Source organism: Monodelphis domestica, chromosome 6 (genome assembly GCF_027887165.1).
Source record: "Monodelphis domestica isolate mMonDom1 chromosome 6, mMonDom1.pri, whole genome shotgun sequence".
Lineage (NCBI taxonomy): Eukaryota > Metazoa > Chordata > Mammalia > Didelphimorphia > Didelphidae > Monodelphis > Monodelphis domestica.
The window spans coordinates 16,124,064-16,263,274 of NC_077232.1; the positions used below are offsets into that span (position 1 = coordinate 16,124,064).

At 38.2% G+C, this 139,211-nt stretch overlaps 4 protein-coding genes, 1 long non-coding RNA gene and 1 pseudogene across 5 annotated transcripts; all 6 read right to left on the minus strand.

Annotated features, from left to right (window-relative positions):
* Positions 13,601–14,004, minus strand: VN2R617P (vomeronasal 2 receptor 617 pseudogene; annotated as a pseudogene).
* On the minus strand, positions 29,416–32,486 carry LOC130454975 (uncharacterized). The gene is made up of 2 exons (XR_008912720.1): positions 32,364–32,486; positions 29,416–31,405 (listed from the first exon to the last, which is right to left on the minus strand). It is a non-coding gene; the product is annotated as an uncharacterized LOC130454975 (long non-coding RNA).
* Positions 32,487–33,799: 1,313 nt separating this feature from the next.
* On the minus strand, positions 33,800–43,924 carry LOC103094604 (membrane-spanning 4-domains subfamily A member 4A-like). The gene is made up of 5 exons (XM_007497559.2): positions 43,653–43,924; positions 40,836–41,007; positions 37,968–38,096; positions 34,762–34,818; positions 33,800–34,003 (listed from the first exon to the last, which is right to left on the minus strand). The coding sequence occupies exons 2-5, from the start codon at positions 40,989–40,991 to the stop codon at positions 33,800–33,802; spliced, it is 546 nt and encodes a 181-aa protein (XP_007497621.2). The 5' UTR covers positions 40,992–41,007; positions 43,653–43,924.
* Positions 43,925–60,181: 16,257 nt separating this feature from the next.
* On the minus strand, positions 60,182–77,759 carry LOC103094246 (membrane-spanning 4-domains subfamily A member 4A-like). The gene is made up of 7 exons (XM_007497557.3): positions 77,575–77,759; positions 74,779–74,950; positions 70,219–70,347; positions 65,738–65,794; positions 64,819–64,977; positions 63,324–63,425; positions 60,182–62,365 (listed from the first exon to the last, which is right to left on the minus strand). Exons 2-7 carry the CDS (start codon positions 74,932–74,934, stop codon positions 62,315–62,317), a joined length of 654 nt encoding a protein of 217 aa, XP_007497619.2. The 5' UTR covers positions 74,935–74,950; positions 77,575–77,759; the 3' UTR covers positions 60,182–62,314.
* A 3,444-nt stretch (positions 77,760–81,203) lies between these two features.
* LOC103094414 (membrane-spanning 4-domains subfamily A member 4A-like) lies at positions 81,204–95,102 on the minus strand. Its single transcript, XM_007497558.3, has 7 exons — positions 94,936–95,102; positions 93,250–93,421; positions 90,386–90,514; positions 86,532–86,588; positions 85,828–85,986; positions 84,376–84,477; positions 81,204–82,480 (listed from the first exon to the last, which is right to left on the minus strand). Exons 2-7 carry the CDS (start codon positions 93,403–93,405, stop codon positions 82,430–82,432), a joined length of 654 nt encoding a protein of 217 aa, XP_007497620.2. The 5' UTR covers positions 93,406–93,421; positions 94,936–95,102; the 3' UTR covers positions 81,204–82,429.
* A 6,546-nt stretch (positions 95,103–101,648) lies between these two features.
* LOC103094062 (membrane-spanning 4-domains subfamily A member 3-like) lies at positions 101,649–114,886 on the minus strand. Its single transcript, XM_007497556.3, has 7 exons — positions 114,738–114,886; positions 112,366–112,524; positions 111,181–111,318; positions 109,283–109,339; positions 106,118–106,273; positions 105,033–105,134; positions 101,649–102,390 (listed from the first exon to the last, which is right to left on the minus strand). The coding sequence occupies exons 2-7, from the start codon at positions 112,519–112,521 to the stop codon at positions 102,274–102,276; spliced, it is 726 nt and encodes a 241-aa protein (XP_007497618.1). The 5' UTR covers positions 112,522–112,524; positions 114,738–114,886; the 3' UTR covers positions 101,649–102,273.
* Between the last annotated feature and the right edge of the window lie 24,325 nt (positions 114,887–139,211).

The window sequence follows — 139,211 nt, forward strand, 5'->3', positions numbered from 1 at the left end:
AAGGAAAGAAAAATAGTACATTTTGTAGATGATATCCTCCTAGCATCTCCATCTGCTAAAGTGGGTTTAAGAGATAGCAAGATTCTTTTGATTGAATTACATTAATGTGGACATAAAATCTCTAAAGCAAAACTTCAGTGGGTTTTGCCTCACATTGAATATCTTGATTTTGTGTTGTCAGAGGGTTCTGAAGTATCACTAAGAAAACAATAGCTGATATCCAGAAACTGAGTTCACCTAAGACCAAGAAGAAACTCGGAACTGTTCTTGGGACAACTGGTTTTTTGTAGACAATGGATACCTGGGCATAGTGAAATTACTAAATGTTTAACAGATCTAACCAGGAATACAGAACCAGAACCTCTGAAACTTGAACCTGAACATTTGCAAGCCTTAAGGAAGCTTAAGGAAGCGATTTTATTTGCACCAGCTCTTGGAATCCCAGACTATATTAAACCTTTTCAATTAATTGTAAATGAAACAAAAGGAATTGCATCTGGTGTACTGACACAGATGTTAGGACAAAGTTATCATCCAATTGGATACTCTAATTATCAGCCAGATCCAATTGCTGCAGGTACAGTCCCTTGTTTAAGGGGTGTAGCTGCTGCAGCTGCATAAGTTCAGAAGTTATCATTCTTAGTTTTGGGATGTCCATTGTCAGTATTTTGTTCACATCAAATAGAAGCACTAATGAGGAAATTTCATACTCAAGCATATTCAGACCAACAAATATCTAAGTATGAAATTATACCTCTAGGTAGTGAACACATCATGTTGAAAAGGTGTAGTATATTAAACCCAGCTAGACTTCTCTCTGATTTGCCAAAGAATGGTGAACCATGACATGAATATTTAGAAGTAGGAGATCTAGTGGATATATCAAGGATGGATTTAAAAGACATTCCAATCAAAAAACCATATTTGGTTTTATTCATAGATGATTCTTCATATTTATGTAATGGAATTAGATGTACAAGTGCTGCAGTGTCACAGAATTTGAGACACTGTGGTATGGATCATTGCTTGGTCACCTAAGTTCTCAAACTTCAGAGCTGGTCACATTAAAGCAAGCATGTCTTCTGGATGATGGTAAAAGTGCAAACTTTACACAGACTCGCATTATGCTTTTTCTGTTTGTCAGGCTATAGGAAAGATCTGGAAACAAGGTTTTATCACTGCATCAGGAAAACCAATTGCTCATGCTGAAATAATAACTGAGTCTTTGGATACTTTTCAGAAGCCTAAACACCTAGCAGTAATCCATTGTAGAAGTCATACTAATAGAAGAGATTCAATTGCTAAAGGAAATCTTAGCACTAAAATAACTGCTAAATTTGCTGTCAGAAATGACCCAGTGTATGAACTTATCAACTATAGAATCTGATGATCTAAAAAAAAAAACTCATGTAGGCTCAGAAATACAAAAATAGAAAGTTTGGAGCAAGAAAAGAATATGGTATATGGTTAACAGGTATAGGAAAACCGCTATTACCAAAAGACCTGTATACCTATTTGTGTCAAGCCATTCATACAAAAGGTCATTTTGGATCCCAAGCTATAATTGACACCATAAAGAGACAATGGGTTGCTCCTAGAATAAGTACTGTAGCAAATAAGATCTTCTCAAGCTGTTCTGTTTGCCAAAAATTCAATCAAGGAGCATTCAGACAGAAAGGTTTAGGTGATGGACCTTTAGCATATTGTCCATGTGAGAGTCTGCAAATTGATTACATCAGTATGCCAAAAATGGGAAGATATAAGTTTTGCTTGGTAATTAGTGATAGATTAATCAAATGGCCTGAAGCTTTTCCATCAAATATAAATACAGTTAGCTTTGTGATGAAAGTGTTGATTAAGGAAATTATACCTAGATTTGGAGTACCATTAACAATAGATAAAACATCACATTTCACTCATGACATCCTGAAAAGTCTATGAAAATCTCGGAATAACACCAAAATATCATGTGTCTTATCATCCACAAAGTTCAGGGCAAGAAGAGCATGTAAATAAGGAAATAAAGACTATGGTGTGGAAGCTCTTTGTTGAAACTCATCTCAAATGGCCAGAGATTTTTCCCATGGCTTTGTTTTACCTATGTATGAGATAAAGAGCAGATTTACATACTTCATCCTATGAAATGCTCTTTGGACATGCTCCACTACAAGCAAAAACTTGTAAGACAGTCTATATATCTCTCTTAGGAGGAGATTGTCAACTTTATTCTTACTTAAGTGCTTTACAACAAAGACTAAAAGAATTACATGATGTAGGAGTATTAATTCAAACTGGTCCTGGAAGAAGAAAATGAAAAAGAGATTGTAGAAAGATAGAATCATCAGTCAAATTGAGTCTGCAGTCAAAAAGATCAGTAAGGAGAAGACCATTCCTGTGGAGGGGTGTATGGGGTGTGGGGTGTATGGGGTGTTCAGGGAGGGATAGCACCCTTTGTACAGAGGGCTTGTCGTGCCCTCCTAGGGCAGCTCTCCAGCCTCTGACCTCCACCTGACACCCAGCTCTCACTTGTGGCTCCCAGTAGCTGCTAGCATTCGGCAGCGGCCACACCCCAGGCAATGGCTTTGACAGGCTGGCCAAACCTTGTGAGGGTAGCCATCGGGTCGTTGACCCCTGGTGAACTAGGGCTTTGCTCACCCAGCATGTGAAGACTGCTTCAGCGGAACAGGCGGAAGAAACCAACAAGAATGTTCATCGGCTAAGATGGCAACGCAGCAAAGCACTGTGGAGTGCTTAGGGCATGTTGGAGCACAAAGGACAATGCAGCCACCCAATGCAGCTGAGGAAGTCTCCAGGCATAACGATTTTTCATGCCATTGGACCCAGGCTTCCAACGCCGAGAGAGTGGGACTGTCTCTGTGCATTGACTTTTCCACTTAAATCTCCTTCACACACAAATATCTTTGTGCACACTCCTCTATTCCAACCCTGCCTACCCTTTTCAAGACCTGCAGTTATGGGGGAGTGATGACACAACAGGTGGAGGTGACCACTGGCAGTTGTAGTCATGATCCTGCACTTAGGCGACCAGTGGTCATTCGGCCCCATACCCGGGCAGCAGAGACATTCGGCAGCATCCTGGGCAACTGAGCAGCCCTCTGTAGGACAGCACTGCTCACCCTAATCAAGGGAGTGGACTAGAAAAGGTATCCCAAACATTGCCTGCACTACAAACACCTGGTCAGCACACCGTGGCTGACGGGCCATCCCTTTAAGCAATCAAAACCAAAGAAAACAAAATACAAAGAAACTCCTACTAGGAGCATGGAACATCAGAACATTACTTGACAGAGAGAATACCCCAAGACCTGAGAGAAGAATAGCTCTAATCGATAAAGAACTGGCGCGATATAACATCGACATCGCAGCCTTAAGCAAAACACGCTTACTAGAAGAGGGATCACTCAGCGAACCCACCACTGGATACAGCTTCTTCTGGAAAGGTAGACCCACAAGTGAATACAAAATCCACGGTGTTGGCCTGGCCATCAAGACCAACTTGCTTAAAAAGCTGCCAGACTTCCCTGTGGGCATCAGCGAGAGGCTCATGAAGATCAATTTACCTCTCAGCAAAGACCGGTATGCCACAATCATCAGCGCATATGCCCCAACACTGACCAGCACAGAGGAGACCATCGAGCAGTTCTATTCTTACTTGAGCACCATCTTGCATTCAGTGCCCACAAATGACAAGCTGATTCTACTGGGAGACTTCAACGCCCGCGTTGGCCAGGACCATGAAAGATGGAAAGGAGTGCTCAGCAAACACGGCGTGGGCAAAATGAACAACAGCCTACTGCTACTCAGCAAATGCTCAGAGTTTGAACTCACCATCATGAACACTATGTTCAGAATGGCGAACAAATATAAAACAATGTGGATGCATCCACGATCAAAACAGTGGCATCTCGTTGACTACATCATTGTACGCCAGCAAGACATCCAGGACGTACAGATCACCAGAGCCATGAGAGGAGCTGAATGCTGGACAGACCACCAATTGGTTAGAGCGACTCTTCAAATGTGCATTGCACATCTCCATACAAAACATGCCCAGACAGTTCACGCATCTTGCAACGTGAGTCTTCTCAGAGACCCATTTTATCTGCAAACATTCCAGTCCTGTCTGGATGACAAACTGTCACTCACTAGAAGCTCACTGGAAGCTCAACTGAGAAATGGAACCAGTTCAGAGACGCAGTGACAGAAACATTAAAGGCAGTCCTAGGCCCCAAACAACGCAACCACCAGGACTGGTTGGATGAGAACAACACTACTATTGAAGACCTATTGAACAAAAAGAACAAAGCCTTTAAGGAGTGGCAAAATAACCAAACTCTGATCCTATAAAGGATAGATTCAAGTCTCTCCAAGCCACGAGGCAGTGTGAGATCAGGAAAATGCAAGACCAATGGTGGGAAAAAAAGGCAGAAGAAATCCAGTGCTTTGCTGACACGAAAAACTATAAACAATTTTTCAGTGCCCTCAAGACTGTTTATGGCTCATTAAAATCTGCCACTGCCCCCTTGCTACCCTCTGATGGTGACACTCTCATAAAAGACAAAAAAGGCATCAGCAACAGGTGGAAAGAACACTTCAGCCAGCTCTTCAACCTACCCTCCTCAGTCGACCAAAGGGCCCTTGACCAGATCCCCCAAAACCACATCATCAAGCAACTTGACATCCCTCCTTCATTAGAAGAAGTCCAAAAAGCCATTAAACAAATGAATGCAGGCAAGGCACCCGGTAAAGATGGGATCCCAACCAAGGTGTATAAGGCCTTAAATGGAAAGGTGCTTCAGACATTCCATATAGTGCTGACCAGCATATGAGAAGAGGAAGACATGCCCTCAGAACTCAGAGATGCCTCCATCATAGCCCTATACAAGAACAAAGGCGCACGAGCAGCCTGTGACAACTACAGAGGCATCTCACTACTCTCCACTGCTGGAAAGATCCTCTCCCGTGTTATACTCAACAGACTCCTGTCATCTGATTCAGAGCAGAACCTTCCTGATTCACAATGCGGCTTCCGACCAGATCGCAGCACCATCGACATGGTCTTCACGGTGAGGCAAATGCAGGGAAAATGCCTTGAGCAAAACCTGAGTCTCTACATTATCTTCATAGACCTGATGAAGGCGTTCAACACAGTGAACAGGGACGCATTGTGAGTGATCCTTAGCAAGCTCGGTTGCCCAGCAAAATTCATCAAACTGATCCAGTTCTTTCATGTCGACATGACAGGGGAAGTCCTATCTGTTGGAGAGACTTCAGATAGCTTCAGCATCTCCAATGGCGTGAAACAAGGCTGCGTCCTTGCTCTGGTGCTATTCAAGCTATTCTTCACCCAAGAATTACGACATGCTGTGATGGATCTAAACTCAGGTGTCTATATCAACTACCAACTGGATGGCTCACTATTCGACCTTCGCAGCCTGACAGCAAAAACAAAGACAACAGAGAGACTCATCCTGGAAGCTCTCTTCGTAGATGACTGTGCTCTCATGGCCCACCAAGAAAATCATCTTCAAACCATTGTGGACAGGTTCTCTACCACAACAAAACTGTTTGGCCTGACTATCAGCCTCAGCAAAACAGAGGTTTTCAAGCTGTTTCAACCTGCACCAAGGAGGCCAACTAACCAGCCATGCATAACTATCGAGGGCACACAGCTTTCTAACGTCAACACTTTCAAGTACCTGGGCAGCACCATTGCCAACGATGGGTCCCTAGACCAATGCCAGGATCCAAAAGGCCAGCCAGTCACTTAGGTGGCTGCGATCTAAAGTCCTCCAACACAGTGGTGTAAGCACTGCGACGAAGCTCAAAGTGTACAACACAGTGGTCCTCAGCTCGCTCCTGTATGGTTGCAAGACATGGACACTGTACTGGAAGCACATGAAACAGCTGGAGCAATTCCACCAATGCTCTCTCCGGTCAATCATGAGGATCCGATGGCAGGACCGAATCACCAATCAGGAAGTCCTCGACAGAGCCAACTCTACCAGCATCGAAGTCCTGGTCCTCAGAACCCAGCTACGATGGTCTGGACACGTCATCCGCATGGACCCACAGCGAATACCAAGACAGGTATTCTATGATGAACTGTCAGCTGGACTCAGGAAACAAGGCTGACCAAAGAAAAGATTCAAGGATCAGCTAAAGTCCAACTTGAAGTGGGCTGGCATGACACCAAAGCAACTAGAACTTGCTGCCTCTGACAGAAGCAGCTGGCGAACCCACATTCACCATGCCGCCACCTTTGAAGATGAGCGATGCCGACACCAGCCACAACCGCACCTCCCGTAACAACTGGCGTCCCAGGCCCCATGTGCCACAAACTCTGCGCCTCAGCCTTTGGACTCCAAAGCCATATGAGGGTACATTAATAGATGATAATGCACAAAGACAATCATCGTTCTCGGCTTCCGAGAGACAACTACTACTCCTGTGGAAAAGGATAGAAGAGGACAATGCAGATGAAGAGGAGAATTCAGGAATTAATGGACATTGTTAAAAGACTGAAAATTTATAAATTTAAAAGACTTTGTGAAATTTGCAATGAAGAGGATTACAGGATAAATAGACTAATGAATTTATCCTTTGGGGTAATGTATTATAGTACATAATAACATAGCATTGTTCACACACAAACACAAATATGTTTACTACTATGGAATTGCAGAAAAATATTCAAAGAGGATACGAGAAGAGAAAGACCCAAAGTAGGGGTAAGTATGTTGCATACAACAGTAACATAACTCTTACATAACAGTAACACTGACATCAAAATAGCAAAACAGCATGACATAGAAATAGTAACAACATAATAAAACATAAACATGGTTAGGTTACATTGAATCATTACTTAAATGAGTGAAACAATATACAGTATATGTATAACTATATATAGTTGTATATAGATATATAATCATAACCGTGTTATGATTAGCGATAGATGTGTTATTTACTAACAAAATGTAAGTACATACTTAGATATAGAAATCTAGTTAAAAGAAGTATTTTGAAACTAGAGATTAGTTAGGTAAAATTAAGTAAGATAAGGTAGGAAAATTAGATACTGACTTGTACTACATCATACATCACACAATACAAACAACATATGATATCACATATCAAACCAAATTTTAAATAAATATGTAAATATATGTAAATAGGGTGTATAATGGGATTAAAATTAATTGCATTATAGTGTATGTCTATATGTAAACTGTATAAATATGAAGTGTTCCTAAGTGTATATATGTGCATATGTATAGCATACATGTATATATTATATTATGTACTATATGTATATATATCTAAATTATGTACATAGCTCACTAATATTTATTGTTACATGTATTTGTATGAGTAAGTTTAATGTTTGGTTTGATTTTCATTGTAAACTTCTGCAATGTTGTGTTTATTGTAATTTTCAAAAATTTTTCTCTAAGTTTAATGTTAATGTACTGCAATAGTAGTACAATGTTCTGTATTAGCTGGTAAGAGTATTTTAAGTTTGATGTTTGCATGGTAGTTATGTTCATCTTCTCTTTGATGTTATTTGCTGTTTTGATTTTACATCTGTTTGACATTTGTACTTATTCATTATTTAATTCCTTTTCCTTTTTACTTGTTAAAATTCCCTAGAATAGATTAGTATTAGTTAGACTGAGATAGTTGAATGTAGGTTGTTTATTATTTTGGGTAGATTTCTTAGTTTAGGTAATTAGTAAGTATTTTAGATTGTGCACAAATGCAAAAATAGTGTTTTCAACACGATTTTTGATTGGTGCAAAAGGGGGGAATATGTTAAAGAATGAAAGGTTTGTAAAAACTGAGAAGTGCAAACCTCAGAGTGATTGACAGGAGCATGTGAATAAGGGTCACATGGGAGCCTGAGTCTAGAGATCTGAAGAAAGATTCTATGCCCAGCTGGCTTCTCTCCTAGAAGGACCTGGCTTTAAGGCTTGGAAAAAAATTTTCTCCTGAGACCAACAGAAGAAAGAGATTTTTTGGATCTGGCTGTTGGCAACATCAGTAAGATCTCTGGACCTACTTACATATCAACCAACTGAAGATCCTGGCACATTTGAATGGACTCTTGGTGTGAGACTTGGACATTAGAAAGTTAATACTTAGATTAATAAGATAGTTTAGATAGTTTATAGATATTAGCTTTTAAGACAAGTATAAGTGTAGTTTACTCCTAAACCCCTGTTCCTACCTACCCTTCCCAACCAATAAATCTGAATTTATTTATATGTTCCCTCTTGTTCTTTCCTCACCCAAAATCCCATCACAACAGGTCCCACTCTGTCCTGGCTGCCTACTTCCCTCTGACACATTCCTCTTCCCCCTGAAGTTTTCTGTGCCTTAAAGGATCTGCTGATGATCAATACTTCAAGCAGAGTTTCTGAACATAGTGAACTATTTCATTTTCAACATAGGAAATCACCAATAATTCCTCTTTTTTCTCTGCAAAAGATATCTTCTGTTGTTGTTGTTTTTTTTTTAAGTTGAATTCAACAGTTATAAACCAGAATAGATATTTTAAGATATGAAGAATAGGGAAAAGGACAGAACAAGAAACTCTAAATAACTGGCATATTGGGTTTTTTTTCATTTTTAAGAACTATATCATATGTGGCCCTATCTGCATGCATGATGTGAGACAAGAGCAAATCAATATTTTAGAGCTTTAGCAATATCCTGGCCACTGTGCTCATAGATGGAGATACAAAGAAAATTAAACATATAGTCCTAACTCTGAAATAGGTCTTATTCTAATGGGAGAGGCAAGATGTAACTCACTAGAAACATCTGAGAAAAATATAGTGTGAATGAGAAGTTATCTCAAATGGAGAGGAGCTTGATAGGGGTAGAATAGGGCTGGAGGTGCAATAGGGGAATTGGACAGAGGACAAGAAAAAACCTGCAGAACAAAATTTGAGCTGAGACTTGAAGGAAGTGTAACATGGAAATCACTTTAAAATACTGATATATATTAATTTAAGGTCGCCAAGGAATTCAGCTATGTAATTCCTAAATGAAAACTCAAGTCAGCAGTCAACCTTTTATGGAGTTTTTAATTACAAACAGGAGGAAGAAAGGTATGAGAGAGAGAGAGAGAGAGAGAGAGAGAGAGAGAGAGAGAGAGAGAGAGAGAGAGAAAGGGGAGAGAAGGAAATAGGGCTTAAATACCCCTCTGCTTAGTCTTGGCCAAAGGCCCAAGCCCTTAGATAGCTGAGGCAAAGAAAAGAGATTGGTCCCTATCACTCACGTGACCAAAATGGAGAAACAGTCTCAGGGGCCTCCACCTCCAGCCTCCTTCAGAGCAAAACCTCCTCTCAGACCTCTCCAGGAGCTCTCCCTCCAGGACCTCTCTCCTCTCAGACTCCTTCAGAGCAAAACCTCTCAGAGCAAAACCTCCTCCTCCTCCTCCTCTCCTCAGACCCCGCTATCTTTAAGGAAACCATCTAAGTCCCCTCCCCTCAGTTCTCACATCTACCAATCACTACCCCTGTGCCAATGGTGGCTCTAGCTTAACCCAGGACCGCCCAGAGGTCTGTTTCCTTTGCACATGTCTGTTGAAGGTCATATTCTCAAATAATTAAATCTTGATCTTTGCTGCAGCCCTTCCTAAATTCTGTTACTCTGAGTAGGGTGGAGATTGGAAGTTCCAAGACCTGGTTCTGTCATTCCAAGTATCTCTATTGTATCAATTCTAAAATCAATCATGACTCAAAGAACTTCCTGTTCTATGCTTAAGCATAGGTCAAAGCCCCTTCCATTGTTTAGCAAAAGGTTTCTGTCCTAAAGTAGTCTTTAGTAGGGAGGAGAAGGATCCTCCCATGCCAAGGAGTTTCATATTCCAATAGAGTTCTTACTATCAGTAGGAGATTTTTTCAAGTATGAAATTTCCCAATGGGGAAATTTCCAACATTCATAAGTCTAAGAAATTTTAAGGTTTACAGAAGCCAGGGAAGTTGAGTGGTAGAAATGAGAAAGAAGAACATTCTTGGGACAGGGATAGTCAGTGACAATCAAAAGAGTTAAGAGACGGAGTTTGGTATACCAAGAACAAGAAGAAGGACAGTGTAAATGAAAATCTGAATACTCAAAAGGGAGAAAAGTATTAGGAGAAGAGAAAAGTAAAGTGAATCCAAATTAGGAAGGACTTTAAATGTCTAATGATTGATTTTACTTTCATAAGTAATCCGGAGCTAAAAGAATTTATTAAGTTGGTATCAGATTCATATGTTAGTAAGAACATCTTGGTAGCTGAGTAGAGGATATACTGGAAACAAATCAATCTGAATCAGAGAGAGCAACCAACTGAAAGTTATAGTCAAGGAGAAGGATGAAGAGTGTCTATACCAGAGATGGCAAAACTTTTAGAAACTGAGTGCCTGCCCCACCCAGACAGAGTTCCATGCTCCATCCCCTGCTCTCCATTCCTCCCAATCCCTCTTTACCACAGACAAGGGAGAGAGGAAGCACTCCCATTGGGCAATTGAGCAGAGGATAGGTGATAAGAGACACCTGTGGAGAGAGGGAGGAAGCTGGCTCCAGCACTCCACTTCCTTCTAGCTATGCTCCCCTCAAACCTAACTCCTCTCTCTAACTCCACCACAGGAATCATCTTCCCCACAAACTCAACAGGCTGCTATATGCACTACACTCTCATACAGCATATGAGCCTTCCCCCCATCCCCAGTGCCTTGCCCCAGACAGGGGAGGAAAAATGTATTCCCACTGGGCTGCTTGGAGAGGCAGGTGAAGTTAGGTTCATGAAGAGGAGGAGGGGAACAGCTCTGCCCCAAGCCCCTCTGGCTTTCTAGTAATGAACTCTGGTTGGCTACTGCAGGAATGCCCTGAGAAAGAGCTCTGCATGCACTTTTTGGCACATGTGCCATAGGGTTGCCATCATGGGCCTATACTGTCTCTCAAGAGCTTCTGGGTCATTAGAGAAGAAATCTGGATCTGGCTACAGACTTTATTAAGTCTACCTGGCACTAGGCCAAAACAATGTGCTTTAGTTTACAGAACGTGGAAAGACAATATCCCACTTTCCCTTAAGGCATAATAAATTATAATCATTTATCCCCATTCCCCATCTCTCCTTTAGTTATATGGGTTACTCCATCCTATGCCTAATGACTATATGAATATAATAGTCTCATGTGAAGCTTTGCTAATTATCTCATAATAAACAAAATCCATTCTTCAGTAATCTTTTGACATGTTGAATTTGGCTCTCCCCTTATTGTAACAATGAAGGTACTTAGTTCTTCCTTTATGAGGAAGATTAAATTGTAATCCCCTGTCTATTTTTAGATTTTAATCCCCAAACTGTTAACTCAGTATTTAAAGTTGATCTACCCATTTTAAGTACAAAAAGGTGTTAACTAAATACAAAAAGGTGTTAATTAACTACAAAAGATAAACTAACAAAAAAGTTGTTAACTAACCACAAAAGGTATAACTAACAAAACAAAAAGGTGTGAACACCCATTTCATACATTGAGTTTTCAATGCTGGAGAAGAGTGTCTTCTGTGTTTGGTAAACATAAAATTTAGGGGAGGTGACACAAGAGAAAAAGGTCTTTAAATAGAGGAAACAGAGGCACACAAGGAGGAATTGAGATAGATTGAAGGATCAGTCACTCAGAACTGGACTGGAGATCAGTGACTAGGACTTGGAGTGAAGAAGAAGAGTCACTCAGACTTGGAAGACAGACACTTGAGGAGAGACTGGAAGACAGACACTCAGGCTTGGAGTGAAGACACTTGGCTATGGAACTGAACCTCTGGAGGAGCTCATGCAGTAGACCTCAGACTGCTTTCCTTTTAGACTATCACCATATTGAGTGAAAGGCTGACTTAGTTTTCTTGCCTTTCTGGAGGTATGAACCTCCAAGAAGGCCCATTGTCTTAAGACTCCTTTCCCCTGACTGGGGCTTAGAATTTCTACCTGGCTCTAAGGAAGCCAGAGCTCTCCCACATTCTCTCCCCCTTTTCTCTCTTCTTTAATATCTCCCCTCTATTGTAAAAATAAACCACCATAATTCCATTTACTTGAGTAATTCATTTTGGGACTTAGAAATCAAATCCTTGGAAACCAGAAATTAAATATTCAGTCCAAACCATGAGAAATTTAATAGCTCCCTTCTTTTAGGAAGATTCTGTCTCCTTACCATATCTTGAAATCAGAAAGTTTGGTTCCAATTCTGCCTCTAGTGTGTACTTTCATGACCTTGGGCAAGTCATTTCCTCTCCCTCAGACTCAGTTTACTCATCTGTAAAATGAGAGTGATAGAATAAATGACCCATGAAGTCACCTCTACATCTAGATCTATCATGTTATGATCCTTTTGTCCAACCATCCTATAATTTCTTTGGAATTCTCCATCATGAATTCCTTTCCCTGGAAATTCATCCTTGAGAAATCTCATTACACTGCAATATTTAATCTATTTGATACTCATATCCCATCAATACCCCCTGCCCTCTGATTGGACCCTGTGACTGGAGAGCAGGACCATGAGCTCTAAGACCCCTATTTAAAGAGAATGTTCAGCACAGATTTCCTTCCCATTTCCAAACAACCATGTTATTTTTGGTCTTTTCAGTACTTTATACTTTACCTTATGCTCCCATATCAGATATCTCCCCAACCTCTTTCAGCTTCCTTTTGGGTATTTTCTTCCAATATTAGATCATTAGCTCCTTGAAGGCAAAGACTATCTTTATTTGTATTCCCAGAGTTTGACAAATAATAGATGATTAATAAATACTCATTAACTAAGTCTTTGAAAGAAAAATTCAGATATCCCTTCAAATTTTCTGCATATGGCTACCCCAAAGCAATATTTCCTGATAGTAAGATTCATAGCCTCATAAACTCTATATATCCATTCTATCCACCTATAAAGTTATTACTGCATGATTCCTTTCATTTTTAACATTCTATGTCCCATTCCAAATTCTATGTCCTTTCCAAATCAAAATTTTGATTTTCATCAACAACTATTTCCTTTGATTTATTAGGATTCTCATTCAGAATCTCATATGAAGAGGATATCTGGTCCCACTTCCTCTTCCACAATGGCTCTATCATTTGATCTCAAACTCCAAGTCCCTTGCAAGCATTTAACACGTGTTCCATGATGGAGACATTGTTGTTATCTAGCTGATGTCAAGAGAATGGGCCATCCATTTTTTTTTCAGAACAATCATTGTGTAACCTGATTCCCCTCCTGTGTAAAGTTCAATTTTTGTACTTAAGTATATTATATAATTATATATTATGAGAACATGCATATGCATTATATATATAATAATTATATTATATTTAACCCTATTGAATTTTATCTTATTATATTCTGATAAACATTCTAGGTTCTCAAAATATTTTGTTAAGTTCAAAAAGCTTAAATAAAATTGGAATTTTTCCTTGCATTAATAATGAAGTGATAAAGCAAAATGTCAATCCAATAAATGTGGGGGGGGGGGGCTTAATGTAATAGAAGCATTTCTTTTCCTACAATCTATAAGGGACAGATTGAAAATCTTTCTTCACTCTTAGAGATATTTTCCTTTTCAACTTCTCCAGAGTGTTCCTGTTAGGACTCGTCAGAATCACAAAACACTTGGGGGAAAATATGAAGCTAAGTGGTATAGCACTGGAGAACAAGATGGAGAAGACCTCCACAGTCACCATGTACATCCTCTTAATGATCTAGCATATTCATAGAAAGATGATTCTGACACTGAAGAACATGAGTATTCTGAAGATCAAGAACTTGGCTTCACTAGAAATCGCTGGAAAATTCCTAGGCATGAAAGCCACTGTGAGATGTCCACGTAGCCCAGGACACAGTAGAAAGGAAGCAAAGAGTCCTCATTACACTAAATAGCAATATTTCCAGGTTCAGAGTTTATATCCATATCGAGAAATGGAGGTAACATCCAAAGCTTATCATGTCCCTTCCATTCAGTTTCTTCTTCTATGTTTACAAAGTCCTTTAGGAGATCTGAACACACACATCTATGATGGAAGATTACCAATGCTAAATCGTGGGAATATGTTTCTTTGAGTGTCAATCTCAACCTTTTTTTGAGACTTGATGCCTCCCCTCAGGCTCCAGGGTATAAAGAGGGTTTATTACCTTTCTCATGGAATTTGAATCATGAATTCTTATAGTTTTGCTCTCTGGAAAGGAGAGGTATCCGGGTGCCTATGGCAAAATGGTCATCATGATAGAGATCTACAAAGATAGCTAATTGAGCAATAATCATCTAACTCATCTCACTTTTAACTAATAAATAAATGCTCATGGCAGAAACAAGTCCTACATCCAATGTTGGAAACTCCTAAATGGGATGACTATAAAGAAAATAACTTTATTAATTCCATTCTCCCACCCACCCCCAATGCATACTTTGAGGATAACAAATTATATTGGTCAAGGTAACTGCATTCTTTCATGGCTCAGAGAAAATAAATATTAAGTACATTAACACACATGGAGCACTGAAAAATAAGAGCCAGGTGTTTCAACCTAAATAGCTATTCCTATATCTAAGGTATTTTACTTGGCCCAGAAGAGAAGCCGGCATGACAAGGAGAGAAAATATGAATATTCTCAGCAAAGGTCAAGAATGAGTAGCCAACCACCTATTTATATCCATTTCTATTATAATTTCAGTTGCTGAAAACGTGTCCATGATGACAGCATCATCAATCCAGATCAATGGCAATTGTCAGTCTCCAAAGTTCCCCATATTGAGCTGAATATATCTCTGATACCTTCATATCCATTATATCCATTGGTCCCTATGCATTTCCTCACTTTGTTCTGGTCTTCTGGAGGGGAATGAATATGCTTTGTTTGGATCTTCCATGATAGCAGGCAAGACCCCAGTGAAACCAAAAAGTCTATGTAGAGAGTGGGGGAAATGGTTTGTAAACTATAGATGAAGCCTGCAAAGAACTCAGAAGTCACATTATGTTGAGAGAGGGAAAATTGAGGTCACATCATTCAGTGGTGTCCCCTAGGATAAAGATTGGTTCAACTGACTGCTCTAAATGAGTATTCCTGGAGAATCCTTTGGGCTATTTGCTTAGTATCTCAGTATTGTGCTCAGGGATTGAGGCTTCTAACCCTTCATGATGCTGTTCAATAGGGACCACAGAAGAATCTGGTGGGTATAAAGCTTCCTGCAATATAAAGACAAAAAGGAAAAGAAAAGTATTCACTGCCCTTATGATCACTTTCTATCTCTTCATCATCATCATCTTTTAACACTAATCAAAAAATATTTATGAAGCATATATTTGATGCTGGGCACTGTACTATATGAACTGGGCATATGATGAGGAGCAAAAATAAAAGCTAAAGTAGTCTCTGCCCTCAAGGAGTTTCACTCAAATGGAGAAAGGGTATGCATAATGAATAGGAAAATGTGAAGTATATACATAGTAGATGGAAAGCAAGCTTAGAAAAGAAGGCTAGAGGGGACTTCAGGTTAGGAAGTACTCCTAAAGAGGCATTAGAGTGGGATCTTCAAATAATTAATTCCAAGAGAAAGAAGTGCAGAGAGAGGCTGTTCTGGGCACAGAGGAACAGCCAGTACAAATGCACAGAGACAGGAGATGGAACATGAGAGTAGAAAATCAAGTGGATTAGAATGACTACATCCTAGCATGGCTGGGGCAAACAAAAGCACAAGAAGAATGGAAAGGTAAAGTGGGGAACAATATGAGGAAGATCTTCAAGTGCCCAAAATGAGCTAAGTTTTGTTGCTACAGATAATCAGACCCACAATTTAAGAAAATTACTGCAATAGTTAATTTGACGAGAGATTGAATTAGACTGATATGAGACATAGAGACTCATTAGAAGACTCATGCAATAATCCAGGTAAGAAGTGATAAGGAACAATAATAAAAGGTGGCTGTATGAGCAGAAAGAAGGAGGTCTGAGTGTTTGTATATATCACACTATATATACAAATTATACTTATTCATATATCACATGACATGTTCAATATATATCACATTATATATACAAAATTTTATATGTCCCATTATATTTACATCAAACATTGATTTCACTTACATACAAAATTATATATATTATGTTTTGCATATATGTATATATGTATGTGTGATATATTTTAACAGAATTTAGCAACTAATTGTATATATGGGATATTTAGAAGTGAGCTGAAAAGAACACTGAAATTGTGTACCTAGGATTGGTTTGGTCTCTTTGACCTTGTGCTCAATTGGCAATATACAAGTAGCTTTGTGCTTCTTTGGCACTGTGCAATGGATTTTTTTGTATTCCCTTCTACTAGAATCAGACAGAATCATTAAGCAAAGTCCCATAATTTTTTTAAACAATCAATGGCATAATTTTTATAGCCTAATGCTTTCTGGGCATATATCAATATTATAGCAAATATATATTTAAACTTATATTACTGTAAAATGAAAAAAGTTAAAGAAAATCTTCTCAATACTGGTGACATGTGCTTCAAATATAAAAAGGACCGAAAAAATGAAACTGAAATACCATATAAGACATGAAAGAAAAAACAATAATAAAAGAGTTTTAAAATTCAAAAATAGATGGCTTATAATCATTGACACACTCTGTCAGCTGAGGAAAGGTAGAATACAAAGATTTGTCACCCAAAAATGAGATCCATTTCCTTTTTACTTAACCACTGTATGAGTACAAATGATTTTCAGAATAAAACAGTAATACAATAGATAATACACATTCAAAGAAGTACCAAAGTCCCCAAAATTCACAATAGCCAAGTTAATTACAATAGCAAACAAACCCACTATCATATTTCATATAAGTTGCTGTGTGAAAAAAAAAACCTATGAACTGATGGATACTTGTCACAATTTTTACAGACATAGCAAATCTTTCAACTTTGGCAAATATATTTTTAAACAAAGTAAAACTTATTTGGGTCTAGAACATCACCAAGAAATCTAGATTGTTCTGGTGGAAGTAAATTAACTTGAAGAGGTTTTTTATGAGCACTTCTTTTTGGCTTCATAATTCATAGAAATGCCTTGGTAGGAACATTTCTTTGTTTCTCTACCTTTAATACAGCATTCTTAAAAATATAAATATAAAAAACTCATCCATTCAGAATCCACTAGTTAATTAAAATTATTTCTGAAGACCCCTTAGAATAGCCATTAAATTCTTAGCTTATTAAATTCTCTAAAAGGTTGTTAGCCCGGTTGAGTCATCCAATATCTATATGGCCATTAAAAATGAAAAATGGGGAAAAAACTGTTTATGAGTTTTTACAATATTTTGTTCAGTAGCCATAGGGGAAAGGTAACAGAATATATCAAATAGTTAAAACACAGTAGATTAAAATGATTCCATGTAACAGAGCAGTAACAAATACATTAATATTTTAACTTAAAATTACATATTAAACAAAATAATCAGCAAAATACAATAAAATATGGAGGCTTTTATAAAACAATGGAGTCTGAAGAGGCTCAAAAATTTCACCTTCAGTCTTTTTAAAGTTCCTTTTTTTATTCATTAACTACCTTGTCAGTACTGTGGGATCTCCCATCACAAAGGAGAACATAGGTTTTAGGAATCTCAAACTGGGCAGGCACAAATGGCAGAGTTGCAGAGAGATGAACTTCTCCACTGAATCTTGGGTAAGATAAGTAAAAGAATCAGTTTAATCATTAATGGTAGAAGCTGTCTGAAATAGGCAATATACTGCTGGCAAATTGTATTTTTATTTAAAAAATCCAAGTTTTATAATTTTGTTTGGGAAGAATTTCAGAAAAGAAGCTTGCTAACTCCTTGAATCCAGAGAATGAACTCTTTAAAGAAAGATGCTTGCAGAAACCTACACTAAATTGAGAAGATCCAAAATGAACTTGGGGTATAATCAATTATAAAGAAAAGGATTGAACATTTATTGTAAATGTGTACTTATATGCCAAAGGGGACTGCCCCCAAATTTGGCTTTTTGTCAATGCACCTAACAAAACATTCTGTTTTGCTTTCTCTCTTTTTTATTTCCCTTTTATCTTTAACTGTTATAGTTTGCTCTTAGAAAATGAAATATTCTACACATTTGTAGTTAGAAGTTTTTAGGGATAGAAGATGATTATGTTAAATGATCAATGGGGAAACAAGTCTCCCAGTGATCATCAAGGGAGATGGGGAAGATTGGATTTGTCTCTCCCCTGATTGTAACAATGAAATTACTTAGCTCTTCCTTGATTGTAAAGATTAAATTGCAATCCCCTCTCTATTTTTTAGATTTAATCCCCCAAAATGCAAACACAGTACTTAAAATTGAGTGGGAAGATCTGCCCATGATAGATCTAATCACCAAAGGTGTAAATATCACACTTAATCATGAAGTGGGAGGTCTGTGACCCATGTGTGGGATAGTAGGTTATGTATCAGAATCAACTAACTGCCTTCTGGGCAGTCCTAGAGCAGATCATTAACTGTGATTGGTAGACATGGAATTAGGGGAAGTGATGCAAGAAAAAGGGTCTTTAAAAGAAAGAGACAAGGGCCTGTATAAGGTTCTTCTGGGAGTTTGAAAGAGACACACTTGGAGTGCAGCCTCCTGTAAGAAGCAGTTCTACTGGAATAGAGGCTAAGAATCTGCTGATTGAACTGACACGTGATTAGCGTAAAGGCTGACTTCTTTTCCTTGGCCTTTCTGGAGGTATCAGCCTCTGGGAAAAGCCCATCATCTTGAGACTCCTTTCCACTGGCAGGTGCCTTAGAATTCCTACCTGGCTCAAAGGAAACTGGAGCACTCTCTCTCTCTTTCTCTCCTTCTTTCTCTCATCCTTAATATTTTCCCTCTATTGTAAAATAAACTACCATGAATTCCATTTTGACTTTAGTAATTAATTTTTTGGTTTTAGATATTAAATCCCTGGTGACCAATTAAATACCTTCAGTCCAACCATAAATTTAACAATCCCAAGGTACAGTGTTGTAAACCTCAAAATTTCTTAGACTTATAAATGTTGGAAATTTCACCATTGGGAAATTTCATACTTGAAAAATTCCCTATTGATAGTGGGTCTTGACTATAGGAATGTGAACCCCATTGGCATGGGAGGTTCCTTCTCCTACCTTCTTAAGATTACTTTAGGACAGAAACCTTTTGCTGAACAATGGAAAGGACTTTGACCTATGCTTAAGCATAGAACAGGAATTTCTTTGAGTCATGATTGATTTTAGAATTGATACAATGGAGATACTTGGAATCAATCTTCACCCTATTCAGTCCTAACAGGATTGAGTAAGGGCTGCAGCCTAGATCAAAATTTAATTATTCCAATCTCTACCCTACTCAGGTTAACAGGATTTAGAAAGGGCTGTAGCAAAGGAGCAAAGATTTAATCATTTGAAAATATGACCTTCAACAGACATGTGCAAAGCCTCTGGGCGGTCCTGGGTTAAGCTAGAGCCTCCATTGGCACAGGGAAATTGATGGACAGTGATTGGTAGATGTGAGAACTGAGGGGAGGCAACTTGTATGGTCCTTAAAGATCAGGGGGGTCTGAAGACTCGAGGTGGTTGAGGAGTTGGCCGGAGTGGTTGCGGGGTACTCTGAGAAGCTTGCTCTGAAGGAAGCTGAAGGTGGGGGCCTCTGAGACTGTTTCTCCATTTTGGTCACGTGAGTAATAGGGACTGATCTCCTTTCTTTGCCCCAGCTATCTAAGGGCTTGGGTCTTTTGGCCCAGCCTAAACAGAAGGGGTATTTAAGCCCTATTCCTTTCTCTCCCGTTTTCTCTCTCTCTATCTCTAATTCCTTTCTTCCTCCTATTGTAATTAAACTCCATAAAAGATTGACTGCAAACTTGAGTTTTCATTTAGGAATTACATAGCTGAATTCCTTGGCAACCTTAAATTAATATATATCAGTCTTTTAAAGTGATTCCCTTGTGACATTGTGGCTGACCACACGGGAGTCTAAAGAATCCTCTCAATAAACTTTTGAAATTCCTTGCTTTTTTACTATACCATCTCACCACTTAGTCCCTTTTTTTTTTAACAAAAAACTTGGCTTAAAGACACAGCTGCTAGAACACATAAGTATAAAAAACTTTTTCTCTTTTCTCCTTAAGTTAAATTGGAATCAGCAGTTTTTTTTCTTTTTCTTCCCTTTAATCTTAAGGGACAGCTGGGTAGCTCAGCGGATTGAGAGCCAGCCCTAGAGACAGAAGGTCCTGGGTTCAATTCGGACCTCAGATACTTCCCAGCTGTGTGACTCTGATAGACAGAAAACAGCTGTTTTAAATCTCAGCAACAGGACTCTAAAGTCCTGGCTGGAAGAGCTGTTTCTAAATATCTTTTCCCTTAAGGAACAACTTCCTGGATTAGAAAAAAAAACCCTGTGGAAAGTTTGTTGCTTTGCCCTGCTCCCCACGTGTTTTGTGAAATTACAAAATATATATATATAAAAATGAGTACTACATTCTTTGACAATTATATGGCAGCTGAAGAAGTAGGGGCATTGGGGAATGCAGGATACCTCCAAATTTTTATATTAATAGGTACTGTCATTTTTTTAATCCTCAATACTATATTTAGAGATGATAAAATAAGAAAAATTGAGGATAAAATGCAAGACCAATTAGAAGATCTAAAAAGTTTCTTATAGGATCAATTGGCAAACAACCACTCTACCAGAAACAGACCTGTTTCTGAACCTTTGAATGAGGAAATTTCCTTCCCTGAAATAGAGATGGAAAACACCTTCCCTATAGCCCAGTTAACAGACTGCTTCTCTCGTGTAGTGCAAATCTTGTCTGAATTTAATCCCCAAAACCCTTCCCCTGCAATCCCAGTTTCTCATGTTCCTTCTCCTACAGAAAACCAAATTCCAATGCAAGGGAGATCTTGTCCTCCTAGAGAAACCTGTCCTTGTCAAACTGACCCACAGGTGCAAAATTCAACTAGAGGCCTGTTTCCTCTAAGAGAAGTACCTGAAATAGGACGGAATGGGGATGTGGTGACTTTAAGACATAGGATACCGTTTACTCCCCAAGAAATAAATGAATTTACACGAAATATCCCCACATATGAACAAGATCCTTTTCTAGTAACAAAAAAGATGGGAGACATATTTTTTCAGTATAATCCGTCTTACAAGGACGTTGAGAGCTTACTACAGGCTTTTTTAAGTGAACGTGAAAAAAATAAAATAATTGCTCATGTCAACAAAACCCGGGGGCGTAATGCAGCACATTGGCCATCTCAGGATCCCGAATGGGACTATAACAATCCTGAGGATTATCTACAACTATACCATTGTAGAGAGGCCATCCTCACGGCTATGAAGGAATGTGCAGACAGTACAGATAAGTGGATGGAACTGGAAAAAATTAAGCAAAAGGAAGACGAAACACCCTCCAGATTTATGGACAGAATTATCGAGTTTGGGGACAGATACTTAGATTGGGACTTAACTAAAGAGAGTAGTTTAAGACAAGTTAGAAGAATCTTGAAAGCAATTAAAAATTATTTTAAAACACAATGCCCAAGATGGTCAGATATGGACCTTGAAGAATTGCGAAAAACAGCTATATATGTTTTAAAGGGAAACAAGGAAAAGGAGGAAGAAAATAATGATGACATGGAGGAAATGAAGAAAAAAATGAGATGTGTAATAGATAGGATAACTAAATTAGAAAGTGGGCATGATAATGAACCAACGACAATTGCCCCTCTCCAGAAATCCAATTATCAATCCATTACTTGCCACTTCTGTGGGAAGAAGGGCCACAATATGATGGATTGTAGAACCTTTCTTAAGATGTTTGGAAGGAATACACAGTTTAATAATAGTTTTAGAAATAATAACTATAGAAATGATGATAATGGTTATAGAAACCAGAATTCTAGAAATTATAATAATGACTATGGAAATAACTATAATGAATATAGAAATAAGAACTTTAGAAACCAGAATTATAGAAATAGGAATTGGGAATTTAATGACAATGTTCCAATTAAAGAAAATTATAATGATAATGAACAACAACAATATATGAGAAATGGAGCTCGTCCAAAAAATACTCGAGGTACTGATGACCCTCAGAGAGGTGCCCTTCAGGGGGGTGCCCAAGGAATATCCCAAACACAATGATGGTGTCCGGGGGGGGGGGGGGGGCTGGGGCACAGGAATCAGAGGATACAACCTTTGATTTCCCGGACTCTGATGTCCTACTACCCGTTGTCCCTATCCACTGCCCTCCCCATACTAATGAACCCCATGTTACCTTAAAGGTGGGTAACACCTATTATGATTGTCTATTAGACACCGGAGCTTCCTGGTCTGTATTAAAGAGAACACCTGATTTACAATGTTATTCTATTGGCTCAGAGAATGTAATGGGAGTATCAGGAATAACCCAAAGAGTTAAAAGACTTCCTCCTAGAATGGTATCTGTAGGACCCCTAGAGGTACAACACTCCTTCCTTTTGATGCCTGACTCCCCTTTAAATTTGCTGGGGAGGGACCTTCTATGCAAACTCAGAGCCACAATAACCTGCTCCCCAGATGGCTCATTATCATTAGAAGTACCAGAGGAATCTTTAAATTTACTCCCTGTACTTCTCTCGGAAAACCAGGAGGCAAAAGAGCCTTCCATTTTTGAAATACCTAAAGATATACCGGAGTCTCTTTGGGCCACATGTTCTTCTGATGTAGGCTTACTTAAATCTGCTGTTCCTGTGCAGATAAAAACTAAATCTAGCCCACCTCCTTCTATCCCTCAGTATCCCCTCTCAAAGGAGGCAATTGAGGGTATTACACCAGTTATTAACTCATTAATAGAACAGGGAATAATAATCCCTTGCAAATCTGAATACAACACACCCATCCTGCCAATTAAAAAACCAAAAAAAGGGCCCGATGGCAAGCACATCTATAGATTCGTACAGGATCTAAGGGCAGTGAATAATCACATTATAAAGAGACACTCCATAGTTTCTAACATACATACTATTATTTCATCTATTCCTAACACAGCTACATACTTTACAGTAGTAGACTTGTGTTCAGCTTTCTTTTCCATACCAATACATGAAAACTCCAGGCATATTTTTGCTTTCACCTGGAAGGGATCACAATATACCTGGTGTCGGCTGCCACAGGGTTATGTCGAAAGTCCGAGCTTATTTGAGCAAATTTTGAGCCAAGACACAGACAATATAACATTTAAAAATAGCAAATTAATCAAATATGTAGATGATCTACTCTTGGCTTCAACAGATGCAAAAACATGTCAAGAAGATAGCAAACACCTTCTTTTGGAATTGCACAAAAGAGGACATAAAATCTCTAAGGATAAAGTTCAATGGTGTCTCCAAAAAGTAGAATATTTGGGATTCATCTTGACTGCAGGTGCTCGTTATATTTCTCCAAAACGAATTGAGAACATTCAAAAATTGAGTGCTCCTACCACTAAGAAACAGCTGAGAGCAATTTTAGGAGCAACAGGGTTTTGTAGACAATGGATTCCTTGCTATGGGGAAATCACTAAACCCCTTATAGCATTAACAAAGGATTCGGTTCCTGAACCCCTCAAATTAGAGCCTGAACACTTGTCAGCTCTATCAGATTTAAAAAAGGCTATCATGTCTGCCCCTGCTCTAGGCATCCCAGATTACAACAAGCCATTTACTTTATATGTGCATGAGCGAAGAGGAGTAGCCTCTGGTGTGTTAACTTAGACTTTGGGACCTTCTCAGCGCCCAATTGCTTATTATTCTGCCCAACTAGACCCAGTAGCAGCAGGAGCACCACCATGCCTTAGAGGAGTAACTGCTACAGCCTTACTAGTAACAAAAATCATTGATTTAGTATTGGGATGTCCATTAACAATAATGTGCCCACATGAGATTGAAGCATTATTGAAAAAACATAGAACACAGGCATTCTCGGATCAGAGAATTACAAGGTATGAAATAACCTTATTAAATAGTGAAAATATTACCTTGAAATGCTGTTCAACTCTTAACCCTGCCACCTTGCTTCCAGATTTACCTACTTCAGGAGAACCATTACATAACTGTGAAACATTAGTGTCCATGGCAGAAAAGCCTCGAGATAATCTCTTGGACACTCCCTTAGACAATGCAGATCTGATTTTATTTACCAATGGTTCCTCTTTTATGAGGGATGGCATACGTTACACTGGAGCTGCCGTAGTCTCAGAATTTGCCACTGAATGGTCAGCTTCACTACCTTCTAACATTAGCGCTCAAGGAGCAGAACTCATAGCTCTAAAACAAGCTTGTATAATTGCCAAGGATAAAAAGGCAACAATTTATACAGATTCTAGATATGCTTTCGGCATTTGTCACTCAGTCGGGATGCTATGGCTCCAAAGAGGATTTTTAACCTCAGCTGGAAAATCCATAGCTAATGCAGAAATTATTAATGAAGTTCTTTCTGCTCTCAAACTGCCTAAAGCCCTAGCTGTAGTTCATTGCTCTGCCCATACAGGTGGCTCTGACCCTGTCTCTAGAGGAAATGACCGAGCAGATGCCGCTGTAAAACTAGCAGCCATAGAAGGACCTGGATTAATTTTAACATTAACAACCACTGATAATTTAAATTTATCACTTTCCTATAATGAAAAGGAAGTGGAAAAATGGAAACAAAAATTTAAAGCAAAACAAATTAATGGAGTATGGGTGTCATCTGAAGGAAAACCCCTGCTCCCTAGAAGTTTCTATAACCAAATTTGCCAATCTATTCATAAAAATGGTCATTTTGGCACCCAGGGCATCGTGGACTCTGTCAAGAGAGTATGGATAGCCCCTGGTATAACTACTGTAGCCTCTAAAGTATGTTCAGCCTGTCCTATTTGCCAGGCATATAACCAACATGCATATCGTGGAAAAGCCTTTGGGGGACGTCCTCTGGCTTACACACCTTTTGAACATCTACAGATAGATTTCATAACAATGCCAAAGGCTGGACGTTATAAATTTTGTCTAGTAATTGTAGATCAACTAACCAGATGGCCGGAAGCATTTCCTACGACCTGAGCCACAGCAGATTTTGTTGCAAAGATACTTTTAAAAGAAATTATTCCTCGTTTTGGCCTACCAGCACATATTGACTCCGATAGAGGGAGTCATTTTACCGATTCTGTCTTAAATCAAATATATTCTTGCTTGGGGATAACTCCAAAATTCCATGTTCCATATCACCCCCAGAGCTCAGGCCAAGTGGAGAGGATGAATAAAGAACTTAAGACTATGATTGGCAAATTATGCACTGAGACCCATTTAAAATGGCCTGAAATTCTCCCTCTGGCCCTATTTTATCTTAGAAGCAGGCCTAGAGGAGACTTACATATTTCACCATTTGAGATGCTTTTTGGACATCCGCCTATACAGGCTAAGCCTTTCTCCCCGGCTTATACATCGCTATTAGGGGGAGATACTACTATTGCTTCCTATATACAGGAATTACAGCACAAACTGCGTGAGCTACATGAATCCGGAGCTGCAGTACAAGCTGGACCATTAGACTTTTCTCTGCATGACCTGAACCCAGGAGATAAAGTTTATATCAAGAATTTCAAGCGAACTGGAGCAACTGAACCTTCATGGGAAGGACCATTCCAAATATTATTAACTACTCCAACATCTAAAAAGATTGGAGAAAGAGACTCTTGGATTCACTGCTCACATGTATAGAAAGCATCTTCTGCTGAGACTGATTGACTCTATCCTATCATATGAATTGTGACTCTATCTTATCATAAGAATTGGAGATAATAATCCATAGACAAATGGATGCTGGTTTTTTTTTTCCCAAGAATATATTGAATTACTGATTTTTTTTCTTATTTTTTCTTATTTCTTTTCTTTTATTTTTTATCAGAATATTTGATTTTTTTCTCATTTTTTGTACTGAAGGTACACATAATTAATATTAATATTTTTTCCCTGCAGTAATACAAGTTAATATATATATACTCTTGCTATAATATCAATATATGCCTAAAAGCTTTAAACTATGGGAACCTGCCATTTATTGATAAAATATTATAGGACTGTGATTAATGTTTGTGTCTGATTCCAGGAAAAGGGATAAAAACAAGGAGCACAGACTAAACCTGAATAGTGCCAATAGAGCACACAAGAAATATTAAAGTGAGACTCGAGGTTGCGAAGCTTAACTTATGTTTAAGTCGTAGGACTTCCTTGTATCTACACTCTTTTCGAAGTACTCAAACAAGTATAAAGCTTGACTATCATGCTGGCTCCCTATATCCCTGAGGAAAAAATCAGACAAGGGAATGACATTTCCCCATTAAAATAGAATTCTAATTCTTTTCTTCTTATATTATGGCAACTTCCTGTAGTCTTGGCTACAAATGGCTAAGTGAAATATTACTGCATTCTGTCCTACATACTTGTGGGATAGAAATTACTTTAAACTGGACCTATACAAGGTGTATTTTGAATTTTTCTTATGTTTTTAATTATTTTTCTATTCTTTTGATAATTGACACATACACCCCCATAACTGAACATTGCATTCTGAGCTAAACTTGATATTTTTTTTAAATACTTACTTCAGGGGGGATTGTATTTTAATTTAAAATCTAAGAATTTTTTGAATTGAATTTTGAAAAAAATCCAAGAATTTTGTTTACGATTTTACTGTTATAAAAAATTCAAAGCTTTTGATTCTATTTGAGAAAAGATCTTCAAGAAAGAAGCTTGAAACTTTTATATCCAGAGAATGAACTGTTGCAGAAAGATGCCGAAACCCTACACTTCATCAAGAAGATCAAGAATGAACTTTGGATGTGATTGATTGGACTGAACTTTTGATTGAACATTTATTGTAACTGTACACATTTATGCCAAAAGGGACTGCCCCTAATTTGGCTTTCTGTCAATGCTCCTAGCAAAACATTGGTTTTGCTTTCTTTTCTTTTCTATTTCCTCTCTCACTATTCTAATTTCTCTTAGAAAATTGAATATTGTGTATATCGTTAGTTAGAAGTGAATTTAGAACTACAAAATAATTATGTTAAATGATCAATGGGGAGACTAGTCTCCCAATGATCATCAGGGGGGATTGTAAACCTCAAAATTTCTTAGACTTATAAATGTTGGAAATTTCACCATTGGGAAATTTCATACTTGAAAAATTCCCTATTGATAGTGGGTCTTGACTATAGGAATGTGAACCCCATTGGCATGGGAGGTTCCTTCTCCTACCTTCTTAAGATTACTTTAGGACAGAAACCTTTTGCTGAACAATGGAAAGGACTTTGACCTATGCTTAAGCATAGAACAGGAATTTCTTTGAGTCATGATTGATTTTAGAATTGATACAATGGAGATACTTGGAATCAATCTCCACCCTATTCAGTCCTAACAGGATTGAGTAAGGGCTGCAGCCTAGATCAAAATTTAATTATTCCAATCTCTACCCTACTCAGGTTAACAGGATTTAGAAAGGGCTGTAGCAAAGGAGCAAAGATTTAATCATTTGAAAATATCACCTTCAACAGACATGTGCAAAGCCTCTGGGCGGTCCTGGGTTAAGCTAGAGCCTCCATTGGCACAGGGAAATTGATGGACAGTGATTGGTAGATGTGAGAACTGAGGGGAGGCAACTTGTATGGTCCTTAAAGATCAGGGGGGTCTGAAGACTCGAGGTGGTTGAGGAGTTGGCCGGAGTGGTTGCGGGGTACTCTGAGAAGCTTGCTCTGAAGGAAGCTGAAGGTGGGGGCCTCTGAGACTGTTTCTCCATTTTGGTCACGTGAGTAATAGGGACTGATCTCCTTTCTTTGCCCCAGCTATCTAAGGGCTTGGGTCTTTTGGCCCAGCCTAAACAGAAGGGGTATTTAAGCCCTATTCCTATCTCTCCCTTTTTCTCTCTCTATCTCTAATTCCTTTCTTCCTCCTATTGTAATTAAACTCCATAAAAGATTGACTGCAAACTTGAGTTTTCATTTAGGAATTACATAGCTGAATTCCTTGGCGACCTTAAATTAATATATATCAGTCTTTTAAAGTGATTCCCTTGTAACAGTGTTCAGAAAAAATTGAAAATAAAGTGTAGCCATATTGTTTTATTTTAATTAATTAATTAATTAATTTGTTTGTTACATCAAAATGCCCAGTGAAATCCTTCCTTGACTCTCCTTCCCTCACGAGAATTGGCATTGGTTAACAAAAAAGTTCTATGTATACATAAAATTATGTTACTTATTTTTATTTACATCATTTCTCTAGTGGTAGACACAGATAAGTCATTCTTCAAAAAGTATTTTTTTGCTATTTATAGTGTTCTCTTGGTTCTGCTTGTTTCACTCTTCCTATTTTCATGTAGGTTTCCATGTTTTTCCGAAATTAATTTGCCTGTTATACTTACAATACAGTAGCATTTCTGCTCAGTCATTTGCCAAAATTTATTTTTTATTAGAACCAAGATTTTCATTTTTTCTCTTATAGCAAAGGTTTTTCTCTTATACCCAAATATCTTCTAGTATATCGATTTTCTTTTGTTTATTCTTTGTTCTTTGTTCTTTTTGCTTCTTTGTTTTATACCTATGCAATAATATCTTATTTCTAGAAGAGGTTAAATTCATTTAGTTTAATTAATTAATTTAGAGTATTTTTCCATGGTTACATGATTCATTTTCATTCCCGCCCATCCTCCCACACCCTCCCATAGGTAGGCATATAATTTTGATAGAGGTGTCAGACATGAGATACACTTGTGGACCACAAAACACACTCACCTCATTGGACTCACAACAATTTATTTTACACCCCAAGAAGGTGAGAGAGAGGGTAAAGCATAATTCTAGCACAGTGAGAATCATCATCAAAGACAGGAGCCCCTGTGGAAATCACTGTGAAAATCAAGCACCAAAGAAGTCAAAAAGAAGTCAAATCAGATGGTTTTCTAATTCTGATTTCTGTCTGATTTTGGAGCAAGCAACAATCCAGTTCCTTCTAGTTCTGGTTCATTTAAAGGCTCAAAGTTGATGTATTTTCCTAGTCTGAGACTCAGGTCCTGTCTCAACCAGTATAGGAGACATACTGAATGTGATTGTTGCCACAGCACATTCATTTAAGTAATTCTTTGAACATCTTTATTATTTGTTTCAGGTAATAAATTGCATAGAACAAAGACATGATGTTCATTTAACTCAAAGTTTCTTGGGGAAAGAATATGGTTTATATTGAAAGAAATAAGTAAAAGCCCTTGCAGTGAGTTTTCTTTAGTTTATATAAGAAATAATGTTTTCAAAACTGGAGTGGGGGCTCCAAGATGAGCCATTAGTTAATATTAGAAATGATGCACTTTAATTAACTGCAGAGGAAATATCAGAATATACCTTATTTCCAATATCTTAGGATGAAATGAGGTTCATTTAAACCATTTCCCCCCTTCTACATAAGGAAAGTGGATCCTAGATATGTCAACTGACTTGTCCATGTTCTCTCACAACTCTTAAAGGTCAGCAGCTTTGTTCACTTCTACATCCCAAGAAGACAACTTGAGAACTCAAAGGCCAGGACTCTTCTCAGTAAGCCACATTATAGCCTTTGAACCCTAAAGGAGTCAGAAAAGCTTTACCTAGAGAATTGGGTCTGGATTCAGGAAAAACTGACTTAAACTAGGCCTCAGACACTTGCTTTCTAGCCATGTGACTCTGGGCAAGTCACTGAAGCAGATTCTCATCACAACCCAGAGTTCCTGTGAGGATAAAGTGACAAATCGCCTCAAAAAAGTATGTAAATGCCAGACATTATTGTTACTGTAGTCACAGTCATTGCTATTGACATAATAGCTACTAAATCCTTCTTAAGGTCATATTTGAATTGGAACTTCAGCTTCCAGCTAGAGCAAGGGAAACCCCACAGTATTTGGGTCCTAACTTCCTCCAACTGTCTCCAAAACTTTATACAAGCCAACGTCCAGAATATCTAAAACTAGACTGTGATAAGAAGAAAATTTAGACAAACATTAATAACGAGAAATAAAAATGCCTGACATGACGGTTAGCTAGTTAGCATTTATATGACTCTTTAAGGTGTGCAAAACACTTTTCAAACATTACGTCCTCCTTGCCAAGAAGAAATAAAGCTCCGGGAGGCAGGGCTATTATTGGCTTCATTTCACAGATGAGAAAACTGAGACTGAGATGAAGTTCAGTGAGGTGAGCAGGGTCACACAGCTAGGAAGGGCCCTGGGGCAGATGTACAATCAGTTTTCCTTACTCTGAGTACACAACTATATGTCACCACCACACTGACACTTAGTCGGCATTCCTAGGTTGACAAAGTACTTGGAATATGCTCTGCCATAGAATGCTCATAACCCTCCTGTGAGATCACTAGTATAGACATGGCTAATCCTATTTTACAGGAAAGGAAACTGAGGTTCAGAAAACTTAGGCTATGGGCACATAGATATGAAGCAGCAAAGGCAGGATCTTCAGCCACAGCTCTTCTCAGTCCCAGTCCAAAAGTCCAAAGGAGGAAGTTCTGAAAGGTGACGTTGGTGGTAGGAAAGGGATCAGTTATGAGGGAATTTGTGATTGTGTGAGCAACTCTGGGGTCAGAAAAGGAAGAAGAAACTTTGAGATCAGCCTAAGTTCCTCTACAAATGCCTCAGTGGCAGGGAAGCAATGTTGAGAGGAGGTATTCACAGCAACGGTCAGGATGCTCCAGGAGCAAACAGAGAGGGCAAAGAACAAAGATGATGGAGTCCAGGCCACTGGAGGTGGAAACATCCAATTTCACATGTAGGAGCAGCAGGAAATTCCATAGGTGGGAATCTTGATTCATGGAGAACAGAAGAGAAGTAGTTTGGTACTCCCATTCCCATCTCTTTTCCTTCTCTCCTCTTCTCTTGTAATGACCCTATTTCCCAGCATCCATAGGGAGTCTTGGGCAGATTAGTCTTCCTGTGCACCGAAAGGAAAAAGATTTCCTGATATGTTTGCTGATAGTTTGTGAGCAAAGCCTGAGATATTCAGGGGCCTGGGTGCAAAATGGGGAAGTAGATGTGATCAGTGCATGACTAAGAATGAAAGCGACTGTTAACAAAGAATTTCAGGAAACCTGAGACAATTTGCTCTTTGTTTCATTGAAAAACAGCCAATGATGGAAGGAGCTTTCTCTGAGGAACAGGGAAGCATGTGTGATATGAGACTGTCAGGGTGACTTCCAGGTAATGCGGTGGTGTCAGCAGCTCTCCTTTGAAGTAGTTTCTCTCCTCTTTATGCCTCAGTAACTGGTACTTGGGATGGAGAAGGCATGAAGATGGTAACCTATAAGACAAACAGGAACCTCATGCATGAGTCACCCAAGGATGAAAAGTAAAGTAATTGTCAGGACAGAAAATCACTGAGAACATCACCTTTATGCTGAGTGTTGGCCCTGGCTAAAAAAGACAGGACTGCATTGCATTGTGATGGACCTGGCTGATACTTATTCTGCCTCTTTACTTTCAGCACTGCTCTCCTCTCTTTCCACCTCCTTTCTGACTTAGGGCATCCTTTCCCTCAACTCCTCCCACTTTGGCTGCAAGGTCACTCTTACATGGACTGCTCTCTCTAACTGCCTTCTTTATTCACGCTAAATTCAAAGGTATGACACTAACCCCAAAAAGATAGCCAAACCAATTAATGAGATGAAAAGCTGTGCTCTCAGCCTAGGTGAAGCATATCTTGGCATTCCCTAAAAGGTCCCCCTCTAGTCCTTTTCAGCAGGTTGTCAATGGATTTGCCTCACACCCTTTCCAGGTAAATACAGTGTCCCAGAAAGAGACTCTCTACCTTGTGAGGTCATCAAATGGATCAAAGTACTCCTTTGGTTTCTCAATTACTATGGCTTCTCTTTGGAGGCCAGATGGGAAACCAAAATATCCCTCCCCTCTTCTGATCTTAAGTGGGGTACAGTATCTGCCTAGATGAGGAGTGAACAGTGAATTCTTGATCTAGTAGAGGTGGTGAGAAAGAAAGAATGAACAGATTTGCATACAGAGTTGTGCCTCTGAGTGCCTGGGGATCCTTGACCTCCTCACTGGTAGCCCCAGAGGAAGGTTGGTCTCTGACACTGGAAATGATGCTTAGGAACGTGGAGGCAGAATCCCAAAATTTCTTAATCATTCTCTCTGAAGAAGTTTTCCTCTTACTAGTCCTTGAGAGGACTCACTTGCTGATCCCCCTAGAGAAGTCCTGTGGCACAGTAAAGTAAAGGAGTCACCATTTAACATCAGCTACTCACCCCACTCTGACTACAACAAGTTGCTTTACAGCCAAAGCTTGAGACTGCGATGGAGAAGGCAAATTCCAAAATCGCGAGGATCAGCAGAATCACATTGATTCCCTGAAAGAGGGCACAGAGAATGGTGAGGGAAGGACACAAGGCCCCACTTCTAGCCACTCAGGAAGAAAAAATATATGTACAGGGAAAATTAAAGCTTATTGTTATCCATAGACAAAAATCTAAAACATAACAAGTTCGTTTCCACCTTTAAAGCATAATAAGAATTAGTTATTGTTATTATTTGGATCAATAATAATATCACATTTAAATACATGAAGATCCATAAAACATGTCCCAGATAACAATCCCATGTGAGGCATCATGAAAGGATGACTGTCTCTATTTTTCAGTTAGCAAACCAAGTTTCAGAAATACAAACTGGTCTGCCTTTGACTAAACATATTTCCTTCTTTTTTGCCCTAGTTCATATTCCCACTAGGCTGGCATCCATTGAGGTACATCCTGGATGCTCAGCACAATTCTGATTGATAAAGGAAAATCTAAACCCTCTAGAAGGTTCTGTCTTGAGTTTAATTACTGTTTCCATTTCACATACAGATTTGATAACTCTGGGGTATTCATTAGTTAGTTTCCTGTATCCCCCCATCCCACAATGCTCCCTGCAGTCTACACTAAGAATCCCAATCCTAGAAATGCATTTATAACCTCATAATCTTAAACATTTCCTAGAGAAATGCTTCTTAGCTCAATTTGTTCCTAATCCTAATATTTTGCCTTGAATTTGACATTCTTGAATATCTATCCAAATGACCCTTTCATAATCTTTACCTTCCAATCTTGGCCTGCTCTCTCTCTCTCTTCCTAATTGGCTTTGCCCACATCAATTACAGACCAGAAAGAGGCTCATGTTGATCTGCTGGTTATTTTCTTCCTCCAAAGCTCTTCTCAGCTGAAATTGCATCCTTAAAGACTCCCTTATCTCACCCCCCTCCATCCATCAAAAATGGGATCTCTTCCCTCAAACATTTTATAAAGCTTTTTTCACAAATATCTTTTTTCCATCCTTGTCCTGCCCCAAAGAACAAATGAGACAGAGAGTTCCTTGAAAGCAAGAACTCTGGCATTTCAAAACTTATCTCTGAATCACCTCTGCAGAGCATATTGCCACAAAACAGTGATAAGTGAATATACTCAGATACTCTTTGGTTGACTTGAATTGAATGGGAATGAACAGGACTGAATGAAAATGTTAATTTCCTCCCATGTTTTGGAATTCTAAGCATTTGCATTTCTGACCCAGATCATAGGAAGATCCAGAAATATGAAGAAATTTCCTCTTGTTTCCCAACTCAAGCAGATTGCCCTTCCTCAAATGTTCAGACCTCCTCAGGACCCTTGGGTGTCTCTGCTCTGGCCTGTACAGATTGGCCATTTCAAACATCCACAGTCATAAGGGGCCACCTCTTGGAAGTACTCACCAGTAAAAGAGTCAAAGCGCAAACACAGGTTTCATGGGAAATTTCACGGTAACAAGAAAAATAGAATGAATCAGTCATTGCCAAGTTGATTGATAAAAAGATGATTCCCAGCCCTGCTGCCACTGCACTGACAGTGTTCATTGCTAGGCTACTTTGGACCTGAAAACAAGGAAGAATTCATTAATCAATCAAGGCATTAACCCATGGGGTTACTACTATGTGTCCAGTCATGTTAGACCCATTTGTGAATCCAACAAGAGAAAGATACACCTATAGAACAACTGTATGATTATCAATAATATGGAAATAAGTCTTGATCGATGACTCAAGTGAATATGAGGGGGATCACATGTTAGTTATGGGGTGGGGGAGATGGGGAAAGAGGAAGGAAAGAAAAGGAAAGAACATGAATCATGTAACCATGGGAAAATATTCTAAAATAATTAATGAAATAAAATTTTCGATTTAAAATAAGAACAACTGCTATGTGCTAGAGATTGTGTAAGCCTCTCTAGATAGAAAGAATAATTCCAAAATTGATTGATTCCTGAGTGCTTCATGTTCTAGTTAATGCAGCATCTGTTTGGGCATCCTTAGTTTTCTTTAAGACAATTAAGAACATTGAGGGAGCTGAAAAATCAGGAGGACTCACTATTTCTCCTGATACGGTTACTAGCTTTACCAGGCAGCTATTGGAACAATGATGGTGCAGTCAATAGTGATCCATACCCTCTGTGACCCCAGGTTGCTAGCTCAGCCATATAGCGTTGGTCAATCAAACATTCTATAGCACAGCTTGGGCATCTGAGGCTCTGTCTTAAGGAACCTTCTGCTTTTCCCTTCCCCTTCCAGAGGAAATAAAAGAGATCAGAAGTTTCTTCTTCATGAGCTATGAAGAAAGAAGGAATATCACCCACCAGAGTGTTTGTGGTTTTATTCTCTGCAGCAATGGAGAGGGAGCCAGAGACAAGGAACTGTGGACAGAAAACACAATATATCAGTGACTTAAAACCTTTTTTTCGGTGCCTACTGGGATCACCCTTGCCCAGCCACTCACTACCTGCCTCTCCCATCCTTCAGAACTTGTCTCTGATGGCTCCATCAGAACCTCTGGATGCCTCCTAAATATTTGGACAAGGAGTAATGCTCAGGCCTGCCTTCTTTCAATAGGAGAATTTGAATTCAAGTAACTATGTCAAAAATGAAAACAGACTAATGATCTATTGCTTCTCCTTAATGAAAAGTTTGAGAAGAAATGAGGCATTTCCATGTGTAGGAATCCATCAATGTTTATAATGCCTACATAAACATATTATAAGTCTGTGTGTATGTGCATGTATTTGCTTCTCTGTGTATTTTTCTTCATGTGGATCCACATGTACAATGAGATTTGGCAATCATTGAAATGAGGGAAAAGTGCTCCCTGTAATATATATTCTGAAACAACTTGTCCAATAGTATGGCACTGCTTGAGAGCATGGTATTGTGGTGCATTATGGCTCATTAATTCCTTTACATATAGCTGTTTTCTGGCTGAGAACCTGATTTGGGAAATGTTGGAAGACTCTATGAGAGCTTTACCTGAAAGAAGAGTGGATTTTTAGAATCTTTAATCAGATCATCAAGTCACTAATTGCTAAGAAACTCTAATTGGAGGCATCAGAATCTATAGGAGAGAGGAGATGAGAAGAAAGATCTGGACAGAGATGTTCACAATTACATAAAAAAGTGTAGAGATGGTTTTTTGTTTGATGGTATCAACTGTGAATCTCACAGCTTTTCAGTTCTCCTTGGTTCCAAAACCATTTCCATCCTTTGATTGGAGAGGGTGGACATGAGAACTCCTCCAACATCATCCTCTCCTACTTAACTAGAGCTCTTCATCAAGGTCCCATAATGAGCATCTTTTCCCCACATTCCCAATTTTCATCTTCATTTTATGTGTTACCTTCCCTGTTAGACTACAAACTATTTGAGTGCAGGAACTGTCATCTGTCTCTCTTTGTATCTCTAGCATTACACAAAATAACTGGCACATGAAAGTCCATTAAGAAAGATCTGCTGATTGATTGACAAAAGATAAAAAGCAATGCTTCAGATGGAGTCTGAAGGCATAATTATTCTATAGATGCTCACTGAAAGAGACATTGCTTTGGGGAAAGATCATCGGAAAAAGCACAATTCTCTCTGCTTTGAAGCCTATTGTCATCTATTGCTGTCTACTTCCTGCTTGAAGGAAACCTCATAAGGTTGCCTATATTCCAAGAGAGTTCCGTAGATCTCAACAGAGGAAAAAAAAAGAAGCAGAAAAGATGAAAATTCCATCTGCGTTAACATGAGCTAAATTGATACAGTTTTGTTTTTATTTTTAAGAAGTAATTTCTTAGTCTCCTAATCAGGGTAGCCATAGGAGAAAGAGCTCAAAATCACTTCCATGGTGCAAAATGGGAGAATAGGCTCCCATAGCCAAAGAGCTGCAAAGATGACAAGGAGAGGTGATGGCAGAGTTCTTTCGCCCAACAGGTGATGCATGCTACAGACTGTTTCTTGAAGAGAATAAAAATACCATCAGCGATAATATAGAGTTGAATTGCCCCACATGTGGCTTTCTGCGAGGTTTCCATAAGGGTATGCTCACTCTCTCCAATGAATAGTGGCACAAGTTTATGGCTGGACTGTTACATTTTGGTGATTTCATCTCCTGAGTAAATGCTCTGAATATTTTAAAAGTAGGATTATTGCTTTTGTTTTCTTATTTGATCAATGTTTCCCCCATAGGAACCAATAGTGAGTGATTTTGCAGAATCAAGGAGGACCTTAATTAGGACTTGAGAGATCCAGTTCCAGATCATGAGGGTGAATCCACCCTTGAAAGTGGATTATGTCGAGGACTCTGCATGACTTTTTGATAACCACATGGATACTCCTCCGGGAAACCCTGGCCGTTCAACGTGATAGTAGGTTTGGTTTGTGAACCAGCTCAGAGGGACAAGAATGGTCAGTCTCTCAATCAGGGGACAAAACAGTTTTTTTTAAGAAAAGTATTCCAAGGTATGTATCATTTTTTAAAAAACCTTACCTTCTATCTTAAAATCAATACTAAGTATTGGTTCCAAGGCAGAAGAGCCATAAAGCCTAGGCAATGGGGGTTAAGTGACTTGCCCAGGGACACACAGCTAGGAAGTGTCTGAGGCCAGATGGAACCTAGGACCTCCCATCTCTAGGTCTGGCTCTCCATCCACTGAGCCACCCAGCTGACCCCTTCCATATCATTTTTGAAGGGAAGTAAATTCATAAAGAGCTACTCTATTGACTATCTTAATTATTTTAAATTCAGTCACCAGCAATAACTGAATTTCAGCTTTCTCCTTTGTAAAATAGAAATGATAATACAAGTACTATCTGACTTAGAGGGTCTTGTGGTTAGATGATTTTGAAATCTGTAATACTGTAATAATCATTAATCCATATATAATGAAAGCTTATTTCTTTCCAAATATTCATATAATGACATGGTAGAGAGTACTGCCTTTGTTCTAGAAAAATGAAGGTACAGATTCTACCTCAGCACTCAGTAGCTCTGGGCCCTTCAGTAAGTCACGTTGTGTGTTTGAGCTCTAAAAGTGAGATGAGATGAACAATATGTTTCATCTCTGTCTTCCAAATTCTATTGGACTTTGAATTGTTGATCGGAGAAAATCTAGATTAGTTTGCCTTGTCACAGACTTGGATACTATGTATCTATGAATCTATCTGTCTATCCATCCATCCATTCATCCATCTATCCATCTATCCATCCATCCATCCATCTATCCATCCATTCATCCATCTATCTATCTTATTATCTATTATTTGGAATACTACATATAGTAGAATATATATTTATAATATGCATAATATATAGTATTACCATGTATATCATATATTGCCACATTTACATATTAAATATACTATACAATATATGTTGCAAAAACTGCCCTTTCCTACCTACACTCTGGGAAATTACAAATGAGAAACCCTGGGCATGAAGGATATCCTGTAGACATCTGGATTCCCACCTGTCTCCGAGGAATAAAGGGGAAAAATTCCACATTTCAGAATTAGTTTCACTACTTCTACTCACAAATGCTGTTCCCCAGAATATGTAGCCAGTGCTGAGAAAAAAACGTTCATGTAGGTAACGTCTCGGTTGAACCAAAATGATAATCATTCCCAAGGCAAAGTTCATCAGGGCGATCATGATCTGGACAGTCTAGAAGGGAAAGAAATATTGATGAGCGTAGAGAAGATTTACTCACTTCTCTCTAGAAATGGAGTCAAAGATTCATCTGCCTTTCCCAAATGCTTTCCTTATATAATCTTTTTGAGTACAAGGAACAGTTCGTACTAACTGACATGTTGCCATTCAGTCATTTTTCAGTTCATGGTGGACTCTGATTCCATTTGGGGTTTTCTTGACAAAAGTTGTAGAGTGGTTTGTTATTTCTTTCTCCAACCCATTTTATAAATGAGGAAAGTGAGGTAAACAAGTTTAAATAACTTGCCTAGGGCCACACAGGTAGAAAGTGTGTGAGACCAGAATTCAATTCAGGAAGATGTCTTTCTGACTCCAGGCCCAACATTCTATCCACTTTGCCAAATTCACATTTAGGAGATGCCTAATAAATGGTTAACTGATTAATTGCTTGAGATTTCAGGTCCAAGAAAATAGATCATCCCCCAGCTAAAACATCTAGAAATTTGGACATGTCCTTTCCAATACCTGACTCAATTTCCTCATCTGTAAAATAAGAATATTACACTAGAAAATCTCTAAAATCCTGTCTAGCTCTTAATCCTAAAATCACATGAGTGCGAGAAAACAAAGCATAGTGGATAGAGAACTTGCTGAAAGATTAAGGAGACCTGGGAGAAGGTCCTACTAATTTGTACATGTACTGCCTCTGTGGTCCCAGATACATCATTGAAATTCTTACTGACATCTGACAAATTTTTATGATTAAAAATGGCAGGGTTGTTTCCTAACTGTATTTCTGAGAGAAATTTCCTCACCAAAAGTCCCCTGTAACAATGGAATCATAGCTCCAGATTACAAAACTAATTATTTTTTCTAGTATTTTTATTTGGAAAAAACTAACTATATAATACATGATAATAACTGTGGAATTTTTGTAGTTCAGTCAATACTAATTCTTCATGTCTCCATTTTATGGTTTTCTTGACAGAGATATTGGAATGGTTGCCATTTCCTTTTCCAGATCATTTTACAGTTGAAGAAACTGAGGCAAACAGGGTTAAGTGACTTGCTCAGTGTCTTATAACTAGTAGCCAGATTTGAACTCAAAAGGATGAGCCTTTCTGACTCTTACACCCAGCACTCTGCACTGTGGCTCCACTTCACTGTGCTTTCCTGTAGATCACTTAGTAAATTTTTATGCTTTTACAAGAGGAGAAGTAATTTATTACCTGGGAGGAAATAGCCAGTGAACCCAGAAAATATGAAGAAGGTAAACAAAAGACGATAAACACTAAATTAGCTGCATTCCTTTGATGGTTAAGGGAAGATTTCCTTCAGTTGAGGACCCCACAGCTAAGCGACATCCTGTCTCTTTTCTCTTCTTCTTCCTAAGTACCATTTTGCTTTCTGATGTCATCCTATCTAGGCATTTTTCTATAATGTCATCACAGAGGAATAAATAGGAAAAAAGGAGAGATATCATGAAAAAACTTCCCAGGAGAAAAAAAGGAAACAGGAGCTCCTAGACACCAATTACAGGTGCTTATCCATCCTCACCTCCATGGCCAAACAGGGAAACATCCCTTTTCCACCTAATCGGACTAAACGAAGAGGCTTCAAGACATGGACTAAATAAATTTGAGACAAAGCCCTGGATCCTCTGTAGGGCCAACTTTGACACTCTGTACAGCAGGGCATTCAGGGAGCTTATAAATGTCCCTCTCTAAGACTAAGTCAATAAATTCTTGAGCGGGTGGTTCAATTCTGGCCCATCCAGAAGTCTGCTGAGCCAGAAGAATATCACATTCATAAGACAGCCTAGTACAGAGTGGAAATAGCAATGGATTTTGAGAAAGGAGACTTCTATTCAAATACTAAGCACTTCTTGTTTAATATTTAAATCCCAGCAAGACCTGGAACTTCTCTAGCTTACTCATCTGTTAAATGAGGAGGACTTTGCCTGAGATGCAAACACTTGAAAGACTGTTGGCTTTAGGATCACTTTGTCACTGTTCAGTTATTAGGTCATGTCTGACTCTTCATGGCCCCTGGATCATAGCTATTCCTAGGGATTTCTTGGCCAGGTAGTTTGCAATTTCCTTCTCCAGGGGATCCAGAAGATCCTTTGATCAGGCAATCAGAGGTTAGGTGATTTTCCTCGGGTCACACACCAAGTAAGTTTCTAAGGAATCATTTGAACTTGGGTGTTCTTGACACAAGGCCAAACACTCTATCTACTGAGCCAGCTAGCTGCCTCCTATGCAAACAGAAGTTTAGTGACATGACCAAGGACATGCAGATAGGAAATGTCCAAGGCTGGATTTGGACACAGGCATTTATGACTCCGGTCCTAGTACTCTTAACAACTGAGGCATAGCTGTCTTTTGGAATCACTTGCCAGAATTAAAATCTCTAGTCTACTTTGTACTATTTGTATGACAATGGATCTGCCTCTAAAACTGCTAGGATCTCAGTTTCCCCAACTGTAAAATGAGAGGGGAATGATTGACTAGAAGACTTCTGAGGTTTATTTCAGCTTTCATGTATCAAAATATGACAATGATTTTTGAGGTAAGGTAATAATTTGACAAATATTAAGTATTTATTCTTTGCCAAGCACTGGGCTAAGCTCTGCAGATACAAAGACAAAATCAAAAATAATTTCTTCTGACTCCCAAACCTACAATCTTTTAAGTTCTTGCCAGCCAGAAACATATGAATCAGCTCTCCCAGCAATGGGGGACTCCAACTCACCCCCAGCACCTTGGGCTCCCCTTTCAGGAAGTTCTGCAGGTATGCTTTCGATTTATAAAATGGCACAGGTGTTCCTGTTGGACCTTGTGGGAAGGAAATGGTACCCATCTGGGGAAAGGATGAGAATGTTCCCTTTGTTGTTGCCTGCGACTCCATGAAGCCACTTGTGGTGCTATAAAAAGAGAAAAAAAGTCACATGAAACATGGGCTCAGAGTGTCCTCCCAATTGGAGAACAAAAAAAGATGGTGGAAAGGTAGCCAAACAAGCTAAAATCTTGAACTACAATAACAGCGGTCTATGGGGTCTGGAATGATGGAGCTGATAGTTGTACAGCCTTCTGCCCTGATCAGACCACAACTTGATTATTATATTCAATTTGAGGTTCCATAGTTTAGGAAGAAAACTGATGAGTTGCAGAGTATGCAGAGGTGGCAATCAAGATGGCAAAGAGAGCTGATGGAAAAGAAAAACTGGAAAAGGCTGACCTGTAGAAAACAAGGTTTAGATGGTTGAAAGAATAAAATGAGGTGCCCATTAAGACTGAAAGGCAAGGGGTCATACCCTTCACAAAAGAAGATAATATCCCTGAAACCCTCAAAGTAGAACACACAACTTTAATACTTTTTTTCAATTATGAGTATGGAGTAGTATGGATCAAAATATTCCAACCAGCAAAATTCTAAGTTTCCAAAAGCACCTCTACAGGTAGGATAGGTTCTGCTCATAGAGTCAAAAATTAGTTTTGAGACTGATGGGTGCTATATGCTTGTCTGTCCCAAACCACAAAAGTGAAAGAGTCCCTTTGAATTATGTCCAGGGTCCTCTGGAAACCTTGATCTCCATTACCAAAGTCAAGGTATGTGGGGGTGAAGGTGCCTGAATTAAAGGCATGAATAGGTAAGTGAATCTTCATTTTATTCTTCTCTTTCTCGCTGTCCCAGATGTCTAGATTATGCCACATCCCATCTAAACATCTACAGAATACCAGGATCTCGTTGTCAAGGACATCTTGCCACTTCAGACACCTTATGCATGCATTTCCCATCCCCCCCCAGTTATTATTCTATAGGAATAATAACCAAATAAGTGTTACCATTGTTTCTGAAAAGGATTCAACAACACCCAATGAACCTACAGCTTTATAGGGAGGCATCCTCCATGACTGCCAAGATCAAAGCACTCTTCTCTTGCTACCGTTTACTTCTATATCTTGTATCTACTAGAAAATTGGGGTTGTCTCAATTGTTTTTCTCCAGGAAACACACCTAGAATAGTTATGTAGGCATATACTGGCCACTTAATTTTTGTTGCTTGAATGATCAGTGATTGAGAAGGAACTGATTGAATTAGCCACATCAATGGGGTTATCGATCTCATGTAAAGGTGGCTAAAAAAAAGGTTACATGAATTAGCCTATTCTGCCCATGAAAAGGATCCAATCAATAATCTCACCTTTACCCTGTACCAGGGGCAGGCCAGGCACAGAGCTTCTTGTAGCTCAGTCCTATCTCCCCAAGGTTGAGGGTGGACAGACTTCTCCCAGGAACCTCCTCATTCTGTTATGACTCTATGGAGTCCAGGGAGGAGGAAGATGGGGGAAATAAATAGGAAGAAATGGGCTTGACCAGCTAGCCCATTCCACTATGATTCTTTAACTCTACAGAGGTTTTACTGAGGCCCTAGTATGAGCCCAGGCCTGGATTCATCTGTGCCATGAGGAAAAGGGTAAGAGAATACAACCTCTCATCTTCCACAGAACGCCTCTGCCTGGAGAGAATGGGTACACTAAACGAGAGACGTTAAAAAGGAAGCAATCTTAGAGCTGTCTCTGTGAAGCTGTACTGGAAGGGGATGCTTTGGAAGGACAAAAGAAATAGAGATCACAGCAGAATGCCCCAAGTCACCAGGAAGTCAGGCAGGCTTCCAGTCAGGCTTAAAGCTTGAACTGGGCTTTGAAAACTATTTATAGCATCAGATGTGAAGAGTAGAAAGTAGAGAGATGAACATGAATTTCTGTGATCTCCAACTGCTAATGTCTCCTTTCCTCCATTCCTCGCCCTCTCAGCGTTTAGAAAAGGCCTGCAGTCTACACAGCAGGAGTGGAACTAACAAGATTGCATGGCCTGAAAATTCATGCAAACAGGGTTTCTGGGTCTATTTCAGGAGCACCGCCCTCTAAGATACTTCTCACTTCCACACTAGATCCAATCTGCACAAGAAAACATCAAGATGATTATCACCAGAGGAAGGGAGGGATTTACCTACATCATGAGCCATCTTTGTCACTGTACTGGTACAAAAACTTTTACTCTGATTTGAGAGGGCCTGGCAGCACTTGAGAGCCAGCCAATGAGGTCTGCACTAAGGAATGAAAGGCAGAAAGATCGCCAAGGTGGGCAGCAATCCATTCCTCTTATTCACACTAAACAAGGTGAATCTGGAGGTTGTCCCTGAGCTACAAGAGTTTGGGAGTATCTAAGGATTGCCCAATGAAAGATATTCCCTTCAGAGGAGCCCAGCATCCCCAAGGCCAGGAAGGAGCTTTTTGAAAATACAAGCCCCAGAGAGTCTCTGCTCAGAGCCAAAAGAATTTTTCTCTACATCCTCCTGAGACCAAATCTGTTCTGTCCTGCGAGTCTTGGGAAAGAACTGACTAAAAAGGCACCTCTCTAAAGACTTTAATATTCCTTTGACCACAGTATCTTTTTAAATCCCTCCTAACCACTGGGTTCTAGCCTGGGTTCTAGATTCCTTTCAATGTTCTTTTGCATTTAGCATCTCCTAAAACCTGGGTTGAGAACTCCCTAGGTACTTACCTGTCCTCTCCACCAGCTCTTCCAGGGTCTCCTGCCCTTCAAATCTTCCTCCTCACAATTTGCTGAGACAAAGGATGGAATTGCACTGAATTAGAGATTCTTCCCTGGAGTTCCAACTGGTCTTATCTTCTTGCTTCCTCCTAGCACTATGTCCTTCCCACTGGTTTTTCTCTTACTTATGTGCAGATGTGCGGATGATGACTACAACAAGCAGAGTTTCCAAGTATCACAAACCGTGACTTCCTCAAAAGAGGAAATGACTAATGATAATTCATGCCATGGATTGGTTTCGTGTGTTTTGGGAGGACATGGACTAGAGCCAGAAAAGATAGGAAGGCATGGATGAGTTCCAATCTTCATTGGTGGAGATCATTTACCCAACAAATTATTATACTTAGAAAACTGCTGATGTTTTTATTTTGTCTTCCAAGGATTCTTCAAGATGGCAATGATTATATTGTATTAAAGGACAGGATGTGAGGAGCAACTACGTGACTCAGTGGATTGAGAGCCAGAAGTAGACATAGGAGGTTCTAGGTTCAAATCTGCAGTCAGACACTTCCTAGCTATGTCGTCCTGAATGAACATGAATATGAAACAAGGCTGTGTACATGACAACAAATTAAACAATAAAGGTAAAAACCCAAATAGACTAGAACAGGAAGAAGCATCAGGAAGAGTTAATTTATGCCCACTAAAAGATATGCCTATGGTTAAGCAAAATGAGGTACATAAAGTTAAGATACATAAGAAATTTTCCCAGACGGACCTTGAATCCATCAAATGGAGGACCCCAAATTTTAATGATGAAGCAAATAAAATAATTAAAGAAATGAGTAGCATAATTGATATATATAATCCTGATTTCAATGATTTTGCCCTATTAATGAAAGAGTTCTTGACAAAGAGAGAGAGAACCATATTTACCACTGCTAAGACATGGGAGTATTTCTTTGAGTGTAAATCTCAACATTTTTTGAGACTTCATGCCTCCCCTCAGGCTCCAATGTATAAAGAGGGTTTATTACCTTTCTCATGGAATTTGAATCATGCATTCTTATAGTTTTGCTCTCTGGAAAGGAGAGGTATCCGGGTGCCTAAGGCAAAATGGTCATCATGATAGAGATCTACAAAGATAGCTAATTGAGCAATAGTCATCTAACTCATCTCACTTTTAATTAATAAATAAATGCTCAGGGCAGAAACAAGTCCTATGTCCAACTTTGGAAACTCCTAAATGGGGTGACTATAAAGAAAATAACTATATTAAATCCTTTCTCCATTAATATATACTTTGAGGATAACAAATTATATTGGTCAAGGTAACTGCATTCTTTCATGGCTCAGAGAAAATACATTTTAAGTACATTAACACAATGGAAGCACCATTTATTGGAAATAGTGAAAAATAAGAGCCAGATGATCCACCCTAAAAAGCTATTCCTAGGTCTAAGGTATTTTACTTGGCCCAGAAGAGAAGCCTGCATGACAAGGGGAGAAAATAAGAATTTTCTCACCAACGGTCAGGAATGAGTAGGCAACCACCTTTTTGTGTCCATTTCTATTATAATTTCAGTTGATGAAAATGTGTCCATGATGACAGCATCATCAAGCCAGATCAATGGCAATTATCAGTCTCCAAAATTACCCATATTGGGCTGAATGTGTCTCTGATACCTTCATATCCATTATATCCATTGGTCCCTATGCATTTCCTCACTTTTTTCTGGTCTGCTGGAGGGGAATGTATATGCTTTGGTTGGATCTTCCATGATAGCAGGCAAGACCCCAGTGAAACCAAAAACATCTGTGTAGAGGGTGGAGGAAATTGTTTGTAAAGTATAGATGGAGCCTACAAGGAACTCAGAAGTCACATTATGTTGAGAGAAGGAAAATTGAGGTCACATCATTCAGTGGGGTCCTCTGGAATAAAGATTGGTTCAAATGACTGCTCTAAATGAGTATTCCTGGAGAATCCTTTGGGCTATTTGCTTAGTATATCAGTATTGTGCTCAGGGATTGAGGCTTCTAACCCTTCACGATGCTGTTCAATAGGGACCACAGAAGAATCTGGAGGGTATAAAGCTTCCTGCAATATGAAGACAAAAAGGAAAAGAAAATTATTCACTGACCTTATGATCACTTTCCATCTCTTCATCATCATCATCATCATCATCATCTTTTAACACTAATCAAAAAATATTTATGAAACATATATTTGATGCTGGGCACTGTACTGTATGAACTGGGCATATGATGATGAGCAAAAATAAAAGCTAAAGTAGTCTCTGCCCTCAAGGCATTTCACTCAAATGGAGAAAGGGTATGCATAATAAATAGGAAAATGTGAAGTATATACATAGTAGATGGAAAGCAAGCTTAGAGAAGAAGGATATAGGGGACTTATAGTACTTAGGATTAGGAAGTACTCCTAAAGAGACATTAGAGTGGGATCTTTGAATAATTAATTCCAAGAGAAAGAAGTACAGAGGGAGACTGTTCTGGGCACAGAGGAAGAGCCAGTACAAATGCACAGAGACAGGAGATGGAAAATGTGGGTAGAAAATCAAGTAGATTAGAATGGTTACATCCTAGCATGACTGGGGCAGACAAAAGCACAAGAAGAATGGAAAGGTAAACGGGGGAACAATATTAGGAAGATCTTCAAGTGCCCAAAATGAGCTAAGTTTTGGTGCTACAGGTAATAGGCAGTTTTTTAATTTGGGGGGGAGGGGTGATTACTATGATCAGACCCACAATTTAAGAAAATTACTGCAATAGTTAATTTGAAGAGAGATTGAAGTAGACTGATATGAGACATAGAGACTCATTAGAAGCCTCATGCAATAATCCAGGTAAGAAGTGATGAGGAACAATAATAGAAAGTGGCTCTATGAGCAGAACGAAGGAAGTGTGCGTGTTTGTATATATCACACTATATATACAAATTATACTTGTGCATATATCACATGACATGTTCAATATACATCACATTATACATGCAAATTATGCATATCTCCAATTATATATAGAATATCATATATATATTTAACTTACATACAAATATATATATATACTATGATTATAAATATATACATATGTATGTGTGTGATATATATTAACAGAATTTAGAAACTAATTGTACATACTGGATATTTGAAAGTGAGCTGAAAAGAACACTGAAAATGTGTACCTTGATGACTGGGAGCATGATGAACCCTTAACATCATCACCATCATCAACAACAACATCATCATCAACAACATCAGTATCATCAACATCAACAAAATCATCAACACCATCCATCATCAACACCAACAACATCATCATGACCATCAACATTAACATCTAAGTATCCATATTTTCCTGGCCCAGGAAAGATTTTTGCTGGATGGCCTAACCTAACAGAGTACTATACAGAGTATTGAATGAGAGCCAAAGGACTTAAACTCTATGCTTGAGTGCCACTGTGTGTCCTTTGGGGGTGAAAAGAAAGCCTTCTTTATCCTGGACTCAGTTTCCTCATTTAAGTATGCACTCATACTTAAGTTTACATGGACTCTGTATTAAGTTAATCAATGTAAAGGATAATTTTAGCGTTTTGACTTAAATCTAAAAAATTAGTCACGAGGGATGATTCCCAAATAATAAAATACCCAAGTCAGCTGGGAATTATGGAGACTTTAATTAATATAAAGAGAAGGAATTAAGGAAGAGAGAGAGAGAAAGAGAGAGAGAAGAGAGAGAGAGAGAGAGAGAGAGAGAGAGAGAGAGAGAGAGAGAGAGAGAGAGAGAGAGAGAGAGAGAGAGAGAGAGAGAATTAATTTAAACTGCTCTGGCTCAGGCTGCACCAGGCAGTAGTTAAAGGCCTTGGCCAAAGTGGCCTTCCTGAGTCTAAAGGAAAGGGAATCAGTCTTATCACTCATCATGAGACCTTCTCCAAGCTGAGTTCCAGTCCTCCACTGAACTCAATCTCCTGAACAAAGTTCCAAACAATCCTGAACTGACTTTTAGCCTCCTTTTAAAGCGAATTTTCTTTTATGTCACCTCCCCTAAATTTTTATGTCTACCAATCACAATAGATGCTTTTTTCCAGGACTGCGCATTCTTAGTTCTCACCACTCTTTAGTTCTCACCTTCTCTGGTTAGATTATATCTTCTGAGGTACTTCACACTTCTTTCTCAAGTTTACCTTTTGTGAGTTACTTGAACTTTTTGTGATTAATTTAACCTTTATATGTACTTAACACCTTTTTGTATTAGATCTAAAAACAGATTTAGTTTAAGGTTCTAGCTTCACTATAAGGTATGAGTTAAGTACCTTCATTGTTCAATAAGGAGGTTACAACTTTATCTTCTCTTAAAGTATGTCTAAGTATGGATGGAGTAAGGTAAAGTTCCCAGGACATTCCTAATTCTGTTAGTCCAAGTATCTCCATTGTTACAATAAGAAAATAGCTAAATCAAATCTTCTAAAGTACAGTCTGAATAGTTTTTAAGATTCACATCATATAAATCAAACAATAAACCAGGTGTAAACAAGAAAAAAACTACCATAGTGGAAGACTAGCTCATGTTAAATTGAAATTAGATAATAAACAAACATAAAAAGTAACTGAAATAATTAAATAAAATATAATTATTTATATATGCATATATATATGTTAAAAAAGAAAATTAAAATGTGTTTAAAAAGGCATGGCTAAATAGGGAGAGAGTAATTTCAGCTGAATGATGAGGTTGGAAACTGAAAATTACAATTTGATCTCAAATAATAAAACTAATATATTTTAGGAGGTTTATTAAATAATCATTTGAAATCAAGGAGTAAAGAGTATACAAAATTAAAATACCATATGCCCATAGCTAGTAGCCATTTTTTAAGTCCCCACTCACCACCATCACTGCTGATTGCTGTATCATGCCCAAAATAAGAGAGAAGGAGCCTCAATGCCCACTCCCTTTATCCTTTGTGTACAGGAAGTACATAATTACAGTAAATCAGTGGGCTCCCAGGATAAGTAGTTCTTTTTTTAAGGTAACAGATTTTCAATTACACAAACCCCGCTGAGAGCCAAGGAAGAATAGTCTCTCTGATGGGTCTTATAAACATACCAACTTTGAAATCACAATAATTTGAGGAAAAGAGGACAGAACCAGTAATTGCTAGGCACATTGACAAAAAAACCAGTTGGAGGCAGTCCCTTTCGGCATAAGAGTATACATACAAAACAAATACGTTCAACTCCACACAATTCAAATCACCACATCCCAAATTCAATCTGGATCTTCTGGTGCTGCATGTGGTCTGTGGAGGCATTTTCATGGTGCCTTTTCCAAATAGCTCACTTTCTAGATTTGGAGAGATATCAAGTTTCTTAACCTAAAATTATTCTCAAAATGAATTTAAATTTTGCAATTTAAAATGATTATACATTCTCTCCTGAAGGGAGTGATGAAAAACACAGGAATCACTTAGGAATACATGGCTTTGTTATGAGGTGTATGAATAAATTGGCAAGAGAAATCAAAAACATGAAAAAAAATCCAAATAAAAGAGAAAATAATTTGTCAATGAAATATATACTACCAAAGTCTTATGTATAAAAATTTCGAAGTAAAGGAACATAAAACTATAATAGGTTGTTGAATCAGGGTCCAATTAAAGTAATGTCTATCCCACCAGTCTATAGGACAAAATGTAGGAATATTTCACTTTCCCATTTGCAGCCAAGACTACCTGAAGTTGCCATACTATAAGAGAGAAAAAAGAAATGATAGGGAAGTGTCATTCCCTGGTCTGATTTTATGTATTTTTCTCAGAGATACTGGAGCCAGAATAATTGATGTGTATGCATTTGATATAGAGTGTGTGTTATAAGGGAGTCCTGTGTCTTAACTTATGTCAAGTACCACAACATTGAGTCTCACACATGATCACATGCTTGCGCTCTATGTGCAGAATGTCATCAATCCATGTAGGATTAGTTTGGTCTCTTTGACCTGGTGCTCAATTGGCAATATGTAAGTAGCTTTGTGCTTCTTTGGCACTGTGCAATGGATCTTTTTGTATTCCCTTCTCCTGGAATCAGACAGAATCATTAAGCAAAGTCCCATAATTTTTTTAAACAAACAATGGCATAATTTTTATAGCCTAAGAATTTTTGAGTATGCATTGACATTATAGCAAATATATTTTAAACTTACATTACTGCAAAATGAAAAAAGTTAAAGAAAATCTTCTCAATAGTGGTGACATGTGCTTCAAATACAAAAAGGAGAGAAAAAATAAAACTGAAATAGCATATTGTACATGCAAGCAAAAACAATAATAAAGGAGTTTTAAAATTCAAAAATATATAGCTTTTAATCACTGACACATTGTGTCAGCTAAGGAAAGGTAGAATACAAAGGTTCTCACCCAAAAATGAGATGCACCTCCTTTTTAACTTTACCACTCTGTGAATGCAAATAATTTTCAGTATAAAACAGTAATACAGTAGATAATGCACATTCAAAGAAGTACCAAAGTCCCCAAAATTCACAATACCCCAGTTAATTACAATAGGAAACAAACCCATGATCATATTTCCCATAAGTTGCTGTATGACAAAAAAAAACCAATAAACTGATAGATATAAATTTTTACAAGACAGCAAATCTTTCAACCTTGACAAATATATTTTTAAACAAAGTAAAACTTATTTGGGTTTTGAACATCATCAAGAAATCTAGATTGTTCTAGTGGAAGTAAAATAACTTGAAGAGGTTTTTCAGGATCTCTTCGTTTTGGCTTCCTGATTCATAGAAACACCTTGGTAGCAACATTTCTTTGTTTCTCTACCTTTAATACAGCATTCTTTAAAATATAAATATAAAAAAAAAAAACCTCATCCATTCAGAAACCACTAGTTAATTAAAATTATTTCTGAAAACCCCTTAGAATAGCCATTAAATTCTTAGCTTATTAAATTCTCTAAAAGATTGTTAGCCAGGTTGAGTCCATCCAATATCTATGTGACCATTAACAAATGAAAAATGGGGGGGAAACTGTTTATGAGCTTTTACAATATTTTACAATATTTTGTTCAGTAGCCATAGGGGAAAGGTAACAGAATATATCTAATAGTTAAAACACAGTAAATTAAAATGATTCAGTGTAACAGAACAGTATCAAATTAATATTTGAACTTAAAATAACAAAATTAAATCTTAAAAAAAATAATCAGCAAAATACAATTAAAAACAGAGACTTCTATAAAACATTGGAGTCTGAAAAGGCTCAAAAATTTCACCTCCAGTCTCTTTAAGATCCTTTTTTTTTTTATCCATTAAGATTCCATTTATCAGTAATGTGGGATCTCCCATAGCAAGGGAGAACATGGGTTTTAGGAATCTCAATCTGGACAGACCCAAATAGCAAAGAGTTGCAGGGAGATGAATTTGTCCCCTGAATCTCAGGTAAGATAAGTAAAAGAATCAGTGCACTCATGAATGGTAGAAGCTGTCTGAAATAGGCAATTCACTTCTGGCAAATTGTATTTTTATAAAAAAAAAATCTAAGAAAATTTTGTTTGGGATGAATTTCAGAAAAGAAGCTTGCTAACTCCTTGAAACCAGAGAATGAACTCGTTGAAGAAGGATGCTTGCGGAAACCTTCACTGCATTGAGAAGATCCAAAATGAACTTTTGTGTGTAATCAATTGAACAGAAGAGGGTTGAACATTTATTGTAAATGTATACTTTTTTGCCAAAGGGGACTGCCCCCAAATTTGGCTTTTTGTCAATGCACCTAACAAAACATTGGTTTTGCTTTCTCTCTTTTTTATTTCCCTTTTATCTTCAACTGTTGTAATTTCCTCTTAGAAAGTGAAATATTGTATACATCTGTAGTTAGAAGTTTTTAGGGGTACAAGATGATTATGTTAAATGATCAATGGGGAGACAAGTCTCCCAATGATCATCAGGGGACATTGTGAAGATTGGATCTGTCTCTCCCCTGATTGTAACAATGAAGGAATTTAGATCTTCCTTGATTGTAGAGATTAAATTGTAATCCCCAATCTATTTTTTTAGATTTAATCCCCCAAATTGAAAACACAATACTTAAAGTTGAGTGGGAAGATCTGCCCATGATAGGTCTAATCACCAAAGGTGTAAATATCACACTTAATCATGAAGTAGGAGGAATGTGACCCATGTGTGCAATAGTGCCTAATGTATCAAAATCAACTAACTGCCTTCTGGGAAGTCCTAGAGCAGATCTTTAACTGTGATTGGTAGACATGGAATTAGGGGAAGTGATGCAAGAAAAAAAGGTCTTGAAAAGAAAGGGACAAGGACCTGAATGAGGTTCTTCTGGGAGTTTAAAAGAGATACACTTGGAGTGGAGCCTCCTGTAAGAAGCCATTCTACTAGAATTGAGGCTGAGTAAGAATCTGCTGATTGAACTGATACATGGTGCGTGTAAAGCCTGACTTCTTTTCCTTGGCCTTTCTGAAGGCATCAGTCTCTGGAAAAAGAACATCATCTTGAGACTCCTTTCCCCTGGCTGGGGCCTTAGAATTCCTACCTGGCTCAAAGGAAGCCAGAGCTCTCTCTCTGACTCTCTACTTCTTTCTCTCTTCCTTAATATTTTCTCTCTGTTGTAAAATAAACTACCATGAATTCCATTCTGACTTTGTAATTCATTTTTGGGACTTAGGAATTAAATCCCTGGCGACCAATTAAATATATTTAGTCCAACCATAAATTTAACAATCCCAAGGTTGTGTCAAGGAAGCTCATCCCCTCCCCCTTCCTGAGTAACTTTACATGTCCATCAAACATTCCTGACACACCACAGTTGTGCCAGGTTTGCTTTGGCTTCTGTTGGTGTATGTTCTGTGGAGTAGCGTTAGAGGCTCCCTTGGGCAGTCTGGGCACAGAACTGGGGGAGCAGCAGCTTTCACTCTTCCCACATGGCTACTACCCCACCTGACCGGACTCAATCCATTTTAAACCAAGAGTCATTAGGACCAAAGGGATCTTTACCAGCCCTGTGTCTACCTGACTTTCCCCACAGGTGCTACAGCAGGGACCGGCTCAGAGTCACTCATTAAATTCATTTTGAGGGTGCTTCCAGGCTGTGCATTAGGGCCCAAAGGAACTCCCTGACTCCAAACCCACAAATTTGAAAACACATGGCTGTTCCAGGGGAAGGGATTTAACTCCATTTTTCTTTCCCTTTTCCTTATCCCCCCCCCCCACAACATTCCTTAAACTTGGCCTAAGAGGGAGTGTTCTTTGAAAATTTGTTCTTTTGAAACTGCATTTTTCTCTCTCCCTCCCCCACACTCAAACTTTGCTTGTAGACTTCCTAGCTTCCTTTGCATGTCTAAAGCCACATTTTACTTGGGAGGGCCCATCTTCCATTAGCATTTTAAAAGTCACTCTGCCATTATTTTTTTAGTATTTAAAAGACAATTATTTTTGTCCTTCCCTTTAGCTGACTACTTGCTTAGATAGGTCTACCCACAGAGCTTTCTACTCTACATGCGTTTATAGCTCCCCCCTCTGTCGAGAATTGAAACTGCAGGGGAAAAATTACTGCTACTAGTGATCTAAAATCATGCTATTAAATTGAATACATTTAAATAAAAGGATTATTAACAGGAAATATTACTAATATTGAATTTAAATTAAAACCAAATTTCTAAATTTGAACAAAGACAACATTAAATAAAATTAATTACATGCAATATTAGTAATAATTTTAGAACACAATAGTATTAATAATACTATTAATTACTAATGGTTATTATTGATTATTGATACTTGCTATGATATACGGTTACTAATTATCAATAATGGTGTATGGGGTGTTCAGGGAGGGGTAGTATCTCTGGTATGGAGGGCTTTTCATGCCCTTCTAGGGCAGCTCTCCAGCCTCTGACCCTCACCTGACACCCAGCTCTCACTTGTGGCTCCCAGTAGCTGCTAGCATGCGGCCGCGGCCACACCCCAGGCAACGGCTTCGACAGGCCAGCTAAACCTTGTGAGGGTAGCCATTGGGTCATCGTGGACCCCTGGTGAACCAGGGCTTTGCTCACCCAGCATGTGAAGACTTCTTTGGCTGAACAGACGGAAGAAACCAATAAGAAGGTTCAACGGCTGAGATGGTGATGCAGCAAGGCACTGTGGAGTGCTTAGGGCGTGTTGGAGCACAAAAGACAACACGGCCATCCAATGCAGCTGAGGAAGTCTCCAGATGTAATGACTTTTCATGCCACTGGACCCAGGCTTCCAACGCCAAGAGAGTGGGACTGTCTCTGTGCATCGACTTTTCCACTTAAATCTTCATGCACAAGTGTCTTTGTGCACAAAAATGCACAAAGACAATAGTCATCCTCGATTACCGAGAGACAACTACTAATTATCAATAACAATATCTATAATAAATGCATATTATTAATTACTAATAACATCATTAATAATTATTATAATAAATGCATACTGTTATCGGTTATTAATAGCAACAATTAATAAACTAAATACACATTCATTATTGATATTATTGCTGTGCTATAATTACTGTTTCCTTACATTAGGTTTTTTTTTTGTTTTAAACCTTCTCTTATTGCCTTCCATAATAACATTGAAGAACTTTGTGTCTCCATTTTTTTTTAAGTTCTAAGGACTCTTCATTGTTTAAGCTGCTGATTTAGCAATACTCAAACCAGCTTAATTAAGACATACAGACTAGACAATAATGGGAAATACTGCAACACATCAAAGGAAATCAGGAAATATTCCTCCTGACTCAGCCCTGTATAAACTTTTAAATAACTGGAGTGATCCAAATTTGCCTAAGGAGAATTGGATGACAAAGAAAGAAGCTAGAAAGCTTTGTAAGGCATGGAGGGACATATCTTTTACCTGGCCAAAATATGGCTCTTTTGACTTCAAGATCGTAAAAGATTTGAAGTTAGCTATTAAAAACAAAGAGTCCAAAGATTATAAATAATGGTACTTATTGGCCTATTTTGTGGATAAATCCACTATTCCCTCCAGTAAGGAAACTTTGGAACCAAACCATTCTAGCTTAACTCCTTCAGTGAAATCTAGCAAGGAACATGCTCTGTCATCCCACTTGACCTGTGAGGAGGTTTCTCCTCATACTGACCCAAACCAGGACTTGAACCCTTCAGCTCCTCTCCTTGTCACTCCTCCCATCCCCTTTCCTCCCAATCCAACTCTCTACCCTCCTATATCCACCCATCTCCCCTATCCCTACACATACCATCCCTACTTCAAACCTTTTCTGTACCAACCTTACTGTAACCCCACTAGACCTTACCCATCCTACTCCTCTTCATCCTGTACCCTATCCCACCCCCCTTCCTCTCCACCACAGCCCTGCCCCTGATCTTTTCACTCTACCTCCCCACCTGCTGACCAGCTTCATTCCACCACCCCACCCCCTTCCCCTACCAGCCTCACTACAACCCACTCCATTGAACTCCAGAATACAGGCCAAGCAGCAGTTGCCACAGATGATTCAAATAAAGGTCTTTCCCCTATAAGAGTTGTCCCTACATATAACAGACATGGAGATTTAGTCAACATTAGACATCATACAGCCTTTTCTCCACAGGACATTGAGAGATTCAAAGAAAAAACACCTTCATATGAAGCTGAGCCTGTGGTGGTGATAAAGAAGTTTGAAAGCATTTTTCACACATATGATCCCGCATGGCTTGATGTAGAAGATTTGCTCCAGGCCTTGATAACAGAAAGGGAAAGGAATAAGATTCTTTCTCTTATTAATCAGCCCCAAGGAGAGGGAACAGTTCATTGGCCAACTGAAGATCCCAAATGGGACCCAAATTCAGAGCAAGATTACTTACAAATATGCCAGGCTAGAAGTGCATTGATAAAAACTATGAAAACATAGGCCTGGTAAATAGACTAAATTTGAAAAATCTTAAGCAAGAAGGTAGCGAAAATCCCACCCAATTCATGGATAGGCTTATCGAGCTAGGAGGAAAATATATTGAGCTTGATCTGGATAGGGAACGGGACCTTAGACAAATCAGAATGCAATTTGTCAAGAACCGTTGTAAAGTAGTTAGGAATTATTTTATGACTAGCTGTCCAAATTGGCCTACTATGGACCATGAAGAATTGAAGAGTGGCAGCTTATACTTTTGAGGGACATAAGGAAAAGGAGAAGGAGAACACTGATTTAGTAGAAGCATTAAGGAAGGAAATAAAGGAATTAAGGTCTAAACAAGGTGAGAAGGATAAGGAGAATTCTACTTTAGTAGAGACATTGAGGAAGGAAATAAAAGAATTAATTGAAACAGTTGTGAAGGTAAAGCAAGGAGAGATCATAGCTCCCTTACAAGAATGCACAAAGCAACCACTAACATGTTATTTTTGTGGGGAAATTGGTCATGTGATTATGAATTGTAAGAAGAGGAATCAGGAAAATAGGAATAGAAGTTTCAGGTATAGTCATATTGATAGGAGGTATAGTTATTCAAATGAGGAAACTCAAAACTCACACCCAAACACCTGTACTCAATGTGGGAACTCCCCTCAGCTTAGGAGACCCCAGAGGTGTGGACAAAGGGATTGTGATGACTGATGGTACTTGGAAGGGGAAGGAACCTCAAAGAGCCTGCAAGTGAATTTTAAGCCTTCTCAGACCTCATTGCCTTATTGATGTTAACTGTTGCAGTTTGTTCCCCTCCCCAGAAAGAAGAAGTCTCTGTAACTATTCTAAATACAAGATATATGTAATTTAATGTTAACTGATTTATGAGTTATCAAAATTGAAATATTCTGATAAATTATCTTAATTTGTACCTCCCCTATGACTATGATTGTATTGAAGAATATCATTGTAAAAGCCCATGAACAACATTTTGTTCTTTTTTGCCTTTGTTAATTGTCACACAGAGCTGATGGATGAAGTCCATCAAATTGCTTTTAACCTCTATAATAGTTTTGGAGAATTTAATTGTCTAATAATTTAAATTCATTTTAATGAGTATTCAGACATGGTTTTCAGATATTTGGGAGCATCCCTACCTCTGACTGATCACTTATTTGGCTGCTTCTTGAGTTGTTTGTAACAAGAGGTCTATGTGGAGTTGAAGTAAAGTTAAATGGCATTGTTGTATTTTCCCATCTCTGCATTTTTTGTAAATGTAATGGATGATGTATCTGAAATGATTTTCACTTTTTAGTCCTCGGCTCCACGTGAAAATGGTGGGGACATATTGGGGACAGTTCTGCCCAAGTGGCTTAGTTACCTGTGATGTGTTATAATCTCATCCAGTAATTGGGAATGAATTTTCCTGTGAAGCTTTGTAGCTTTGAAATGGATTTATTATATTTGTAACTCTTCATCAACTATATAGAGGTTTTTTCTCCCACCAAATTTTGGAATGATGGTAATAATAGACTTTGTTAATAATATATTTGCCAAAGTCGAAAGATTGGCTAAATCTGTAGAACTTATGACAAGTATTCATGATTTCAAATGGTTTTACATGTCATACAGCAAGTCATGTGAATCCTAATGATAGTGGGTTTGTTTGTTTATTGTCATTAATGGGCTCTTATAATTTTGGGGATTTTGGTACTTTTTAGAATCTGCACTAGTTGTTGTACTACTGTTTTTAAAAGACTTTTACCTGATAGAAAAATTATGTACACTCACACTGTGGATCCTGACCAAGTTAAGAATGATATACATTTTATTTTTAAGTGAGCACCTTTTGTGTTGTGCTTCTACACAGCTAACACATTGTCACATGGAATGTGAACAGTGAAATTGTGAAGGATACTTGAAGGATAAAGTTTACAGTATAACTTTAGAGTATCTATTAGCCCTAATAATATGCATACCCAAAAGGTTTTTGACTATGGAAACCTGCCATTTATTGATAAATGTTATGGGACTTTGTGTAATGATTATGTCTGATTCCAGGAGAAGGGAACAAAAGAGTCACTATACAGTGTCAAGTAGTACGAGGTCAGAACAAACCAAATCCAATCCAGGGAGGATTGTTGAACTTCTATGCCAATACAAAAGGACTTGAACCTAGTGTGAGAATCGAGGTTGTGGTGCTTGACATATGTTAAGACACAGGACTTCCTTGAACCACACTACATGTGCAATACTTTGAGTCAAGTGTGTCAGGTTGGCTATCATCCTGGCTCCCCCTATCTCTGACAGTGAAAGTATAATCAGACCAGGGAATGAATTTTCCCATTTGCTGCAGAAACCTAGTCCTTTCTCTCATCTAGTTTAGCAATTTTCTGTAGTCCTGGCTGCAAAAGGGTAAAGTTCTGTATTGCTGCTATTGTCCTATGGGCTTGTGAGACATAAGACACTTTAATTGGTCGTTATTGTGATTCAAGAACCTATTACAGGTTTATTATTTTTTACTCAGAACTTTATACACATGAGATTTTTATTTTATTTTTTATCATTTCTGTATTTCTTATTTTGATACAGAATTTAATTAATTTTTACTCTTTTATTTGGGTTTTTTGGGGGGTGGTTTGTTTTGTTTTCTTTTGACAATTGTTTCATATACCTCATAACTCAGTCATGTATCCCAGTGTGATTCTGGTGTTGGTCAACACCCTCCTCAGGGGGGATTGTGTAATTATCCTAAAATACAAGGATTAAAATTTTTTTTTGAGAAATTTTAGGAAAAGAAACTTGCCAACACTCAAAATCAAGAAAGTGGTTCCTTTTGGAGAAGATGCTGTAAAGATGCCTGAAGAAGCTAACACTGCATCAAAAGATCCAGAATGAACTTTGGCATATAATAAACTGAATTGAAGGGGATTGAACATATTTACTCTGAATATAAACCCTTATATCAAAGGGGACTGCCCCCTAATTGGCATTTTGTCAATGTGTCTATTGATCAGTTTTTGTATTTGACCCCTATCTCTAACTATTGTAACTCCCTCTTAGAAAAATGCAATATTGTATGTACTTTTAGCTGGAAGGTATTTAGAGTTATAAGATAGTTATATTTAAATGATCCATTGGGGGAATGGGTCTCCCAAAGGGGGATAGAGTTTCAAGGAAGTTCATCCCCTCCACCTTCCTGAGTAACTTTACCTGTCCATCAAACATTCCTGACATACCACAGTTGCCACAGGTTTGCCTTGGCTTGGGTCAGTGTATGTTCTGTACGTCAATAAAAGTTAAGGTTTGGGGTAGAACTGGGGAGACCAACGAGGGAAAGGAAAGACCCATGAGAAGACCATGGGAGAAGCGTGAGGAGAAGAGACAGTGCAGGAGGTGAGAGGAACTGAGAAAGGAACTGGCAGGCTAGGCTCCATGTAGCCAGGTTACTTAGGAATGATTGTCTGCCCTTCATAATAAACTTTATAAAATATATATGTCTGGGTAGCAAGAAATAATAGTAATTATAATTATTACAAGGTACAGTGTTCAGAAGAAATAGGAAAGAGAGAAAGTGTAGGCATAGAATGTTGTTTCTAGTTAAAACTTGTTAATTAATTAATTTGTTTGTTACATCAAAATGCTCAGTGAAATCCTTCCTTGACTCTTCTTCCCTCACTAGAAATGACATTCTTTGACAAGAAGATGTATGTATACATAAAACTATGTTACTTATTTTTACTTACATCATACCTCTACTGGTTGACGCAGATAAGTCATTCTTCAAAAAGTATTTTGTTGCTGTTTAGAGTGTTCTCTTGATTCTGCTTGTTTCACTCTTCATATTTTCATGTAGGCTTTTCCATGCTTTTCCAAAATTAATCTGCCTGTCCTTACTTATCATACAGTAGCATTCCTGATCAATCATTTGCCATAAATTCTTTTTTATGGAGTAGAACCAAGATTTTCATTTTTACTTTTATAGCAAAGCTTTTTCTCTTACATCCAAATATCTTCTAGTTTATCAATTTTCTTTTGTCTTATTCTTTGCTCTTTTTTCTTTTTGTTTCTTCATTTTATACCTATGCAATAATACCTAATTTCTGGGAGAGGTTAAATTCTTTTAGTATATTTATTTAAATAATTAATTTAGAATATTTTTCCATAGTTACATGATTCATTTTCTTTCCCTCCCTCCCATAGTTAGGCATATAATGTTGATAGAGGTGTCAGACATGAGATACACTTGTGGACCACAAAACATACTCAACTCATTGGACTCACAACAATTTATTTTACACCCCAAGATGGTGAGAGAGAGGGTAAAGCATAATTCTAGCACAGTGAGAATCATCATCAAAGACAGGAGCCCCTGTGGAAATCACTGCGAAAATCAAGTACCAAAGAAGTCAAAAAGAAGTAAAATCAGATGGTTATCTAATTCTGATTTCTGTCTGATTTTTCCATTGGAGCAAGCACCAATCTAGTTCCTTCTAGTTCTGCTTCATTTAAGGGCTGGAAGTTGATGTATTTTCCTAGTCTGAGACTCATATTCTGGCCCGACTAATATAGGAGACATACTGAATGTCATTGTTGCCACAGCAGATTCATTTTAAGTAATTCTTTGAACATCTTTATTATTTGTTTCAGGTAATAAATTGCATAGAACAAAGACATGAGGTTCATTTAAATCAAAGTTTCTTGGGGAAAGAATATAGTTTACATTGAAAGAAATAAGTAAAAGCCCTTGCAGTGAGTTTTCTTTAGTTTATATAACAAATAATGTTTTCAAAACTGGAGTGGGGGCTCCAAGATGAGCCATTAGTTAATATTAGAAATGATGCACTTTAATTAACTGCAGAGGAAATATCAGAATATACTTTATTTCCTAGAGCTTAGGATGAAATGAGGTTCATTTAAACCATTTCCCCCCTTCTACATATGGAAAGTGGATCCTAGATATGTCAACTGACTTGTCCATGTTCTCTCACAACTCTTAGAGGTCAGAGACTTTGTTCACTTCCACATCCCAAGAAGACAACTTGAGAACTCCAAGGCCAGGACTCTTCTCAGTAAGCCACATTATAGCCTTTGAACCCTAAAGGAGTCAGAAAAGCTTTACCTAGAGTATTGGGTCTGGTTCAGGAAAAACTGACTTAAACTAGGCCTCAGACACTTGCTTTCTAGCCATGTGACTCTGGGCAAGTCACTGAAGCAGATTCTCATCACAACCCAGAGTTCCTGTGAGGATAAAGTGACAAATCGCCTCAAAAAAGTATGTAAATGCCAGACATTATTGTTACTGTACTCACAGTCATTGCTATTGACATAATAGCTACTCAATCCTCCTTAAGGTCCTATTTGAATTGGAACTTCAGCTTCCAGCTAGAGCAAGGGAAACCCCACAGTATTTGGGTCCGAATTTCCTTCAACTGTCTCCAAAAATTTATACAAGCCAAAGTCCAGAATATCGAAAACTAGACTGTGATAAGAGGGAAATTTAGAGAAATAATAAAGATGAAAAATATAGCATTTATATGACTCTTTAAGGTGTGCAAAACACTTTTTGAACATTAGGTCCTCCTTGCCAAGAAAAAACAAAACTCCGGGAGGCAGGGCTATTATTGGCTTCATTTTACAGATGAGAAAACTGAGACTGAGATGACGTTCAGTGAGGTGACCAGGGTCACACAGCTAGGAAGGGCCCTGGGGCAGAAGTACAATCAGTTTTCCTTACTCTGACTACACAACTATATGTCACCACCACACTGACACTTAGTCGGCATTCCTAGGTTCAAAAAGAACCAGGAATATGCTCTGCCATAGAATGCTCAAACACTCCTGTGAGATCACTAGTATGGACATGGCTAATCCTATTTTACAGGAAAGGAAACTGAGGTTCAGAAAAATTAGGCTATGGGCAAATAGATATGAAACAGCAAAGGCAGGATCTTCAGCCACAGCTCTTCTCAGTCCCAGTCCAAAAGTCCAAAGGAGGAAGTTCTGAAAGGTGACGTTGGTGGTAGGAAAGGGATCAGTTATGAGGGAATTTGTGATTGTGTGAGCAACTCTGGGGTCAGAAAAGGATGAAGAAACTTTGAGATCAGCCTAAGTTCCTCTACAAATGCCTCAATGACAGGGAAGCAGTGTTGAGAGGAGGTATTCACAGCAAGGATCAGGATGCTCCAGGAGCAAACAGAGAGGGCAAAGAACAAAGATGATGGAGTCCAGGCCACTGGAGGTGGAAACATCCAATTTCACAGGTAGGAGCAGCAGAAAATTCCATAGGTGGGAATCTTGATTCATGGAGAACAGAAGAAAAGTAGTTTGGTACTCCCATTCCCATCTCTTTTCCTTCTCTCCTCTTCTCTTGTAATGACCCTATTTCCCAGCATCCATAGGGAGTCTTGGGCAGATTAGTCTTCCTGTGCACCGAAAGGAAAAAGATTTCCTGATATGTTTGCTGATAGTTTGTGAGCAAATCCTGAGATATTCAGGGGCCTGGGTGCAAAATGGGGAAGTAGATGTGAGCAGTGCATGACTAAGAATGAAAGCGACTGTTAACAAAGAATTTCAGGAAACCTGAGACAATTTGCTCTTTGTTTCATTGAAAAACAGCCAATAATGGAAGGAGCTTTCTCTGAGGAACAGGGAAGCATGTGTGTGATATGAGACTGTCAGGATGACTTCCAGGTAATGCGGTGGTGTCAGCAGCTCTCCTTTGAAGTAGTTTCTCTCCTCTTTATGCCTCAGTAACTGGTACTTGGGATGGAGAAGGCATGAAGATGGTAACCTATAAGACAAACAGGAACCTCATGCATGAGTCACCCAAGGATGAAAAGTAAAGTAATTGTCAGGACAGAAAATCACTGAGAACATCACCTTTATGCTGAGTGTTGGCCGTGGCTAAAAAAGACAGGACTGCATTGCATTGTGATGGACTTGGCTGATACTTATTCTGCCTCTTTACTTTCAGCACTGCTCTCCTCTCTTTCCACCTCCTTTCTGACTTAGGGCATCCTTTCCCTCATGTCCTCCCACTTTGGCTGCAAGGTCACTCTTACATGGACTGCTCTCTCTAATTGCCTTCTTTATTCAGGCTAAATTCAAAGGTATGACACTAACCCCAAAAAGATAACCAAACCAATTAATGAGATGAAAAGCTGTGCTCTCAGCCTAGGTGAAGCATATCTTGGCATTCCCTAAAAGGTCCCCCTCTAGTCCTTTTCAGCAGGTTGTCAATGGATTTGCCTCACACCCTTTCCAGGTAAATACAGTGTCCCAGAAAGAGACTCTCTACCTTGTGAGGTCATCAAATGGATCAAAGTACTCCTTTGGTTTCTCAATTACTATGGCTTCTCTTTGGAGGCCAGATGGGAAACCAAAATATCCCTCCCCTCTTCTGATCCTGAGTGGGGTACAGTATCTGCCTAGTTGAGGAGTGAACAGTGAATTCTTGATCTAGTAGAGGTGGTGAGGAAGAAAGAATGAACAGATTTGCACAGAGTTGTGCCTCTGAGTGCCCGGGAAATCTTGAACTCCTCACTGGTAGCCCCAAAGGAAGGTTGGTCTCTGACACTGGATATGATGCTTAGGAACATGGAGGCAGAAGCCCAAAATTTCTTAGTCATTCTCTCTGAAGAAAAGTTTTCCTCTTATTAGTCCTTGAGAGGACTCACTTGCTGATTCCCCTAGAGAAGTCCTGTGGCACAGTAAAGTAAAGGAGTCACCATTTAACATCAGCTACTCACCCCACTCTGACTACAACAAGTTGCTTTACAGCCAAAGCTTGAGACTGCGATGGAGAAGGCAAATTCCAAAATGGCGAGGAATAGTAGAATCACATTGATTCCCTGAAAGAGGGCACAGAGAATGGTGAGAGAAGAACACAAGGCCCCACTTCTAGCCACTCAGGAAGAAAAAAACATATATATACATATATGCAGGGAAGATTGTAGGGTGTTGTCATCTGGAGACAAAATCTAAAACGTATATCAAGTTTGTTTCCAACTTTAAAAACTAATATGAATGTTAATTATTATTATTACTTTGATCAATAATAATTTTATATTTAATACATGAAGATCCATAAAACATGTCCCATATAACAATCCCATGTGAGGCATCATGGAAGGATGACTGTCTCTATTTTTCAGTTAGCAAACTAAGTCTCAGAAATGCAAACTGGTCTGCCTTTGACTAAACACATTTCCTTCTTTTTTGCCCTAGTTCATATTCCAACTAGGCTGGCATCCATCGAGATACATCCTGGATACTCAGAACAATTCTGTTTGATAAAGGAAAATCTAAACCCTCTAGAAGGTTCTGTCTTGAGTTTAATTACTGTTTCCATTTCACATACAGATTTGATAACTCTGGGGTATTCATTAGTTAGTTTCCTGTATCCCCCCATCCCACAATGCTCCCTGCAGTCTACAGTAAGAATCCCAATCCTAGTTGTGCAATTATAACTTCATAATCTTAAACATTTCCTAGAGAAACGATTCTTAGCTCAATTTTTTTCCTAATTTTCTTTCTTGTCTTGAATATCTATCTTTGACATTCTTGAATATCTATCCAAGTGACCCTTTCATAATCTTTACCTCCCAATCTTGGCCTGCTCTCTCTCTTCCTAATTGGCTCTGCCCACATCAACTAAAGACCAAGAAGAGTCTCATGTTGATCTGCTGGTTATTTTCCTCTTCCAAAGCTCTTCTCAGCTGAAATTGCATCCTTAAAGACTCCCTTATCTCACCCCCCTCCATCCATCAAAAATGGGATCTCTTCCCTCAAACATTTTATAAAGCTTTTTTCACAAATATCATTTCCCATCCTTGTCTTTCCCCAAAGAACAAATGAGACAGAGAGTTCCTTAAAAGCAAGAACTCTGGCATTTCAAAACTTATCTCTGAATCACCTGTGCAGAGCATATTGCCAAAAAATAGTGATAAGTGAATACCCAGATACTCTTTGGTTGACTTGAATTGAATGGGAATGAACAGGACTGAATGAAAATGTTAATTCCCTCCCATGCTTTGGAATTCTAAGCATTTGCATTTCTGACCCAGAACATAGGAAGATCCAGAAATATGAAGGAATTTCCTCTTGTTTCCCAACTCAAGCAGATTGCCCTTCCTCAAAGGTTCAGACCTCCTCAGGACCCTTGGGTGTCTCTGCTCTGGCCTGTACAGATTGGCCATTTCAAACATCCACAGTCATAAGGGGCCACCTCTTGGAAGTACTCACCAGCAACACAGCCAAACCGCAAGCACAGGTTTCATAGGAACTTTCATGGGTACAAAAATAATAGGATGAATCAGTCATTGCCAAGTTGATTGATAAAAGGATGATTCCCAGCCCTGCTGCCACTGCACTGACAGTGTTCATTGCTAGGCTACTTTGGACCTGAAAACAAGGAAGAATTCATTAACCAATCAAGGCATTAACCCATGGGGTTACTACTATGTGTCCAGTCATGTTAGACCCATTTGTGTATGCAACGAGAGAAAGATACACCTATAGAACAACTGTATGATTATCAATAATATGGAAATAAGTGTTGATCAATGACTCAAGTGAATATGAGGGGAATCACATATTAGTTATGGGGTGGGGGAGATGGGGAAAGAGGAAGGAAAGAAAAGGAAAGAACATGAATCACCTAACCATGGGAAAGTATTCTAAAATAATTAATGAAATGAAATTTTTCAATTAAAAAAATAACAATTGCTATGTGCTAGAGATCATGTAAGCCTCTCTAGATACAAAGACCAATTACAAAACTGATTAATTCCTGAATGCTTCACATTCTAGTTAATGCAGCATCTGTTTGGGGATCTTTGGTTTTCTTTAAGACAATTGAGGACACTCAGGGAGCTAAAAAGTCAGCAGAACTCTTATTGTTTCTCCTGGTATGGCTACTAGCTTTACCAGGCAGCAATTGGAACAGTGATGGTGCAGTCAACAGTGATCCATACCCTCTGCGACCTCAGGTTGCTAACTCAGCCATATAGCATTGGTCAGTCCAACATTCTATAGCACAGCTCGGGCATCTGAGGCTCTCTCTTAAGGAACCTTCTGCTTTTCCCTTCCCCTTCCAGAGGAAATAAAAGAGATCAGAAGTTTCTTCTTCATGAGCTATGAAGAAAGAAGGAATATCACCCACCAGAGTGTTTGTGGTTTTATTCTCTGCAGCAATGGAAAGAGAGCCAGAGACAAGGAACTGTGGACAGAAAACATAATATATCAGTGACTTAAAACATTTTTTCGGTGCCTACTGGCCTTACCTTTGCCCAGCCACTAACTACCTGCCTCTCCCATCCTTCAGAACTTGTCTCTTATGGCTCCCTCAGAACCTCTGGATGCCTCCTAAATATTTGGACAAGGAGTAATACTGTAAATCTTGAAATTTCTCAGACTTGTGAATGTTAAAAATTTCCACATGGAGGAATCCTCCATTGGAACAAATTCCCTACTGGGAAACATTCCCCATTTTGATGTGAGAACTCGCCAGGATCAGAAATGGGAGGACCTCTACTCCACCCATACTTAAGACTGCTTTAGGGGAGAAAACTCCTTGCTAAACAATGAAAGTACTTGGACCCATGCTTATAATAAGGCAAGGAGTTCTTTGAGCCATGCCTGTTTTTTAGAATTGATATAATGAGATGCTAGGTACCTAAAAGGGTCGGGCAAGTTTTCTTTTAATGAGATTAGTTGACTCAGCTGTGTTTTCACTGGTTCAGACTTACTGAGGAGATTAGTTGACTTAGCACGAATTCAGATGGGCAGTCCTTTGGAAAACTACTACAGTGATTGGTAGATGTAAGGACTTAGGGGAGGTGACATAGGACAAAAACCCCTATATAAGAAGAAGCAGAATCTCTTGAGAAAAAAAATCCTTTTGGAGGATCTCTGATGAGGATCGCTTGGGAAGAATCTCTTGAGAGAGGCTCTGGAGAAGGGAAGCTCTTGGAGGACAATCTGTAAGGAGGTCTCGCTGGAGCTCCTCTGAGGGGACTCTGTCCCTCTGGGGGCTCTGGAGAGAGGCCCTTTGGAACAGTCTCTGGCTGGAAGGCTCTTTAAGGAGGACTCTGGCTAAAACTCTTTCTGGTGAAGTCAGCTGAGATGGAGCTGGCCTGGTGTCACTAGAATCCTTGCTTAGACAGACCTTGTGGTAAGTGTTAAAAGACTGACTGACTGATCTCTCTCTCTTAAGACTCAGGTCTAGGTCATGTTGGCTTAAGGCCCTTCATATTTATTTCCTTTTTCTCTCTTTCTCTCTTTTCTTTAATTCCACATTTTTATTAATTAAAATCTCTATAAAACACAGTTGACTTGGGTATTTGAATAATTGGGAATATTTCCCTGGCGACCACCTTATATTTGATTTAAAAACCAAGACACTGTAGTGAAACATATTTTCTGTGGTCAAATTTACTCACCCTCTCTTATATCTATCACATTTATGTCTTCCACCATTTTAACTCACTACAGTTTACAACATCACTCTTTTAACTGTTACAGTTTAAGGCCTTCAACCATTTAAAATCTAACAATACTCAAGCCTGCCTTCTTTCAATAGGAGAATTTGAATTCAAGTAACCATGTCAAAAATGAAAACAGGCTACTGTCCTATTGCTTCTCCTTAATGAAAAGTTTGAGAAGAAACGAGGCATTTCCGTGTGTAGGAATCCATCAATGTTTATATTATATACAAAAACATATTATAAGTCTGTGTATATGTGCATGTATTTGCTTCTCTGTGTATTTTTCTTCATGTGGCTCCACGTGTACAATGAGATTCTGAAATCATTGAAGTGAGGGAAAACTGCTCCCTGTAATATATAGTCTGAAATGACTGGTCCAATAGTATGGCACTGCTTGAGAACATGGTATTGTGGTGCATTATGGTCATTAATTCCTTTACATATAGTTGTTTTCTGGATAAGAACCTGATTTGGGAAATGTTGGAAGACTCTGAGAGCTTTACCTGGAAGAAGAGTGGATTTTTTAGAATCTTTAATCGGGTCGTCAAGTCACTAATTGCTAAGAAACTCTAATTGGAGGCATCAGAATCTATAGGAGAGAGGAGATGAGAAGAAAGATCTGGACAGAGCTGTGTGTAAAGGAAGAGAGAGGATGGAAGAAAAAGCAGACAGAGAAGCTGCCTAAAAAGGGATTCTGACTGTGAAAACTGTTCACAATTACATAAAAAAGTGTAGAGAAGGCTTTTTGTTTGATGGCATCAACTGTGAATTTCACAGCTTTTCAGTTCTCCTTGGTTCCAAAACCATTTCCATCCTTTGATTGGAGAGGGTGGACATGAGAACTCCTCCAACATCATCCTCTCCTACTTAACTAGAGCTCTTCATCAAGATCCCATAATGAGCATCTTTTCCCCACATTCCCAATTTTCATCTTCATTTTATGTGTTAGCTTCTCTGTTAGACTATAAACTCTTTGAGTGCAGGAACTGTCTTCTGCCTCTTTTTCTATCTCTAGCATTACACAAAATAACTGGCACATGAAAGTCCATTAAGAAAGATCTGCTGATTGATTGACAAAAGATAAAAAGCAATGCTTTAGGTGGAGTCTGAAGGCATAAATATTCTATAGATGCTCACTGAAAGAGACATTGCTTTGGGGAAAGATCATTGGAGAAAGCACAATTCTCTCTGCTTTGAAGCCTATTGTCATCTTTTGATGTCTACCTCCTGCTTGAAGGAAACCTCATAAGGTTGCCTGGGTTCCAAAAGAGTTCCATAGATCTCAACAGAGAAAGAAAAAGAGCAGAAAAGATGCAATTTCCACCTGCATTTCCATGAGCTAGATCGATAAAGTTTTGTTTTATTTTTAAGAAAAAATTTCTTAGTCTCCTAATCAGGGTAGCCATAGGAGAAAGAGCTCAAAATCACTTCCATGGTGCAAAATGGGAGAATAGGCTTCCATAGCCAAAGAGCTGCAAAGATGACAAGGAGAGGTGATGGCAGAGTTCTTTCGCCCAACAGGTGATGCATGCTACAGACTGTTTCTTGAAGAGAATAAGAATATCATCAGCGATAATATAGAGTTGAATTGCCCCACATGTGGCTTTCTGCGAGGTTTCCATAAGGGGATGCTCACTCTCTCCAATGAATAGTGGCACAAGTTTATGGCTGGACTGTTACATTTTGATGATTTCATCTCCTGAGTAAATGCAATGATTGTTCCTGGTCTTACTCTGAATTTTTTTAATGTAGGATTATTGCTTTTGTTTTCTTATTTGATCAATGTTTCCCCCATAGGAACCAATGGTGAGTGATTTTTGCAGAATCAGGGAGGACCTTAATTAGGGCTCGAGAGATCCAGTTCCAGATCATGAGGGTGAATCCACCCTTGAAAGTGGGTTACGCCGAGGACTCTGCATGACTTTTTGATAACCACATGGATACTCCTCCGGGAAACCCTGGCCGTTCAACGTGATAGTAGGTTTGGTTTGTGAACCAGCTCAGGGGGACAAGAATGGTCAATCTCTCAATCAGGAGACGAAAAGGTTTTTTGTTTCTTGTTTTTAAGAAAAGGACTTCAAAGTATGTATCATTTTTTTTAAAACTCACCTACTATCTTAGAATCAATACTAAGTATTGGTTCCAAGGCAGAAGAGCCATAAAGCCTAGGCAATGGGGGTTAAGTGACTTGCCCAGGGACACACAGCTAGGAAGTGTCTGAGGCCACATTTGAACATAGGACTTCTCATCTCTAGGCCTAGCTCTCAATCCACTGAGCCACCCAGCTGACCCCTTCTGTATCATTTTTGTAGGGATATGCATTGCTAATGAGCTGCTCTATTGACTATCTTAATTATTTTAAATTCAGTCACCAGCAATAACTGAATTTCAGCTTCCTCTGTTACAAAATAGAAATGATAATACAAGTACTATCTGACTTAGAGGGTCTTAGATGATTTTAAAATCTGTAATACTGCAAGCATCAAAATCGTTAATCCATATATAATGAAAGCTTATTTCTTTCCAAATATTCATATAATGACATGGTAGAGAGTACTGCCTTTGTTCTAGAAAAATGAAGGTACAGATTCTACCTCAGCACTCAGTAGCTCTGGGCCCTTCAGTAAGTCACGTTGTGGGTTTGAGCTCAAAAAGTGAGATGAGATGAACAATATGTTTCATCTCTGTCTTTCTAATTCTATTGGACTTTGAATTGTTGATCAAAGAAAATCTAGACTAGTTTGCCTTGTCACAGGCTTGGATACTATCTATCTATCCATCTATCCAAACCTCTATCCATACCTCCATCCATCCACCTATCTCTCTATCCATCCATCCATCTATCTATTCATCTATCTATCCATCTAATTATCTATTATTCTGTATACTATACATAGTTGAATACATATATATATGTGTGTAATATGCATAATATATAGTATTATCATGTATATCACATATTGCCACATTTATATATTACATATACTATACAATATATGTTGCAAAAGCTGCCCTTTCCCACCTACACTCTGGGAAATTACAAATGAGAAACCCTGGGCATGAAGGACATGTTGTAGACATCTAGATTCCCACCAGTCTCAAAGGAATGAAGGGAAAAATTCCACATTTCAGAATTAGTTTCACTACTTCTACTCACAAATGCTGTTCCCCAGAATATGTAGCCACTGTTAAGAAAAAAATATTCATGTAGGTAAATTCCCGGTTGAACCAAAATGATAATCATTCCCAAGGCAAAGTTCATCAGGGCGATCATGATCTGGACAGTCTAGAATGGAAAGAAATATTGATGAGCATAGAGAAGATTTACTCACTTCTCTCTAGAAATGGAGTCAAAGATTCATCTAATTTTCCCAAATGCTTTCCTTATATAATCTTTGTGAGTACAAGCAAGAGTTCATACTAACTGACATGTTGCCATTTAGTCATTCTTCAATTCATGCGGGACTCTGATTCCATTTGGGGTTGTCTTCGCGAAAGTTGTAGAGTGGTTTTTGCTTTCCTTCTTGTATTTTAATTTAAAATCTAAGAATTTTTGAATTTTGAATTTTTTGTTTCAGATTGCATTTTTATAAAAATCCGAGAATTTTGATTTTTTGTTTAAGATAGTATTTTTTATAAAAAATTCAAGGGGGCAGCTGGGTAGCTCAGTGGATTGAGAGCCAGCCCTAGAGATGGGAGGTCCCAGGTTCAAATCTGGCCTCAGACACTTCCCAGCTGTGTGACCCTGGGCAAGTCACTTGACCCCCATTGCCTAGCCCTTACCACTCTTCTGCCTTGGAGCCAATACCCAATATTGACTCCAAGACGGAAGGTAAGGTTTAAAAAAAAAATTCAAGATTTGTTTTGTTCAAGAAAAGATCTTCAAGAAAGAAGCTTGAACTTTTACATCCAGAGAATGAACTGTTGCGGAAAGATGCCGGAAAACTTACACTTCATCAAGAAGATCAAGAATGAACTTTTTATATGTTTGATTGAACATTTCTTGTAAATGTACACATTTATGCCAAAAGGGATTGCCCCTAATTTGGCTTTCTGTCAATGCGTCTAGCAAAACATTGGTTTTGCTTTCTTTTCTTTTCTATTTCCTCTCTCACTATTCTAATTTCTCTTAGAAAATTGAATATCATGTATATCTATAGTTAGAAGTGCATTTTGAATTACAAAATTGATTATGTTAAATGATCAATGGGGAGACTAGTCTCCCAATGATCATCAGGGGGGATTGTAAACCTTAAAATTTCCCAGACCCTACTTTATAAAATTGGATTAAGACCATTCCCCATTTGGGCAGTGAACTCTACTTAAAGCAGGAATGTGAGAATTCTACTTTACCTACTTGGGTCTGCCCTAGGGGGAGATAAAGTTGTAAACTCTTTTCTGAACAATGAAAAGTACTTAAACCCATACTTTTCTTAAACTAAGTACCTATAAAGGTCAAGCAACTTGTGAATTTACAAGGAACAAAGAACTGGAAAACTTACTCAGAGCTTTCCTGGTGTGAATTACTTAAAAATCCACACCTTCTTAGGTGTGGACTAAGAATGGGCGGTCCTTTAGAAACATCTACAGTGATTGGTAGATGTAAGGACTTAGGGGAGGTGACAGAGAAGATTTTGCCCTTAAAAATAAGAGCTCAGGGAAGAGTTGGGAAGTGATTCTGAAACATTCAGATTGGAGAGACTCATTCTGAGGAGACTGATTCTGAAACATTCAGATGGAGGAGGGAGCTGGTGAAAGCAGCTGAGATGCTGCTGGCCTGCTGCCATTAGAAATCCTTACTTAGACAGATCTTATGGTGAGTTATAAAAAACTGACTGATTTCTCTTTTAAGATTCAGGTCTAGGCCATGTTGGCTTGAGGCCCTTCATACTTATTCCTTTCTTACTCTCTCTCTCTTTGATTACTCATTGTATTGTTAATTAAAATCTCTATAAAACCCAGTTGACTTGGGTTTTTTAATAATTGGGAATATTTCCCTGGCGACCACCTTATATTTGATTTTAAACCCAAGACACTGTAGTGAAACATATTTCTGTGGTCAAACTTATTCACCCTCTCTTATATCTATCACAATTTATATCTTCCACTATTTTAATCACTACAGTTTAAGACCTCAACCATTTTAAATCTCACAGTTTATGGCTCCCACTCTTTTATCTACAACAATTTAAGCCCCACAACTAATTTAAATCTCACATTCTCCAACCCATTTTATAAATGAGGAAACTGAGGCAAACAAGGTGAAATAACTTGCCTAGGGCCACACAGGTAGAAAGTGTCTGAGACCAGAATTCAATTCAAGAAGATAATTTTTCCTGACTCCAGGCCCAACATTCTATCTGCTGTCCAAATTCACATGTAGGAGACAACTAATAATCGGTTAACTGATTAATTGCTTGAGATTTCAGGTCCAAGAAAATAGATCAGCCCCCAACTCTATCCCTAAAACCTCTAGAATTTTGGACCTGTCATTTCCTCTATCTGACTCTGTTTCCTCATCTGTAAAATAAGAAAATTACATTAGAAAATCTCTAAAATCCTGTCTAGCTCTTAATCCTAAAATCACATGAGTGCAACCAAAGCATAGTGGATAGAGAATTTGCTGAAAGATCAGGAAGACTTGGGTTGAAGTTCTACTAATTTGTACATATAATGACTGTGTGGTCCTAGACATATTATTGAAATTCTTGCTGACATCTGGCAAATTTTTATGATTAAAAATGGCAGGATTGTTTCCTAACTGTATTTCTGGGAGAAATTTCCTCACCAAAAGTCCCCTGTAACAATGGAATCATAGCTCCAGATTAAAAACTAATTATTTTTTCTAGTATTTTTATTTGGAAAAAACTAACTATATAATACATGCTAATACCTGTGGAATTTTTGTAGTTCAGTCAATACTAATTCTTCATGTCTCCATTTTATGGTTTTCTTGACAGAGATATTGGAATGGTTGCCATTTCCTTTTCCAGATCATTTTACAGTTGAAGAAACTGAGGCAAACAGGATTAAGTGACTTGCTCAGTGTCTTATAACTAGTAGCCAGATTTGAACTCAAAAGGATGAGCCTTCCTGACTCTTACACCCAGCACTCTGCACTGTGGCTCCACTTCACTGTGTTTTCCTGTAGATTACTTAGTAAATTTTGATGCTTTTACAAGAGGAGAAGTAACTTATTACATGGGAGGAAATAGCCAGTGAACCCAGAAAATATGAAGAAGGTAAACAAAAGACCATAAACACTAAATTAGCTGCATTCCTTTGATGGTTAAGGGAAGAATTCCTTCAGTTGAGGACCCCACAGCTAAGCGACATCCTGTCGCTTTTCTCTTCCTCTTCCTAAGTACCATTTTGCTTTCTGATGTCATCCTATCTAGGCATTTTTATATAATGCCATCACAGAGCAATGAATAGGAAAAAAGGAGAGATAGCATGAAAAAACTCCCCAGGAGAAAAGAAGGAAACAGGAGCTCCAAGACACCACTTACAGGTGCTTATCCATCCTCACCTCCATGAACAAACAGGGGGAAACATCCCTTTTCCACCTAATCGGACTAAACGAAGAGGCTTCAAGGCATGGACTAAATAAATTTGAGACAAAGCCCTGGATCCTCTATAGGGCCAACTTTGACACTTTGTAGAGCAGGGCATTCAGGGAGCTTATAAATGTCCCTCTCTAAGACTAAGTCAATAAATTCTTGAGCGGGTGGTTCAATTCTGGCCCATCCAGAAGTCTGCTGAGCCAGAAGAATATCACATTCATAAGACAGCCTAGTACAGAGTCGAAATAGCAATGGATTTTGAGAAAGGAGACTTCTATTCAAATACTAAGCACTTCTTGTTTAATACTTAAATCCCAGCAAGACCTGGAACTTCTCTAGCTTACTCATCTGTTAAATGAGGAGGACTTTGCCTGAGATGCAAACACTTGAAAGATTGTTGGCTTTAGGATCACTTTGTCATTGTTCAGTCATTAGGTCATGTCTGACCCTTCATGGCCCCTGGATCATAGCTATTCCTAGGGATTTCTTGGCCAGGTAGTTTGCAATTTCCTTCTCCAGGGGATCCAGAAGATCCTTTGATCAGGCAATCAGAGGTTAGGTGACTTTCCTCGGGTCACACACCACATAAGTTTCTAAGGAATCATTTGAACTTGGGTGTTCTAACACAAGGCCAAACACTCTATCTACTGAGCCAGCTAGCTGCCTCCTATGCAAACAGTGGTTTAGTGACATGACCAAGGACATGCAGATAGGAAATGTCCAAGGCTGGATTTGGACACAGGCATTTATGACTCCGGTCCTAGTACTCTTAACCACTGAGGCATAGCTGTCTTTTGGAATCACTTGCCAGGATTAAAACCTCTAGTCTACTTTGTACTATTTGTATGACAATGGATCTGCCTCTAAAACTGCTAGGATCTCAGTTTCCCCAACTGTAAAATGAGAGGGGAATGATTGACTAGATGACTTCTGAGGTTCATTTCAGCTCTCATGTATCAAAATATAACAATGATTTTTGAAGTAAGGTAATAATTTGACAAATATTAAGTATTTACTCTTTGCCAAACACTGGGCTAAGCTCTGCAGATACAAATACAAAAGCAAAAACAATTTCTTCTGACTCTCAAACCTACAATCCCACCAGCCAGAAACAGATGAATCAGCTCTCCCAGCAAAGGGGGACTCCAACTCACCCCCAGCACCTTGGGCTCCCCTTTCAGGAAGTTCTGCAGGTATGCTTTCGATTTATAAAATGGCACAGGTGTTCCTATTGGACCTTGTGGGAAGGAAATGGTACCCATCTGGGGAAAGGATGAGAATGTTCCCTTTGTTGTTGCCTGCGACTCCATGAAGCCACTTGTGGTGCTATAAAAAGATAAAAGAAGTCACATGAAACATGGGCTCAGAGTGTCCTCCCAATTGTAGAACAAAAAAGATGGTGGAAAGGTAGCCAAAACAAGCTAAAATCTTGAACTACAATAACAGAGGTCTATGGGGTCTGGAATGATGGAGCTGATAGTTGTACAGCCTTCTGCCCTGATCAGACCGCAACTTGATTATTATATTCAATTTGAGGTTCCATAGTTTAGGAAGAAAACTGATGAGTTGCAGAATATGCAGAGGTGGCAATCAAGATGGCAAAGAGAGCTGATGGAAAAGAAAACTGGAAAAGGCTGACCTGTAGAGGAGATTTAGTTGGTTCAAAGAATAAAATGAGGTGCCCATTAAGACTGAAAGGCAAGGGGTCATGCCCTTCACAAAAGAAGATAATATCCCTGAAACCCTCAATGGAGAACACACAATTTTAATACTTTTTTCAATTATGAGTATGGAGTAGTATGGATCAAAATATTCTGTCCAGCCAAATTCTATAAGTTTCCAGAAGCACCTCTACAGGTAGGATAGGTTCTGGTCATAGAGTGAAGCATGAGTTTTGAGACTGATGGGTGCTATATGCTTGTCTGTCCCAAACCACAAAATTGAAATAGTCCCTTTGACTTATGACCAGGGTCCTCTAGCAACCCTTGAACTCCATGCCCAAAGTCAAGGGAGGTGGGGGTGAAGGTGCCTGAATTGAGGCATGAATAGGTAAGGGAATCTTCATTTTATTCTTCTCTTTCTAGCTGTCCCAGATGTCTAGATTATGCCACATCCCATCTAAACATCTACAGAATACCAGGACTAGTTGTCAAGGACATCTTGCCACTTCAGACACCTTATGCATGCATTTCCCATCACCCCCCCCCCAGTTATTATGCTATAGGAATAATAACCAAATAAGTGTTACCCTTGGTTCTGAAAAGGATTCAACAACACCCAATGAACCTACAGCTTTATAGGGAGGCATCCTCCATGACTGCCAAGATCAAAGCACTCTTCTCTTGCTACCGTTTACTTCTATATCTTCTATCAACTAGAAAATTGGAGTTATCTCAATTGTTTTTCTCCAGGAAACACACCTAGAATAGTTATGTAGGCATATACAGGCCACTTAATAATTTTTGTTGCTTGATTGATCAATGATTGAGAAGGAACTGATTGAATTAGCCACATCAATGGTGTTATCAATCTCATGTAAAGGTGGCTAAAAAAAGGTTACATGAATTAGGCTATTCTGACCATGAAAAGGATCCAATCAATAATCTCACCTTTACCCTGTACCAGGAGCAGGCCAGGCACTGAGCTTCTTGTAGCTCAGCCCTATCTCCCCAAGGTTGAGGGTGGACAGACTTCTCCTAGGAACCTCCTCATTCTGTTATGACTCTATGGGGACCAGGGAGGAGGAAGATGGGGGAAATAAATAGGAAGAAATGGGCTTGACCAGCTAGCCCATTCCACTATGATTCTTTAACTCTACAGAGGTTTTACTGAGGCCCTAGTATGAGCCCAGGCCTGGATTCATCTGTGCCATGAGGAAAAGGGCAAGAGAATACAACCTCTCATCTTCCACAGAACGCCTCTGCCTGGAGAGAATGGGTGCACTAAACGAGAGACGTTAAAAAGGAAGCAATCTTAGAGCTGTCTCTGTGAAGCTGTACTGGAAGGGGATGCTTTGGAAGGACATAAGAAAAAGAGATCACAGCAGAATGCCCCAAGTCACCAGGAAGTCAGGCAGGCTTCCAGTCAGGCTTAAAGCTTGAACTGGGCTTTGAAAACTATTTATAGCATCAGATGTGAAGAGTAGAAAGTAGAGTGATGAACATGAATTTCTGGGATCTCCAACTGCTAATGTCTCCTTTCCTCCATTCCTCGCCCTCTCAGCGTTTAGAAAAGGCCTGCGGTCTACACAGCAGGAGTGGAACTAACAAGATTGCATGGCCTGAAAATTCATGCAAACAGGGTTTCTGGGTCTATTTCAGGAGCACCGCCCTCTAAGATACTTGTCTCTTCCACACTAAATCCAATCTGCACAAGAAAACATCAAGATGATTATCACCAGAGGAAGGGAGGGATTTACCTACATCATGAGCCATCTTTGTCACTGTACTGGTACAAAACTTTTACTCTGATTTCAGAGGGCCTGGCAGCACTTGAGAGCCAGCCAATGAGGTCTGCACTAAGGAATGAAAGGCAGAAAGATCACCACGGTGGGCAGCAATCCATTCCTCTTATTCACACTAAACAAGGTGAATCTGGAGGTTGTCCCTGAGCTACAAGAGTTTGGGAGTATCTAAGGATTGCCCAATGAAAGATATTCCCTTCAGAGGAGCCCAGCATCCCCAAGGCCAGGAAGGAGCTTTTTGAAAATACAAGCCCCAGAGAGTCTCTGCTCAGAGCCAAAAGAATTTTTCTCTACATCCTCCTGAGACCAAATCTGTTCTGTCCTGTGAGTCTTGGGAAAGAACTGACTAAAAAGGCCCCTCTCTAAAGACTTGAATATTCCTTTGACTGCAGTATCTAGGTTCTAGCCTGGGTTCTAGATTCCTTTCAATGTTCTTTTGCATTTAGCTTCTCCTAAAACCTGGGTTGAGAACTCCCTAGGTACTTACCTGTCCTCTCCACCAGCTCTTCCAGGGTCTCCTGCCCTTCAAATCTTCAACCTTACAATTTGCTGAGACAAAGGATGGAATTGCACTGAATTAGAGATTCTTCCCTGGAGTTCCAACTGGTCTTATCTTCTTGCTTCCTCCTAGCACTATGTCCTTCCCTCTGGTGTTCTCTTACTTATGTGCAGATGTGCTGATGATGGCTACAGCAAGCAGAATTTCCAAACATCATGAACCCTGACTTCCTCAAAAGAGGAAATGACTAATGATAAATTCATGCCATGGATTGGTTTCGTGTGTTTTGGGAGGACATGGACTAGAGCCAGAAAAGATAGGAAGGCATGGATGAGTTTCAATCCTCATTGGTGGAGATTATTTACCCAACAAATTATTAGAGACTTAATAAACTGCTGATGATTTTACTTTGTCTTGCAAGGATTCTTCAAGATGGCAATGATTATATTGTATTAAAGGACAGGATGTGAGGAGCAACTACATGCCTCAGTGGATTGAGAGCCAGAAGTAGACATAGGAGGTTCTAGGTTCAAATCTGCACTCAGACACTTCCTGGTTATGTTCCCCTGGGCAAGGAATTTATGATGCACTGCCTAGTCTTTGCAGTTCTACTGCCTTGACAACAATACATAGTATTGATTTGAAGGTAGAAGGTAAAGTTTTATATTAAAAAACAGAATGTCCAAAGCTAGAAAATAGAATTAAAAATAGAATAGAATAGAATAGAAAATAGGATAAATGAGTTTGCTTTTAAAAAAAAAGAACTAGATAAAATTATTCCTAACCAATAGTGAAGGGCAGAGTCAACTAGTTTGGTATTCCAGAAACAACAAAGGCAGTGAAACTGGATGTTTGAATACTCAGAAGGTAATAAAGCATAAGGAAATGGAAAAGGTAGAATTTGGCCAAGCCGTGAAGGACTTCAACTCCCTTATCAATGTCTTTATACTTGATCCTTCACATACAGGAAATCCCTGGAGTTTATTGAGTTGGGAGAACATTTGTGCTCTAGTAAGATCACTGTAGCAACTGAGTGGAGGACAGATTGAAGTGAGGCTGTGCTGAAGGAGTCTGACCAACCAATAGTTTTTTTAATTTCAGAAATCAAGAAGAAAAATGGCAAGGTCCCAAAGTAGGGTCTTGGTTGTATAAGTGGAGAGAAGAGAACATGAAAAAATGATGCTGTGATGTTAGAAGCAAGATTTGATGACGGACTTGGATATGTTGGGAGAATGACAATGAGAAGTCAGGAAAGACATGAAGATTGAGATCCCAGGAGCCTAGAAGGAAAATGATATTCTCAACAGTAAACAGGAATTTGAGAGAAGGAGAGAGGCAAGACAATGAAGGTGTATAAAACTTAAGAGGTTAGTAAAAACAAATTGCTCTATTGATACATCCTTAAATATATCCTTTCCTTTCATCAACCCTTTAAAATGTTTTATTGATATTCTTTTTAATGTCTATCACCATGAATAGACCTTAGATTCTCATTCCCGTTAAACCTAATGTGTATCAGGAATCCCTGATTTCCTTCAAGACTCTTCTCAATACTATCATCTACATGAGGTCTTTCTTGTAGCCCAATTGTTAGTATCCTCAACTAGGACCCTCATCAGCTGGGTTATTTTGTTTTGTATACATAGTGTGTATGTATATACATATATATAGTGTTATGGATATAGATATAGATCAGACAGAAAGAAAAACAGAGACAGACAGACAGACAGATAGAGATATTTCCTGTTAAAAATGGATGCTCTGTCTCATTATCCAAAAGTTTCCAGTAAATTGAATTTTTACTATTTTTCCATTTTATATCAAATAAGGAGCACTACAGACACCATACTGATCATAAATAGGAAAGGAAATATTGCTTATGCCATAGATTATGGAATTGGGAGGGAAAGGTCAGGAAAATATACTCTAGGAAAGGAGTGACTCTGATTCAGGATCTTTAGATGACAATCTGGCCTGTATTAAAAAAAGATAAAAGAGGGAAGTTTTGTGCCCCATGGGAAGCTAGACTTTCGGTATGGAGGAGGGAAAGAGAGGAGACCCCTTTCTGAAAGTGGGGTTCAACTGGTTACAAGTTGGCTCAGGGAGAGGAGAGAAGAATTGAAGATTTTCCCCCTTCTGCATTCTCTCCTTAAATAAAGGCACTCTCCCAGATTTACTCTTGTTCCTCTTGTCCCCCCTCCACTACTCAAGACCAAAAGGTCTCCCCTTGATCTGTTCACTCACACTTAGCTTGAGGAATAGATAACATTTAATGTCAACTCAATCAGGTAATACAAAAGGAAATAACGGGCAGGGAAAAATGGGAAAAGGAATGTGGGAAAAGGGAGTCCCTGTCTCTATCTAAACCCTTTTCCTCCCTCCTTGAGTTTGGGGGGAACTCAGGCCTTGGCATCATTTGTCACAGGGCTAGGGTTGTTGCTTAGACTGGTGGAAGAGTATAAAATAACAGGTGAGGGTGGCTATCTCTAAAGGGAGAGAAGAGATCTTCCCAGAGTGGAACATGCATCCATCATGTAAATATCCAAGGGCAAAGCATTATCAACAGGAAAGGGAGAATTATGTCTAAGATCAAGACAATGAATTCTGGGCTGAGAGAGCCAAGGATGGAGTCTCCAAAGGCTTCAAGCCAAAATATGCTCAGATTGGGCTCAAATCCCAGGTTGTACTACTGATCTCTGGGAAGCCAGGGCAGCCAATATCTATGAAAGCTTATACAGTCTGATGGCCTCTTGTGCTTTTAAATTTCTTGGTCAGGTATGACAACCGACACTACATTGACTGGCCAGGATCCCAAGTTAAAGTCCTGATAAATGTCTGGGAATTTTTTCTAGCCATGAATTCTGACTTGCACAAGGGAAGGAGCATGGAAGAATGAATAGCTGGGGATGATTAGAGAGTAGAAACTGCTTAGGAAATATCAGAATATACTTTATTTCCCAGAGCTAAGGATGAAATGAGGTTCATTTAAACCATTTCCCACCATCTACATAAGGAAAGTGGATCCTAGATATGTCAAGTGACTTGTCCATGTTCTCTCACAACTCTTAAAGGTCAGAAGCTTTGTTCACTTCCACATCCCAAGAAGACAACTTGAGAACTCCAAGGCCAGGACTCTTCTCAGTAAGCCACATTATAGCCTTTGAACCCTAAAGGAGTCAGAAAAGCTTTAACTAGAGGATTGGTCTGGATTCAGGAAAACTGACTTAAACTAGGCCTCAGACACTTGCTTTCTAGCCATGTGACTCTGGGCAAGTCACTGAACCAGATTCTCATCACAACCCAGAGTTCCTGTGAGGATAAAGTGACAAAGCATTTTGCAGATCTTTAAAAAGTAAGTAAGTGCCAGACATTATTGTTACTGTAGTCACAGTCATTGCTATTGACATAATAGCTACAAAATCCTAATTAAGGTCCTATTTGAATTGGAACTTCAGCTTCCAGCTAGAGCAAGGGAAACCCCAGAGTATTTGGGTCCGAATTTCCTTCAACTGTCTCCAAAAATTTATACAAGCCAAAGTCCAGAATATCTAAAACTAGACTGTGATAAGAGAGAAATTTAAAGAAATAATAAAGACAAGAAATAAAAATGCCTGACATGACGGTTAGCTAGTTAGCATTTATATGAATCTTTAAGGTGTGCAAAACACTTTTCAAACATTAGGTCCTCCTTGCCAAGAAAAAACAAAACTCCGGGAGGCAGGGCTATTATTGGCTTCATTTTACAGATGAGAAAACTGAGACTGAGATGAAGTTCAGTGAGGTGAGTAGGGTCGCACAGCTAGGAAGGGCCCTGGGGCAGATGTACAATCAGTTTTCCTTACTCTGAGTACACAACTATATGTCACCACCACACTGACACTTAGTCGGCATTCCTAGGTTCAAAAAGAACCAGGAATATGCTCTGCCATAGAATGCTCATAACCCTCCTGTGAGATCACTAGTATAGACATGGCTAATCCTATTTTACAGGAAAGGAAACTGAGGTTCAGAAAACTTAGTCTATGGGCACATAGATATGAAGCAGCAAAGGCAGGATCTTCAGCCACAGCTCTTCTCAGTCCCAGTCCAAAAGTCCAAAGGAGGAAGTTCTGAAAGGTGACGTTGGTGGTAGGAAAGGGATCAGTTATGAGGGAATTTGTGATTGTGTGAGCAACTCTGGGGTCAGAAAAGGAAGAAGAAACTTTTAGATCAGCCTAAGTTCCTCTACAAATGCCTCAGTGGCAGGGAAGCAATGTTGAGAGGAGGTATTCACAGCAACGGTCAGGATGCTTGAGGAGCAAACAGAGAGGGCAAAGAACAAAGATGATGGAGTCCAGGCCACTGGAGGTGGAAACATCCAATTTCACAGATAGGAGCAGCAGAAAATTCCATAGGTGGGAATCTTCATTCATGAAGAACAGAAGTTGTTTGGTACTCCCATTCCCATCTCTTTTCCTTCTCTTCTCTTGTCTTGTAGAGACCCTATTTCCCAGCATCCATGGGGAGTATTGGGCAAATTAGTCTTGGTGTGCAGCCAAAGGAAAAAGATTTCCTGATATTTTTGCTGATACAGTTTTGAGCAAATCCTGAGATATTCATGGGACTGGGTGAGAAATAGGAAATATACGTGATCAGTGCATGATTAAGAATGAAAGGGAATGTTAACAAAGAGTTACAGGAAAAAAGAAACAACCCGCTCTTTGTTTCATTGAAAAACAGCCAATGATGGAAGGAGCTTTCTCTGAGGAACAGGGAAGCATGTGTGTTATATGAGACTGTCAGGGTGACTTCCAGGTAATGCGGTGGTGTCAGCAGCTCTCCTTTGAAGTAGTTTCTCTCCTCTTTATGCCTCAGTAACTGGTACTTGGGATGGAGAAGGCATGAAGATGGTAATCTATAAGACAAACAGGAACCTCATGCATGAGTCACCCAAGGATGAAAAGTAAAGCAATTGTCAGGACAGAAAATCACTGAGAACATCACCTTTATGCTTGCTAAGTGTTGGCCCTGGCTAAAAAAAGACAGGACTGCATTGCATTGTGATGGACCTGGCTGATACTTATTCTGCCGATTTACTTCCAGCACTGCTCCCTCTCTTTCCACCTCCTTTCTGACTTATGGCATCCTTTCCCTCAACTCCTCCCACTTTGGCTGCAAGGTCACTCTTACATGGACTGCTCTCTCTAACTGCCTTCTATATTCAGGCTAAATTCAAAGGTATGACACTAACCCCAAAAAGATAGCCAAACCAATTAATAAGATGAAAAGCTGTGCTCTGTGAACCTTAAAAATTCCCAGACCCTACTTCATAAGACTGGATTAAGACCATTCCCTATTTGGGCAGTGAACTCTACTTAGATCAGGAATGTGAGAACTCTACTTCACCTACTTGGGTCTGACCTAGGGGAAGATAAAGTTGTAAACTCTTTTCTGAACAATGAAAAGTACTTAAACCCATACTTAAGCCATGCCTATTTTTAGAACTAATACAAAGGGGTGCTAAGTACCTATAAAGGTCAAGCAACTTGTGAATTTATAAGGAACAAATTGCTGAGAAACTTACTCAGAGCTTTCCTGGTGTGAATTACTCAAAAGTTCACACCTTCTTAGGTGTGAACTAAGAATGGTCTGACCTTTGAAAAATGTCTATTGTGATTGGTAGATGTAGGAATTCAGGGGAGGTGACAAAGGAGAAAATGCCTTCTAAAAGGAGACGAAAAGCTCTCTCTGAAAAGAGTCAGCTGGGAAAGGCTGCTTTGAAGGGTCTCTCTGGAGACTCTCTCAGGGACATTTCCGATTGAGGATTGAGCTGGTGAAGGCAGCTGAGATGGAGCTGGCCTGGTGTCACTAGAATCCTTGCTTAGACAGATCTTGTGATGAGTGATTAAGGACTGACTGATCTTTTCTCTTAGGGCTTAGGCCTGGGTTGGCCAGGACTGGCCAGGGCCGGCTTATCCCTTTCTCATTATTTCCTTTTTCTCTCTTTCTCTCTTTCTTTAATTCCTCATTGTATTATTAATTAAATTATCTATAAAACCCAGTTGACTTGGGTTTATTCATAATTGGGAATATTTCCCTGGCGACCACCTTATATTTGATTTGAAATAAGACACTATAGTGAAAACATATTTCCTGCGGTCACAATTTACTCATCCACTCATATGTACTACAATTTAAGTCTTCCAACTATTTTAATTATTACAGCTCTCAGCCTAGGTGAAGCATAGCTTGGCATTCCCTAAAAGGTCCCCCTCTAGTCCTTTTCAGCAGGTTGTCAATGGATTTGCCTCACACCCTTTCCAGGTAAATACAATGTCCCAGAAAGAGACTCACTACCTTGTGAGGTCATCAAATGGATCAAAGTACTCCTTTGGTTTCTCAATTACTATGTCTTCTCTTTGGAGGCCAGATGGGAAACCAAAATATCCCTCCCCTCTTCTGATCTTAAGTGGGGTACAGTATCTGCCTAGATGAGGAGTGAACAGTGAATTCTTGATCTAGTAGAGGTGGTGAGAAAGAAAGAATGAACAGATTTGCATACAGAGTTGTGCCTCTGAGTGCCCGGGGAATCTTGACCTCCTCACTGGTAGCCCCAAAGGAAGGTTGGTCTCTGACACTGGATATGATGCTTAGGAACATGGAGGCAGAAGCCCAAAATTTCTTAGCCATTCTCTCTGAAGAAAAGTTTTCCTCTTACTAGTTCTTGAGAGGACTCACTTGCTGATCCCCCTAGAGAAGTCCTGTGGCACAGTAAAGTAAAGGAGTCACCATATAACATCAGCTACTCACCCCACTCTGACTACAACAAGTTGCTTTACAGCCAAAGCTTGAGACTGCGATGGAGAAGGCAAATTCCAAAATGGCGAGGATCAGCAGAATCACATTGATTCCCTGAAAGAGGGCACAGAGAATGGTGAGGGAAGGACACAAGGCCCCACTTCTAGCCACTCAGGAAGAAAAAATATATGTATAGGGAAGATTATAGGGTGTTGTCATCTGGAGACAAAATTTAAACATATATCAAGTTCGTTTCCAACTTTAAAGTATAATATGAATATTAGTTATTGTTATTACTTTGATCAATAATGTCATATTTAAATATGTGTAAGATCCATAAAACATGTCCCAGATAAAAATCCCATGTGAGTCTTCATGAAACGATGACTGTCTCTACTTTTCAGTTAGCAAACTAAGTCTCAGAAATGCAAACTGGTCTGCCTTTGACTAAACACATTTCCTTCTTTTTTGCTCTAGCTCATATTCCAACTAGGCTGGCATCCATCGAGATACATCCTGGATGCTCAGCACAATTCTGTTTGATAAAGAAAAATCTAAACCCTCTAGAGGGTTCTGTCCAGAGTTTAATTACTGTTTCCATTTCACATACAGATTTGATAACTCTGGGGTATTCATTAGTTAGTTTCCTGTATCCCCCCATCCCACAATGCTTCCTGCAGTCTACAGTAAGAATCCCAATCCTAGTTGTGCACTTATAACTTCATAATCTTAAACATTTCCTAGAGAAACGCTTCTTAGTTCAATTTGTTCCTAATTTCATTTATTGCCTTGAATATCTAAGTGACCCTTTCATAATCTTTACCTCCCAATCTTGGCCTGCTCTCTCTTTTTCTAATTGTCTTTGCCCACATCAACTATAGACCTTGTAGAGGCCCATGTTAATTTGCTGGTTATTTTCCTCCTTCGAAGCTCTTCTCAGCTGGAATTCTATCCTTAAAGACTCCCTTATCTCACCCCTCTCCATCCATCAAAAATGGGATCTCTCCCCTCAAGCATTTTATAAAGCTTTTTTCACAAATATCTTTTTCCATCCTTGTCCTTCCCCAAAGAACAAATGAGACAGAGAGTTCCTTGAAAGCAAGAACTCTGGCATTTCAAAACTTATCTCTGAATCACCTCTGCAGAGCATATTGCCACAAAACAGTGATAAGTGAATATACTCAGATACTCTTTGGTTGACTTGAATTGAATAGGAATGAACAGGACTTAATGAAAATGTTAATTTCCTCCCATGCTTTGGAATTCTAAGCATTTGCATTTCTGACCCAGAACATAGGAAGATCCAGAAATATGAATTTCCTCTTGTTTTCCAACTCAAGAAGATTGCCCTTCCTCAAATGTTCAGACCTCCTCAGGACCCTTGGGTGTCTCTGCTCTGGCCTGTACAGATTGGCCATTTCAAACATCCACAGTCATGACAGACCACCTCTTGGACGTACTCACCAGCAACACAGCCAAACCGCAAACACAGGTATCTTGGGCAGTTACTTGGTAACAATAATAATAGGATGAATCATTCATTGCCAAGTTGATTGATAAAAAGATGATTCCCAGCCCAGCTGCCACTGTGCTGATAGTGTTCATTGCTAGGCTACTTTGGACCTGAAAACAAGGAAGAATTCATTAACCAATGAAGGCATTAACCCTTGGGGTTACTACTATGTGTCCAGTCACGTTTGACCCATTTGTGAATCCAACAAGAGAAAGATACACCTATAGAACAACTGCTATGTATGTGCTAGAGATCGTGTAAGCCTCTCTAGATACAAAGAATAATTCCAAAATTGATTGATTGCTGAGTGCTTCACATTCAAGTTAATGCAGCATCCTTGATTTTCTTTAAGACAATTGAGGACATTGAGGGAGCTGAAAAGTCAGTAGAACTCATTCTTTCTCCTGGTATAGCTTTACCAGGCAGCAATTGGAACAATGATGCCGCAGTCAATAGTGATCCATACCCTCTGTGACCCCAGGTTGCTAACTCAGCCATATGGCATTGGTCAATCAAACATTCTATAGCACAGCTTGGGCATCCGAGGCTCTGTCTTAAGGAACTTTCTGTTTTTTCCCTTCCCCTTCCAGAGGAAATAAAAGAGATCAGAAGTTTCTTCTCCATGAGCTATGAAGAAAGAAGGAATATCACCCACCAGAGTATTTGTGGTTTTATTCTCTGCAGCAATGGAGAGGGAGCCAGAGACAAGGAACTGTGGATAGAAAGCATAATATATCAGTGACTTAAAACCTTTTTTTCTGAGCCTATTGGGATCACCCTTGCCCAGCCACTCACTACCTGCCTCTCCCATCCTTCAGAACTTGTCTCTGAGGGCTCCAACTGGGTGCCTCCTAAACATTTGGACAAAGAGTAATAATCAGACCTCCCTTCTTTCAATAGGAGAATTTGAATTCAAGTAACCATGTCAAAAATGAAAACAGACTAATGTCCTATTGCTTATCCTTAATGAAAGTTTGAGAGTAAGTGAGGTATTTCACATGTGTACCAATCCAATGGTTTTTACATTATACAAATATACATATTATATATCTGTGGGTATGAACATTTATTTTTCTCTGTATTTTCCTTCATGTGTCTAATGAGATTCACAAATCATAGAAGTGAGAGAAAACTCTTCCCTGTAATAAATATTCTGAAATGACCTTCCCGAAAGTACAACACTGCCTGAGATCATGGTATTGTGGGGCATTATGGCCCATTAATTCCTTTACATATAGCTGGTTTCTCTTTTAAAGTAATGGCTGAGAAACTGATCTGTGAAATGTTAGAAGACTATATGAGAGCTCTTCCTGGAAGAAGAGTGGATTTTCTGCGTAGCTCTTCATCAAGATCCCATGTTGAGCATCTTTTCCCCACATTCCCAATTTTCATCTTCATTTTATGTGTTACCTTCCCTGTTAGACTACAAACTCTTAGAGTGCAGGAACTGTCTTCTGCCTCTTTTTGTATCTCTAGCATTACACAAAATAACTGGCACATGAAAGTCCATTAAGAACGATCTGCTGATTGATTGACAAAAGATAAAAAGCAATGGTTTAGGTGGAGTCTGAAGGCATAAATATTCTATAGATGCTCACTGAAAGAGACATTGCTTTGGGGAAAGATCATTGGAGAAAGCACAATTCTCTCTGCTTTGAAGCCTATTGTCATCTATTGCTGTCTACCTCCTGCTTGAAGGAAACCTCATAAGGTTGCCTGGGTTCCAAAAGAGTTCCATAGATCTCAACAGAGAAAGAAAAAGAGCAGAAAAGATGCAATTTCCACCTGCATTTCCATGAGCTAGATCGATAACGTTTTGTTTTATTTTTAAGAAAAAATTTCTTAGTCTCCTAATCAGGGTAGCCATAGGAGAAAGAGCTCAAAATCACTTCCATGGTGCAAAATGGGAGAATAGGCTTCCATAGCCAAAGAGCTGCAAAGATGACAAGGAGAGGTGATGGCAGAGTTCTTTCGCCCAACAGGTGATGCATGCTACAGACTGTTTCTTGAAGAGAATAAGAATATCATCAGCGATAATATAGAGTTGAATTGTCCCACATGTGGCTTTCTGCGAGGTTTCCATAAGGGGATGCTCACTCTCTCCAATGAATAGTGGCACAAGTTTATGGCTGGACTGTTACATTTTGATGATTTCATCTCCTGAGTAAATGCTCTGAATATTTTAAAAGTAGGATTATTGCTTTTGTTTTCTTATTTGATCAATGTTTCCCCCATAGGAACCAATAGTGAGTTATTTTGCAGAATCAGGGAGGACCTTAATTAGGACTTGAGAGATCCAGTTCCAGATCATGAGGGTGAATCCACCCTTGAAAGTGGGTTATGCCGAGGACTCTGCATGACTTTTTGATAACCACATGGATACTCCTCCGGGAAACCCTAGCCGTTCAACGTGATAGTAGGTTTGGTTTGTGAACCAGCTCAGAGGGACAAGAATGGTCAGTCTCTCAATCAGGTGATAAAACAGGTTTTTTTTAAGAAAAGGATTCCAAAGTATGTATCATTTTTTTAAAAACCTTACCTTCTATCTTAGAATCAATACTAAGTATTGGTTCCAAGGCAAAAAGAGCCATAAAGTCTATGCAATGGGGGTTTAAGTGACTTGCCCAGGGTCACACAGCTAGGAAGTATCTGAGGCCAGATTTGTACCTATAATCTGCACCATCTCTACACTTAGCACTTAACCCACTGAGCCACCCAGCTGCCCCCTTGTGTATCATTTCTGAAGAGATATGAATTACTAATGAGTTGCTCTATCGACTATCTCAATTATATTAAAGCCAGTCACTTGGGTGGCTTACCATTGTTTTAGAGTCAACTGAACACTGAACTTTGAATCATAATCCTAATTCAGACAAAACTTAGTTATAAGACTCTAAGGAAGGCTAGCAATAATTGAATTCCAGCTTCCTCCTTTGTAAAATAGGTATTGTAGCAGTCCAGCCCATATGTATAATGGAGAGACAAGGATTGTGTGTGGGCACATGGCCATTCTGCACATGGCAATGAACTCTGAGATTCCCAGTGTGGCTGGAGTTAGGGCGTGAAAGGTTGCTTCCCTTTATCTCACTCACCTGAGGATAAAAACTCCACCTTCACCTGTCGTAATTTGCAATTATCCAATGGCAATACACTATGTAACTCATCAATATGTATTGAGACATTATGTAACTTATCAATATGTATAGAGTTCATTTGCATATCAAAGAGATTAAATAGGGAAGCTGTGGCCAGCTCCTCTCTCCTTGGAGGATCTCACAGGTTTGCTCAACACTGTCTTTCCACCTTTCTCTCTCCCCTCTATCTCTACCTGAGGCCTGGCCTTCGGCCAGGTGTCTCTTTCTTTTCCAATGCTAATACCTAGCATTCTCTAATTCTCTCTATTAGTCTCTATTCATTCTCCCAGCTGAGCTATATCATCCTCTGACCAGTGAAGTGTTAAATTGGGATCTCTGGATGGAAATAGCCTTTCAGTGACATCCATTGATCGGGGCATGGCTGCGGCTCCAAGATATTAATGATAACTGATCTCTGACTCATTATTGATGTCTCAAAGTTGGCTCCTTCACACCCTTCACGGGATCCAGAACTTCTATCCCTTTTCTATCTTCCTATCATAAGGCTTCTCACTGGCCGGGAGGCTTTAGATATGATAATACAAGTACTCCCTGATTTAGAGGGTCTTGTGGTTAGATGATTTTGAAATGTATAATACTGAAAGCCATCAAAATCATTAAACCATAGGTAATGAACAGCTCATTTCTTTCCAAATATTCATATAATGACATTGCAGGCAGTACTGCCTAAGTTGTAGGAGAATGAAGGTACAGATTCTATCTCAGCACTCAGTAGCTCAGGACCCTTCAGTAAGTCACTTCGTGGCTTTGAGCTCAAAAAGTGAGATGAGATGAACAATAATATGTCTCATCCCTGCCTTTCTAATTGTATTCAACTTTGAATTGTTGATCAAAGAAAATCTAGGCTAGGCTTGTCACAGTCTTGGATACTATCTATCTGTCTGTATGTCTATTTATCTGTCTATCTATCCATTATTGATACATCTACCTATCTATCCATCCATCCACCCATCTATCTATCTACCTATTTATCTATCTATCCATCCATCTATCCATCCATCCATCTATCCATCCATCCATCCATCCATCCATCCATCTAAATATTGATCTATCTATCCATCTAATTATCTATTATTCTGCATACTATACATAGTTGAATATATATATATATATATTTGTAATATGCATTATATAGTATTACCATGTATATCACATATTGCCACATTTACATATTAAATATACTATACAATATATGTTGCAAAAGCAACCCTTTCCCACCTACACTCTGAGAAATTACAAACGAGAAACCTTGGGCATAAAGGATATGTTGTAGATATCTAGATTCCCTCCTGTCTCCAAGGAATAAATGGGGGAAATTCCACATTTCAGAATTAGTTTCACTACTTCTACTCACAAATGCTGTTCCCCAGAATATGTAGCCAGTGCTAAGAAAAAAATGTTCATGTGGGTAACGTCTCGGTTGAACCAAAATGATAATCATTCCCAAGGCAAAGGTCATCAGGGCGATCATGATCTGGACAGTCTAGAAGGGAAAGAAATATTCATGAGCATAAAGAAGATTTACTCACTTCTCTCTAGAAATTGAGTCGAAGATTCATCTGATTTTCCCAAATGCTTTCCTTATATAATCTTTCTGAGTATAAACAAGAGTTCATGCTAATTGACATGTTGCCATTCAATAATTCTTCAGTTCATGCTGGACTCTGATTCCATTTGGGGTTTTCTTGGCAAAAGTTGTAGAGTGATTTGTTATTTCCTTCTCCAACATATTTTATAAATGAGGAAACTGAGGCAAACAAGGTGAAATAACTTGCCTAGGGCCACACAGGTAGAAAGAGTGTGAGACCAGAATTCAATTCAGGAAGATAAGTCTTCCTGACTCCAGATCCAACATTCTATCCTCTGTGCCAAATTCACACATAGATGACTAATAATCAGTTAACTGATTAATTGCTTGAGATTTCAGGTCCAAGAAAATAGATCATCCCCCAACTCTATCCCTAAAACCTCTAGAACTTTGGACATGTCCTTTCTTCTACCTGATTCTATTTCCTCGTCTGTAAAATAAGAACATTAGACTAGAAAATCTCTAATATCTTGTCCAACTCTAAATCCTAGAATCACATGAGTGTGAGACAGAAAAGCATAGTGGATAGAGAACTTGCTGAAAGATCAAGAAGGCTTGGGCTGAGGTCCTATTAATTTGTAAATATACTGACTGGTTGGTACCAGACACATAATGGAAATTCTTACGTCATGACATCTGGCAAATTTTTATGTTTAAAAATATCAGGGTTGTTACCTAGCTGTATAGCTGGGAGGAATTTCCTCACCAAAAATCCCCTATAACAATGGAATCATAGCTCCAGAATACACAACTAATTCTTTTTTTTTTTAGTATTTTTATTTGGAAAAAAATAACTATATGATCCAAGATAATGCCTGTAGAATTTTTGTTGTTCAATCAATGCTAATTCTTCATGTCCACATATTAGGGTTTTCTTGACAGAGATACTGGAATGGTTGTCATTTCCTTTTCCAGATCATTTTACAGATGTGTGACTTGCTCAGTGTCTTATAACTAGTAGCCAGATTTGAACTCAAAAGGATGAGCCTTCCTGACTCTTACACCCAGCACTCTGCACTGTGGCTCCACTTCACTGTGCTTTCCTGTAGAACACTTAGTAAATTTTTATGCTTTTACAAGAGGAGAAGTAATTTATGACCTGGGAGGAAATAGCCAGTGAACCCAGAAAATATGAAGAAGGTAAACAAAAGATGATAAACACTAAATTAGCTGCATTCCTTTGATGGTTAAGGGAAGATTTCCTTCAGTTGAGGACCCCACAGCTAAGCAAAATCCTGTCTCTTTTCTCTTCTTCTTCCTAAGTACCATTTTGCTTTCTGATGTCATCCTATCTAGATATTTTTATATAATGCCATCACAGAGCAATGAATAGGAAAAAAGGAGAGATATCATGAAAAAACTTCCCAGGAGAAAAGAAGGAAACAGGAGCTCCAAGACACCAATTACAGGTGTTTATCCATCCTCAGCACCATTGCCAAACAGGGAAACATCCCTTTTCCACCTAATCGGACTAAACGAAGAGGCTTCAAGGCATGGACTAAATAAATTTGAGACAAAGCCCTGGATCCTCTGTAGGGCCAACTTTGACACTCTGTACAGCAGGGCATTCAGGGAGCTTATAAATGTCCCTCTCTAAGACTAAGTCAATAAATTCTTGAGCGGGTGGTTCAATTCTAGCCCATCCAGAAGTCTGCTGAGCCAGAAGAATATCACATTCATAAGACAGCCTAGTACAGAGTGGAAATAGCAATGAATTTTGAGAAAGGAGACTTCTATTCAAATACTAAGCACTTCTTGTTTAATATTTAAATCCCAGCAAGACCTGGAACTTCTCTAGCTTACTCATCTGTTAAATGAGGAGGACTTTGCCTGAGATGCAAACGCTTGAAAGATTGTTGGCTTTAGTTAGGATCACTTTGTCATTGTTCAGTCATTAGATCATGTCTGACTCTTCATGGCCCCTGGATCATAGCTATTCCTAGGGATTTCTTGGCCAGGTAGTTTGCAATTTCCTTCTCCAGGGGATCCAGAAGATCCTTTGATCAGGCAATGAGAGGTTAGGTGACTTTCCTCGGGTCACACACCACATAAGTTTCTAAGGAATCATTTGAACTTGGGTGTTCTTGACACAAGGCCAAATACTCTATCTACTGAGCCAGCTAGCTGCCTCCTATGCAAACAGAAGTTTAGTGACTTGACCAAGGACATGCAGATAGGAAGTGTCCAAGGCTGGATTTGGACACAGGCATTTATGACTCCGGTCCTAGTACTCTTAACAACTGAGGCATAGCTGTCTTTTGGAATCACTTGCCAGGATTAAAATCTCAAGTCTACTTTGTACTATTTGTATGACAATGGATCTGCTTCTAAAACTGCTAGGATCTCAGTTTCCCCAACTGTAAAATGAGGAGGGAATGATTGACTAGATGACTTCTGAGGTTCATTTCAGCTCTCATGTATCAAAATATAACAATGATTTTTAAGGTTAGGTAATAATTTGACAAATATTAAGTATTTACTCTTTGCCAAGCACTGGGCTAAGCTCTGCAGATACAAAGATACAAAAGCAAAACTGATTTCTTCTCACTACCAAACCTACAATCTTGTAAGTTCCCCCCAACCAGAAACATATGAATCAGCTCTCCCAGCAATGGGGGACTCCAACTCACCCCCAGCACCTTGGGCTCCCCTTTCAGGAAGTTCTGCAGGTATGCTTTCGATTTATATAATGGCACAGGTGTTCCTATTGGACCTTGTGGGAAGGAAATGGTACCCATCTGGGGAAAGGATGAGAATGTTCCCTTTGTTGTTGCCTGCGACTCCATGAAGCCACTTGTGGTGCTATAAAAAGAGAAAAAAAGTCACATGAAACATGGGCTCAGAGTGTCCTCCCAATTGGAGAACTAAAAAGATGGTGGAAAGGTAGCCAAACAAGCTAAAATCTTGAACTACAATAACGGCGGTCTATGGGGTCTGGAATGATGGAGCTGATAGTTGTACAGCCTTCTGCCCTGATCAGATCACAACTTGATTATTATATTCAATTTGAGGTTCCATAGTTTAGGAAGAAAACTGATGAGTTGCAGAATATACAGAGGTGGCAATCAAGATGGCAAAGAGAGCTGATGGAAAAGAAAACCTGGAAAAGGCTGACCTGTAGAGAAGATTTAGTTGGTTCAAAGAATAAAATGAGGTTCCCATTAAGACTGAAAGGCAAGGGGTCATGCCCTTCACAGGAGAAGATAATATCCCTGAAACCCTCAAAGGAGAACACACAATTTTAACATTTTTTTCAGTTATGAGTATGGAGTAGTGTGGATCAAAATATTCTGTCCAGCCAAATTCTATAAGTTTCCAAAAACATGTATGCAGGTAGGTTAGGTTCTGCTCATAGAGTGAAGCATGAGTTTTGAGACTGATGGGTGCTATATGCTTGTCTGTCCCAAACCACAAAAGCGAAATAGTCCCTTTGACGTATATCCAGGGTCCTTTTTTGATGCTATTTATAGCATCAGATGTGAAGAGTAGAAAGTAGAGAGATGAACATGAATTTCTGTGATCTCCAACGGCTAATGTCTCCTCTCCTCCATTCCTCGCCCTCTCAGCGTTTAGAAAAGGCCTGCAGTCTACACAGCAGGAGTGGAACTAACAAGATTGCATGGCCTGAAAATTCATGCAAACAGGGTTTCTGGGTCTATTTCAGGAGCACCTCCCTCTAAGATACTTGTCTCTTCCACACTAAATCCAATCTGCACAAGAAAACATCAAGATGATTATCACCAGAGGAAGGGAGGGATTTACCTACATCATGAGCCATCTTTGTCACTGTACTGGTACAAAACTTTTACTCTGATTTGAGAGGGCCTGGCAGCACTTGAGAGCCAGCCAATGAGGTCTGCATCAAGGAATGAAAGGCAGAAAGATCACCACGGTGGGCAGCAATCCATTCCTCTTATTCACACTAAACAAGGTGAATCTGGAGGTTGTCCCTGAGCTACAAGAGTTTGGGAGTATCTAAGGATTGCCCAATGAAAGATATTCCCTTCAGAGGAGCCCAGCATATGCAAGGCCAGGAAGGAGCTTTTTGAAAATACAAGCCCCAGAGAGTCTCTGCTCAGAGCCAAAAGAATTTTTCTCTTCATCCCCCTGTAACCGAATCTGTTCTGTCCTGTGAGTCTTGGGAAAGAACTGACTAAAAAGGCCCCTCTCTAAAGACTTTGATATTCCTTTGACTGCAGTATCTTTTTAAATCCCTCCTAACCACTGGGTTCTAGCCTGGGTTCTAGATTCCTTTCAATGTTCTTTTGCATTTAGCTTCTCCTAAAACCTGGGTTGAGAACTCCCTAGGTACTTACCTGTCCTCTCCACCAGCTCTTCCAGGGTCTCCTGCCCTTCAAATCTTCCTCCTCACAATTTGCTGAGACAAAGGATGGAATTGCACTGAATTAGAGATTCTCCCCTGCAGTTCCAACTGGCCTATCTTCTTGCTTCCTCCTAGCACTATGTCCTTCCCTCTGGTGTTCTCTTACTTATGTGCAGATGTGCTGATGATGGCTACAGCAAGCAGAGTTTCCAAATATCATGAACCCTGACTTCCTCAAAAGAGGAAATGACTAATGATATTTCATGCCATGGATTGGTTTCGTGTGTTTTGGGAGGACATGGACTAGAGCCAGAAAAGATAGGAAGGCATGGATGAGTTTCAATCCTCATTGGTGGAGATCATTTACCCAACAAATTATTATCCTTAGAAAACTACTGATGATTTTACTTTGTCTTGCAAGGATTCTTCAAGATGGCAATGATTATATTGTATTAAAGGACAGGATGTGAGGAGCAACTAAGTGCCTCAGTAAATTGAGAGCCAGAAATATGTATTGGAGGTTCTAGGTTCAAATCTGCACTCAGACACTTCCTAGCTATGTTGCCCTGGGCAAGTAATTTATGATGCACTGCCTAGTCCTTGCATTTCTTCTGCTTTGAAAACAATACACAGTATTGATTTGAAGGTGGAAGGTAAAGTTTTATATTAAAAAACAGAATGTCCAAAGCTAGAAGCAATTCTAATATAAATGAGGTTGCTTTAAAAAAAAAAAAAAGAACCTGATAACATAATTCCTAAACAATAGTGAATGGCAAAGAGTCAACCTGTTTGGTATTCCAGAAACAACAAAAGCAGTGAAACTGGAAGTTTGAATACTCAGAGGGTAATAAAGCATAAGGAAATGGAAAAGGTAGGATGTGGCCAAGCCATGAAGGACTTTATTTAACTCCCTTATCAATGTCTTTATACTTGATTCTTCACATACAGGAAATCCCTGGAGTTTATTGAGTTGGGAGCACATTTGTGCTCTAGTAAGATCACTGTAGCAACTGAGTGGAGGACAGATTGAAGTGAGGCTGTGCTGAAGGAGTCTGACCAACCAATAGTTTTTTTTTGTTGTTTTTATTTCAGCAATCAAGAGGAAAGATGGCAAGTTCCCAAAGTATGGTCATGGTTGTGTGAGTGGAGAGAAGAGAACATGAAAAAATGATGCTGTGATGTTAGAAGCAAGATTTGATGACAAACTTGGATATGTTGGATGAATGACAATAAGAAGTCAGGAAAGACATGAAGATTGAGATCCCAGGAGCCTAGAAGGAAAATGATATTCTCAACAGTAAACAGGAAGTTGAGAGAAGGAGAGAGCAAGACAATGAAGGTGTAAAAAAATTTAAGAGGTTAGTAGAACATTGTGCTCTATTGATACATCCTTCAATATATCCTTTCCTTTCATCAACCCTTTAAAATGTTTTATTGATATTCCTTTTAGTGTCTATCACCATGAATAGACCTTAGATCCTCATTCCCGTTAAACCTAATGTGTCTCAGGAATCCCTGATTTCCTTCAAGACTCTCCTCAATACCATCATCTACATGAGGTCTTTCTTGTAGCCCAATTGTTAGTATCCTCAACTAGGACCCTCATCAGCTGGGTTATTTTGTTTTGTATGCATAGTGTGTATGTATATACATATATAGTGTGTTATGGATATACATATAGATCAGACAGACACAGAAAGAGATAGATGATATTTCCTGTTAAAATGGAAGCTCCTTGAGAGCAACAGCTATATAATCTACTCCCTCGTTATCCAAATGTTTCCAGTAAGTTGAATTTTTACTATTTTTCTATTTTATACCAAATAAGGGACATTACAGACACCATACTGATCATAAACAGGAAAGGAACTATTGCTTATGCCATAGATCATGGCATTGGGAGGGAGGGGTCAGGAAAATAGACTATAGGAAAGGAGTGACTCTGATTCAGGACTTTTAGATGACAATCTGGGTTAGGGTTGTTGCTTAGACTGGTGGAAGAGTATAAAATAACAGGTGAAGGTGGCTATCCCTAAAGGGAGAGAAGAGATCTTCCCAGAGTGGAACATGCACCCATCATGTAAATACCCAGGGGCAGAGCATTATCAACAGGAAAGGGAGAATTGTGTCTAAGATCAAGACAATGAATTCTGGGCTAAGAGAGCCAAGGCTAGAGTCCCCAAAGGCTTCAAGCCTAAATGTCTTCAGATTGGGCTCAAATCCCAGACTGTACTTCTGAGCTCTGGGAAGCCAGGGCAGCCAATATCTATGAAAGCTTATATAGCCTGATGGCCTCTTGTACTTTTAAATTTCTTGCTCAGGTCTGACAACCCACACTACATTGACAGGCCAGGATCCTGAGTTAGAGTCCTGATGAATGTCTGAGAATTTTTCTAGCCATAAATTCTGACTTGCACAAAGGAAGGAGCTTGGAAGAATGAATATCTGGGGATGATTAGATAGTAGAAAGGAAACTTGGTTTGGACTCCTATGCCCTAGACATTAATCTTATCTCTCTTATTCCCTATGTATTTCCCATAGGCAAATAACTTCTGATTTCTAGATCTCAGCCTCCTTCTAACTATATATATAATGTAAGTTTCTAAAATTTAATATATGTAGACTACAATAAAGGCATGACCTGATCAAATGCCCTCCTGTCTTCTCTCCTATTGTGACAAGGAAATCACTTTAAAAGACTGATATATATTAATTTAAAGTTGCCAAGGAATTCAGCTATGTAATTCCTAAATGAAAACTCAAGTCAGCAGTCAACCTTTTATGGAGTTTTTAATTACAAACAGGAGGAAGAAAGGTATTAGAGAGAGAGAGAGAGAGAGAGAGAGAGAGAGAGAAAGGGGAGAGAAGGGAATAGGGCTTAAATACCCCCTCTGTTTAGGCTGGGCCAAAAGGCCCAAGCCCTTAGATAGCTGAGGCAAAGAAAAGAGATCAGTCCCTATCACTCACATGACCAAAATGGAGAAACAGTCTCAAGGGCCTCCATCTCCAGCCTCCTTCAGAGCAAAACTTCTCAGAGCACCACCTCTCAGAGCAAAACCTCTCGAACTCCCCTAGTCCTCAGACCCCGCTATCTTTAAGGAAACCATCTAAGTCCCCTCCCCTCAGTTCTCACATCTACCAATCACTCTCCATGTCTTCCCTGTGCCAATGGTGGCTCTAGCTTAACCCAGGACCGCCCAGAGGTCTGCCCCTTTGCACATGTCTGTTGAAGGTCATATTCTCAAATAATTAAATCTTGATCCTTGCTGCAGCCCTTCCTAAATCCTTTTACTCTGAGTAGGGTAGAGATTGTAGTTTCAAGACCTGGTTCCGTCATTCCAAGTATCTTTATTGTATCAATTCTAAAATCAACCATGACTCAAAGAACTTCCTGTTCTATGCTTAAGCATAGATCAAAACCCTTTCCATTGTTTAGCACAAGGTTTCTGTCCTATAGTAGTCTTAGGTAGGGAGGAGAAGGATCCTCCCATGCCAAGGGGGTTCACATTCCAATAGAGTTCTTACTATCAGTAGGAAATTTTTTCCAAGTATGAAACTTTCCAATGGTGAAATTTCCAACATTCATAAGTCTAAGAAATTTCAAGGTTTACACTATACTACCACTAAAATCATACCCTGTTTCTTTTAGATGGGTAAAGCTCATGAAGGTCCACTAGTACATTTCTGGAACTGAAAGTTGTACAGCTAACTGCCTTATTTTCTAAATAGAGAAGAAAAGTGTCCCTGACATGCACATATTTAGAAGTTTGAACCAGGGGATAGAATGCTGACTTTGGCATCAGAAGGCCCAAGTCTGAACTTTGGCCCTGAAATTGGACTCTCACTCACTAGGAGTGAGTAATTTACTCTCTCAATCTTTGGCTCTTCATCTGTAAAGTAAGAAGGATCAATCAGATGATCTTTGCGATTCTTTCCAGCTCAAAATCTCTACTCCCACTCAACAAAATCCAGGAAGCATCACTTTGTTTTATTGTTTCTTCGAAAAATAGTCAGTAATGGAAAAGAGCCCTCCCTGGGAACAGGGAAGCCTGTGCTCTCTATGAAACTGTCATGATGACTTCCTGGCAATGCACTTGTGTCAGCAATTGGACTTTGAAGCATTGTCCCTCTTCTGCAGGCCTCAACAGCTGGATTTTCACCCTCCAAATCATAGAAAATGGGACTAACAAGTGAATCCACTCAACTTTGGCAACTCCTTTCCCTTGGATGGAGATACTTGAATGGAAAAGGGAATAAGTGAGTGAATCTTCATCTCATTCTTTTCCTTCTAGCTGATCCAGATGCCTATAACATTATATACCCACAAGGGCCTATATAGCAAAGACATATACAAGATACTACATGCCAACCCATCCTATCTCCTCTTTTCATTTATGCTCAAGCTGATAATCAAATCAGTGTGAAAAGAACTCTTCAATCTATAGTCCCACAGATCTGCTTCCAAACTCCTTGATTGCTAAAACCAAAGACTCTTCCTCTTCCATCACTTGCCTATAGGTCTTACATCCTTTAGGACAACTAGGAATGTCTCTTTCCTGGTCTATAGACCTTTCCTGGACCTAGAACCAAGAATGAGAACCACCCAGGGTGCTTATCTGTCCAAATTAACCAGTTCTTCCTGCATTTCCTGTACTTCTAGTCTGCCTCCTCACTCTCTGCCTAGTCAATGGATCATGTGCTAAATAGGAGATCTTCCTTGGGGTTCCACTCTGTCCTGTCTGCCTACTTCCCTCTGACACATTTCCATTCCCCCTGAAGTTTCTGTGCCTTAAAGGATAGGCTGATGATCACTACATCAAGCAGAGTTTCTGAACATGGTGAACTGTTTCATTTTCAGCATAGGAAATCACCAAAAATACCTCTTTTTTCTTTGCAAAAATATCTTCTGTTGTTTTTTAAACTTGAATTCAATAGTTATTTGTTACTGCCTGGTTCCTTTCATTTTTAACATTCTATATCCCATTCCAGATTCTAGGTCCTTTTCAAATCAAAATTTTGATTTTCATTGAGAAGTATTTCCTTTAATTTATTAGGATTCTCACTCAGAATCTGATATGAAGAGGATATCTGAAACCACTTCCTCTTCCACAATGGCTCTATCATTTAATCTCAAACTCCAAGTCTCTTGCAAGCATTTAACACATGTTCCATGAAGAAGACATCATTGTTTTCTAGCTGATGTCAAGAAAATGGGCCCTTCATTGAGGGATATTTCACCTACTGTGATCTTGGAAGATCTTGACCTAGAGGTTAGCAATAAAAGTTATTATTCACATTCTATGTGCCTCAACTTTTCCATGATATTCTTCGGTGACTCAATTATTACTGCCTTAAGGGGAAGGTCTACATGGTTTGTAGCAGATGAGATCTGAAACTTATCATTGTGGCAGTGAAATGCAGAACTGTGGTGTTTGGGAGTTTCCTTTGGTTTAGTAGGTCCAGTGTATGACAGATCACAGTAAGTTAAGCATTCCTCAAGAGGGTTGATGAGGAAAAGCCACAGCTTCATTCAATTTCTTCACCAATTTAATTTCATAAACATTCATTACATTTCTACTCTGTAGAAAGCACCACGGTCAATACAGAGAATACAAAAATGAAAAGGGACAGTTACTGTCTCCAAGGTTCTTACAATCTCAGAGAGGTAAATAAGGCATGTATATGAATCACTATGTTACATTTTATGATATGATCAAATACATATTTTAAACAGAAGAGTTAAAGGGGTTCAACTAGAGAGGGAGTAGAATTAGTTTTAATTGGGGAGATTAAAGCAGATTATGAACTAGAAGTTAATTCATGGAGAGGATATCAATTGTCATATACATTATCTAGGTATGGTGAAAATTATGTCCAGTGTCAAGCAGAAGGTAAAAGGAGAAGAAACAAATATATTATTCAATTTTGAATGGCACACAGAGAAAGATAGTTCCCTAAAAAAAAGCTGGGAAGATAGGGAAATCAGACTGAGAGGATTTGAATTTTAAGTTAAGAAATATTTCAGGAGGGGGCAGCTGGGTAGCTCAGTGGATTGAGAGTCAGACCCAGAGATGGGAGGTCATGGGTTCAAATCTGACCTCAGACACTTCCCAGCTATACGACCCTGGGCAAGTCACTTGACCCGCATTGCCTAGCCCTTACCACTCTTCTGCCTTGGAACTAATACTAGTATTGATTCTAAGAGGGAAGGTTGGGGTTTTAAAAATAAATAAAATGCTTTTAATCACTTCTGATTAAAATTCTGATAGTATTCCATTACATTCCCATGTCATAATTTATTCAGCCATTCCCCCAACTGATAGTAAAAAATTGGAAAGCAATTTGGAAACAGTCCCTTTTGTTTCTAGCTCTTTGCTGCCGCAAAATAAATAAATAAATAAATAAGACTGATATATTTTTTGTGTGGGTCATTTTACTCTTTATTCTACCTCTGGTATATAAACTAGTAATGATATCACTGTGTCAAAAGCTATGTAATTGAATAACTTGGGGAGCAGAGTTCCAAACTGCTTTCCAAAATGACTAAAACAAGTCTTACATTCAGCTTTGGAAACTCCTAAATTGGGTGACTATAAAGAAAATAACTATATTAAATCCTTTCTCCCACCACCAATATATACGTTGAGGATAACAAATTATATTGGTCAAGGTAACTGCATTCTTTCATGGCTCAGAGAAAATAAATTTTAAGTACATTAACACACAGGGTGCACCATTTATTGGAAATAGTGAAAAATAAGAGCCAGGTGTTTCAACTAAATAGCTATTCCTATGTCTAAGGTATTTTACTTTGTGCAGAAGAGAAGCCTGCATGACGAGGGGGAAAATATGAATTTTCTCACCAACGGTCAGGAATGAGTAGCCAACCACCTTTTTGTGTCCATTTCTATTATAATTTCAGTTGATGAAAATGTGTCCATGATGACAGCATCATCAAGCCAGATCAATGGCAATTATCAGTCTCCAAAATTACCCATATTGGGCTGAATGTGTCTCTGATACCTTCATATCCATTATATCCATTGGTCCCTATGCATTTCCTCACTTTGTTCTGGACTTCTGGAGGGGAATGAATATGCTTTGGTTGGATCTTCCATGAAAGCAGGCAAGACCCCAGTGAAACCAAAAACATCTGTGTAGAGGGTGGAGGAAATTGTTTGTAAAGTATAGATGGTGCCTACAAGGAACTCAGAAGTCACATTATGTCGAGAGAAGGAAAATTGAGGTCACATCATTCAGTGGGGTCCCCTAGGATAAAGATTGGTTCAACTGACTGCTCTAAATGAGTATTCCTGGAGAATCCTTTGGGCTATTTGCTTAGTATCTCAGTATTGTGCTCAGGGATTGAGGCTTCCAGCCCTTCAGAATGCTGTTCAGTAGGGGCCATATCTATAACCATAGAAGAATCTGGAGGGTATAAAGTTTCCTGCAATATAAAGACAAAAAGGAAAAGAAAATTATTCACTGCCCTTATGATCACTTTCCATCTCTTCATCATCATCATCTTTTAACACGAATCAAAAAATATTTATGAAGCATATATTTGATGCCAGGCACTGTACTAGGATGTGTGCATATGATGATGGGCAAAAAATAAAAGCAAAAGCAGGCTCTGCCCTCCAGGAGCTTCACTCAAATGGAGAAAGGGGTGGGGTACCTGGGTAGCTCAGTGGATTGAGAGCCAGGCCCAGAGATGGGAAGTCCTGGGTTCAAATCTGACCTCAGATACTTCCCAGCTGTGTGACCCTGGGCAAGTCACTTGACCACCATTGCCTAGTCCTTGCCACTCTTCTGCCTTAGAATCAGAAAGTAAAGATTTTTTAAAATGGAGGAAGGGCATACATAATGAATAGGAAAATATAAGGTGCATACAAAGTTGATGGAAAGCAAGCTCAGAGAAGAAGGATATAGGAGACTTCAGGTTAGGAAGTACTCATAAAGTGGCATTAGAGTGGGGTCTTGAAATGATTAATTTCAAGGGGAAGAAGTACAGAGGGAGACTGTTCTGGGCACAGAAGAATAGCCAGTACAAATGCTTGAAGACAGGAGATGGAACATGCGGGTACAAAATCAAGTAGATTAGAATGATTACATCCTAGCATGACTGGGACAGCCAAAAGCACAAGAAGAATGGAAAGGTAAAGTGGGAACCATAGTGAATTAGAAGAGAGATTGAAGTAGAGAGAAATAAGACATAGAGACTCATTAGAAGGCTCATACAATAATCCAGGTAAGAAGTGATGAGGAACAATAATAGAAGGTGGCTCCATGAGTAGAAAGGACATGTGCATGTTTGTATATGTCACACTATATATACAAATTATATATATGCATATATCATATGATATGTTCAATATATATCACATATATTAGTTATATATGTCTCATTATATATATAAAATCATACATATATTTCACTTACATACAAAATTATCTATATATACTATGTATATACATATATAAATGTATGTGTGTGATTTATGTTAACAGCATTTAGCAACTAAATGATTATACTGGATATTTGAAAGTGAGCTCAAGAGAACACTGGAAATTGTGCACCTTGATGACTGGGAGCATCATCATCATCATCATCCTCAACATCGTCATCATCAACATCAACAGCATCAGCATCATCAACAACATCATTACCATCATCATGATCATCAACATCAATATCTAACTATCCATCTTTTCTTGGCCCAAGATAGATTTTTGCTGGGTGGCCTAATAGTATACTATACAGAGTACTGAATGAGAGCCAAAAGACCTAAACTCTAGGCTTGAGTGCCACTATGTGTCCTTTGGGGATAAAAAGAAAGCCTTCTTTTCCCTGGACTCAGTTTCCTCATTAATGTATGAGTGAAGCTTACATGGACTCTGCATTAAGTAAATCAATTAAATCAAACAATAAACCAGGTGTAAACGAGAAAAAAACTATCATAGTGGAAAACTATCTCATGTTGCATTGAAGCTAGATAATAAACAAAGCATAAAAAATAACTAAAATAATTAAACAAAATATAATTATATTCTGTCAAAAAAAGAAATGGCTAAATTTGGAGAAAGTGGTTTCAGCTGAATGATGATATTGGAAACTAAGGTACAGTGTTCAGGAGAAACTGAAAATAGAGAAAGTGCAAGCATATAATTTTAATAATTTTATTATTAATTATTATTATAGTATTATTTTAATCTATATTATTATGATAATATAAAATTATAATAATTTATATTATTAATAATATAAATAATAATTTATATTATTAATAATATAAAATTATAATTTATATTATTAATAATATAAAAATTATAATAATTTATATTATTAATAATATAAAATTATAATAATTTATATTATTAATAATATAAAATTATAATAATTTATATTATTAATAATAATGTTATTGTTATTTTGTTAAATGTTTTAATTATTTTTGTTATGTCAAAATGCCCAGTGAAATCCTTCCTTCCCTCACTAGAAATGCCATAGTTTGACAAAAGAATATATGTATATATAAAATTATGTTACTTCTTTTTATTTACATTATTTCTCTAGTGGTAGACACAGATAAGTCATTCTTCAAAAAGTATTTTTGTTGCTGTTTATAGTGTTCTCTTGGTTCTGCTCATTTCACTCTTCATATTTTCATGCTTTTCCAAATTTAATCTGCCTGTCATTTCTTACTATATAGTAGCATTCCTGCTCAATCCTATGTCATAAATTATTTTTTTTTGGGAGGGTAGAACCAAGATTTTCATTTTTACTGTTATATCAAAACTTTTTCTCTTACATCCAAATATCTTCTAGTTTATCCATTTTCTTTTGTTTTATTCTTTGTTCTTTTTGTTTGTTCTATTTATACCTATGCAATAATATCTCATTTCTAGAAGAGGTTAAATTCTTTGTTTAAGTTTGTTTATTTAATTAATTAATTTAGAATATTTTCCATGGTTACGTGATTCATGTTCTTTCCCTCCCCTCTTCCCACCCCCTCCTTTAGGTAGGCATATAATGTTGATAGAGGTGTCAAACATGAGACACACTTGTGGACCACAAAACATACTCACCTCATTGGACTCACAACAATTTATTTTACACCCCAAGATGGTGAGAGAGAGGGTAAAGCATAATTCCAGCACAGTGAGAATCATCATCAAAGACAGGAGCCCCTGTGGAAATCGATGCAGAAATCAAGCACTGAAGAAGTCAAAAAGAACTAAAAAACAGCTGGTTTTCTCATTCTGATTTGTGTCTGATTTTTCCATTGAAGCAAGCACCAATCTAGTTCCATATAGTTTGGGTTCATTTAAGGGCTGGAAGTTGATGTATTGTCCTAGTCTGACTCAGGTCCTGGCCTGACCAAGACAATTATAGTCTGATGATTCAATTAGAAGCTTCTTATCTAAGACAGGGCAGCTCAGATGCAAAGTTGAAGAGGAGCGAGCATCAGCTCCTAAGTGGTAGAGAGTGCTTCATTTTTCAATCTTTGCATGCCTTGTACCTTGTATTTTTTTTATAGGGTAGGGACAAATCTGTGATTTCAATAGCGTAGAACCACTCAAGGAAAGATCTCCATCTACTGAGAGTAGTTTCAATTTGCAGTCTTAGAAGAGAATTGCAGGAGAAATGAAGTGACTTGCTCAGAATCAATGAAAAAAAGTAGACCTTGAACTCAGCCTTCCTAACTCCAAGAATAGCTTTCTATCCATCATGCCATGCTGTCTTATGAAGAGAAGGTGTTGAATAAATGGCAAGAGTAGTGGACTTGAGGGTAGCAGAGACCAGGAATAAAAGCCAACCACTGTCACTTGCCATCGATGTGATTTTGTTTTTCTAACCCCTTGCCTTTTGACTTAGAATCAATATTGTGTATTGGTTCCAAGGCAGAAGAGCAGTAAAGGCTAGACAGTGGGGGTTAAGGGACTTGAACAGGGTCACACAGTTAGGAAGTTTCTGAGGCCAGATTTAAATCCAGGACCTCCCATCTCTAACTCTGCCTCTCAATCCACTGGGCTGCCTAGCTGCCCCTCCCCATCTCCGTAATTTCTAAGCAAGTCATTTCATTTCTCCAAGCCCCAGTTTGCTCATCTATAAAATGGCACACTGCTCAGAATATCTGTCCCTATAGAATATGCACTCACAAAAGACTTACAATTGATACAGAACTGGTCAAAGTGCACACGTTGGGAGATTCTGGTGGACAGCTTCTGACTTCCCAATTAATTAGCACAAAATTGATCAAGAGAAAAATGATTCCCACTAATGAGATTGTTGCACTGGCAATGTTCATCCCAAAACTGCTTTGTACCTAAGAATGGTCACAAGAACATTAAATACATAAATTCACGAAACATACTTATATTTTTCCAGGCAATGCTGAAACCCATCTGATTATACTTTTTGCAGATTTTGAGCTACCTTTGAGATGATGTAGTCCTAACTCTTTGATTCTGCCCAGGAAGAAACAGTCTAAGAGAGGATAAGTGACTTGTGAGAGGTCACACAGTAAGTTAGGGAGTTTGAACTCAACTCCTCTAATTCTGAATATACTCTTTTGTCAAGCCCTTATGTGCAACCAATGCAAAAGGATTTTTATTGCTTGAATCTCTGGCTTGTAGAAAAGTGTGAGAGACAAGGGAAGAGAAGTAAATTATTTTTTTAAACCCTCACTTTCCATCTTCGAATCAATACTGTGTATTGGTTCCAAGGCAGAAGAGTGGTAAGGACTAGGCAATGGGGGTCAAGTGACTTGTCCAGGGTCATACAACTGGGAAGTGTCTGAGGTCAGATTTGAACCTAGGATCTCCCATCTCTAGGCCTGGCTCTTAAATTTTAAAGAATGGCCTTCTCCCTTAAAGCTTTCTACATCAGACTATTCTGTATCTCTCAGGTGCATTGGGGCAATTTTTTAAATTAGTTATCCTTGGGGGAAGCTGGGTAGCTCAGTTGAGAGCCAGGCCTAGAGATAGGAGGTCCTAGGTTCAAATGTGACCTCAGACATGTCCCAGCTGTGTCACCCTGGGCAAGTCACTTGATCCCCATTGCCTAGTCCTTACCACTCTTCTGCCTTGAAGTCAATACATAGTATTGATCCCAAGATAGAAGGAAGGGTTTTAAAAATATAAAATAAAATAAAATAAAGTTAGTTATCCTTGTCATTTTAACAGGACAAGGTCTTTGTGTTATCTAAATAGTATATATTCATAGCATATAGAAAATTGCTTTTTATACATTAGGCAGCTGATAAATATTTGAAGCATCACCATTTAATATAATTAATCACTGGCTAATAAAGATTTTTGTAGACAATTCATGAAACTGGTTGGTAATCTACATTGGTGGAAGAATTAAAGATGTACAATGACAAAGTCATAACTAGTTGAATTATTTGGGAGAATGGGTCTGGGCTTGTGACTTCACAGATGTGGAAGTCTCCCTGATGGAAATTCCCTTTATTGCTACCAATTATCAACTCTTCTGTAACTTAAAGTCTTAAAAATTACCTGGAAGACTGAGAGGTTGACTGGTTTTCCCAAACCTACATAGCCAGTATTTTTTGGAGTCAAGCTATGAACCCAAGCTTCAACTGATTACTACCCACAACACCTGGCTCCTTCACTTGATGCTAGCTAATGGTTGAAGTCCAAGAAATTCCCATCCCTCATCCTTTGGCAAAGTCATCTCCTTCCAGGGTAAGAGTCTACAAGTATGCTTTGCTTTATCCCTGAAGTCACCTTTCAATGAACTTCCCATGTTTTCCAGGCCCACATGAGTCCTGGATGAATAAAAAAAGAGACATAGTGCCTCTCAAGTTTGCAACCTAGATGTTGTTCTCTGCCCCTCACTATCTCTCACTCTCCTGTGTGCCAATCTGTTGCCAAGGCCAACTATTTCACCTTGGCAATATCTCTCCAGGATGACTCCTTTTCTCCTCTTATACTACCACCATTCTGGTGCAAAGATTCAACTTCTCAAGACTGAACTATTGGAAATAGACTCCTGGTGATTCTACCACCATATCTCTCCCCCCACTCCAATCCATCCTTCATTCATCCACCAAAGTGATTTTCCTAAAGCTCAAGAATGACCATGTCCCTTTTTTACTCAACAAAGGGCAGTGACTCCCTTTTGTTGTGAAACTCAAATGAAAAAATCATCTGTTCAGTGTTCATAGCCCTTCCTGGCCCCCTCCTACATTTCAAGTCTTCTTATAACCCATTCCCTATCGTGTACTCTTCTCTCTAGTGACACTGGCTTCCTTGCTGGTCCATCTCCCAGGCCTGGGATGCTCTTCTTCCTCGTCTCCACTATTGGATTGTTTGACTTTTTTAAGTCTGAACTAAATCCTCATCTTCAAGAGGAAGCTTTTCCTAACTCTTGGTGCCTTCTTTTGTTCATTATTTCCTATTCATCATGAATATAGTTTGTTTATACAAACTTTGTTTGCTTTTGTTTCCCTCTCCTCAGACTGTGAACTTCTTGAGGGCAAGGATCATCTTTTCTTTCTTTTTGTATCACTATCACTCAACATAGCATCTGGCACATAGTAGGCACTTAATAAATATTTATTAACTGACTGACAAAAGTACCTTAGGAAACATGATCTTAATTGAATTTACTCTTCCTTTTGTACATTTTGTAGACATTCTGTATATTCTTATATATTTATATAATGTCTCTCCCCCCCAAAATTAGATGTCAGGTTATAGGGCATCTGGGTGACAGTGTATAGAGAGATAGGCCTGAATATGAGAGGTACTGGGTTCAAATCTAGCCTCAAACACTTGGGATTTTCTAGCCTTTACTACTCTTCTGCCTTAAAAATGAGACTGTATTGATTCTAAGACAGTAGATAAGGGTTTAAAAAAAGAATTTCAAGTCAAGAATGATTTCTCTTTCAGCTCTGTGTCCATAGTATTTAACACAGTGTCTGGCACATAGTAGGCTTGGAAGGGAGGGGGGAGACTTTCCTAGTCTAGGAATGTAGCAGCAACTCACAGTTCATTCCTACTGCCCATTGTCACAGAACTTTGGCCTCTTCCATTTCCAAACTGGCCCAGTTTGCCCCTCTTTAGGTAACCTTATAGACGCCACCTCCCAAGGCTCACCATATTGGTGCCAGTCTTAGTGTAGACACCCAATTGGCTTTAGGCCTACTGCACCTTAGAATTCTTGAGCTCAAGTAAACCAGCATAAGCCACTATGCCCCAGAGTCACATTAAATTGAAACCTATTAAGTGATCCATCTTCATATAGAATAAAAAAGATTACGCCCTTTCCAGGTCCTCAGAGAGAAAGCTGGAATGTCATCACTTACCAAATTCTTTGTGGGTTTTTCTTCGGCTACAATAGAAAGGGATCCTGAAATGATGAACTGTTCATAAAATAAGAGACACCATAAAGAAATGTTAAGCTTCAACCATATTCTTTCTTCTTCTCAATGTGCCTTAAAAAGTTTTCAGCTCGTAGGCAAGATGCTGACCTAGATACCCCTCTTCTCTTCTTCTCTTCTCCTCTTCAATGTGCTTGAGATGGCAAGCAACAAAAGCTGGATTTAAATCCTATTTCTGAGAGTTACTGGTAGTATAAACCTGAGAAATACATTTAAACTCTTGGAAACTCAGTTTCTCTATCCAAAAAATGGAGATAATCATAAGCACATCAATCGCAGGCTTGTTGTGAGGCTCAGATTGCTAATGTTTGCCATCTGAATGGAGAATGTTAAAGCACTCTGTATATCTAAGCTATTCTTATTCTTATTGTCACTATTAGTTCATCCTAGATTTCTCACCCATTATGATTTTTCCCCAATTTCTTTTTAGAAGACCTCCACAAAGGATATGTCCCAATGGTTGGAAGTCTTCCTGAAGTCCTTTTGACATTTCATAGATACTGACGAAATCCTCATGCTGTTATGCATACTTTTACTCTAAGACCAGCCCATCTCCTTTATGCCAAAATGCATCTATTGGGATGCAGTTTATTTTTTTATGCTAAAATGCATCTATTGGGATGAAGTTTATTTTTTATGCTAAAATGCATCTATTGGGATGAAGTTTATTTTTTTATGCTAAAATGCATCTATTGGGATGAAGTTTATTTTTTATGCTAAAATGAATCTATTGGGATGCAGTTTATTTTTTTATGCTAAAATGAATCTATTGGGATGCAGTTTATTTTTTTTCTAAACTAAAATAGTATTGGAGTAAGGACGAGACTTATAGGGCATCAAATCTGTTGTGCTTTCATAAAAGGGAGAAATCAAGGCCCAGAAAGGGGAAATCACTGGCTTAAAGATAAACTAGATGATATAGTAAATAGAATATCATACCCAGAGTCAGGAACATCTGAATTTGAATCTAGTCTCATTCACTATCTGTGTGAATCTGGACAAATAACTTAATATCCCTCAGTCTCAATTTCCTCAAGTTTAAAAGAGGAATAATAATAATAAAGCATTTACCTCCCCAAACCAAGAAAAAAGCAAATCCTTAAAGCACTATTTAATTTCTACTATTATTATTTATAATTATCTTAGCTACAATTATTATTACTAATAAATGCTAGGCTAACTTATCATTTTGTATGAATAAGAATAGCTAGTATTTAGAGAGTGCTTTAGGTTTTACAAAGTACTTTACAAGTAATTTCATTTTATCCCCCAATGACCCTAGAAGTATTATTATTGGTAAATATAAGTATATAAATATTAGCAAATATAAGTATAAAGTAATAGAGAGAAACTGATAAAATGTGACTTGGGTTCAGGGACTCTTGACTCCAGTCCCAGAATTCTTTGCATCGCACCACTTTATAAGTTAATCAGCCTTCCTCAGCATTTTTTAAAATTGTCACCCTTGTTCAGTCACCACAGAAACCATATATTTCCTGTAAAGTCTCTATAGTGTAAAGGTAATCATTGCTAAAGTTAACTCCCAAATTGTGAGAGGCCACAGAAAAGTTCAGCAGTCTTGCCTAATGGAACTGAGTGCTTTGTAAAACTCAAAATTGTAATTTAGTGTGAATTTTAATTAATAGGAGTATGTATTCATTCAACAAGCAATCGCTCCATTCCAGGTGTTGTGCCATGGACTCGTGATATGAATATAACCTGTTACAGTGTCTATCTTCAAGGAACTCAGATTCTACTCAAGGATAAATCAACATGAACAGAGAAAAACGAAATACAAAATGGGGGTCATTAGGAATACTCACTGATGCAGCTCCCCAAACAGGGTAGCCCGTGTAGAATATCATGAAAAAGACATTTCTGGGGAATTGTGAAACATATTGTAATGAGCCTAAAAATATCCCGATGGCAAGGATCAGAGCCCCATTCAGGATCTGGAGAGCCTGTAAGGAGCAGAAAGACAACACAAAGAGGATGCATTATGGTTCTTTGGGATTTTTTTGAACTTGAGAAGAAGATGGTTAAAATTAGGGAACCACAATAAATTACACAAGATTTCCTCTTCCTCTCCGTTCTCCCAGCTGTACAAGGAAATTAATCTGACCACATCCTGCATAGCATACCCTTAGCTGCAATTCTATAATTCTATAAATGTGTATATATAAATATAAATATATATAATGTGCATGTGTTGTGGGTATACAGTTATATAAATTATAATACTGACACCATATGTACACATTCTCATTCTCAAATGAGTCTAGAAATGGAGGATATCTGGAAGAGAACAATTCAGAATAAGTCAATGTACCATTACAATGTGTCAGGTGAGGAATTCAAAATAAAGGAAAATGTTCATAAGACCTAGAAAAAGGGGAAACCTTGGAAATCATCTAAGATAACGGCTTCATTTGACAAATGAGAAAGAGAGGCTGGGAAGGAAGAAGTTAGGATTCAAACCCAGGTCTTCGGACACTAAAGTTTTTGCTTATACCATACATTTATAGATTCTTTTTCTCTTGATCAGGGCTTCCTAACCTGAAGTTTGTGAATTTGTTTTACCTTTATATATATATATGTGTGTGTATGTATGTATGTATGTATGTATAGATAGATAGATAGATAGATAGATAGATAGATAGATGTAGATATATATAGAGATATATAGATATATACATATTTGACTCATAGCCTTTTAAATCCTATTCATTTTATTTTATGCAATTAAAAATGTCATTCTGAACAGAGGCATATAGGTCTCTCCAGATTGCCAAAGAAATCCAGGAAACAAAGAAGATTAGAAAACCTTGCTATAGGTTATGTGAGCAGTCTGCCTTTTTTCCCCTTGCTAAGTCCAAAGCACACATCATCATCACTGTGCAAAGAGCCACAAAAATGGAATATCAAAGTTGGTCTAGTTCATGTCCACAGCCCTATGTGTGAACTCTTTATTCTCTTTTAACTGTCACTGAAAGCAAAAGCTGACATACCCCAAAGACCTTTTGCTTTCCCATGAGCACCTTCATAGATTCATCCAAAGGGTTATAGGAGGATCTAGCTGCCACACCTTTTCCCAACTGCATAATGTGAGTGTTGTTGATTGAGGTGGCCACACATTGTGGGCTCTCTCCAATCTGCTGCGCCATTGGCTGGAAGATAAAATGTAAGTATATCTATTATTTATAAATTATATATTATAAATTATTTAATTATAAATTATTTATAAATATATACATTCATACACATCTCTCTCCAATAGGAGCATAGTCATTTCAGCTGAATCTATTTATTCAATTGAACCAATTCTTCTCAGGTAGAGAGCTAAGCACCAGAGAAGGTCATCCATTGGCCAATCTATCTTGAATCCTGAAATGTTCTTCTATAAGAAAATGGCTATACTCTGGAGTAGTTATTTTCTTTTTCTTAATGAATTGAGTAAACCATTTGTTTAAATGAAGAAAATTAGAGATGGGCGGTCCTGGGTTTAAATCTGGGCTCAGACACTTCCCAGCTGTGTGACCCTGGGCAAGTCACTTGACCACCATTGTCTAGCCCTTACCACTCTTCTGCCTTGGAGCCAATACACAGTATTGACTCCAAGACAGAAGGTAAGAGTTTAAAATAAATTAAATTAAATTAAATTAAATTAAATTAAATTAAATTAAATTAAATTAAATGAATGAATGGATGAATGAATAAATAAATAAATGGAGAAAATTGCACTGTGTCTATGTCTCTCCCTCTCTTCCTTCTTCTCTCTCATCTTCTCTTTCATATAGATGTGTATGAATGCATATATTTATAAATAATAGTTATATTTACATTCACATATTTATACATATACACACATATATGCATACACATATGTATACACATGAAAAGGACTATAATTATCAAAAGCCACACATATGTAATATACACACAATTTTTCCACCACTGAATTAAAATACATATATATATGTATTGTAATAGTTATATTCCAGCTGTGTGACCCTGGGCAAGTCACTTGACCCCCATTGCCTAGCCCTTACTGCTCTTCTGCCTCGAAACCAATACATAGTATTGGTTCCAAGACAGAAGGTAAGTGTTTATTTTTTTAAAATAGTTATATTAAACTTGCATTGAAAATGTATTAGCATAATATTAGATGGTGTTGGATAATGTAATAGTCAATACTTAAACTAGTATTGGTAATGGGTAAATCTAAATCTAGTATATTGAATTGGTATGAATAAAATTGATCCGTGTTGATATTGAGTATATAATTATATAGATATGGATATAGGAAAAAGATCTTTTGAAAGGTGATCTTCTTTGCTGAGAAATTAGTTCTTCATCAAGCCAAAGCAGCTGCATTACAATTTTCGTCAACGTGGGGTATAGAGCAATGAAGAATACCTCGTCATACTATTGGAGACAGATTAAGAGGTCATCTCTACCACTGGCAAAATCCATAGCCCATCATCTCAAAGAGGGTCTTATTTAATAATGAGAATTTCTCATTTCATAATGAGAAAACAGGAATGGGTTTATTTTTCAACAAGCTAAAAATGGACCGCTCAAGCCCTTCACTGGTTGCCAAGACAACAAAAATTTCTTAAGGAAGTTATTGATGCATTAGATTGTTCTTCTGGAAAAAGACAAAGACAAGAATTCCGCAAGCTAAGCACACACAAATAGGCTCAGTTCTGTATTGATGGAGAAAGTGCCCACACTTATGAAATTTCAAAGCATAGACTCTCAAGTTCAACTTCCTCATTTTATAAATTGGGAAATTGAGGCCCCCAAAACTTTAAATAACTTGAACAGGTTCAAACAAGAAAAATATGAAGTAAGATTTGAACCAACACCCCTTCCTGACTAAACAAAGCCCAACACTTTGGTACAAATATATTTTTATAAAGTTAAGCACAGTGCCTGGTAGTATAGGTGCTATAGGAATGTCTCTCAATGATATGTGAGTAGATGTGCCTGTATGCTGTGGGGTAAATTTGTTAAGTTTTAAACATTTATATTATTAAAGCTTCTTGGATTTGGTGCTGAAGGGAACCTTGGAGGCCATTTAATCCAATCCACTTATTTTACAGATGAGGAAATTATATTTCAGAGAAGTTAAGTGACTTGTCCCAAACCCCACAGGTAGAGAGCATCAGGACCAGGATTAGAATCCAGATCCTCTCACTGAAAGTCCAGCACTCTTTTTGCTATTCTATACCACCTCCCTGACTATATTTACGATGTTTCTGTTTAGAGTGTATACATTTTTCAATATCAAAGATGCTAGGAGCATTCTACCAATAGAAAGTTTCTTAGAGGCAGACAGACAGGCAGATACCAAGGAAGAAGGATTTATGGGAGCTACCTGGAGATGATCTTGGCAGACTTCAGACTTGTTCCACCTTTATGTCTTCTGGGGGGGTCTCTGTTTATGGAGATGGAGAAAAACTGTCACTGAAGAGTGACTGCCTCATGCAAAACATTTCCTCTTCATCTTCTTGAAAGGCTTACCCAATACTGGATTTGGGCAATAAAGATGCTGTGTCCTCAAACTTTTCTGATTTGTGTGTTTTTTACCCAACTCATTATGCAGGAAGTGGCGTGAAAAAATTATGAAACTAAGGGCAAATACATTTCACTTTAGGCTTGAAGGGTCAGCTCTGGAGCTAACTGGGTCAAAGTTACACTTGACAATTCTTGTCTTGGCTTTTGTTCTTTACGCTAGTAGTTAACTAGAACTTCTTCCAAAAACAAGTGATTAGTATCTTGGAGGTAGGAGGGATTATTGATATATTGAATTAACTCACATTAATGATGTTGTACTCTTTATTCATTTTCTCTTTGTCCTTCTTTGGTTTAGATATTAAGACTATGTTTGTCTCTTAGAAGAAGTCTTGTAAAGTGCTTTATTTCTCAAAGTTCTCACATAAGTGTGTTATCCATAAGAGTTTTATTTTCTTCAGGGAAAGTTGATTTCAGTTTTATTCTTTTCTCCTTTGTTTTTAAGGATGTTTAATTTCTGATGGGGATAGTTTACAGATTTTCTAGGTATATGGAGTTAAATGTAGGTACCTGCTGAATTTATTGATCAATCTCTCTTTCACTGATAATAGTGATGAAGAATAGAAATTTTCCTTTGCCCAGACTTCTAAGATATCTCTTCCAGATCTCATGGGGAATCAGAAGAGAAATAGGAAAGCTTTGTGAATGTAAAAGTTTTGAGGTCAGATTTTAAGTCAGATTCTTTATGTCAACAGTACATATCATATCATTTAGCCTTTAAAACGCATGCAATAAATGTCTATTAGCTCTACTTGACTTACTGACTTTATTCTTCAGGGAGCCCTTGCTTCTAGAAGTCTTACAGTTCCTACCTTTCTCCTCCCTGATGAGAAGGAGCCAAGGTTGAGAAATATGACAACCAGAAGGGCTGTTATCACTAACAAAAGATGCAGGGAGAAAGAGAAGGTACCAGGACCAGAGATTATGGTTATCCATTGCTAGAGAGCCAAGTGCAAAGTGCCCAGAAACCTAGCTTTGACTCCTTCCTGATGAACACCCAACTGGAATGGTTCACATTTGTCTGAGCAACTGTATTATATTAACATTTACTTTAAGAAATGTATAGTACTTTCCGATGATTTTCTCATTTGACCACTATCAAGCCATTAGTACTTCAATGTGAATGAAGAGCCTCATTTCTACAAATTGAGGATGGCCCATTTAGCCCCTTTGTCGACAGAGATCATAGAAAAGCAGCATCAATTTTTTAAAATACATTTGAAAATACATTTGAAAAAGAAGACCTAAGAAGCTTCCCAGACAGACTTGAGATCTTCTGCCTTTTCAGAGGTCTCCACAAATTGTGAGGCTCGGACATAGTGCTGAGCACCATCATAGCCCTGAAATTGTTTCCTGCTAGATGTATAGCCGAAGACACAAGCAACCTAATTTGACTATGGCAGAGAAGATGAAGGAATGTGCAAGGCAGGACCAGATAGGGAAACAAGAAACAGTTCCTGTGAGAGTAGATGGAAGGATTTGGACAACAAATCTTGCCACAGAGAGACTTCATGGAGTAGGAGAAGCAAATTTCCTTAACTCCATCCCAATTACAAAGGAACACACACACACACATACACACACACACACACACACACACACACAACATTTCATTCATCTTACCTTCATTCACAGTATAAGTCTTCAAATTTTACAGGTTGCTTTTCTCCATTATAATGTGAGTTCCATAAGGGGCTGTTTTTCACTTTCTTCTTATCCTGAGCATATCAAACAATGGAAGACACATAGTACATGTTTGCTGATCAGGATGAAAATTTTCTATTCCTTGTGTCCAGTTTATAAGATTCATTCTCTCCATTTACTACAAACAAGCATTTATTCCATTATGTTCACTACAAAAAAAGTATTGTGATCCACCTTGTTCTTAAAGTTCTTGTAATCCTATCCAGGTGATAGTAGACATAGATGAATAATATAAACCATTATGTTTTAAATACAGTGAATTTAAGCAAAGAAGACACAAGCAGTTGAAGGTAGAAGGAAGAAAAATCAAGAAAATTTTGCTGTTGAAAGTGGTGACTGAACTGGGTAATGAAGGAAATGGAGGATTCTTAGAAGTAGAGATGAGTAAAAGCATTACAGGAATTGGAAACTGCCATGTATAAATGATCTCAAAATGATAACAATGGAAAAAGGGCCCCCAAACTATAAAATTTTCAGTTGCGTAACACATGTTGAGATTCACTTTAATTAATGATCACATCTCTTCAAGAGAATGTGCTTGTATTTTCAGTGGCTCCATACTCTTATTTAAATGAGTAGAAATAGAAGTTTGGAAGTTGAAAATGTAGATCCTGAACTGGCAACTTGATTTCCTGTGACACTGCTCTGTGGATCTTCCCCAGGATTCATATGGGAATACTGTGGAGATGCTATCCTGTAAGTAGGGGAGGACAGTTTACAAAAGGTTAAGATCAATCAATTGTAAGCCAGTTACTATAACACCATGCTGTGCCAAGCTTCAGGGCAGGTACTGAAGTTACAAAGAAAAGATAAAATGTGCTCAGTTCTTATTGAGTTTACATTCATTAGGGGAACAACTTGAAGTCAAATAAGGGAAACTGAAGACGTAATGTAGGGGAAGCAAGACGATAAATAATCCAAAAAGTCATTTTGGAACTGTTATTTTTCATGACTTTCAAAAATAAGATTCCAAAAAGTGGAGGAAAGGAAAGAATACATTCTGGGCATGGGAGACAGCCTGTGCAAATGCAGGGAGATGGGAGATGGAATATTTTGGGCAATAATAGTTAGGTGGACTTATTTGCTTAGAGTATAGAATATGAGTGGAATAATACCTGGCTATAAATTTCAAATGGGGACAGACTACGAGATACAACATGAAAACTACTATGTAGATAAAGTATACCCAGGAAAATTTGAGATAAACTCAGATTGAAGACATTGACATTATGAGGGACAAGGAAAGGCTTCTTGAAGAAGATGAAATTTTAGCAACAACTTGAAGGATGCCAAGGAAGCTACAAGCCAGAGATTATGATGCAAACTATTTAAGAAAGGAGGGACATCTATTGAAAGTACATGAAATCAGGAAATGGAGTATCCCATACAAGGAACCAGGAGGCCAATGTCATTCGATTGTGGTATGTGTAGGGGGAAACAAGGTCTAAGATGACTGTAAAGGTTGGAAAGGGACAGGTTATAAAGGATGTTAAAAGCCCAACAAATATTTTATATTTCATGATAGAGGCAATAGCAAACCACTAGATTTTATCAGATGGGGCCGGGGGGGGGGGGGGGGGAACATAGTCAGAACTCTATTTTAAGAAGTTCACTTTAATAGTTGAGTAGAAGATACTTTGGATCAGGAGATACTTGAGATAGGATGAGAAATCAAAAAGCTATTGCCATCATCAGTGTCTCAGGTGATGGGAAGCTACATTAGAGTCATGTCAGTATCAGAGGAAATAAAAGGGCATATACAAGTCATTTAATGAAAATAAAATATATAAGACATGAGAAAAGATTGAAAACAGAGGCATGAGAAAAAGTGAAGATTTGGGGTTGACTTCTAGATTGCTAGCCATATATGACTGGGAGACTAACAGTGTCCTTGACATTAATAGGGAAATAAAGAAGGGGGAGAGTTTTAGGAATAAGACGATGAGTTTTAAATATATTGAGTTTAAGATAATTCTAGGGCATCCAGTATGAGATATCAAAACAGAAGTTAGAAGAATGAAAGTCAAGGTGAGAAGTTAGGTCTACATGAATAAATCTGTGAACCATGTGCATACAGATGATATTCATTTCCCTTGAACTGATGAAATCACAAATCCAAATAATCTTGAGGAAGAAGAAAAAAGTCCCTGGATGGAGTCTGGGGGTGGGAGGAAGCAACAAAAGAGAACAGGTGTGACCTGAATGAACATCCAACAACTGAAACTGAGACTAACTATAACAGGAAGGAAAACCAGGAAAGAATGGTTTATTACAAAAAATTAAAAAGAGGAATTAAAAGATGATAATTTATATTTTCAAAGGCTGAAGAGAGGTCAAATTTGAGAACCAAGAAAAGGTCATCCACATTGGCAATTAAGATATTAGTTTCAGTTGAATGACAAAATCAAAAGTCATACAGAAGAGAATAAGTGGTAAGAAAGAAAGTTGAGATACCAGTTTTAAATAGCCTTGTCTGGAAATTTAGACATCCAAGAGAGGAGGAAATGTAGGTTGATTCAAGTAGGCAAGATTGGATCAAATGAAGACTTTTGAGGATGGGTAAGAGAGAAGATTAGTGAGAGAATAGGCATAATAGGTAATAAGAAAATGGAGAGCAATCTGCTGGACATGAGTTGGAGTGGAATCACTTGTGTTTTTAGAGGCAAGAAAAAGGGCATTTTCTTAAAGGCAGGGTTGAAGGTGTAAATAGTGAGGAAAGGGAAAAAAAGAGCCTTAGTGACCTCACTTTTTCTTTAGTGATATATATAAGGCAAAATTCCTAGGCAAAAGGGTATGTGGAGGATTAGGAAGAGGGGGAGGGAAAGCATTAAACATTTGAAAAGAAAATGATTTGAAAAGAGATGAAAATGATTTAAATATCTCTTGTGAGATTAGGACCAATTAGTGACATGTAGAAGGATTTCCTACAAAAAGTGAGAACCCAGTTGAAATGATATAATATATGTAAATTTGCAGTAGAATCAGGTAACACAATGTTGTGATTTTTTCATTTCTATTCAGCAACATGTAAATAGAAATGGTGGAAGTAGAAAATGGGTATAAACCAAGTTCTGGTTGAGAAGCACAAGATAAAAGGATAAAAGGATAAAGGATGGGAAAGAAGAAGATAGTGGATAGTTAAATTGTTCACCAAGTGATCATGGTGGTATGGCCGATGAAAGAGTGGTGACCTGGAAGAGGACAGAGAAGTAGAGTAATTGTAGGACAATGCTTGTGAAAATGGACCATTTGGCAAAGTCTATAAGGCAAAATCTCCATGAGGAAAATAGGAATGGCTTTTCTTGGATCTGAATAGTGCCCGGTATACTGTGGTATAGATGAAGATATCCTATACAGATATGAGTATGTGAAAATCTATGTCCCCTGCCAGGGAAAAGGTGAAGAACCTGAAGATATGTGAGATGGTGAAACTTCCCATATGAACTACAGCAACACTTAAAATGTTTACTATTCTTTTCATATAGATTTTATTAATATCTGGGGATTTTACATTTTTAGATTTCCTTCTGTATCCATCCTCTTCCTAGGAAAGCCATCCCTTTTAATGAAGATTATATTTAAAAAGAGAGAGAGAGAGAAAAGAAAAGAAAAACTTTCTGTAAAACTGATATATATCAAAAAAGAGTATGACATTATATTCAGTGTTCCTGTGTCCTGAACTCACCTTTGTAAATGGTTTTAGGGAGGCATAGTTTCATATCTCTTATTTTCAGCCAAGTTACTTCTGGGAAGTTTTTCCCCCTATTATTTTGTATTTGTTCTTTCCATTTACATTATTGTAAGCTTTGAGCACATTGAAGCTATTGTTGATTCACTAGGATTTTCTAAGTAAATCATTATCTCTTAAGTAGGATGTAATTTAAAGCTCCTTTTTATCTCTATTAACTCCTTAAACTTCTTTCTCATTTCTTTTCCTAGCATCATTAGAACTATTATCAAATTTTAACAAGGAGAGAGGATTGTCTTTGTTTTGTTCCTCTAGTAGGAAAACTTCCAGTGTACTCTTTTTCATATGAATACTTTAAGCTTTAGCTATTTTATCATACTTAAAATAGGTCTTATATACTTATGTCAACCTGAATAAATAAACCTACCAAAGTTGTAATAATAAAAGGGTCTTTAATTCAAGCAAAAATATTATAATGTGGGATCCCTCATAGCACTGGAGCCAAAACACTAGAATATCTGCCAGGGACTTGTGGAACAAAAACCAAAGACCTCTGCAGTAACTATAGCAGGGATTCCTGATAATCATACTTAACATTATTATAATTCAAACAACCCCTAACAGTTAACAAATTTGTAGAGGGAATTTTTTAAATTAATATATTTTTCAAAGCCTTTGTTTCTGATTGTTTAGAGATAATGTGATGAGTTTTGATGATTTTGTTTGTTAACATATTATTTTGATTGGTTTCCTAATATTGAATCATCCTTAATTTAAATCCAAATTGACAATAAAGAATGATTTAATGAATAAATTTCTATACTCACAGAGAATTTTCTTTAAAGTATTTGAATAGGTATTTATTAATCATATTGATCTATTCTCTGTCTTCAATTTATCTTTTCCCAGATGAACAATTGGGGAGGGGGGTTGTCATGGAGAATGAATCTGGTAAGGTAATTCCTTTGCAATTGTTGAGATTAATTTGTGTAGTACTGACATTTTTCCCTTCAACAGTGTAATAAAATAATCTGGTGAATCCATAAGAATAAGATTTTTTTTTATTTTTTTCTTTCTATAGTTTATAGTTTGTTCTGTTTCCTTTTCTGAGGCTAGATTATTTAAAATATCTGTTTAGTCCTTTCCCTTTAATTCTTCTAAAAATTATTGTTGAACTTGTGTCCATTTTTCATTTTCTTTGAGGCTTTGCTTATAGTTGTTTTCACATTGTTGTCTTCTTCAGAGTTTGTTTTGATCTTCCCTAACAGCATAGTAACTTTTTATGGTCAAGTTATTCTTATTATTTGCTTAATTTTTAAGCCTATTTCTTGACTTTAACCTTTATGTCAAAGTTAGGCTTTGCTCACCCAAAGGTGAGTAGGCACTGTCCTATCTAAGCTCCATAATTTTTCATGCTGCTATTTTCAGAGCTGGATTTGAAGATCTATAAGTTTTTGATGCTTCCAAAATGGTATAAACTGGGAAGAGGTATAGCCACTGCTATTCTGGTCATCACTATCGTCTCCACTCAGTAAAGATCTCTGCTCCCCTGCAGCAACAAACATTAGTGCTCCTCTCTGCCTTGGAACTGTGATCAGGGCCCCTGATCTTTGGTAAATGACCACTCTGCTCTGAAAATTCAACCCAGAATGGGATACGGACAATGGAATCACCAAAGAGTACCTAGTCCTGTACAGCTCAGATTCACCTGTAATCTTTCTGGCCAATTGTTCATTACCCTTACCATCTATGGTCTAAGAGCTCCTAGAACTACTGCTACTTCTGCCATAATATATTCTACCATGCCACCTCCCACCTTAGTGTCACAGACCTTTCCTGCCACCCTCCTAAATTATCTGGGACAGAAAAAAATATATCTCACCTTCTGTAGGTTGTGGTGCTCCAGGATTTTATTTCATGTGTTATTTTAAACTTGTTTGGAGGAATATGTTGGGGAGTTTTAATGAATTGCTACCTCTATTCATTTCATTTGTATAATTCTGATTTTTTCCCAACATGTCTTGGAATTTTGTACTCTGTTTTTTGAGGGTCATAGAGTTTTTGTTTTTTCTGTAGGCAATCTATGGACGCGTTCAATTTACACTTTGTTCTCTGTGTTCAGAAATTCTGGACAGTGTCCTTATTTTTTTTTTTGCATTATAGTCTTCAGATAAAGATCTTCATATAAATTGTTGGTCTTATTGCTATATAATTTGGCAAATAATTTTATATATTTTTGTATCTCGATTTATTGTTTTTTTTTATTTTTATGTTGGTAATTTGGTTTTCTGCCTTTGAAAAATATAAGTAGCTGATAATTTCTCCATTTGATTTTATTTGGTAATAAATTTAGGTTTGATTAATCTGTACTGAAATTTAGGAACAGAGTTAGGTTCTACTTTGGATTTTAATTGGTATTTTTAATTTGTTGGGTTTTTAGGGATTTTTTTAAATACATGCTTCACTCATTGATTTCAACAACAATAATGTCTCCTTTTATTCTTTAATATATTACTATTCCCCTCTGATCCCTTATCCTTTTAAAGTCATCAAAGCATAACCCAAAATTCCCAAGTCTATGAACACTCTGTGACTTGGTACCCATCCTAATTATTAGTGACATGGACTATACTTATGTGCCTACAGTTTGGATTACTTTCCTGGATATTTGCCTGTTCATTTCCTTTCACCATTTATTGCCAGATGGCTCTTATTTTATTATATTTTATATTACATATATTATATACATAATATATATTATAAAAAGGTAAAAATATTTAATGCCTTCTCCACTCAATTACTTCATCTGAATATGTCTCCCCCAACCAGTCATTTGAGGTAGTGATCTATCATTTTACCATCACCATAATACATGATCCACACTAGATGTCTGAAATATGCTTAAATTGAAAAGGATACATGGTGAGCATAGGGTTATAAGTGGGAAACTTCAGAGGGGATGCACTCTTCCTAGTGACTAGACCAGAGAGCACTTGAGGAATAGCAGTAACAGAAATAAAAAGAAGGCTATAGGCAGAATGTTGAAAGACCCTACTGACAGGGGAAGGAAGGAATTTGAACTTAACTTAGGTCATAAGAAGCAAAGAAAGAATCTGAACAGTCGAATAGCATGGCCAAAATAGAGAATGAGTAACAAGTATAATAGCTTCATTTAATGAAGCTAATCAATTGCATGTTTAATAAAGGAACTGCTTAAATTTCAGATTCACTATCCCTTTGATGAAATCCAATCCATCATCTAGGAGAAGTATGTGGCTACACAGCAGCTCTCATCAACACAAAGCAAAGCTTCTACCTTCTAAAGAAAAGCAGATCCAGTCCATTGACCAAATGCTTCTGAGATTACACACTAGATGCAAGCTCAGCTTTTCTAGGTCTCAAGCTTTCCCAAAAAGGACCTAAAAACAGAGCAAGTCTACACTCATGGCCCTCCCTCTCTAGCTTGTCCCCATATGCCATGCTGAGGAGGCAAAAGTGCCTCAGAGGAAAAAATTAGAGCCAAAGCCAAAGCAATCTTTCTCAGAGAGAGAAAGCTATATACAGAATCTATGTGATTTCATGGTAAGGTCTAAGGGAAATGCACAGATGATGGAATCCCATGGATTCTTTGGATCCTCAGAGACCCCTTTTACATTCCCTAGCATTTTCAAATTGCATTCCTGTATCAGGCAGAGGCAGACACTTGTCCTGAAAAGACTAGAACTAACAAAACCAAAATTAAAAAGCTTAATTCACTCTTTTCCTAAAGATAAAGGAAAATTGTTCTACGTGGTAGAAGATGCCATTTGGGTACATCAGTGACAGTATCCCTTATATAAACTCCATCATTTTCCTTGTAATTTAAGGCTGTAAAAGGAGGGCAGAGAAGAAAACCATTTGCTGAAGGACTAGAGGATAAAGAATATAGTTCTAGTTAAGCCTTTCGTTAACTATGATTAACCAGATGTCCTAATGTAAAAATGGAGATTTGAACCCCAGACTTCAATTCCCAGAAGTCCTTAGTAGTTCCCAGAATTCCCTAAAATCTCACTGGAATCCCCACCTGGGCCGAGAACAAAATTTGTATTTAAACTGACTGTACCGCCTACTTATGTCCTCTGTTTCTGCTTCTAAGCACACACAGGCAAGATGTAAGGCTGTGAATGGACTCTGTGCATAGGCACGTGCTTTTTTATTTTGTATTTTCTTTCATTCTTAATTCTAATAATCTTTAATAAGCTGCTAAAAATATAATACTTATGGCAGAGAAATTAAAACTATTTTAATTTTAACACTATGCTTTTCAAGGCTTTCATAGGCAGCTAGTCTTGGGCTTTCCTAAGCAGAAAAAAATAAAGATTCCCTAGAATTGCTATCATTGATAACTGCTCCATCCACATCTCACTAAAAACAGGGTAGATGCCAATATGGCATGTTTTTAACCTGGTGAGTTAAGTGCCAGGAAAATGAACCCTTGTTTTCTTTTCAAGGGACCCAAAGTATCAACAGCCCATATTTCGATCATGAATGTTTCTGTGCTTTTTCTCAATCATTAGAATAAATTAGTCACAAATTTAAGATAAGAAATATGCAGGTTTATTAAACTAGCAATAAGTTAGAGTTGGCATATACACATAATCTAATGTGTATATACATATTAAGCACACATTACAATGTTTAACATACATACACTCTAAAAAATATGTATTTAAAACATACAGAGTCCCCTTGTGTACAGAGATCATAAAATAAGGGCAATGTTGGTAAGGTTCATTTTTTAAAAGAGAATGTTTAAGACACATTGAGAAGCTCACCAAGGCAAGCTTAAACAATGCCAACTTCCCAAAGGTTAGAACCAGAAATGTGAGGCTCACACACTTGTCTGGCATTGGCTGTCCTGTGGCTGCTTCCTTGGTAATATCTCAGGATGCAGATGGTACAATATCTCCATAGCAAAAAAGGCTTCAGAATTCAGAGATCAGAGTCAAGATGGGGGAAAAGAACCAGTTCCTATGGGAAAAGAAGAGATTAGAAAACAGATCATGCTATTGGCTGGCTTAGTAAGACAAGAGAATGGGATATTTACTCCATCTCATTCCCAACAAGGGAAGAACACTTCTCACCATCCCAAATTCTATATCCATCATAGGATTAACCTTCCTTTTTTCTTATCACTTCTTCTAGGGTATGTAACCAAACTCTATATCTGTATATATGTCTTCTCTTAGAATTATAGGTATATCCAATGATTCTATTAACACAGGGAATTTCTAAGTAAGGATCCTATAACCAATATAAGTTAATACTTTCTCTCCGATTTGTGGAGGGAGTTGTCCAGAGTCCTGGGTAGGTAAATAAATGATTTGCCCAGGATTATAGAGGCAACAAACTTCACAGATGAGACTTGAACCCAGGTCTTCATAGCTTCAAAGCCAACTCTCTAATCCATATGCTCTTCTGCCCCTTGTCTCCCCCATCCCTTAACTGGCTAGGCAAGTTGCTTGAGGTCAAAAGCCTAAAGCCAAGAGCCATTTACCACAAGTCAGTTGTCCAGAGTCTCCTTATGTAGTCGATATCAAGTGTCCTTAGCAGGATTCAGTCTCTTGATGAGAAGAGTTTTTGTGCCCCTGGAAATTTTACAATTCTTGGCACTGTTGGGAAATACTAGGCTGCATTCTCATGACATCCATTTCTTTGTTTGTCTGAGGTTGTGGGTCAGGAACAAGGTTTGACGTTGGTATACTTAAGCTAGAAATAGGGAAGTGAGTAACAAGTTTATGATCAACATAGGAAAATACATTGACTATATAGACAATGTTCTGGGAGAAAAAAACAGAGCGAAATGTAATCATTGCTGACTTCAGGCATCTTGTTTTTACCACACATACCACACACATATGTTGAAATGCTTATTTGAAATAGAGAAAGGGTATTCTTTTGTGATGGGTTAGAGGTAAATCTTATAGATGGAGATGATTGAACAGAGCTTTGAAGGCAATTAAAGCTTTGAGTATAGTCCTGTCATATCACAGAAAATGGGATACAGTGGGAGGACAAACCAGAATTTCTGTTCAACTCGGTTGGGAAGTAATCTATAAAAATGAGTAGAGAAGTGGGTGGAGAGTTAAGCTTGAAAGGGCTTTAAACTTCAAGGGTCTAGTGCATATCTAGAAATATTCCATTATTCCTCAGAATAAGTCAGCCCTTCCGGTATACTTCCTTCCAGTTTTCTCACTCTAAAATCTGTCTTCATGGCTGCTGAAGTTGGATACTGCATAACAGGCCATCACTCTTGTCAAACAAAGTCTGAGTCTTCAATTTTTAGAAATAATTTAGAAATTTTAAAAATAATTAGAAATTTTAGAAATAAAAAAGAGCCTGGGACATCTTTCCAACTTCAAAAAAAAAAAGCTCTTTTGGGAAGTTTTTTGTGATCTCTAGTAGCTAGCAAGAACACAATGCAAATAGGGATCTAATAAATGCTTACTAAATGGAGCTCCTTCATTTTACAAGGTAAATTTGGAACAAGAAAATTACTCTAGGGGGCAGCTGGGTAGCTCAGTGGATTGAGAGCCAGTCCTAGAGATGGGAGGTCCTAGGTTCAAATCTGGCCTCAGACACTTCCCAGTTGTGTGACCCTGGGCAAGTCACTTGACCCCCATTGCCTAGCCCTTACCACTCTTCTGCCTTGGAGCCAATACACAGTATTGACTCCAAGACGGAAGGTGAGGGTTTAAAAAAAATTACTCTATCATGCAGCTAATGAAATAGCTTTTTCTTCCCTGGATCTGCCCATTTCTGCCTCCAAATCCAGTATTTCTCTGTGTTATCATCTTGCCTTTTCACTGTTAGTCCTACACTTAGCAATTAATGGCAAAATATCAGTTATAGGAGAAAGAAATAATTAGTTAAGATGGCTTTTAGTAGTGTGAGGAAGCAAGTTTGACATTAAGGTGAACATTAACAAAGAGTCACAGGAATAATTCTTACTTGAGCACCGTGCAGATCAGGGGTAAATACAAAGGCTGATGATCATGAGGGTGACTTAATGGGTAATAATAGAGAAAGGTTTTATAGATCAAATATTGTTCAGAAACCTAAAACACAGAGAAACCAGTTAGATGAAAGGATTTCAAAATGTTATTTCTTGTGCCCTTGACCCCATCTCCTCCTAAATTTACCTTGTGCATAATATCCCTTCTTTCTCGATAATTTATGTTCATCCTTACTCTATGATCTCCTTGCCTATTTGACAAATAGGCTAGAATTCCTCTAGCCTTTAAAAGCCTTCATTTCGGGGGCAGCTGGGTAGCTCAGTGGATTGAAAGCCAGTCCTAGAGATGGGAGGTCCCGGGTTCAAATCTGGCCTCAGACACTTCCCAGCTGTGACCCTGGGCAAATCACTTGACCCCCATTGCCTAGCCCTTACCACTCTTCTGCCTTGGAGCCAATACACAGTATTGACTCCAAGATGGAAGGTAAGGGTTTAAAAAAAAAGCCTTCATTTCATTTAAACAGCCTCTTCAACATATACTCTATTTGTCTCCTTCACTCCTTTCACTGGCTATAAAACCCATTGTTCTCATTTGTTTCCTCTTCTCTTCTCAACATCTTGAAATCTGGCTTCTATCCTACCACTCACTCAGAACTGCTTTCCCTCAGTTACTAATGATGTATTAGTTACCAAACACACCCACTTCCTCAGTCCTTCCTGATCAATCTGTAGTATTTGGAGCAGATGACAAAATAGGGTTTCTTACTTGGCCCTTCATTGGGCTGCCCTTGACTGTTTCTCCTACTATCCAACGATTTTTCCTCAGTCTCCTCTGAAAGATCATCCTTATATGATTATAGTCCAAAACTGAGCCATACTTTCCTCCCATTCCCTCATCATACCAGCTCACATGGATTCGATCTTCTCAATATAGCTGCTTCTAATGTCTAATTTTCCAGTTCTTGTTCCCCCTCCTAAATTCGAGCCCCACCCCAAATTGTCTTTTCCCCATCGTTACATTCATATCCTATCCAATTCCACGTTCCAAAAGAGAACACTTAGCTTTCCCAGGAAGCCCTCCTTCTCCCTAGTTCTCAGTACTATCTTCTTTTGGAACACAGAGATTTGATTTTTGTCCTGTCACCCTCTTTCATGCCAAATCGTATTGATTTTCTTAAGACATCATCCATCTATCCCATTTGCTCCACTATGCTACCTAGCTCAGTACCACAGCCCCAAAGCAATCTCCTCAGCCCAGGTTTGGAACTAAGGAAGCTTGGCATGCTAAAGAAGCCCATAAACCTATGGTCACAGAGTTACTCGGTAAATGGAAGGACACTTGTTCACCATCTCCGTCCCAGACTTGCCCTCTGGCTTTAATGGCCCTATCACCTAGCAGGAAATCTGATTTGTTTTTTTCTGTACTAAACCAGTTATGCGTGGAAAGGATTAAGACAGAATTGGCTATTATGACCACTTCTTACCTCAAGTTCAATCCCACATTCGGTCACAGGATACTGTAGCACGTACACATCCCATCTCTCCGCATTAACTCGACAACCCAACCCAAGCATCAGTTCTTCAGCCTTCACAAGTAAACCATCTTCAAACATATATTTATACACAGTAACCTTGAAGATGCCAATGTTACAGGTCACAGACACTGAGGAAAGACCAAAAACTATTTGGATCTAGCATTTATTGGGGAGGGGGGGGTATTTTATTTAATTAGTTAATTTAGAATATTTTCCATGGTTCCATGATTTATGTTCTTTCCCTTCCCTCCTTCCACCCCCTTCCCATAGCCAACAAGCAATTCCTCTGGGTTTTACATGTGTCAATGAGCAAGACCTATTTCCAAATTATTGATATTTGCACTGGGGTGATCATTTAAAGTTGGATCTAGCATTTATTGAACCCAGTAAGTCAATAGCCCTTATTTAGCATCTACTACATTGCCAGCCACTGATTTCTTCTAACCAATGGCTCTAAGAAGAGACCAAAGCCAATGTAGCAGGAGTTTGCAGAGGAAAGCAAAGGGCAACCAAAGACTGGTTCACAGAAATGAGGGTATCGGGTCTCCTTTACGTAGCGCTACAAAGTTTTCGGTGTGTTTTATCTACATGACCCTGCTTAGTCTTAAGAACCCAGAAAGGTAGGTGCTATCATCATGCCCATTTTCCCAGTCATGCTTTGACCCAAAGAATGAAGAAGGTAAGCTTCCTTCCTTTTGTGAACTATGAAATTAGGACTTGGGTGTATAACACAGTACTGTGTCCCTCCCAGCTTTTGTTGTCACTAAGAATGACTCCATGGGGAGAAGAGGTTGTTTAGGAATCAAAAGATATTTATTTTAATGGAACTTTTTTTAAACTCTCACCTTCCATCTTAGAATCAATACTGTGTATAGGCTCCAAGACAGAACAGTGGTAAAGGCTAAGCAATGGGGCTTAAGTGACTTTCCCAGGGTCACACAACTAGGAAGTGTCTGAGGTCAGATTTGAACGCAGGACCTCTCATCTCTAGGACTGACTCAATCCACTGAACCACCCAGCAGCCCCCTTAATGGAATATTTTTTAAATTATACCCATTTTGCTCCAGAAACCAAGCTTCAGGGAGGTAAAGTAATCCAGGTCCAGGTTCACATTGCTACTAAATATTTGAAGCAGAAAGACAGAGTTGTAGGGAAATGGTGGGAAAATAACACAGCTAGATCTGAACTGACACTCTTTCTATGTGGGCTATTTCTGTCTTCTCTGCCCCTACTATTCTTTTTATACTTCTACATTAAGATACATTCCATTCAGCTGTACACTATTTAAATAATAATGCATGGGGTGTGCTTACATCTTCACTGGGCACAGGTGAGGAGAGCAATATATAAGATCAAAATCCCTTATTTTCACAGGGATCAAAATCAGGTTGGAAGCTAGAACATACAGTCATATTTTAGAATCAAAGTTATATCCCTATTTAGGTTAGTCAGTATATAGCCTTTCTGAAGCCAAGATAACTTATTTACGAAGCAGGGCAAGGTAAAAAAGTAGATTTGAATCCAAGACAGAAGGATGGAAAACACCAAAGTACAGAGATCATCACTAGTGGGCAATTAGGATGTGCCCAAAATTTTGAGGCTGGAGAGTTGAGTGATACAGCACTGTTTCTATGAATAGGATGAATTTGAAGATGGGGAATAAGAAAGATGACAGAGGAGTTGGGAAAATACTAAAAGAACTCTTGGTTAAATATGGGATCGGACACAGACTAGGCAGAAGGCAGTGAGAAAGTAAAGGAAATAAAAATTTCACTGTATGAATGAGCTTCATTGACTGATTAGGTATCAGATGGATAAAACTGGTAGGAATCCAAAAATTCAAAGAAGAGTGGTGAGATTATTGAAAAAGCTGGAGAGTTCAGGAAAGAGACTCATTGTTTAGAAGAGGAGAAACATTGATGAACTGGCTTCAGAGAGGTCATGTAATAGGCAAAAGGACGACCAAAGAGAAGGTTCCAGCCAACAAATGGAAACAAGGAACTTGTCCTTGAATGAGAAGAAAGGCCTGGAAATATAAACAGGGAATTCAGCCCCTATAAGGGGCGGTATGAAGCCTTGAGAAGCACATGCTTCTCTTAGGGACAAGGAGGACTGTAGAGGGTCAAGGAATGATCAGGAAGGTAACAGATCACATAAAGAATCTTGATGAAGAAGAAGAGTAAAAGACATCCTCCATCTGACTTGCCAAATTACATTCCTTCCAATGACTAAAAAATAAAAGAGGAGAACAGCTTGAGTTCAGAAGAGAGAATATCAAAAAATGTCAGGCTGTTATCTTACTCACAGAACAACTGAGTACCACACCTTGTGACTAAGAGTTTAACAAAAGATCATCATTTGAGGGACAAATGACACGGATGCAAAATTCACTCTTTTACCTGGAATATCATCAGCCCACATCAGGCAAAGTAAAAGGCAAAGCACTGCTATCCCCAAAAAGGTCTTCATTGTGATAAATCCCAGAGCAAGGCTGCTGACCTCAGCACAAAATGAGAAGTAGGAAAAGGGGCTTCATGGGATTTTATACTTGATTGCCCCACTCAGGTGTCTCCAATGATCTCTCTCTCTTAGCTCCAGTAAATCTCTACCACATCAGGAACACGGAGACTTTTCTTTTAAAATCAGATGTTTAGAGCTGAAGGATCTAATCTGAAAAAGCTGCCCTTTGACAATTTCTGCAGTAAAGAAGCTTCAATTAGGAAGATTTCCTGGGATCTTCACACTCCTAGTATGGGATCATACATAGGAAAACATAAATTATAGGCACAACATGTAGGTCTGCCCTTTGGGCCCTGTCCAGTACATAGATGGTGAGGAAAACACTGGAGCTCATCAGAAGCAAAATATCAGATGAATTCTATGATGACACTTCCCATAAGTGCTGAAAACTAATTATATTAACATTATCTCAAAGGTTAAAGAAACTCTGTGACATCTTTCTGCTTCACATTCTCTCTGTTGTTTGTATGTGTGAATGTGAAGTCATCATTCAGAGGAAAACTTGAGGTTTTACATGGAAGATGACAAAAAAAATGAGGAACTAGGATTACTGGTTACAGAAAGCAACACTAGAGAGCCTTGTGAACCAAGCACATACAGACTTTTCTGCTCTTTACCATCAGCTCTGGGGCTATGAACTGTCCTTGTCAGTAAAAAGAATAATTCAATCTAGATTCCCTGGAGATTGATCTGAGACAAGGAACAGCACCCATTACCTCAATGGCACATTGACACAAAATGAAAATATTGGCTAAATGGGGAATTCTTCCCACCTGTACCAAGAAACACTGTTCTAGGATACTGTGGGAACCTGAATTTGAGCACAGAGAACTGCATTTATTCATCTTAGATCACATTAAAATAGATAAGCAGGTACAACAACCTCCTCTTAAGAATGGAAATGTTGAGACTCAGGTGGTAACCTACATCTGGGTCATGTTGATTCTACCCACTGATCCTGCCCTTAGCAACAATGTTTCATTGACTCTCTCCCTAGACTTCCTGTCTGTTGTTAGGTTCCATGGAAACATGTATGTTGAAAATGAAACTGTGTGCCAAGTAGATGTGTGATCATGAGGGTATAAAATAAAGCCAGGCCTCAGCCAAGGTGGAGCAGTTTATCCTGTGAAACCTGTGCTGCTTGTTGAATGAGAAAGTTGTGTCCATCATTTCACTGATACGGTCCCATCTCCAAGACCCCATCCCCTGTAGGAGGCTGGCCTTCCCCACAGCATGGGGATTAATCATAAACAATATTATAATAAATGAAATATGTATACATTACATGTATAATATATAATAATAATATACTTATGTATTAATTAAATAATCTAAATACTACCTCAAACCACCAGAACTGCTTTTAACCTGGCTTCCACAGTCCTCATTAGTGAGAGAAATCACTGTGCAGAGGGAACTCATCTTACTCATCATCACTACCATCTGTTGAACAACTGCCACCAACAGGCAGGGCTGAAATAAAAAAAGGTCCCCTGTGGGAGAGAGAAGGCAGCATATGCCAGAGAAGTTAAACCACCATCACCACCTCTGCTACCATCTCTCCTGAGACCTTAATAGGACAAGCTCAGGATCCTGAAGCCAAGAGACCTGAGAATAGTGACATTAAATAATGGCAATAAAAGAGATATTATCATCTGATTTTTGGCTACATCTTCAGGTTCATGGGACTTTTCTATCTGACTTGAACTTTTCCATATTTGTGGTTTCCTCCAGTAAAATGAGAATATTTTGAGAGCAAAGATTGTCTTACTTTTCTATTTGAATCCCTGGTCCTTTGCACATAGTAAGCACTTAATACTTTCCTTCTTTCACTTATATACACTTTCACTTATATATATATATTATCAAATGGAAGGTGATTATACAAGAAACTGTGAATCTCTACTAGATAGACTGTATTTTACTTTTTAATTATATAAAAAATTCATCATATAACTTTCGATGCTATCCTGTTTGTCTTCCTTCTGTTCTTTTCCCAAAGACAAAAACAGCAACAACAACAACAACAAAAAAACAGACCTGGCTCTAAAATGTAAATCTAAATTAAGTTCTTGAACCAAATATTTTTAATTGATCTTATATTTTTTAAAAAACTGCAGTTTTGCAACTTTTCCATATGTCTCTCTGACTGCATCTCTGTGCTGTCTCTTCATGTATGTTTATTTTAGCCTGTGAAAACATCCAGCAAATTTTTCTAAGACCTAGTGAAGGTTAGTAGGATTTGGGAGAGTATTAACTGTTTCATGTTCATCTTTTTAAATCTATGTTCTCATCTATCTGTGCATACAATCTGGGATTTAAATAGAAAATCTTTATGTGATTTCTACTTTAGAATTTTTTTATCTCTCCCTCCTTGCATTGATGAATGCCAAGGATATTTGGAGGAAGAGAAAGGGGAATGAGAAAAGGTGACAAAAAATTTTTGTGTGAAAGTGTGAATCCATCAATTATCCTTTAAATAGTTTTTATAAAATTGGAGAGATTATGTAGTGAGTTTTGAGTAATATTCTTAAAATGTTAAATTAAGAAAAATCAATTAAATTGGAGAAAAAGACTCAAAATTCCAGATATATTGTTTTAACAGGGAAGAAAGCAAAACCATTCCTCTCATTAAGTAGAATGGCAAGAAAAGTTTCTGTAAATTAGGTATAAAAATTAGAGATGCATACATTATTAGGATTTTTAATTGGGTGTTTCCTGAACTTTGAAGTAGAAATTAATCATATATTAATCAGAAATTCTACTGTTATTAATATAGTGATTAAGTATTCAAATTCTTAATAATTGTTTTTGTCTCCTTCCCTAAAAAAAAGAAAAGTTTCCATAAGTAAGCAACTGGAACTGAATGTGATATTAACTTGGGAAAATTCATTCTGTTACTCCCAAACATGAGTTTTCAAAAGGTAATTGTTCTTTAAAGGATTTTATATTGAATTAAAGATATCTCGAAGAATTTTTTTTAATTTTTCTGTCTTGTAGTAAATAGTGGAATCAGAAAAAAAATCAGAAGTCTAATATTGTATGCTGATATTATAAGAAAAAAGAGTAAACAGCATTGGCAATTTGTCAGTTTGAAATGATATTGGAATAAATACTCTTGAAAGGAGAATGTTTGATGGAAATTTTACATTTGGGAAGTATGAAATTTTATACATTTATATTATTGGGAACAACAATGCTTAAATTGTGATTTGATTGGAAGTAATATAAAATAGAAACTATAGTGAATTAGTATTACCCTGAAAGCATTCAATTCTTTATTTTAAAAAATGATATAAACTAAATTTAGTTATGTCTTCTTAAAAAGAGGGCCAAGTGAGATAGATTAAAACTTGATATGTGACTGCTATTTTGGTGATTGTGAACTGTATAACTCAAACTATGGGATAAGCTAAGCATTGTGGGTTTGCCATGTTATTTTATTTTGGAGGTAAAACTGTCATACTAAATAATTCTTTTTGAAGTCTTTAGACTGGTATAAAATGTATGTAACAGTCATTTTGTCAATTATGTGATATTATAAAAAGTTATTTATATTACCAGTGTGTATTCTGAAAAAATTAACCTCTGACATGAATTTGATAAGGCTCTCTGTTGGAATGAGTGTTTAAGTTGCAAATTCATTTAAAATCTGGATTACTTTCACAGTGATTCATTCCACAGTTACAGCTTTAAATACTGAAGGAATCATGTAAATTGCTGACAACTGTCCATTTGGAAAAGTGATAGATAATACTTTTTGTACTGGGAAATGAATTCTTAGACATCTTTTTCCCAAGAAATCTTGAAAGGGTTTAATTGGACATAATCAAAAGGTAAAAATGATACTTAGTGAAGTTTATTTGAATTATGATGGTGAAAATATGGAGGAAAAGGTGAGAAAATGCTGGTAAGAATATGAAAGAAACAGCTTATTTATTAAGGGGCTTTTCATTAAAGTCCATTGTGGGAAATATTATGTATAAGTTCAAAGGAAGTCAAAATGTGAGAAGTTAAGGCAGAAAGTTGTAATCTGCTTTGAGCAGTGGGTTTGAGGATTAAAAGTTTGAATGTTTTGAAGGCTAAAAAAATTTTTTAATTAAAGTTAATTCCTTAATTCCTCCCCGTTCTGTGATTTGCTTAAGATTTAAGTCCTTACCTTCTTAGAATACATATAAGTGTTTGTCCCATTCTGTTCCCTATTTGATTTTATCACCTTACTGGCAGAAGATGTATAGCTTCCTTCCTCATCTTTCCCCTAGAATTCTCACCAGTCATTAAGTTTTTCAGAGTTCTCAAGTTTTGTTTTGTTTTGTTTTTTAGACAGGCTGATAATTTAATTATAATAATTGAAAAACATTACATGTCCTCAGTGAAGATTATTAATTAGAAACATCATAGAGGTAAGTTATTTCTTTTTTTAATATTTTATTTGATCATTTCCAAGCATTATTCATTAAAGACATAGATCATTTTCTTTTCCTTCCCCCCACCCCCCATAGTCGATGCGTAAATCCACTGGGCATTACATGTTTTCTTGATTTGCAGAGTTCTCAAGTTTTTAAAAGTTGATTGTCTTTGTCATATTTTTGTGCGAATTGTTCTGGCTCTGCATCAGTTAATGCGAGTATTCTCAAATTTTTTTGCAACTTTCCCTTGCCTCTTCTCATACAGCCCAATTCATTTCATTATTTAAATGCACAAAGATTTTTTCAGCCATTCTCCAATTTAGGAGTACCACTTTTGTTTCTGTTTTTTTGCCATCAAAAAAGATCTACTTTGAATTTTGCAGGCTTGAGTCTAGTTCTTCTTTCCTTCATCTCATTCAGCTACATCTATTAAAATTAATAATGTTATTGCTTGGAAAATGGTATGCACATTTCAGTAATGTTTTGGACATAGTCCTAATTGCCTTACAGGATGATTGAACCTATCCACAACTCCACCAATATTGCATCCATGTGCTGAATTTCCTGCAGAGCATCTATAATTTATCATCTCCATGTACGGTCTGTGTTTCCAATCTAATGAATTATGTAAAAACCTGAGAAGAGCTTTCCCATTGACTTCCTAGCTCTAGATTATATTCCTTAAAATTTTCAATTTGGAGTTTCCTGTGGGAAATGATCAATCCATTCTCTCTATATTGTCTTTCATCTGATTCTTATAGATCTGGGCAGTTTTCTCTAATGATTTTTCGGAATAAGGTGTCCAGTAACTTTCTAGGTCATGGTTTTTGGGTCCTTGATTTTTCTTAAATTATCCTGTCTAGAAAGGCTTTCCAGGTCAGTTGGTTTTTTAATATAACACATTTTACCCCTTTGGTCTTTTCAATTACTTTTAATATATCTTTTTTCTATATACTCTTATGAACTTCTACTTGGCCCTTCTCAGTTTTAATGCTTTTGTGAGGAGCCTGTAGGAACTATAATTTGTATTTCATAATGATCATTAAATATATTGATTACTTTCACCTATCTAGAGTTTGGGTAAAATATTGATACCAATATCACAGTAATTTGTATGTACATACCATGCACAACTCAGAGGTATATGAATTCCTTTCTGTTCCCATTCAGTATAAACAAAGATCTATAAAGAGCTAAACCAATTGTACAAAAAAACAAGCCATTCTCCAATTGATAAATGGGCAAGGGACATGAAGAGGCAATTTTCAGTTAAGAAAATCAAAACTATTAATAAGCACATGAAAAAGAGTTCTAAATATCTTATAATCAGAGAGATGAAAATCAAAACAACTCTGAGGTATCACCTCACACCTAGCAGATTGGCCAACATGACAGCAAAGGAAAGTAATGAATGCTGGAGGGGATGTGGCAAAGTCGGGACATTAATGCAATGCTGGTAGAGTAGTGAATTGATCCAACCATTCTGGAGGACAAATTTGGGACTATGCCCAAAGGGCACTAAAAAACTGTCTGTCCTTTGATCAAGCCATAGCACTGCTGGGTTTGTATCCCAAAGAGATCATAAGGGAAAAGACTTGTACAAGAATATTCATAGCTGCTCTCTTTGTGGTGGCAAAAAATTGGAAAATGAGGGGATGCCCTTCAGTTGGGAAATGGCTGAACAAATTGTGGTGTATGTTGGTGATGGAATAGTATTGTGCTCAAAGGAATAATGAACTGGAGGGATTCCATGGGAACTGGAATGATGTCCAGGAATTGATGCATAGGGGAAGGAGCAGAGCCAGGAGAACATTTTACACAGAGACCAATACACTGTGGTACAATCAAATGTAATGGACTTCTCCTTTAGTGGCAATGCAGTGATCCTGAACAACTCAGAGGGATCTGTGAGAAAGAACACTAACCACATTCAGAGGAAAAACTATGGGAGTAGAAACACAGAAGAAAAACAACTGCTTGAATACATGGGTCGAGGGGATATGGCTGGGGATGTAGACTCTATATGAACATCCTAATGTGAACACCAACAACATGGAAATTGGTTCTGATCAAGGAAACATGTAATACCCAATGAAATTGCACCTCGGCTGCAGGAAGGGTGGCGGGAGGGGAAGGAGGGAAATAATTTGATTCTTTTAACAAGGAATAATGTTCTAAATTAACTAAATTAATTTTAAAAAATAAAAAAATAAACAAAGATATATAATATCCGCATTTTCAAAAATTCTTTTCAGATTCTCAACTTCTTTCTCATTTAACTATTGGATGTATTCTTTTACATGTGAAAGGGACACAATTAATACTCCTGTTGTTATATTTTTATTATCTATTTTTCCTTACATTTAACTTGGCCATTAACACAGTAACTGAATTCAATGTTATTAAATAAATAGATAATAAGTAGTTGTCTTCATTATTTCACTTTAGTGTCTTTGAGCACAATTACTATTTTCCTGGCTCTCTCTTTTATATGATTTCTTCTTACTGTACCTTTTTTACTGAAATCATATTTACTCCTCCTAGTAAATTATACCACTCAAGTACTCATCTCTTTACAAAAAGATAATTCACATAACTACTCAGTCACAAAATGGAAGCTTAAAACAAAATGGCATGAGTTAGAGCAAAATAATTTTTTTCTTTCTTGCCTCCACTGTACCAAAATCCTCTCTAATTCTTCCTTCTCAAACTACTTACCTTTCTTATATTTAATTTCTGCAAATGCATCATATCTTACAGAAGGCTTTACTGATTCCTCTTGCGTTCTCCACCCAACAATTACTTCATCTAAATACATCCCCCCACAACTCACTTAAATGAAATTTAAATCTCTCTAGGAGGTGACTTGTTTTTGTATCAGCAAAATGTAGCCCATATGAGGGGCTTAAAATATGCTTAAATTGAAAAAATAGCTACTGGCTCTATATTTCCAAAGAGATAATAAAGAATAGGAAGTACCTACTTGCACAAAAATATTTGTTGTAGCTCTTTGTAGTGGCAAAGAATTGGAAATTGAAGAGATGTCCTTGGAGAATGGATGAACAAATTTTGGTGCATGTTGTTGAAGGAATGCCATTGTGGTATGACAAATAAGCAACATAATTTCAGAAAAACCTTGAAAGATCTGCATGAAATGATGCAGAGTGAAATAAGTTGAACTGGGCCAACATTGTACAGAGTAACAACAATATTGGGTGATAACTTGGCTACTCTCTGCAATGGGAAGATCTGGGACAGTCCTAAAAGACTTATGACATGGAATGCCATCCACCCAAAGGGAAAGCACTGTTGGAGTTGTCTTTCACATCAGTGCATTTATGGTTTGATTTTGGGATTTTTGTTTTATATGACAACTCTTACAACAATGGCCAGCATGGAAGTGTTTTGCGTGACAATTTTTTTAATA

Excerpts from the sequence above, each read along its gene's own strand:
- LOC103094604 (XM_007497559.2), bottom strand. The coding sequence starts at position 40,991 with ATGGAGTCGCAGGCAACAACAAAGGGAACATTCTCATCCTTTCCCCAG. Across the intron at positions 34,819-37,967 it reads TATTCTGGGGAACAGCATTT|TTCCTTGTCTCTGGCTCCCT; the intron begins GTGAGTAGAAGT and ends TTCTGTCCACAG. Across the intron at positions 34,004-34,761 it reads ATAAAACCACAAACACTCTG|GTCCAAAGTAGCCTAGCAAT; the intron begins GTGGGTGATATT and ends CCTTGTTTTCAG.
- LOC103094062 (XM_007497556.3), bottom strand. The coding sequence starts at position 112,521 with ATGGCGCAGCAGATTGGAGAGAGCCCACAATGTGTGGCCACCTCAATC. Across the intron at positions 109,340-111,180 it reads CTGTTTGGGGAGCTGCATCA|TTCATCATTTCAGGATCCCT; the intron begins GTGAGTATTCCT and ends TTTTATGAACAG. Across the intron at positions 106,274-109,282 it reads AAAAACCCACAAAGAATTTG|GTACAAAGCAGTTTTGGGAT; the intron begins GTAAGTGATGAC and ends GACCATTCTTAG.
- LOC103094414 (XM_007497558.3), bottom strand. The coding sequence starts at position 93,405 with ATGGAGTCGCAGGCAACAACAAAGGGAACATTCTCATCCTTTCCCCAG. Across the intron at positions 90,515-93,249 it reads GGGAGCCCAAGGTGCTGGGG|ACTGTCCAGATCATGATCGC; the intron begins GTGAGTTGGAGT and ends TTTCCCTTCTAG. Across the intron at positions 84,478-85,827 it reads GCGGTTTGGCTGTGTTGCTG|GGAATCAATGTGATTCTGCT; the intron begins GTGAGTACGTCC and ends GCCCTCTTTCAG.
- LOC103094246 (XM_007497557.3), bottom strand. The coding sequence starts at position 74,934 with ATGGAGTCGCAGGCAACAACAAAGGGAACATTCTCATCCTTTCCCCAG. Across the intron at positions 63,426-64,818 it reads GCGGTTTGGCTGTGTTGCTG|GGAATCAATGTGATTCTACT; the intron begins GTGAGTACTTCC and ends GCCCTCTTTCAG. Across the intron at positions 62,366-63,323 it reads CTTGTTGTAGTCAGAGTGGG|GTTACCATCTTCATGCCTTC; the intron begins GTGAGTAGCTGA and ends TTTGTCTTATAG.